This window comes from Hemitrygon akajei, chromosome 9 (assembly GCF_048418815.1).
Source record: "Hemitrygon akajei chromosome 9, sHemAka1.3, whole genome shotgun sequence".
NCBI classification, from domain to species: Eukaryota; Metazoa; Chordata; class Chondrichthyes; order Myliobatiformes; family Dasyatidae; genus Hemitrygon; species Hemitrygon akajei.
The window spans coordinates 161150588-161270956 of NC_133132.1; the positions used below are offsets into that span (position 1 = coordinate 161150588).

Consider the following 120369-nt stretch of genomic DNA (forward strand, 5'->3'; position numbering starts at 1 on the left):
GAACCAATATCCTGGAAGGGAGGTTGCTGATGCTGTTGGGGAGGGTTTAAACAAGATTTGCAAGGGTGTTTGAACTGAATTGAAGAGGCAGAGGATGGGGTGGTTGGTGGAGAAGTAGTGTCAGCTCGTTGGGAGTTTATGAGGAAGGATAGGCAGATGGTAGAGCAAAGAAGCACTCAGCCAGATGGTTTGAGATGTGTCTACTTTAATGCAAGGATTATCATAAGCAAGGTGGACGAACTTAGAGCGTGAATCAATATGTGGAACTATGATGTTGTGGCCATTACAGAGACTTGGATGTCTCAGGGGCAGGAATGGCTGCTTAGTGTGTTGGGCTTTAGATGTTTCAAAAAGGACAGGGAGGGAGGCAAAAGAGGTGGGGGAGTGGCACTGTTAATCAGGGATAATATCACAGCTGCAGAAAAGGAGGAAGTTATGGAGGGATTGTCTGCAGAGTCAGTGTGGGTGGAAGTCAGAAACAGGAAGGGAGCAATAACTCTACTGAGTGTTTTTTATAGACCCCCAATAGTAACAGAGACATCGAGGAGCAGATAGGGAGGCAGATTCTGGAACAGTGCAATAATAATAGGGTTGTTGTGATGGGAGATTTGAACTTTCCTATTATTGACTGGCATCTCCTTAAGAGCAAGAGATTTAGATGGGGTGGCGTTTGTTAGCTGTGTTAAGGAAGGTTTCCTGGCGCAATATGTAGATAAGCCAACTAGAGGAAAGGCTGTACTTGATCTGGTATTGGGAAATGAACCTGGTCAGGTGTCAGATCTCTCAATGGGAGAGCATTTTGTTGGTAGTGATAACAACACTATCTCCTTTACTATGGTGCTCAAGAAGGATGGGAGCAGACAATTTGGGAAAACATTTAATTGGGGTGGGGGAAATATGATGCTTTAGGCAGGAATTTGGGAACATATATTGGGAGCAGATGTTCTGAGGGAAAAGCATGGCAGAACTGTGTTCAGGGAACATGTTCCATTGAGGCAGAGGAAGGATGGTAGGGTAAAAGAACCATGGCATACAAAGGATGTAGAAAATATAGTTAAGAAGGAAAAAAAAGCTTATGAAAGGTTCAAGAAACTAGGTACTGTCTGAGCTTTAGAAAATTACAAGGGTGTCAGGAAGGAGCTCAGGAATGAAATTAGGAGAGCTAGAAAGGGCCTTGAGAAGGCCTTGGCGAGCAAAATTAAGGAAAACCCCAATGCATTTTACAAGTATGTGAAGAGCAAGAGGATGAGCCATGTGAGAATTGGACCAATCAAGTGCGATAGTGGAAACATGCATAGACCGGAGGAGGTAGTGGAGGTACTTAATGGACACTTTGCTTCAGTATTCACCAATAAAAAGGACCTTGGCAGTTGTGGGGATGACTTACGGCAGACTAAATTGCTTGAGTGTATAGACATTAAGAAAGAGGATGTGCTAGAGCTTTTGAAAGATAATAAGTTAGGTAAGTTGCCAGGAATGATTGAGGTATACCCCACGCTACTCTGGGAAGTGAGGGAGGAGATTGCTGAGCCTTGGGTGATGATCTTTGCATCATCATTTGGGACGGCAGAAGTTCCAGAGGATTGGAAGGTTACAAATGTTATTCTCTTGCTCAAGAGATTGAGTGGAGATAACCCTGGAAATTATAGACCAGTGAGTCTTACTTCAGTGGTATGCAAGTTGTTGGAGAAGATCCTGAGAGGCAGGATTTATGAGCATTTGAAGGGACATAATCTGATTAGAGATAGTCAGCATGGCTTTGTCAAGGGCAAGTCATGTCTTATGAACCTGATTGAATTCTTCAAGGATGTAACAAAATGCACTGATGAAGGCAGAGCAGTGGATGTGGTATATATGGATTTCAGTAAGGCATTTGTTAAGGTTCCTATGCAAGAGTCATTCAGAAAGTAATGAGGCATGGGGTCTATGGAGACTTTGCTTTGTGGATCCAGAATTGGCTTGTCCATAGAAGGCAAAGAGTGGTTGTAGATGGTTCATATTCTTCATGGAGGACAGTGACAAGTGGTGTTCTGGGACCCTTCCTTTTTGCGATTTTCATAAATGACCTGGATGAGGAAGTGGAGGGATGGGTTAGTAAGTTTGCTGATGACACAAAAGTTGGGGGTGTTGTGGATAGTGTGGAGGGTTGTCAGAGGTTACAGTGGGACATCGATAGAATGCAAAACTGGGCTGAGAAGTGTCAGATGGAGTTCAATCCAGATAAGTGTGGATTGGTTCATTTTGGTATGTCAAATTTGAAGACAGAATATAATATTAATGGTAAGACTCTTGGCTTTGACAATCAAAGCTGTTGCACAGGTTGACAATGTTGTTAAGAAGGTGTATGCTATGTTGGCCTTCATCAACTGTGGGATTGAGTTCAAGAGCTGTGAGGTAATGTTACAACTATATAAGATCTTAGTTAGACCCCACTTGGAGTACTGTGTTCAGTTCTGGTCACCTCACTACAAGAAGGATGTGGATACTACAAATAGAGTGCAAAGGAGATTTACAAGGATGTTGCCTGGATTGGAGAGCATGCCTTATGAGAATAGGTTGAGAAAACTCGGCCTTTTCTCCTTGGAGCAATGGAGGATGAGAGGTGACCTGATAGAGGTGTAAAAGATGATGAGAGGCATTGATCATGTGGATAGCCAGAGGCTTTTTCCCAGGGTTGAAATGGCTAACATGAGGAGGCATAGTTTTAAGGTGCTTGGAAGTAGGTACAAGGGGAATGTCAGAGGTCAGTTTTTCACACAGAGAATGGTGGGTGCGTGGAATGCACTGCCAGTGACAGTGGTGTAGGTGGATACAATAGGGTTTTTTAAGATACTCTTAGATAGGTACTTAGAGATTAGAAAAATAGAGGGCTGTGTGGTTGGTAGTTTCTAAAGTAGGTTACATGGTTGGCACAAGATTGTGGGCCAAAGGGCCTGTAAATGTGCTGTAGATTTCTATGTTCTATGTTCTAAGTGGCTTTGTTGCCAAGTTTGCAGATGATAAGAAGATTGGTGAAAGGGCAAGTAGTGTTGAGGAAACAGGTAGGCTTCAGAAGGACTTAAACTGATTAGAAGAATGGGCAAGAGAGTGGCAAATGAACTACAATAGTGGAATTCACTTCAGTAGAAGAAATAAATGTGCAGACTATTTTATAAACGGAGAGAAAATCCAATAATCTGAGATGCAAAGTGACTTGGAAATTCCTATGTAGAACACCCTAAAGGTTAACTTGCAGGTTGAGTGATGGGTGAGGAAGGCAAATGCAATGTTAGCATTCATTTCAAGAGATCTAGAAAACAAGAGCAGGGATGTGATGTTGAGGCTTTATAAGGTACTGGTGAGGCTTCACCTTGAGTGTTGTGAACAGTTTTGGGCTCCTCATCTAAGAAAGGATGTGCTGGCATTGGAGAAGGTCCAGAGGAGGTTCACAAGGATGATTTCAGGAATGAAAGGGTTATCATATGAGGAATGTTTGATGGCTCTGGGTCTGTACTTGCTGGAATTCAGAAGGATGAGGGGTCCTCATTGAATCCTTTCAATTGTTGAAAGGCCTAGACAGAGTAGATGTGGTAAGGATGTTTCCCTTGGTGGGGGAGTCTAGGACCAGAGGGCACAGCATTGAGGGAGATCCATTTAAAGTAGAGATGAGGAAAAATTTCTTTAGCCAGAGGGTGGTGAATCGTCAAAATTCTTTGCCACAATTGTCTGTGCAGCCCAAACCATTGGGTATATTTAATGCAGATGTTTATAGGTTCTAGTCAGGGTGTTAAAGGTTACGGGGAGAAGGAAGGAAAATGGGGTTGAAAGGGATAACAAATCTGACATGATGGAATATTGGAGCAGCATTGATGGGCTGAATGGCCTAATTCTGCTCTTAGTTGTTTTGTTATGATCTAAGTGCAAAGGTTACTCAAAAAATGTGAGATCTGCTCTGCTGTGGTTTTGAGTTCCCACTGCAGTCCAGCGTTAAAATTCCAGCAGTATTGAAGGTTATGGGGAGTTGGCACTAGAATCGTGTTGAGAGGGAAATTGCGGAAATGACTCGATGGGCCGAATGGCTCCATTGCCGTATGGCTCAATATGGGACGAAAGCGACTATGTTTAATTCAGACAGGGAGCGAGAGAATCATAGAACCAAAGACAAAGCTAAAGGGCATTTAAAAAAATACTGCCTTTCTTTGACAAGTGAAATCTTAATCCGCTCACCAAATTTAATTGCAAAACTCGGATTACAAAGAAGGTACAGTCCTGCAAAGATTTAGGAAGTGGAGATCGTTGACTGGTGCGCAGAAATGTTGCAAAAACAGTAAAAATCTGCTGGATCCGCCGTGTCTTTCTATTGCATTTCGCGATTCAGCAGTATTAGAGAACACTATGAAGAAGGAAATGATGCATTGCTCGGTGTAAAGGATAGAGGAAGTGTTTACAACAGGCCTCATCAGCTGGGGGTATAGCTCAGTGGCAGAGCATTTGACTGCAGATCAAGAGGTCCCCGGTTCAAATCCGGGTGCCCCCTTAATTTTATTGTGTATTTTAATTTTGTGTATTACCCCCTTCAAATTGTAGTTCCTCATGTCAAATGGAATGTGACTCAAATGTGCATACCATATTTATTATTTTCCAATTTAAGTCTGCATTTTGACTTTGATCTTATAGCCGAAGAGCCTCCTTTATACGTGTATGCCTGGAAGTCTGCAGAACGAGATTAGACCTGATTTTGTGTGTGTTGAAAGGGAGAAACAAGAAATAAGCACCGTTTTTGAAGTCAGCGAAACTCTAGCCAATTTAACTCATCCTGGCGTTGCATGTTTCCTTCTCGAGATTGGCTTTGTGTTGCTGAGGACAATTGTTTGGAAAGGCGAGAAGGAGGGGAAATAGTAAAAGTACAAGCTTAAAGCAAAGGAATTCCTCAAAATGCACGTTTACGTAGGAATATTATATAAAATAAAACATTGACTTTATAATAATCAACTCGCTCGGCTAAATGATGCATAAACATAATGGGTTAGGTGCAAAATGCTGTCTCGAATAGCACGAAGTCTAAACTCGGAGAGTCAATTCATTAAATTGTTGTTCTTGCTCCATCAAAATCACTTTCCTCAGTTCCTTTCGCACGTAGATGGAATTGATGACGTATCGCAGCCAGCCCCCCCCCCCCGTCCCCTTGGCAACCGTTCGATTGCTCGGTTGTCTACTGGCTGTGAGGTGGCAGGTGGAGTAATCGAGTGTCGGCCCTTGACAACCGGAACAGAAGGCGGTGCCGGTGAGAGGAAGCGAGGGGACGGACGGGCACCGGGACTTCCTTCCATCGCAGCGGCAGACATGGCTTCTTCGGCTGGGGGCACGTCGGCGGCTGGTCCCGGCACAGGCTCTGGTCCGGGCCCCGGTCCCGGCCCCTCCATGTTCCGCTGGTTGGAAGTGTTGGAGAAGGAGTTCGACAAGGCCTTCGTGGACGTGGACCTGCTGCTGGGTGAGATCGACCCGGATCAGTCCGAGATCACTTATGAGGGCCGCCAGAAGATGACGGCGCTCAGCTCCTGCTTTGCCCAGCTGTGTCACAAGGCGCAGACTGTCTTCCAGATTAACCACAAGCTGGAGGTAAGGGCGATATTTTAATTATGCAGTGTCAACGGAGACTGCACCACAGTATCCCTGTCTGGTGGCTGAGGAACATCATATTTATGTCTAAATGATGACACTTCTCACAGCTTGGGGGCGAGGGATAATATTTTTATGTTTGAACGGAGACAATGTAGCCATGTTGCAGCCAACTGACTGGGGGGGGGGGGGGGGGTGGTGGTGAGGGACGTTTAATTTATGTCTGAACAGAGACTGTGTCCGTGACGGAAGGAACAATATATTTGTGTGTCTGAATGGAGACAATGTTCTCACACCATTCCTGACTGGAGGCAAGATACAGAAGTCTAAGTGAAAGCAGTACCTGACTGAGGAAAGGTCAATATACAGGGGCGTGCAAAAGTTTGGGCAACCCGGTCAAAATTTCTGTTACTGTGAATAGTTAAGTGAGTAGAAGATGAGCTGATCTCCAAAAGTCATAAAGTTAAAGATGAAACATTCTTTTCAACATTTTAAGGAAGATTAATGTATTATTTTTGTTTTGTACGATTTTAGAGTGGAAAAGAAAGGAAAGGAGCGCCATGCAAAAGTTTGGGCACTCCAAGAGATTTGAGCTCTCAGATAACTTTTACCAAGGTCTCAGACCTTAATTAGCTTGTTAAGACTATGGCTTGTTCACAGTCATTGTTAGGACAATAGACAATAGGTGCAGGAGTGAGGTAAGGCCGGGTAAGTTCCTTTCAAAGGAGAAAGTCTCAAAAGTTGAGGCAAGTATTGGGTAGGTCGTGGCAGCTGAGATTGGCCCCGTGGTTTGTTCATCCTGCAGCATGTGGGAAATCAGGGATACTTCCAGTGTCCCTGACGACTGTGTGCAGGAAGTGTGTCCAACTGCAGCTTCTGGCAGACTGCATTGAGCGTCTGGAGCTGTGATTGGATTCATACTGGAGCATCCGCGATGCTGAGAAAGTCGTGAATAGCACGTTCAGTGAGTTGGCCACACTGCAGGTAAAGGCTACACTGGCAGAAAGGGAAGGGGTGGCCACTAGACAGCGTAGCAGTAGGCAGGTAGTGCAGGAGTCCCCTGGGGTCATCTCCCTCCTAAACAGATATACTGTTGTGGATACTGTTGGGGGAGATGTCTCATCAGGGGAAGGCAGCAACAGCCGAGTTCATTGCACCATGGGTGGCTCTGCGGCACAGGAGGGAAGGAAAAGGAGTAGGAGAGCTATAGTGATGGGGGATTCGATTGTAAGGGGAATAGATAGGTGTTTCTGCGGCCGCAAATGAGACTCCAGGATGGTATGTTGCCTCCCTGGTGCAAGGGTCAAGGATGTCTCTGAGCGGCTGCAGGACATTCTGGAATGGGAGGGTGAACAGCCAGTGGTCATGGTGCACATAGGTACCAACGATATAGGTAAAAAACGGGATGAGGTCCTACAAGGTGAATTTAGGGAGTTAGGAGATAAACTAAAAAGATAAACAAAGGTAATAATCTCTGGATTACTGCCAGTGCCACGTGCTAGTCAGAGTAGAAATAGGAGGATATTTCAGATGAATATGTGGCTTGAAAAATGGTGCAAGGGGGAGGGATTCAAATTTCTGGGGCATTGAAACCAGTTCTGGGGGAGGTGGGACTAGTATAAACAGGATGGTCTGCACCTGGGCTAGACTGGAACCAATGTCCTAGGGGGAGCATTTGCTACTGTTTGCTGTTCAGGAGGCTTTAAACTAATGTGGCAGGGGGATGGGAACAAGTGCAGAGAGACAGAGGGGTGTAAAATGAGGGTAGAAGCAAGAAGTAGTAAGGTGAAAAGTAAAAGTGGTAGGCAGGCAAATCCAGGGCACAAAGCAAAAAGAGCCACTTTTCAACATAATTGTAGAAGGGCTAAGAGTGTTGTAAAAACAAGCCTGAAGGCTTAGTGTGTCAATGCGAGAAGCATTTGTAACAAGGTGGATGAATTGAATGTGCAGATAGTTATTAATGAATATGATGTAGTTGGGATCACAGAGACATTGCTCCAGGGTGACCAAGGATAGGAGCTCAACATCCAGGGATATTCAATATTCAGGAGGGATAGACAGGAAAGAAAAGGAGGTTGAACCTTCTGGGTGAAGAAGTTTTTCCTTAACTCCGTTCTAAATGGTCTACCCCTTATTCTTAAATTGTGGCCTCTGGTTCTGGACTCCCCCAACATTGGGAACATGTTTCCTGCCTCTATTGTGTACAATCCCTTAATAATCTTATATGTTTCAATCAGATCCCCTCTCATCCTTCTAAATTCCGGTGTATACAAGCCCAGTCACTCCAATCTTTCAACATATGACAGTCCCGCCATCCTGGGAATTAACCTCATGAACCTACGCTGCACTCCCTCAATAGCAAGAGTGTCCTTCCTCAAATTTGGAGACCAAAACTGAATACAATACTCCAGGTGTGGTCCAATCAGGGCCCTGTACAACTGCAGAAGGACCTCTTTGCTCCTATACTCAACTCCCCTTGTTATGAAGGCCAACATGTCATTAGCTTTCTTCACTGTCTGCTGTACCTGCATGCTTACTTTCAGTGACTGATGAACAAGGGCACCTAGATCTCGTTGTACTTCCCCTTTTCCTAACTTGACACCATTCAGATAGTAATCTGCCTTCCTGTTCTTGCCACCAAAGTGGATAACCTCACATTTATCCACATTAAACTGCATCTGCCCACTCACCCACTCATCCAAGTCACCCTGCATTCTCCTAACATCCTCCTCATATTTCACACTGCCACCCAGCTTTGTGTCATCTGTATATTTGTTAATGTTACTTTTAATCCCTTCATCTAAATCATTAATGTATATTGTAAATAGCTGCAGTCCCAGCACCGAGCTGGAAAGGCCAGGTGATGCAAATTTCAAAGCTTTATAAATACCCTGACTCCTCAAACCTTGTCCCAACAATCAGCAGCCATGGGGTCCTCTAAGCAGCTGCCTGGCACTCTGAAAATTAAAATAATTGATGCCCACAAAGCAGTAGAAGGCAATAAGAAGATAGCAAAGTGTTTTCAGGTAGCTGTTTCCTCAGTTCGTAATGTAATTAAGAAATGGCAGTTAACAGGAACAGTGGAGGTCAAGTTGAGGTCTGGAAGACCAAGAAAACTTTCCGAGAAAACTGCTCGTAAGATTGCTAGAAAGGCAAATTACAACCCCTGTTTGACTGCAAAAGACCTTCAGGAAGATTTAGCAGACTCTGGAGTGGTGGTGCACTGTTCAACTGTGCAATGACACCTGCACAAATATGACCTTCATGGAAGAGTCATCAGAAGAAAACCTTTCCTGCATCCTCACCTCAAAATTCAGCATCAGAAGTTTGCAAAGGAACATCTAAAGAAGCCTGATGCATTGTGGAAACAAGTCCTGTGTACTGATTAAGTTAAAATAGAACTTTTTGGCTGCAATGAGCAAAGGTATGTTTGGAGAAAAAGGGTGCAGAATTTCATGAAAAGAACACCTCTCCATCAGTTAAGCATGGGGGTGGATCGATCATGCTTTGGGCTTGTGTTGCAGCCAGTGGAACGGGGAATGTTTCACTGGTAGAGGGAAGAAAGAATTCAATTAAACATCAGCAAATTTTGGAAGCAAACATCACACCATCTGTAAAAAAAAAAGCTGAAGATGAAAAGAGGATGGCTTCTACAACAGGATAATGATCCTAAACACACCTCAGAATCCACAATGGGCTACCTCAAGCGGCACAAACTGAATGTTTTGCCATGGCCCTCACAGTTTCCTGACCTAATCATCATCAAAAATCTGTGGATAGATCTTAAAAAGAGCAGTGCATGCAAGACAGCCCAAGAATCTCACAGAACTTGAAGCCTTTTGCAAGGAAGAATGGGCGAAAATCCCCCAAACAAGAATTGAAAGACTCTTAGCTGGCTACAGAAAACGTTTACAAACTGCGATACTTGCCAAAGGGGGTGTTACTAAGTACTGACCACGTAGGGTGCTGAAACTTTTGCTTCGGGCTCTTTTCCTTTTTTGTTATTTTGAAACTGTAAAAGATGGAAATAAAAATAATCTTGCTTAAAATATTAAAGAAATGTGTCATCTTTAGCTTTATGCCATTTGGACATCAGGTAATCTTTTACTTGCTTAGCTATTCACAGTAACAGAAATTTTGATTGGGGTGCCCAAACTTTTGCATGCCACTGCATGAATATTATGAACATTGGCATCCGTGTCTCCAGGAGATATCAATGCATGAATTGCCCAATATTAAGGTCCACTACAGCATCCCAATTGGGGGTGAAGGCTAATCTGTTAACATCTCACTGGAAACTGTGCTCAACAATGTTGTTGATTGGACGAGGATGGAGTTTTAATGCTGCTGTTTATATGTAGTTGAGGACAGAGTTTTTTAAAAATATTGTTAGAATGAGAAACTGTAAAGGGTGAGGTGAAGAGTAAGCAGTCGACATTTCGGACTGAGTCCCTTCTTCAGTCCTGAAATATTGGCTGTTTATTCTTTTCCACAGATATTACCTGACCTGCTGTGTTCCTCCAGCATTTTGTTTGTGGTATTTTGGATTTCCAGTATCTGCAGATTTTTTCATGTTTTTGAGTTACAGATATGCTGTTGCATCAGGTCTAAATATAGAGCCTATATTTTTGATGAACTTCAAACTTCAATAAGATCAACTACTAACATGTCAAATAGATATCATTGCCTGAAAATATACTGCATAACTCAAGTTATTTGAGCACCAAAAATGTCCTTTAGTGTATGAAATAGCCATGACTCAAGGCCACCACTTCGTAAAATCTAAAGCATTTTATAATCACATTAAACTCAAGGGTGACTAGAGACAGAATGCAGAGACTAATCATCAGATGAATGGTTTCGGACTGAAACATTGACAGTTTACTTTTTTCCATAGATGCTGCCTGGCCAGCTGTGTTCCTCCAGCATTTTGTGTGTGTTACGGCATAATGTTACTTGAGATGGAGTATTTCAAAGGATTCAAAGTACATTTACTATCAAACTGCATGCACAGTATACAACCCTGAGATTCATCTTCCCCACAGACAGTCAGGAAACAAAGAAAACCATGGAACCAGTTGAAAGAGAAACATAACACCCAACCCCCACACACACGCGTGCGTGTGCAACAAAGCAAGTTGCGCAAATGGCAGCGAGAAAAGAATGAGTGAAAATCACAGAATATAAAACAAAGAACAAATTTCATTTATAAGGATGATTTGTATAGGCTGTGTTTGTCTTCCTTGGAGGGTTGTAAGTGGAGAGGACACTTGATAGGGTACACAAAATTATAAGGGGCAGAGATTTACAAGGATGTTACCTGGATTGGAGAGCATGCCTTATGAGAGAAGGTTGAGTGAACTTGGTCTTTTCTCCTTGGAGCGACGGAGGATGAGAGGTGACTTGATAGAGGTTTGTAAGATGATGAGAGGCATTGATCGTGTGGATAGTCAGAGGCATTCCCCGGGGCTGAAATGGCTAACATGAGGGGGCATAGTTTTAATGTACTTGGAAGTAGATTCGGGGGCGGGGGGGGGGGGGATGTCAGAGGTAAGTTTCTTTACACAGAAAGTCATGAGTGCATGGAATGTACTGCTAGTGACAGTGGTAGAAGTGAATACAATAGGCTTTTAAGATCCTCTTAGATAGGAGCATGGAGCTTAGAAAAATTAGAGGGCTATGTGATAGGGAAATTCTAGAGTAGGTTACCTAGTCAGCACAACATTGTAGGCTGAAGGACCTGTAATATGCTGTAGATTTCTATGGCTATGTCTATGTCTAAAGACAGGGTGGATAATAAGGAACTCTATCCCTTGGCAATGGTGCATATAAGAATGTATCAGATTAAAGGTAGGACCTCTGAGGAAGGGTGTGGTTGAAATCCAGAACACACTGCCTGAGTTGTGTGGGGACAGGTGATCTTCCAGCATTTATGGAGTATTCAGATGTGCATTGAGATTCCATGGCTTAGAATGCTGCAGGCCGACTATTGGAAATTAAGATGGGTACTTGACTACCGGTGCTGACGTGATTAGTCAAAGGGAGTGTTTTTGTGCTTTATTGCTATAACACTAATATTCCTTGTGTATGATGAAACATCAGTTTCCACTGCTCCACTTTGTGGGCAGTGCACTGATGAAATCTAATCCCATTCCTATGCTATGTAACGGGATATCTCCACTTGCATTGTTTCTGGCGTGGCCATTAGAGCAGAAGTTAATGAACAAAGTAGATCTGCAACAAAGGAACACTCTTCTGTTAACTGTTCAGGTGAAGGCTTCTCTATCTTATTAGTAGCTCTCTGATTTTGCCACAATCTTGATAACAGTATTGGAGAAGCGGTGCTCAAACGTGGAAGTATGTATATGTCACCATAAGAAATTCCTTCTCATCCCCATTCTAAGAAAATGACCCTCTATTCTGAGGCTGTGTCCTCTGGTCTTAGACCCTCCCACCATAGGAAACATCCTTTCCATATCCACTCTATCAAGGCCTTTCACCATTTGATAGGTTTCAATGAGGGCACCTCTCAATCTTCTGAATTCGGACCCAGGTTTTCATATCCATTCAATCCTGGAATCATTTCCATGAACTTCCTTTGAACCGGCTCCAGTTTAAGCACATCCTTTCTAATTTAGGAGGCCCAAAACTGCTCACAGTATGCCAAGTGTGGCTTTACCAGTGCTTCATAAAGTCTCAACCTTACATGCTTGTTTCTATATTCTAGTCCTCTTGAAATGAAAGCTAACATTGCATTTACCACACCTCACCACAAACTTAACCTGCAAATTAACCTGTAGGGAATCCTTGTAGTCCCTTTGTACCTCAGTTGTTTTGTATTTTCTCTCCATTTAGAAAATAGTTAACCTCTTAATTTCTTCTACCAAAGTGCAGAATGGTACACTTCCTGACACTGCCACTTCTTTGCCCATTCTCGTAATATGTTCAAGTCCATATAACGTAAAAAGAATTGGTCCCAGCACAGACCCCTGTGGAACACCACCAGTCACCAGCAGCCAACCAGCAAAGATTCCCTTTATTCCCACTCTTTGCTGCCTACCAACCAGCCACTTTTATCCATGCTAGAATCTTTCCTGTAATACTATGGGCTCTTAGCTTGTTAATCAGCCTCCTGTATGGCACTTTGTCAAAGGCCTTCTGAAAATCCAAGTACATAACATCAACTAATTACCTTTGTCTATCCTGTTTTTATTTCTTCAAAGAATTGCAACAGATTTGTCAAACAAGTTTTTCCCTTGAGGCCATGCTGACTATGGCCTATTGTATCATCTGCTGATCAAATTTGCAGATGTCATGACATTGATTGGCTTTGTTTCTAGTCATAAAAAAATAGCCTACAGAGGAGAGAGGTTAACACCCTGACACAATGGTGCCAGGATAACAACCTCTCCCTTAATGTCCAAAAAACAAAAGAGCTGATGGTGGATTATAGGAGGAACAGAGACAGGCTCACCTTAATCAACATCAATGTGACTGCATTTGAGAGGGTGAGTAGTTTCAGTTTCCTCAGTATGCACATCACTGAAGATCTCACCGGCTGTACGGGGGAAAAAAAAGCACAACAGAGACTCTTCTACCTCAGGCAACTGAATGAAATTCAGCATGAGCCCCCAAATCCTCAAGACCTTCTGCAGCGGCACCATTGAGAGCATCCTGACTGGCTGTATCGCCACCTGATACGGGAACTGCTTTAACCTTGATCGCAAGGCACCGCAGAGAGTGGTACAGACAGCCCAGCACATTGTGGATGTGAACTTCCCTCCATTGAGGATATTTACAGTAGCAGGTGTGTAAAGAAGGCCTGGAGGATCATCGAGGACACCAGTCACCCTAACCATAAACTGTTTTAGCTGCTTCCATCTGGCAAACAGTACCGCAGCAGTAAAGCCAGGACCAACAGGCTACGGGACAGCTTTTTTCTACAAGTCATTAGACTTGTGGGATGGATGTGAGAGTTAAATAAATTCAATTCAATTCATGTGCTTTCAAGTACTCTGAGACCTGATCCTTAATAATCAACTCTAACACCTTCCTAACTACTGACATTTAGTTTCTTCTGCCTCTTTCCCTTCTTGAAGAGTGGAGTGACTTTTGCAGTTTTCCATTGTTCCAGAACCATTCCAGAATCTAGTGATTCTTGAAAGATCATTACTAATGCCTCCTCAATCTCTTCAGAACCCTGGGGTGTACACCATCTGGTCCAGGTGACTTATCTATCTTCAGACCTTTCAGTTTCCCAAAAACCTTTTCTCTAGTAATGGTAACTTAACACCCTTCATGACCCCTGACACCTGGAACTTCCACCATACTGCTACTGTCTTCCATAGTGAAGACTGAAGCAAAATACTTATTCAGTTCGTTCGCCATCTCCTTGTCCCCATACTACCTCTTAAGCAGAATTTTCCAGTTGTCTGATATCCACTCTTGCCTCTCTTTTATACTTCATGTATCTGAAGAAATTCAGGTATTGCTTATTCAGCAGGTAAATTCACACCATGCAAGTGCTAGACGCTAACCATCTCAAGCTTTCAGGTTCAACCATATTTGCCATTGCAGAGTCCCAAAGTCTTTACATTTTCTTCAAGGAAAGGTCAGAGTGTGATGGAAACTCTCCACTTATCTAGGTGGATGCAGTTCCTGTGATAGTCAAAAATCTTGGACAGAATGGCATCTTTGATTAGATCCAATCAGAGCCATCTACGCCATCTGTACATTGCACCGTGATTTTAATTGTAATATCTGTGAAGTGCTCTGTTGTAGCTTCAGTGCCACCTCCAGTTCAGGAACTGGGTTAATGTCTCTTTAATAATGAGACAAAAGTTAACTCCTTGTCATCTCAGCATTTAAAACAAGGGTTATCTCTGGGCTTTGTTTATCATAACTAATGTGCAAAAATCCAACTTGTATCAGTGTGGTGCACTTCTGAAGACATACAGGGAATAGCAAATCCTCAATATTGCAGTGAAATATGTTCAGATATCCCCACCAGCTGCTTTTCGCAGGATCTAAGGACATGGCCAGTGACAACATCTGGGCCAGATGTTTTCTGCAGGTTTCTCCATTTCATAGGAATAAGGGATTTTCTGAAGGCCAAGGACCAGCAAATAAGCATCTGAGACCTAAAGAACAGGCTCTGGGTTGAAAGAATACAGAGGTCCACCAACTGTTGATATCTGTAATATGCTTGGAATGTTAAGCATCACCAAAGCCCTCTATAGTCCAAACCTAAGGACTGAGAGGCAGCTGATGCCAAAAAAAAGCTCTTTGAAGATCTTCACCATTTGGGAAGAGAAGGTACCTTAGAGATAATCTTCAGGAATAGAGATGAGCAATTGCAATACCCACAGAGGATTTCCCTGTTGTCTGCCATTGCAACTATTTTTTCAACTGTTTACCAGTGACCGAAGCTCTCCTTACAAGAGTTGCAATGTGGAATCTGCTTGTCAAGAGTCAGATACGATCTTCACCATGCAGTAAACTCATTGATAAATAGAATTCATCCAGCTCTATGCATGTCTGCCTTCAACTTCATAAAAGTCTTTGACTAAGGCTGATAATGGGCATCTTTCTCAAGTTTTATTGTCCTCAGAAACACATTATCATTCCATATTTACTGTTTGATGGCATGCAAGCTCTAATACTTAACTGTTCATCATAGACCAACTCATAGAGAAAGTGCAGTACATGAACTCACTTCCAATGAGCCAGAAAAAGTGGGATCTCCCAGTGGCCACTCGGCGTACGGCGGCTGTGTTGTGAGCTCCATTCCAAATCTACAGTATACTAGTAATTTCTATGATTTTCTTATTATTTTCTGTTCAAGTAGCTGATAGTCACATCAGATACGATAGACTGACCCTTCTGAACATCGGAAAAACAGCATTTACTCACTATGTGCCGCCTTTCCTACACTGGGATCCCCTGCTTGCGCGATCCATGGGAGACTCATCTCTTACACCGCTACCACCTCAGAAGAAGCGCCAGAGGCGAGGGGGAAGGGCCAGCGCCTGGTGAGGTTGAGATGGCGTAAGTCGACCGCTGCTCCTTAGCATATTCCTGGCTAACGTTCAGTCCCTGGACAACAAGCTTTGTGAACTGACATCCAGAATCTCCTATAAGCAGGAAACAAAGGAATGCAATTTTTGTGCTTTGTGGAGACCTGGCTGACGGAGGAGATACTGGATCGGGCCAGTGAGCCCTCTGGGTTCCAGGCGGACAGGTCAAAAAACCTCTCTGGGAAGAGTAAAGGTCGAGGGATATGCTTTGTGGTCAACAATGCATGGTGCGACCCCCAGAATGTGCATGCAGTCAAATCCTTATGTTCCTCAGACCTGGAATACCTGGTGCTGCTGTTCAGACCCTACTGGCTGCCTAAGGAGTTCATGTCTGTTATCATCACGGTGTACATTCTGCCACAGGCTGATACTGGCCCTCAGGGAATTGTACAAGACCATCAAAACGTTTGAGACTGCACAACCAGAGGCTGCCTTCATTGTTGCCGGTGACTTTACTCGAGCGTTGCTGACGAAAGTCTCTCAAAGTTTTGTCAGCACATCCAGGTGAGCACTCGTGGAGATAAGATGCTTGACCTCTGTTACACTCCTGCAACGCTTACAAAGCTCTCCTTCGCCCAACTTTTGGAAAATCAGATCACTCTTTGATCTTGCTTTTGCTGACGTACAGGCAGGAGCTGAAACAAGAGACAACCATTATTAAAACCATCTACTGTTGGTCCGACCAATCGGCCTCCATGCTGCAGGACTGCTTGATGATGTTGACTGGAATGTCTTCCATGATGAGGTTGTCTCCAAGTTCACTGATAGAGTCATGTATTTCATCCGGAAGTGCACCCCCAGAAATTGGTCAGGGTCTTATTGAACCAGAAACCCCGGGGTCAGTAGTTCCGTGCGAGCAGTACTTACAGCGTGACATAGAGCGTACATCGCTGGCGATTGGCTAGAGCTCAAGAAAAGCAGCTATGATCTGAGCAAAGCTATCAAAGCTGTGAAACAATAATACAGGGACAAGATTGAGTCAAGATTCACAACCACTAGCACGTGACTTGTGGTGAGGGCTGCATACCATCGCAGACTTCAAAGCCAAACATAGTGGTGCCACCAATATCACAGCCTCTCTTCGAGATGCAATCAATCACATTTACGCTCGGTTCGATGCCCTCCTCCGAGGAAAGCCACCGCTACAGCCTGCAATCCGGTCGTCTCTGAGGCTGAGGTACGCAGGTATTTCCAATGAGTGGACAATCGCAAGGCTGCGGGATCGGATGGCATCCCAGGGCAAGTACTCAGGATGTGCACAGCATAGCTGGCAGGTGTGTTTACAGACATTTTTAATCTCTCCCTCTCCCAGTGTAGAGTGCCCTCCTGCTTCAAATTATCCACCATTGTCCCTGTACCAAAAAAGACCATAGAAACATAGAAAATAGGTGCAGGAGTAGGCCATTCGGCCCTTTGAGCCTGCACTGCCATTCAGTATGATCATGGCTGATCATCCAACTCAGAACCCTGTACCTGCTTTCTCTCCATACCCCCGATCCCTTTAGCCACAAGGGCCTTTTATTTTAGAAAGAGACTAAGGTAACATACCTGAACAACTGACGTCCTGTCGCACTCACCTCAATAAGCAAATGCTTTGAGAGGCTGGTCAAGGATTATATCTGCAGCTTGCTACCACCCAAACTGGATCCCCTACAATTCGCCTATCGACACAACCGACAGATGACGCAATAGCCATTGCTCTACTTAACATCCTTGCATATCTGGAGAAGAAGGATGCTTATGTGAGAATGCTGTTCTTGGACTACAGTTCAGCATTCAACACCATTGTTCCATCCAGGCTCGATAAGAAGCTCAGAGACCTTGGCCTTCACCCTGCCTTGTGCAGCTGGATCCTGGACTTCCTGTCAGATCACCAGCAGGTTGTAAGAGTGGGCTCCCTCACCTCTGCCCCTCTGACCCTCAACACAGAAGCCCCTCAGTGCTGTGTACTAAGTTCCCTTCTTTACCCCCTGTATACCTATGACTCTGTCGCTACCCACACCTCTAATCTGATAATTAAATTTGCCGACGACACTACATTGATTGGTCTTCTCTCAAACAATTACGAGGTGGCTTACAGGGAAGGTGTCATCTCTCTGACACAGTGGTGTCAAGAAAACAACCTCCCCTCAATGTCGCAAAAACAAATGAGCTGGTTGTGGATTACAGGAGGAATGGAGACAGGCTAACCCCTATTGACGTCAAATGATCTGGGGTTCAGAGGGTAAACAGCTTTAAGTTTCTTGACATCCACATTACCGAGGACCTCACGTGGTCTGCACACACCAGCTGTGTGGCGAAAAAGACACAACAGTGCCTCTTTCACCTCAGACAGTTGAGGAAGTTTGGTATGGGCCCCGGAATCCTAAGAGCTTTCTACAGGGGCACAATTGAGAACATTCTGACTGGCTGCATCACTGCCTGGTATGGGAACTGTGCCTCCCTTAATCACAGGATTCTGCAGAGAGTGGTGTGAATAGCCCAGCGCATCTGTAGTTGTGAACTTCCCATGATTCAGGACATCTACAAGGACAGGTGTGTAAAAAGGGCCTGTAGGATCATTGGGGACCCAAGTCACCCCAACCACAATCTGTTCCAGCTGCTACCATCCAGGAAATGATACTGCAGCATAAAAACCCAGGACCAACAGGCTCTGGGACTGCTTCTTCCACCAGGCCATTAGAGTGATTAACTCACGCTGATTTAAGTGTACTCTATGTTACGTTGACAGTTTTATTTATTATAAATTATTGTAAATTACTGTTGCATATTTAGATGGAGACATAAAGATCTTTACTCCTAATGTATGTGAAGGATGTAAGCAATAAAGTCAATTCAATTCAATTCAATTCAATTTTAATTCTACTTCCCATTCCTGTTCCAATATGTCAATCCATGACCTCCTTTACTGTTGTGAAGAGGCCGCACTGAGGTTGGAGGAACAACACCTGTCTGGGTAGCCTCCAACCTGATGACATTAACATCGATTTCTTGAACTTCTGGTAATGCCCCCCACCCCCACCATATCCCGTCCTCTTTTCCCTCTCTTCTGTCTCTCACCTTATCTCCTTGCTTCACCACCACCTCCCTCTGGTGCTCCTTCCCCCCTTTTTCTTTCTTCCATGGTCTTCTGTCTTCTCCTATCAGACTCCCTTCTCCAGCCTTGTATCTCTTTTACCAATCAACTTTCCAGCTCTTTACTTCATTCCCCCCCCCCCTTTCTGGTTTCATCTATCACCTTGTGTTTCTCTCTCCCCTCCCGCTTCTTTTAAATCTACTCTTCATTTTTTTTCCCCCACTCCAGTCCCGCCAAATGGTCTCGGCCTGAAATGTCAACGGTACTTTTTTTTTCCATAGATGCTGCCTGGCCTGCTAAATTCCTCCACCGTTTTGTGTGTGTTCCAATATGAGCTTCTCCTTATTATGGATTTAGTCCACTAAATATTCATCTCTATTACAGATTGCGGGCTGATCAACCACAGTCACTAAATTGCCATCCACTGCTGACTTTCCCAGAGATTAGTCCCCCAAGTTGTTAACTTCACTGAATTTTACAAAGGAATGCAGCTCACACTAAACAGCTGAAAAACTAAGGTGGTCTACCATCATGCCTCTGGTCCACAGTCTGGAAAGTCCAGGTCCAAAATGAAACTCAGGAAAAAGGAGATAATTTCCTTATCTTGAGAGCCTCCTCTCAATGAAGAATGACTGTTGAAACTTGCCTAAGGCTCTAATGTACTAATTTGGCTTGAAATGAGGAAAGGAGTATTCAAAGATAAAGATCCCAAACTCAGTACTCCTGATGAAGGGTTTCGGCCCGAAACGTCGTTATTACCGCCTCCCAAAGATGCTGTCTGGCCTGCTGAGTTCTGCCAGCATTTTGTGTTTTTTATTTATTTCCAGCATCTGCAGATTCACTCGTGTTGCCAAACTCAGTACTATGTTTTGCGGCAAATCTGTCATCCCCATCTTTTGGGATCATGGCAAACGCACAAAACACCAGGGGAACTAACACCATGACCAAAGATCCAACAAATAGATTTGCAGACCAATTTTAATATCCTTTTGACAGGCCAACATATCCAGCAGCGAGGCTTTGGCCATGCACATTTCTTGAAGCATGAATGCTTCTCCAATATCAAGAGATTTCAGAATCAGGTTTATTATCACCGGCATATGTCGTGGAATTTATTTTATTTAAAGCAGCAGCAGTTCAATGCAATACATTATATAGAAGAAAGAAAATAGAGTAAATGCTTCAAGGGACCCAAAGTCTTCCTATGCAATGTAACATCCTCATTGAAGAAGTTCACTTCAATCACTGGCCACAACCATTCAGGGTGAAGGACAGAATCCAGGAAGGTCCCATGTTCTTCAGGGGTTATAGTAGGAGCACATTGCAGCCTTTTACATCCTATGGTAGGACTGCACAACATTCCTGACTACCCACCCATTCGCTGCATCAAATGATCCCACGCAGAAATCTTCAGCCGTCTTAGGACTGGAGTAAAAAATAAATCATCCATCACCCTGAGGGATTATCTAAGAGAAAGAAATGTGATAAGCACCAGTAGAACCTGTGGATCAGGCTCAACAATCACTTGAACAACTCGCATGATTACTCTTTCATTGGTTTTTGTACTTTAAGTTTAACAAATAGTTTGTGTTCTAGTCATTACCACAGTAATTCTTACCATGCGTGGAATGAAATGACTGACCAATAGGATGATGTGTAAATGACTGCAGTTGCTTAATAGGAAAAAGAACTGGCTGGAAAAAAACCTCTTATTTTGTACATTTGAATCCTGCAAATAAAGAACAATTAAGTATACGATAATCACAACCAGATTTACACATCCATGAGACTGAATCTACTGTTTTTATGAATAATAGTAGTAAAATTTTATTTCTTGACATATTAAAAAGGATTTGAAAGCCATAGCTCAACATATTACCCCTTCATCAGATATGAATAATACTAACTTGATTACTTTTTGACAATGTCACAGGATTGTTTGGATTTGTAAAATTTAATATAGTGAATTAGTAATTTTTATGTTTTGCGCATGATAAGAGAGTAAAATTTTGTGTGATTGCTTTTATGAAGGGATGAGATTTGATGGCCTAATTCTGCTTCTATGTCTTATTGTCTTGAGATGCTTTTGCTATGTTAAGAGATGATATGTAAAACCAAGATTTTGGCTGTAAGTTGGAAAATGCGCAAAACCACTCATTATGTATAACCATACTTCCAAGGAATTGTAATGCATGTAATTAAAAGCACATAAGACAGATGTGAAAGAACAATTACTAAGAGTGGAGGGAGTATACAGTATTTTGCCATTTTCAGGAATGAATCTACGTACATTGGACTTTTGAATTTGTACAGGTATGTGTTTGGATGTGGTTACAATGCAGCCATGAAGGCCTGTACCAAATCCCTTTGAAAGGTTAGTGCAGCCCAGCAAAACCTGTTAGGGATGACCTGTATTGTCATTGTTGGCTTGCCTTTAAGTAAAGATGCAGCAAAATGATTACTTTAACATTATGTAGTTCAAATTGCTGACTATTGACAAGTGTCTCCACAGTGAAGCTGTTTTCACCCATGCAGTAGTTTTACTGAGAAATGCCTTGTATGGATTTGTCAATACTTTATATTTGCTCAGTGGCCACTTTATTAGGTTTCTCCCATACCTAATAAAGTGGCCACTGAGTGAACATTTATGATCTTCTGCTGCTGTAGCTCATCCACTTCAAGGTTCAGTGTGCTGTGCATTTAGAGATGCTCTTCCGCACACCACTCTTGTAACGTGTGGTTATTTGAGTTACTGTCGCCTTCCTGTCAGCTTGAACTGGTCTGGCCATCTCCTCTGATCTCACTCATTAACAAGGCATTTTTGCCTACAGAACTGCCACTTGCTGGATGTTTTTCACACTATTCTCTGTAAACTCTAGAGACTGTTGTGTATAAGTAAGTAAATAAATAAATAATCCCATGAGATCTACAGTTTCTGAGATACCCTGTCGGGCACCAACAAGCATTAACATTCAGTGTCACTTAGATCACATTTCTTCACCATTCTGATATTTGCAGTGAACAAAAACTGAACCCCTTGACCATGTCTGCATGCGTCTATGCATTGAGTTGCTGCCACATGATGGCTTATTAGATAGTTGCAGGAACGAGCAGGTGTACCTAATAATGTGGCCACTGAAGGCATAGTCAATAAGGACCAGTAGCTTAAAGTGATCAAAAATAGTTATGCCCTTTTTATTTTTTCAGTTAATCTCACCAGGTTTAAAATTCAATGACAAAAAAATGTAGTGACATTGAGAAGGTTCAAAGGACACTTACGAAAATGATTCCGTGATTGAAAGGCTTATCATATGAGGAGTGTTTCATAGCTCTGGGCCTGTACTCACACGAATTCAGAAGAATGAGGGGGGGATCTCATTGAAGCTTATCGAATGTTGAAAAGCCTCGATAGACTGGATGTGGAGAGGACATTTCCTAGAGTGGACAGTGGTCTGAGACCAGAGGACACAGTCTCAGAGTAGAGGGATGCCCATTTAGAATGTGATGCGGAGGAATTTGTTTAGCCAGAGAGTAGTGAATCTGTGAAATTCTTGCCTCACCAGCTAAGGAGGCCAATATTTAAGGAAGAGGTTGATAGATTCTTGACTGGTGAGGGCATGAAAGGGTATGGGGAGAAGGCAGGAGACTGGGGCTGAGGGGGAAATGGATCAGCCACAATGAAATGGTGGAGCGGACTCAATTGGCCAAATGGCCTAATTCTGCTCCTATATTTGATAGATTCACGGACAATACTTAGCAGTGTTTGGGCACTTGATTAATTGGAGTTGTTTATTATCTGAAGGATTATGCCATCTTTCTACTAACTTAGAATATGCTCACTGGCATGTTGGTTCCTTTTATTTCATAGATGCAACTATTGGAAAGGATATTTGTGTTGACCGTCAATGTTTTTAGTTCTTTAGAATGGAACCTATGTACATATTTTTTCATGAACTGTATTGCACAAGTTTATCCATTTCAGCGCAGCATAAGTTCATCCAGTCAATAGTAATAATGTTTCTAATAATCATTCTATTGTTACTGTTGTTCAGTTATATTAACACTGTGACATTCACAGATATCTAGGCAATCTACACAATTAAAAGAGATTTTTAATTTTTCATGGTTGGGTATCATCTATGCAAAGAAAAACTGTCACACACTGGTGCCTTTCATGAAACTGAAGAAGTCAAAAATGTTTTGAAGAGGGAGGGGTGGAGAGAAAGAGGATAAGATGGAAATGAAGAAAGTCAAAAGTGAAAAAAAGTTAGTGGTGCTATCTAAAAGAAGGTGTTCTTTTAAAACTGGGGGTAGATTGTCAGTAATTAAAATAAGAAGTGTTACTTGCTGGGTGCAACTTGGCCTTCTGTATTCAATGTAAAATACATGACAGTGGTGGGGCTCATCACCAACAATGATGAGATGGCCTACAGCGGGGTCTACGAGAAAACTCATTAATGCCTCAACTTTCTGAGGAGGCTGAAGGGAGTTGGACTATGCACATCGATACTCGTGTCCTTCTACAGATGTGCAGTAGAGAGCATCCTAACATGCATCATCAATATATGACACAGAATCTGTACTATGGCAGAGAGGGAGGCTCTACAACAAGTGGTCATAGAAATAGAATTACAATAGAAATACAATTGTGTCAGTGTGAATTAATCATTCTGATGGCCTGGTGGAAGAAGCTGTCCGGGAGCTGGTTTGTCCTGGCTTTTATGCTGTGGTACGATTTCCTGGATGGTAGCAGCTGGAGCAGTTTGTAGTTGGGGTTACTCAGGTCCCCAATGATCCTTTGGGCCCTTTTTATGCACCTATCTCTGTAAATGTCCTGAATAATGGGAAGTTCACATCTACAGATGCGCTGGGCTGTCCGCACCACTCTCTGCAGAGCTCTGCGATTGAGAGAAGTACAGTTCCCATACCAGGCAGTGATGCAGCCAGTCAGATGCTCTCAATTGTGTCCCTGTAGAAAGTCCTTAGGTTTGGGGCACTCATGCCAATCTCCTTCAACTGTTTGAGGTGAAAGAGGCACAGTTGTGCATTTTCACCACACAGCCAGTATGTACAGACCACGTGAGATCTTTGGTGTTGTGTATGCTGAAGAACTTAAAGCTGTTCACCTTCTCTACCCCAGATCCATTGATGTCAATAGGGGTTAGCCTGTCTCCATTTCTCCTGTAGTCCACAACTACCTCTTTTGTTTTTGAGACATTGAGGAAGAGATTGTTTTCTTGACATCACTGTGTCAGGGCGATGACTTCTCTATAGGCTGCCTCATTATTATTTGGGATAAGACCAATCAATGAAGTGTAAGGGGTTTCTTCTTTATGTTACTGCATATGTTAATCAACATGGCTTCTTTGTTATGTTAGAGGTAAGAATGCTTCTGTATGGTGAGAGAGTGCTTTCTCTCGCAGCTTGTTTGGGTTATAATTACTGATAACGAGAATTGTATTCATTTGTTAACCAATTTGGATAGATGTTATTCTGTCTTGTGGGTCTGTAAGCTAGTGTTGTGCGGGCTTTTGGGGAGATGGAGGGGAGATCGAGAGGAAGGAGGTCGTGCTGGATGTGCGCTGGTCGACCACCAAGGTTGGTCCCAGGCGACGGGTCGAGGAGGTTGGAGAAGATCGAATAGTGGACCGAAGACTTCGATAGTTGAGCTCCAACGGTTGTGCACAAATTGACTGAACTCTAATAAGTTTTGGCGCCTTTTCTTTCTTTTCTTTCACATATATTGTATTGCTATTAATTACCTAGTTCTAGTAAGATTTATAAAGTGTATTCTGTAAACGTACATGGTGTGCGGTTTGATATTGTATGTGCGAGTTTGTACCAGTCTGCATTTCACAGCATCCACGGAAACGGGAGACACGGTTTAGCGGGTGGACAGATTCCCCCAGACATACATCAACCGATCGCGTGAGCGTTACAGTAGTATTATCTGCAAATTTAATTAGCAGTTTGGAGCTGTGGGTGGTGATACAGTCCAGGGTATACAGGGAGTAAAGGAGGGGACACAGCTCTGAGGGGCTTCTATGTTGAGGTTCAGAGGGGCAGAGGTGAGGATGCCCACTTTTACCACCAGCTGGTGATCTGACAGGATGTTCAGGATCCAGCTGCACAAGGCAGGGTGAAGGCTGAGGTCTCTGAGCTTCTTGTCAAACTTGGAGGGAATTATGTTGTTGAATGCTGAATTGTAATCCAAGAACAGCAATTTCATAAGCATCCCTCTTCTCCAGGTGTGTAAGGACGGTGTGTAGAGCTGTGGTTATTGCGTCATCTGTTGATTGGTTGTGTTGGTAGACGAATTGTAGGGGACCAGTGTTGGTGATTGCATGCTGCAAATGTAGTCCTTGACCAGCCTCTCAAAGCATTTGCTTATTATTGAGGTGAGTGCGACAGGACACCAGTCATTCAGATGTATTACCTTGCTCTTTTTAGGTACAGGGACAATGGTGGATGTTTTAAAACAGGAGAGCACTCTACACTGGGAGAGGAAGAGATTAAAAATGTTTGTCAACACACCTGCCAGTTGTGCTGCACACATCCTGAGTACTTGCCCTGGGATGCCATCCGATCCCATAGCCTTGCGACTGTCCACTCATTGGAAACATCTGTGTACTTCAGTGTTAGAGGTGACCAAGGTGCAGGTCGCTTCAGTGGCTCTCTTCAGGGGCTCAGTGTTGTCGACATCGAACTGAGTGTAAAAAAAGATTTAGCTCATCTGGGAGAGAGGCAGTGATGTTGGCAGCACCACTGTACATAGCTTTGAAGACTGCGATGGTGTGCAGACCTTGCCATAAGCTGTGTGTGTTTTTGATGGAGAGTTGTGTCGGGATCTTGTTCCTGTATTGTTGTTTCGCTGCCTTGATGACTTTCCGTAGATGGTAGCTGCAGCTCTTGACTTCCTGTTGGTTATCAGGATCATAAGCTCTTGTCTTACGTGGTAAGTGCAGCACACACGGAACTATTGATCCAGGGTTTCTGGTTTGGATGCTCCCTGACTGACTTTTGGGAGACAAAATGAATAACTTCTGGATGAAGCTCTTGACCACTTCTGTGAACTCGGAGACATCCTCGTCATGGAAGACATTCCAGTTGATGTCATCAAAGCAGTCCTGTAGCATGGAGACTGATTGGCCGGATCAATAGTGGACAGTTTTAAATATGGCCGCCTCTTGTTTCAGCTTCTGCCTGTGTACAGGCAGAAGCAAGATGGAGAAGTGATCCAACTTACCAAACGGCGGACGGAGGAGCGCTTTGTTAGCATTGTGGAAGGGAGAGTAGGGAGTAGTCGAGTATGCTATCTCCCTGTGTTCCACAAGCTCTATTAAAGTCTTTGACAACGATGAAAGAAGCCTCTGGAAGAAGCCTCTGGGTGTACAGTTTCCAGGGTGCTGTTGGTCTCATACAGTTCCTTGAGAGCCAGGTCAGTATCAGCCTGTACCTAGCATCACTTTATGAACATACAAATAATCTATGTATATAAGCTCTCTTATGCAATTATATTTATTGTTCTTTTATTATTGTTATTTAGTGTTTTTCTTTTTTTTTGCTGCATTGGATTCGAAGTAACTAATATTTTGTTTTCCTTTATACCTGTGTACTAGAAATGACATTTAAAAAATCTTGAATCATGAATTTAAAATTTAGATTGCAGGCTTGAGTGCCATATTTCCAGTTGTACACTTTTTTGGTCTCATCGGGAGAATTTAGATTTAATTACTCTCTTCTATTTGTACCTTGCTTAGACGAATCCATTTATTATAATCATAAAGATATACAGCAAAGAGATAGACCCTTTTCTGAGCTTTGAGCCTGCCCTCTACAAAATTTCAATTGCTTTTCCCCAGAGGGGAATTACCCGATAGAAATACATAAAATTGAAAGGAACAGATCGGGTTGATAAAGATTTTTATCTTCTGGGTCCACACTAACCAACAATCACCCATATACTGTACATTAATCCTACGCTAACCCCAATTTATTTATTTATTTATTTATTCTCCTCACATTCTCCTCAAATTCCAAGATGGCGGCGCGGCGCAGCTTGCAGCGGCCACTCCGGAGCTGATTATCTGTTTTTTGTGAAGTGGGGTGCCGTGCACAATCATAATCGATTGAAAACGGACGTGGGAGCATGGAGGAACATCGGGAACATCTCCAGGAAGACCTTCTTCGTTGCTGCTGCTGCTGTGAGGTCCGGGACTCTGCTGGGAAGAACAGGCCCCCAGTCCTTGGGGTCGCGTTGCCGATGGCCGTTGGCGGGGCTGTCTTAATACGCTCGGCAGAGGATGGTGCTCGGAGAAGCTGTGCCTGAGGGGATGGTCGTTGACTCGGAGGTTCGACGGACTTGGAGTCCGCTGCGGTCAGGTCGCTTTCGGTGTGTGCTGTGTCTGCGAGGCTGGGTCCGATGGAGCTTTCATTGTGTGCTGCGTCTGCGAGGCTGAGTTGGGCAGCGCCGTGGAAGTCCATAGCGGGGGTATTCCCTTCTGCCGCCGGCGTGGGATGGCGAGTCTGTCGGGACCCTGGGGACTTATGGAAACTGTGTGGTGATTTCTTTTGAACTTATAGTCTTTTAACATCTTTGGACTATTTTTACTGTGCCCATGGTCGTTTTTTTAAAATCAGTTATGCTTTTGTTTGCACTGTTGTAACTATGTGGTTTTGTGCAGGTCTTGTAGCTTTAGATTTTGGTCTTGTTTTGTCTGGTGGATTTGGAGCTCCTTTCCGGGGAACACACTAAGACTGTAGCGCAATATTAATACGCAGCAGCCTCTCCGGACTCTGGATTGGGGATTGCCAAACGTTATGTGGATTTTCTGGTGTAGTCTGTTTTGTCATATGCTTTTGTGATATTATTCTGGAGGAACGTTGTCTCATTTTTTAACTGCATTGCATTTGTGGTTTCTAAATGACAAATAAACTGAATCTGAATTCTTATCATTTCCTAGATTATATCACTCACCAGTGCAGTTTATGCAATTTGTGGTGGTCCATTAAGCAACTAGTCCATGTGTCTTTGGGATATGTGAGGGAACCGGAAGGAATTGACACTACTGTTATTTGTTAACCACTTGTTCTGCTGGTATCATTGCTACGAGTCATTTATTCTTTCCAGGTCTCTGCCATATTATAGAACAACTTTACTTTTCTCAGCAACTTGGAACTGTTTTATTTAGAATTTTGTTTTCTCCCATTTAGATCCTTTAGACAATTAGACCATAAGACATAGGAGCAGAATTAAGCAGTTCGGCCCATCTGCCTCACCGCCCAATCATGGCTGACCCTCAACCCCACACTCCCACACTCCCTTGCAACTATTGACACCCTTACCAATCAAGAAACTGTCAAGCTCTGCCTTAAATAGACCCAGTGTCTTAGCCTCTATAGCCACCATAGGCAATGAATTCCACAAATTCACTACTCTCTGGCTAAAGGAATTCCTCCTCATCTCTGTCCTAAATGGACATCCCTCTGTTCTGACGCTGTGCCTTCTGGTCCTAAATTCCCCCACTCCACATCTACTCTATGTAGGCCTTTCAATACTCGATAGGTTTCAATGAGGCTCTCCCTCATTCTTATAAACTACAGTGAATATATGGCCAGAGTCATCGTGTTCCTCATGTGTTAATTTTTTCTTACTAAAATCATTCTTGTGAACCTCCTGGACTCTCGACAATGCCAGTACATCTTTTGTTAGATAAGACGTCCAAAACTGCTCACATTACTCCAAGTGCAGTCTGACCAATGCCTTAAAGCATTACATCCTTGTTTTTATATTCTAGACCTCTCAGAATGAATGCTAACATTGCATTTGTCTTTCTGACCAATGACTCAACACCTACAAGTAAACCTTTAAGGAATCCCTGCACAAGGACTCTCAGGCCCCTCTACTCCTTTGATTTTTGAATTTTATCCCCAGTTAGAAAGTCTATGCCTTTATTCCTTCTCCAAAGTGCATAACCATACACTTCCCTAAATTATATTGCATCTTACACTTCTTTTCCCATTGTCTCAGTCCTTCAACAGTCTCACTGCTTCCTTAATACTGCCTGCCCCTCCATCTGTTTTTGTATCGACTACAAACTTAGTCACAAAGTCATCAATTCTGTTATCCAAATCACGAAAAGAAGTGGGCCCAGCAATGACAGTCATCAGCAGCCAACCATAGCATGCCTCCTTTATTCCTGCACTTTGCTTTTTGCCAGTTAGCATATCTTCTATCCATATTAATGTCTTTCCTGTAATACCATGGGCTCTTACCTTGTTAAGCAGCTTCTTATCAGCACCTTGTCAATGGCCTTCTTAAAATCCAAGTATATGACATCCACTGACTCTTTCTCTATCCTGTTTATTTCCTCAAAGATTTTCAACAGATTTGTCAGTCAGGGTTTCCCCTTAAGGAAACCATGCAGACTTTAGCCTATTTAATCATGTGCCTCCAAGTACCCCAAAACCTCATCCTTAATAATGGACTCCAGCCTCTTCCCAACCACTGAAGTAAGGCATATTGGCCTGTAATTTCCTTTCTTCTGCCTCCTTCCCTTCTTAAAGAATGCAGTGGCCTCTGCAATTTTTCAGTCCTCTTGAACTATTAAAGAATCTAGAGATTCTTGAAAAATCATTACTAATGCCTCCACAATCTTTTGATCTACCTCTTTCTGAACTCTGGGGTATAGTCCATCTGGTCCAGGAGACTTATCTACCTCAGACTTTTCAGCTTCCTAGAAATCATCTCCTTAGTAATAGCAACTACACACACTTCTCCCTGACACTCTAAAAATTTCTGGCATACTGCTATATCTTCCACAGTGAAGACTGACACAAGATATTTATTAAGTTTATACGCAATTTCTTTGTTCTCTTTTACTCTTTATATATATATGAACAATCTTATGGTATCCTCTGATATTATTGGCTAGCTTAACTTCATATTTCATTTTTTTTCTCTTATGGCTTTTTAGTTGTTTTTTAAAAGCTTCACAAACTTCAAACTAAATTTATGTTGATCTAAGACTTTAATTTGTTTTTTCTCTACACAGCTGATGTCTTGTTAAAAATTTCCAGCTCCAGTATTTTGCTATTGGATTAAAGGGTTTGTTCCTCTTTTTAATGTGGAAATGAAGAGGAGCAAATAGTTGATACCAAGACACTGAAGAGATAGATTTGTGTGAGCCTCTATTTACAAGGTGTGCTGAAGAATGTAATGCTTTGTGATAAAAAGTGGTTGAAGTAGAGATTATTGCATCCTTCAAAGGGAAATTGGAGAGATTTGCAAGGTGTAAAAATGTTTAAATATGATAAGGTGAATGAGAGCATTAGTGGAATCAATGCTAAAAGGGATCATTACAACATTTATTGTTTTAATGATACAGCATGGAACAGGCTGTTGTAGCTTAATGAGCCTCACCACCCAGTCACCCCTGACTTAACCTTAGCTCAATACAGAACAATGTACAATGACTAATTAACCTGTTAACCTGTGGGTCTTTGAAATGTGGGGGGAAACAGGAGCGCTTAAAGTAAACCCACATTATTATGGGAAGGAACACACAAACTCTTTATAAAGGTGACGTCAGAATTGAACTATGAACTCTGACGCCCCAAACTGAAGTAGCATTGTGCTAAGTGCTATGCTGCTTTGTATAGTGAGATACATCTCTGACGGAGGAACTCGGTGCTGACCCTGCCCTTTCTACTTCTGTCCACTGCTTTGCTGGTAACCTGGTTGAGGATTCAGTGCTCTAGAGCACTCACAATAAAATGTTTTTTTTTGCTGCATTACTTAGTGTGGAATGACCCACTGTGGCAATGTGTTATGGTAGCATGTGAGGGTTGGTGTTGGACATGCTGGAACAAGTGTTGCAGCTATTCAGTGCTAAGTTTAGATCTGCATCTGAACTGGCACCGTAAGTGAGTGCCAGTCATTTTTGGCCATTGGCAGTAGCTTATCCACTTGTTGACATACTGTTTGTATCCTTGGTGTTTCTTCATCAGTTGTTCAATGTGATAGAAGTTGTTCACAATGCCCTTTTTGTCAGTCTGGAAATTGCCCCATAGTTACAAATTCAGTGCCCTACTACCTCAAGTGAGATTGTTGGGATTGAGAAAACTGAGTCAGGAGCCTGAACCTGAACCTGGAGGTGTGGGACCTAAGGCTCCTGTACTCCACAGTCAATGGTAGTATTAAGAAAAGGTCATGTGGGGGTCCTTGGTGATAGAGTCGTAGAGTCACGGAAGAGTACAGCACAGAAACAGGCCCTTCAGACCATCCGGTCTGTGACAAACTATTTAAACGGCCTACTCCCATGGACTGCAGTGGGACCATTACTTTCAAACTCCTCTTAAGCATTGAAATCGAACTCATGTGCATCACTTGCACTAGCAGCTTATTCCACACTCTCACAATCCTCTTGACTGAAGAAGTTTCCCCTCATGTTCCCCTTAAATTTTTTCACCTTTCATCCTTAACCCATTACCTCTAGTTGTAGGTCCACCCAACCTCAGTGGAAAAAGCCTGCTTGCATTTACCCTATCTATATCCCTCACAATTTTGTATACCTTTATCAAATCTTCCCTCAATCTTCTACATTCCAAGGAATAAAGTCCTAATTTATTCAGTCTTCCCTTATAACTGTGGTCCTCCAATCCCGGCAACATCCTTGTAAATTTTCTTTGTATTCTTTCAACCTTTACAGCTTTTCTGTAGGTAGGTGACCAAAACAGCACACAACACTCCAAATTAGTCCTTACCAAAGTCTTATACAACTTCAACACAGCATCCCATCTCCTGTATTCAGTACTTTGTTTTATGAAGGCCAGTGTGTCTAAAGTTTTCCTCATGACCATATCTATCCGTTTACCTGTGGTAGTGCTCCTTGTAAATGTGCTCAATGGTGGGGAGAGCTTTGCCTGTGATACACTGTGTCCGCTAAGTTCCTGTAGACTGGCCTGCAGTAATGGGCTGGATTCACTGTGCCAATTCAAAGGCATCCCTTACACTCTTCATCTCTGCATTGTAAGAGCGTACCCTTACCCTGGACAGCCCTCAGGCAGCCACTACGCATTACCTGAATTATTCAGTCCACACTGATCTATGTAGTGTGGAGTTAACTGTTTCATTGCTGCAGGAGTGCCAGCAGAAATCAAAGTTCAGATTAAGTTCCTGACACAGCAGAATACAGCCAGAACAGACGGCTGTTTAATCTCCAGGGAAGTGTGCACTTCTGGGTGTTCTGACATCTGGCTCGAGAAGCTTTTAAAAATGAATATTCTGTAAAGTAGCAAGTGGGTTAACATGTGGGTTGTGCCCAGAACCATTTCACAACTTTCTCATTGGCATAGCGATCAAATTGCTGACATAATCAGTGAGTCTGTAGGATGTGGTGGCTCTAACTTTGTGATTCATACAACGGTACCCTTTTTCTCTGACCATACAGAATATGAAACATATTGTGAATACCATGGCAAGTTACTTCCTTTTGGGTTATGTATTTAATTTATGTAAGATATTTTAGGATGTGAATATGTACAATAGTTGGTTAGAAATTTCCTCATAGTTTGTATAGTTAATATTTGCATAATTATTTGCAATTGGATCTTATCATTAAATTAAAAGTACTGCAAATATTGGCAATTCAAATGAAAAAGAGAAAATGCTAGAAACACACAATTCTGATGGAAGGTTATCAATCTGAAAGATTTACTTTTGTTTCTTATCCATAGATGGCAGCTAATCAGTTGAGTATTTGCATCCTTTTCCATTTTATTGTTATTGAATCATTTCAAGAAATTATACAGTCGGCCCTCCGTATCCGTGGGTTCCGCATCCGTGAATTCAACCAACTGTGGATCGGGATCGGAAAAAAAACCCCGGAAGTTTCCTCTCCAGCACTCGTTGTTTGAGCATGTACAGACTTTTTTTCTTGTCATTATTCCCTAAACAATACAGTATAACAACTATTTACATTGTATTAGGTATTACAAGTAATCTAGAGATGATTTAAAGTATACGGGAGGATGTGCGTAGGTTATATGTAAATACTACACCATTTTATATACGGGACCTGAGTGTCCGTGGAATTTGGTATCTGCGGGGGGTCCCGGAATCAAACCTCCACTGATCCGGAGAGCCGACTGTATGTCTAAACATGGAAATTTAAGTTAATAAAACTCACCAAGTGAACTTGTTCCCCTGTGTGTTTAGTATTCTGTTGCTGCTTCAAAGTACTGTGGAGAGTTCACAGTTACAGTGGTAGTTACTGTAAGATTCACCTAAATTATTGACCATCTTTTAATTATTTGCTTTGTAGGCTCAGCTACTGGACATGAAGTCTGAGCTAATCGATACTCAGGCTGAGAAAGCTGTGTTGGAGAAAGAAGTACATGATCAGCTTTTACAGCTTCATGCTGTCCAACTCCAGTTGCACGCCAAGACTGGGCAGAATGTTGACTCAGGCTCAATCAAGGCTAAGCTGGTATGTTATCATTAAAACAAAATTAATTCATTCTAAAGTTACCTAGCTTTGTTTTGAGCATTGGAATTATTTGGGTTGCTCCTGTTTTATGCAAATTATATTCATGCATCAACTTCAACACAAGGGAGGAAGTGTTAAACCCTTCATGACTCTGGTGATCAATTAAAGGGTCTACCGAACCTCATCCCAGTTTCTAGTACAAGCTTCACAACCTTGTTGATCTTGACTCTTCAACTACACAACAATGATGAGGTTTTATATTTTTTACTACTCTTTCAGGCAGTGAGTTCTAGACTCCTGCCACTTTATGGGTAAAAATAATCCTTCATCTCTTCACCACTCTTAAGAAAATTGATCCTTGCTGTTGACTTTATTTAGGTCCTTCATAACTTTATGCAATTCAGCTATGTTCTTTCACAGCCTTCACTGTTAGAGAAAACAGTCTCAGCCCATCTATTTTTTATTTTAGCTGCAGTTTTCTATTTCTGTACAATCTTTATAAAACCAGTCTGCATCCTTTATAGTATAATCACACCTTTCCTGTATTGACCAAAACTATTTGCAGAACTCAGCACACAAAAAAGTACTGTCGACATTTCAGGCTGAAACCCTTCGAGAAAACCAGTCCTGCCGAAGAATTTTGGCCCGAAGCATTGACTGTACTTTTTTCCATAGATGCTGCCTAGCCTGCTGAGTTCCTTCAACATTTAGTGTGTGTTGCTCGGATTTCCAGCATCTGCAGATTTTCTTTTGCTTGCAGAACTCAAGCTAGTTTTGAGTACAGTTTTAATGTAACTTTCCTATTGTTCTGTGCTTCAGAATTCCATTTTTTAAAAAACTATCTTATAAATTTATCTTGCTGCCTTTGAGGATTTGGGAATATATGTTTCAAGTCTGTCTGCTTCTCCACAATATGAATTGTCCTTCCTTATTTTTCCTACCTCCTTTTTGTTGCATCTCCACTTGTATATTTATGTAATTATCTCAGCTTCTAGTTCCATTTGCCAAACAGAGCAGAACACCTCTATCTCTGTACAGTATCAATACGTTTCCCCTTCACCATTAACCAAGTGGGAAATGCTTCTGTCAATTGGAAATTTCTTTTATTATGTTCCTTCTGTTCTAAGTGATTTACAGTATATTACAATAAAGTGATGTACTGTGTTTTATTTATTTATTGAAATATGGCCCTGAATAGGCCTTTGAGCCGTGCTGCCTAGCAATCCCCCAGCTTAATCACAGGACAGTTTACAATGATTAATTAACCTACCAACCGGTTTGTTTTTAGATAGTGGGAGGAAACCCAGGCAGTCACAGGGAGAATGTACAAACTCCTTACATGTGGCGATGGGAATTGAACCCTGTTGGTTGTACTGTAAACATGATGCAAACCGCAATGCTACCATGCAGCCCCATATTGTAGATTACTATACACTAAAGATTGAGTTCTGACCATAGTGGAATCCTACCAGTAATATTGTATACACATTTGTTGTCCATTTGTAATCTTTTGGATATATAGATGTTTTAACTTAAAATGCTGCTCCTTTCACTGTAGTGCTGTAGAATTATATGGCAATGAATATTATCTCTATGGGGCTTTTGTACAAACTCCTTTGATTTCTCTTTTTTTCAGTGAATGTACCTTTTTAACTGTTTTCTATATGCTAACTTACTAACTTTTTCTTTCCTGTCCCAAGTCTGTCCATTCAGTGGATGAGATGGTAAGTGAGCACGCTGGTGTGGTTTTGTGTTGTGGGCTTTGTGCCAGCTCATGCTGCCTTCCATTAGTTTTGTACTTTCCGTATGTATCACGCTGGAATTTTGATTTTGGACTCTAGCAGAGGACTAACTGTTTGGTAAATAGAGTTAGTGTTTGATGTTTACATTGAGCACAACAGTGATAAATTGAACTAGGCCTCACCAGTAATTCGATATAAATAAGTTAATTCACTGTTACTACAACTCTTAATATGTTGACCATTTTTCACTGGTGTTTTACCAGAGTTATTACAATATACATTTTTTACAAACTCAGTGTAGAATATGTAGAATTCGTAACAAGGTGGATGAATTGAATGTGCAGATAGTTATTAATGAATATGATATAGTTGGGATCACAGAGACATGGCTCCAGGGTGCTCAACATCCAGGGATATTCAATATTCAGGAGAGATAGACAGGAAAGAAAAGGAGGTGGGGTAACATTGCTGGGAGATTAATGCAATAGAAAGGAAGGACATTAGCCTGGAGGATGTGGAATCGATATGGGTAGAGCTGCATAACACTAAGGGGTAGAAAACGCTGGTGGGAGTTGTGTACAGGCCACCTAACAGTAGTAGTGAGGTTGGGGATGGCATTAAACAGGAAATTAGAAATACATGCAATAAAGGAACAGTAGTTATAATGGGTGACTTCAATCTACATATAGATTGGGTGAACCAAATTGGTAAGGGTGCAGAAGAAGAGGATTTCTTGGAATGTATGCGAGATGGTTTTCTGAACCAACATGTCGAGGAACCAGCTAGAGAGCAGGCCATTCTAGATTGGGATTTGAGCAATGAGGAAGGGTTAGTTAGCAATCTTGTCGTGCAAGGCCCCTTGGGTAAGAGTGACCATAATATGGTGGAATTCTTCATTAAGATGGAGAGTGACATAGTTAATTCAGAAACAAAGGTTCTGAACTTAAAGAAGGGTAACTTTGAAGGTATGAGACGTGAATTAGCTAAGATAGACTGGCAAATGATACTTAAAGGGTTGATGGTGGATATGCAATGGCAAGCATTTAAAGATCGCATGGATGAACTGCACCAATTGTTCATCCCAGTTTAGCAAAAGAATAAACCAGGGAAGGCAGACAAGGCGTGGCTGACAAGGGAAATTAGGGATAGTATCAAGTTCAAAGAAGAAACCTATAAATTAGCCAGAAAAAGCGGCGCACCTGAGGACTCTAAGAAATTCAGAGTCCAGCAGAGGAGGACAAAGGGCTTAATTAGGAAAGGGAAAAAAGATTATGAGAGAATGCTGGCAGGGAACATAAAAACTGACTGTAAAAGCTTTTATAGATATGTGAAAAGAAAAAGATTGGTCAAGACAAATGTAGGTCCCTTACAGTCAGAAACAGGTGAATTGATCATAGGGAACAAGGACATGGCAGACCAATTGAATAACTACTTTGGTTCTGTCTTCACTAAGGAGGACATAAATAATCTTCCGGAACTAGTAGGGACCGAGGGTCTAGTGAGATGGAGGAACTGAGGGAAATACATGTTAGTAGGGAAGTGGTGTTAGGTAAATTGAAGGGATTAAAGGCAGATAAATCCCCAGGGCCAGGTGGTCTGCATCCCAGAGTGCTTAAGGAAGTAGCCCAAGAAATAGTGGATGCATTAGTGATAATTTTTCAAAACTCCTTAGATTCTGGATTAGTTCCTGAGGATTGGAGGGTGGCTAATGTAACCCCACTTTTTAAAAAAGGAGAGAGAGAAAAACTGGGGAATTATAGACCAGTTAGTCTGACATCGGTGGTGGGGAAAATGCTAGAGTCGATTATCAAAGATATGATAACAGCACATTTGGAAAGCGGTGAAATCATTGGACAAAGTCATGTCTGACGTATCTTATAGAATTTTTTGAAGATGTAACTAGTAGAGTGGATAGGGGAGAGCCAGTGGATGTGGTATATTTAGATTTTCAAAAGGCTTTTGACAAGGTCCCACACAGGAGATTAGTGTGCAAACTTAAAGCACACGGTATTGGGGGTATGGTATTGATGTGGATAGAGAATTGGTTGGCAGACAGGAAGCAAAGAGTGGGAGTAAACGGGACCTTTTCAGAATGGCAGGCAGTGACTAGTGGGGTACCTCAAGGCTCAGTGCTGGGATCCCAGTTGTTTACAATATATATTAATGATTTAGACGAGGGAATTAAATGCAGCATCTCCAAGTTTGCGGATGACACAAAACTGGGCGGCAGTGTTAGCTGTGAGGAGGATGCTAAGAGGATGCAGGGTGATTTGAATAGGTTAGGTGAGTGGGCAAATTCATGGCAGATGCAATTTAATGTGGATAAATGTGAGGTTATCCACTTTGGCTGCAAGAACAGGAAAACAGATTATTATCTGAATGGTGGCCGATTAGGAAAAGGGGAGATGCAACGAGACCTGGGTGTCATTGTACACCAGTCATTGAAGGTGGGCGTGCAGGTACAGCAGGCGGTGAAAAAGGCAAATGGTATGTTGGCATTCATAGCAAAAGGATTTGAGTACAGGAGCAGGGAGGTTCTACTGCAGTTGTACAAGGCCTTGGTGAGACCACACGTAGAGTATTGTGTGCAGTTTTGGTCCCCTAATCTGAGGAAAGACATTCTTGCCATAGAGGGAGTACAAAGAAGGTTCACCAGATTGATTCCTGGGATGGCAGGACTTTCATATGAAGAAAGACTGGATCGACTAGGCTTATACTCACTGGAATTTAGAAGATTGAGGGGGGATCTTATTGAAACGTATAAAATTCTAAAGGGATTGGACAGGCTAGATGCAGGAAGATTGTTTCCGATGTTGGGGAAGTCCAGAACGAGGGGGTCACAGCTTAAGGATAAAGGGGAAGCCTTTTAGGACCGAGTTGAAGAAAAACTTCTTCACATAGAGAGTGGTGAATCTGTGGAATTCTCTGCCACAGGAAACAGTTGAGGCCGGTTCACTGGCTATATTTAAGAGGAAGTTAGATCTGGCCCTTGTGGCTAAAGGGATCAGGGGGTATGGAGAGAAAGCAGGTACAGGGTTCTGCATTGAATGATCAGCCATGATCATACTGAATGGCGGTGCAGGCTTGAAGGGCCGAATGGCCTACCCCTGCACCTATTTTCTATGTTTCTATGTCTGTTGGGTTAAGAAAAGTTTAATAATTAACAAAGCAAGCACCAAGACAGTTGCACAGCATTAACTACTGTACATATTTCCAGCATCTGTAGAATTTCTTGTGTTAACTTGTTTCATAGTTTATGTTATTTTCAGAACTAAGGAAAATATTAAATATTTTCAAATGTCTTGAGTATTCTGTTTTATGAGCTTCATGTGATAGATCATTGTGGCAAATAGGCTTTGTGTCACCAAAGATCATTGACATAAATGAAATTATATAATTTACATACTCCTGCTTTTGAAATCTAAAGTATATTTTCTTTTTCTACAGCTTAAATATTAAGAAGCTTGACATTGAATAGTAGGAAAGCTAGGTGGAATAATATTCCCTTGCTCCTGGCTTTCTGTTGCTAATTTCTGTTTCTGAGTTTAAAGCCATTTATTAACTTTTGCTTTGTAGTTTTCAGAGACAGCATTTTAATTATGCTTTGAGATAGCCAATAAAAATATCACTGTTAGTACTTGAGTTCTCTTGTCACACTGACTGAATTATTCAAATCCTCCTCCAGATTTTGACTTGGATACTCTTTAGCGTTGTGATATTGTGTTGGGTCTTGGTTCTCATTGCAAAGGATTTTTTGTTTTGATGAGACTGATGACATGTAATGGTAAACAATGTGTATGTGTTTTTTTTTGGAAGGAGAAAGAATTAGAAGCCAATAAAAAAGAAAAAGTGAAGGAAGCAAAACTGGAAGCTGACGTAAAGCTACTAAGAAAAGAGAATGAAGCCCTGCGACGACATATAGCGGTTCTACAAGCTGAAGTGTACGGTGCAAGGCTAGCAGCCAAGTATCTGGATAAAGAGCTAGCGGGCAGGTAAGCAGTGGCTCACAATTACTGACTATTACCACAATTCTAACTAAAAAGCAGTCTAGCTCTGTGCATTTGGTAAATGACTTAGAATTGTAGAGTCATAGAGCACTACAGAAAAAAAACAGGTCATCTCACAGGCTGATCAGTTACATTCTGCCTTTTCCCATCAAACTGCACTTGGACCATCACCCTCCATCCCCTCCTATCCCTGTGCCAATCCAGACTTCTCTAAATGTAATAACTTGAGTTTAGATATCTACATTTTCACAGTTAAATTTAGATATTGATCCAACTGGTAAAGAGACATACAAAACATAACAGAAAATTTGGGAAAATCTACAAAGTCTAGTTATTATGGTGAAAGGAAGAACTTTCCTGTTGAATAGTCACATTTAAAGATTCACTCTATATTTTCTCAGTTTTTGTTACGCCTCAGACAACATAGTGATCAGTTATTAATTCTATTGACTGGCCCTTGGGTAATGTCTTCGCAGAGATTGCAAATAGATAGAGAGATAGATACTTTATTGATCCTAAATGAAATTACCTTGTCACAGTAGCACTACAAGTGCACAGATATAAATGTTCAATATGTAAGCATGGGATTCCTTTATGTCTTTCTGTTTTGCTCCACATCCCAAGATTTGCTAGCTTATTTGGTTACTGAAAATAATTTCTTCATCTCAGGTTAATAGCAAGAAAAGACTCAAAGGAAAGTTGATGTACATTGTTTGCGAGAATAAATTGCGGATATACAGGGAAGTTGAAGAATGGGAACGGGATCAATACGATTATTCCACTGGAAGCCAGTATGGAGCCAGTGGGCCGAACAGCCAGCGTCAATATAAGATTCTGTTCCATTAAAATGAAAATGGGTCTGAATCTGATTTAAATATAACTTCTTTAAGAAACCACCATTTATTTTTAGAGAACACAAAGTGCTGGAGGAACTCAACAGGTCAGGCAGCATCTGTGGAAAGGATTGAAGAGTTGACATTTCGACCCAAGACCCATTCCATTCCATAGATGCTGCCTGCTCTGCTGAGTTTCTCCAGCATTTTGCATGAGTTACTCTGGATTTCTAGCATCTGCTGAATCTCATGATTATGAATTGTAGCATCTTTTTTTTAAAACCTCCTAATTGTTAATATGTTTCATGCAGGGTCCAACAAATCCAGCTTTTGGGTCGAGACATGAAAGGACCTGCTCATGATAAACTCTGGAACCAGCTAGAAGCAGAAATACATCTTCATAGACATAAAACAGTTATTAGGGCATGCCGAGGACGCAACGACCCTAAACGACCCTTGCCCACGCCACCTGGACATGTACACAAAATTTCAAATTTCACTCTTCTAACTAAAGATAATGTTTACTAGTATATTAGCTTGTTTTATTAAGAACCTTCCAAATGATGAAATTCTCCTTGAGCCTCAATAAGAGGTACAAAGTTTGAGATTGAAACATATCTCTAGGTTGAAGTATTACTTCAGTTCTTGATCTTGCTTATGTCTTTAGGAGTGTTTTCAAATGGTGTAAGCGTTCATCTGTCAACATTTCTAATGAATACTTAATAGGTTTTAGTTATCTGATTTGTGCAAATGGTTATTGTATTTATGAACATATTAAAGCAAAGAGTATTATTTTCATTATTACCTTACCTATGCAATTCATATAATTCTTTTACTACTTTCACAAGATTCCTCAAGGCAACCAAAACCACAGAAACCTTAGCAGAAAACAAATGTATGTGCTCAATTTAGATTCAACTGGTGCATGTTTGGGAAACCCTGGTCTGTGATGACATTATGATTGGCGTAATCAAATACTGACAGTGATAGTGCAGAACAAATGAGGGTTAAGTAGAGAAATTGAAGTGTGGACGTGTGGAGTTGCAAATGGAAGAAGCAGTTGACTTAACTTTAATCAAATACATGTTGGGCATTTTAATGCACTCATTTCAAATTGACCTACTGTAATTTTATAATACAGTAAAATCAATCTACATGAGGAATTTTGTTGTAACTAGGAACTTAAACAATTACAATTTTAGGCTGTAAATCCCGACTTAGACGCTTGACTATTTACCAAGAATTTTCTGCCGTACACAAGAGGTATGATTGAAGTGCAGAGAGACCTTCACACCTCTGTACATCATAGGCTTAGGCAGATATAGTACATGTCAATTTTATAAGAAGTTTACTTCAATAAAGAGTGTAATATATAAATCTCTATCAGTGCTGGAGTATTTAAACAATTTTAGTTCTGAAAGTTGAATAATAGTATTACAGGATTTACCTTTTCATAAAAATCAAAATTTTTATTTGATGATGCCCTTTCAAAATCTTAATTAGATCTTAATTAATATTTTTCATTGTTTTCCACAAAATTAGATTTGACTGGAATGTGTGTTCTTAATTAAAATATAAAAATAACTTCAGGTGCTGGACATGAGAAATAAACACAGTGCAATTCAAGCATTTCAGATTGAAGACTCTTCATCAGGGTTCTGATGAATTGCCTTCATTCTGAATAATTCTGTTTTACTTTCTACAATTATAATCTTAATGCTTAAAATTCCAACAGCTGGCTATTAGTGAATTATGTACTTATTTTTGCATTAGAAGATTTTTTTCTAATGTTTAAAAAGCATAGTTATGTTAAATTATTTCATAAATTGCTCAATTTTATAAGATTTTAAAGAAGTATCACAAGGGTTTTCCCTGCTTTTCACATTTAAAAATTATTTATCCGTTCCTCTTTCCTGAAATTAGGATCCAGATATAATTAGAAAGACCCAAGGAGTTGGGCCAATTCGCAAAGTACTGTTGGTTAAAGAGGATCATGAAGGACTTGGTATATCGATTACAGTAAGTCTGCTGTAACATTAATCCAGGTTTATTTTGTTGTAGTAATGAAAACACTGATGTTAACTCAAAACAGAAACTTCATATGAGTATTAATTGTAATGGTTAATTTTATTTAATTTGAATGATGAGCAGCATACGTTTGATCTTTAACTCATGTGAGTTTTAATTTATAATCCCTCAACACTTATTTCAATTTTAATTTCAAATTCTTATGGAATTGGCCAATATTAGTCATCACAATGTGTAATCTTAATTGCCTATAACTTTTTCTTGATTTATCACCTATGTCCTCAAACATTGAAAATCAACATTATAACAGGTTATTTGGATTCAACAGGTAATTTGGATTCTATTTATGGAATAGCTGTTGTATGTCAATGAAGTTTCACAGGTTGAAGGTTTATGAAGGGCTACTCATGGAGTTGTAGATTTGTTGCAGAATAAAACTCATGTTTGTTCTTAAATTTGGTATCCACAGCTTCAAGATTAATGTTCTTTAAAAATTAGCAGAGACTGATAATGTTCCATGATATCCACAAAGTCAATAAGCTTAGACTCTCCTGCTTCATAAGTATGAGGTTGTGAGCAGAGTGTATCTGAGTTTTATATTTTTAATAAAATTTACTGTACCAGTTTGGGGTTAGTTGATTCTTCTGAAAGATTTAAATGGAAAGGTTTAAAAAAGTAGAGTAGAAAAATAAGGCTTGGATAACTTTTGTGTAATTGATAGCACTTGCAACAGTAGAATTAGCGTTTATAGCTGTAGTTCTTGTATATGGTTCGTTTCAAGACCTTATCACTTAATAGATTGTGTGCATATATAAACAAGATAGAAAATTGGAGACAGTGGAAAGATAGCAAAGTCAACTTTGAAGAGAAGTATATTGTAGGAACATTTTAGGTAGATTTGAGATTAAGGATTTATAGTACAGAATCCACAGATTCATTGTAACACACACAAAATGCTGGAGCAACTCAGTAAGTCAGGCAGAACTTATGGAAATAGTCATAGAAAGCTACAGCACAGAAACAGGCCCTTCGGTCCATGTTAAACCATATAAACTGCCTAGTCCCATGGATCTGCACGTGAACCATAGCTCTCCATATTCCTCCCATCCATGTACCTATCCAAACTTCGCATGATACTCCAAAACTGCACACGATATTCCAAATTAGGCTTCACCAACGCCTTATGCAACTTCAACATAACATCTCAACTCATGTAGTCATTACTTTGATCCATGAAGGCCAATGTGCCTAAAGCTTTCTTTATGACCCTATCTATCTGTGACGACAATTCCAATTAATTATAGACCTGTATTCCTAGATCTCTTTGTCCTACTGCACTTCTCAGTACCCTACCGTTCACTGTGTAAGACCTACCCTAGTTCGTCCTCCCAAAGTACAACACTTCACACGTGTCTGCAATGTATTGCATCTCACGACGAAATCTGCAGATGCTGGAAGTTCAAACAGCACACACAAAATGCTGTGTTCCACCAGCATTTTGTGTGTGATGTATTGCATCTGCCATTTTTCAGCCCATTTTCCCAGCTGATCCAGTTCCCGTTGCTATATTTGATAGTTTTCCTTGCTGTCCATTACATCCCCCAATCTTGGTGTCATCTGCAAATTAACTGATCCAGTTAACCACATTATCATCCAGATTGTTGATATAGGTTACAAACAACACCGTTCCCTGCAGCACTCTGCTAGTCACGGGCTACAGTTAGAGAGGTAATCACCGACTACTACTCTCTGCTTCTCTCACAAAGCCAGTGTCTAACCAAATCTTGAGTGTCTCATCTCGAATGCCAAACATCTGAATTTTCTTGACCAACCTCCCATGCAGGACCTTGTCAGATGCCTTGCTAAAGTCCATGTAGACAACATCCACTACCTTTGTTATCTTTCCTCAAACAACTTGATAAGATTGGTTAGACACGATCTACCACACACAAAGCTATGCTGACTATCCTTAGTCAGTCCCTGTCTATCTAAGTATTCACATATCTGGCCCCCTAGAATACCTTCCAATAACTTTCTCACTACTGATGTCAGGTTCACTGGCCTAAATCATGTTCCTGGTTTATTCTTAGTGTCTTTCTTAAATAACGGAACAATATTAGCTATGCTCCAATCCTCTGGTACTTCACCCATTGCTAAGGATGATTTAAGTATCTCTGCTAGTGCCCCTGCAATTTCTGCACTTGCATCCCACAGGGTTCGAGGTAACTCCTTGACAAGCCCTGGGGATTTGTCCACCTTTATTTGTCTCAAGATAGCTAACTCCTTCTCCTCTGTAATCTTTATAGAATCCATGACCTTGCTGCTGCTTTGCCTCACTTCTATAGACTCTGTGTCCATCTGAGTAAACACAGATGCAAAAAATCCATTTAAGATCTCCTCCATCTCTTTCGGCTCCACCTATAGATTACCATTCTGATCTTCCAGAGGACCAGTTTTGTCCATTGCAATCCTTTTACACTAAACATATCTGTAGAAGCCATTTGGGTTCTCCTTCACTGTGTCCGCTAGAGCAACGTCTTGCTTTCTTTTAGCCTTCTTGGTTTGCTTCTTAAGTGTTATCTTCATTTCTTATACTCCTCAAGTGCTTCATTTCTTCCTACCTGCCTATACCTGTTATGCACCTCATTTTTGTTTCTTAACTAGGACCTCAATATCTCTCAAAAACTAAGGTTACCTAAACTTGTTAACTTGCCTTTTGTTCTGACAGGCACATTTCAGCTTTGTACTCTCAAAATTTCATTTTTGAAGGCCTCCCACTTACTAAGTATACCTTTTCCAGAAAACAGCCTGTCCCAATCCATGCTTGCCAGATCCTTTCTGACCTCATCAAAATTGGCTTTTCTCCAATTTAGAATCTCAGCCCGACAACTTTTCCATAATTACCTTTAGACTAATGGCATTATGATCACTAGATGAAAAGTGTTCCCCTACACAAACTTCTCATTCACTAATAGGAGATCAAGTTTTGCACAGTATCGTGTGACTTCTACGTACTGATTATGGAAGCTTCCCTGAACACATTTGACAATCTCTATCCCATCTAGTCCTTTTACATTATGGGAGTCCCAGTCATTATGAGGAAAGTTAAAATCACGTACTATCACGATTTTGTGTTTCTTGCAACAGTCTGTGATCTTTCTACAAATTTGTTCCTCTAAATCCAGACTTTACAAGCTGAAACCCTTCTTCAGGGCTGGAAAGAAAGGGGGAAGATGATAGAATAAAAATCATTTTCATATTCATAAATTCATAACAACTGAATAGCTAAATTATGAGATGTGAAGAATTAATGAATGGATGATGTAATAATCACATCTGTAGGGGATTGGCAAAATAAGCTAATCCTAGTCAGTTGGTTATGAGAACGTTGTGAACTGTGAGATTGTTGGGCCCTGAAGAAATTTTGTACCTCTGTATTCAAATTACCAACTTGGTAGTTGAGTAAAATCTAGGCTTTGACTCTCAATTCCATATCAACCAAGAGACAAAGGTGGTAGTGAAGAGTTAAATGAGTTTAGCTGGAGCAAATGGCACCTTCTCAGAATTTTATTCTGATTGGAAAATACTACGTGAGTTCTCGTATTTCAGATTTATTCAAAATTATGTGTTATATGATTATTGGAGATTATATAAATACAGACAAAAATTCTCTCTGTATATTTAGGAAAATGTGTATGCATTAAAATTTGTTTGTGTTTGTTTATAAAATTTCCATTACATTACTCAATTATCCTAAACAGTTTTTCCTTGAGCTAAGAGTGACTGATCCAAATTGTGTTAGTGTGTACAGCACAGAAACAGGCCTTCAATTCATTATGCTTATTTATTTATTTATCTTTGTTCATTTATACTAATCCCATTTCCCTGCATTAGGAATATCTCTTAAGCATAATGATTACATCTGACTTCATCACTGCTTCTGGTAATGGGTTCCAGATATCAATCACTCTGCGTACGTAAAACCTTTACTTTATATCCTCTTTAATGTTCTTCTCTTCCTAAAGCTGTTCCTGCTTGTTTTTTCACAGCTCTTCGATGAGAAAGGAATTCTATTTATCTGTCCAATACTTCATAAAATTTTATGCACCTCTATTAGCTTATTTTCCATGGAAAATAAATCGAGCCTCTCCAATCTCCCCCATTAACTAAAGTCCTCCAATCTAGATGACACCCTGCGGCGTCTCTTTGACACTCTCTCCATCACAACCACGTCCTTCCTTTAATATGGCAACCAGAATTGTACACCAGTTGTGAGGTAATCTACAATATTAGAGTTCCACAATATAACATATGATGGTTTCAAGAGAGCCATTCTTGCAATGGACATTCATAATGAAAGAGTTTTATTCCCTTTAAAAATGATTAATTGTGATGAAATTCCAGGACAATATTGAAATATGATAGGGTCTTTTAAAAGACTCCTGGACAGGTACATGGAGCTTAGTAAAATAGAGGGCTATGGGTAACCTTAGGTAATTTCTAAGGTAAGGACATGTTTGGCCCAGCTTTATGGGCCAAAGGGCCTGTATTGTGCTGTAGGTTTTCTATGTTCTATGAGTATAAAATGCTTAGACGTTTTCAGTGTTCAGTCATGAACTAAATGCAACATCTTTCTGAATTGTAAAACAGGGTGGCAAGGAGCATGGAGTCCCAATTCTAATATCAGAAATCCACCCAGGCCAGCCTGCTGAGCGATGTGGTGGCCTTCATGTTGGAGATGCCATACTAGCTGTTAATGGAATAAATTTAAGAGATGCAAAACACAAAGAAGCTGTTACAATCCTTTCCCAGCAGGTAAATGAAGAGACCAACGTGGTATAAAGGTGTATGTGTGGTTGCCAAAGTATTGCTTGTGAATGTGAAGCCTTGAGCTTGTGGTTACTCTATATTTGAAATGTTAATCTGGCTTTATTCTCCATGGTTTCATTATAACAGTTGGCCCTCCTTATCCATGGGGTATTAGTTCTGGGACCCCCCCCACGGATACCAGAAAATGCGGATGCTCAAGTCCTTTATTTAACCTGTGTCAGTGTGGTAGACCTTAGGACTCGGCAGAGCTCCAGACCTTATTTAACCTGTCTCAGTGCGGTGGACTTTAGGACATGGCGGAGCTCAGGAACTGCTGCCTGTTCCATTGACGGAAAACGATCACGATTGAAAATAAAGTGGAAATAATAAAGCAATCGGAAAGAGGTGAAATGCCATTGGTCATCGGAAAAGCGTTAGGCTACAGTCGGTCAATGATCGGAACAATTTTAAAGGATAAAGTGAGAATAATCGAGCATGTGAAAGGCCCTGCCCCAATGAAAGCTACAATTATTACTAAGCAACACAGTGATTTAATTATTGAAATACATACGTTTCCCAAGGGTTTTATATGCATAGAAAGGTAAAATATATGCTATATACTAAGACAAATGTTTGACTAACTGACGCTAAGTAATACCGGATGTACCTGTTCCAACTTAGCTTCCGGTTTTCTTTTTCGATCCCGATCCGCGGTAACCTATGCGACATCCTCCTGTATACTTTAAATCATCTCTAGATTACTTATAAAACCTAATACAATATAAATGCTATGTAAATAGATGTTACACCGTATTGTTTAGGGAATGCTGACAAGAAAAAAAAAAGTCTGTACATGCTCAAACAACAAGTGCTGGAGAGAGAACTTCCGGGTTTTCCTGATCTGAGGGTGGTTGAATCTGTGCATTCGGAACCCCCGGATAAGGAGGGCCGACTGTACTTCATATTTGCAACATGTTTACCTTTTATTCCAACCTTGTAGTGTGTGAAGGAAGAGAAGTGGGTACAGTTACTATTACAAGGGAGAAGATGCTCAAAAACCTGAAAGCCAAAGCTGAAAAGGTACACATGTCGCCTGGACCAGATGAACTGCACGCTAGGGTTCTGAAAGGGGTAGTGTTAGAAATGGGGTGGCATTAGAAATGATCTTTCAAAAATCATTGAACTCTAGTATGGTGACAGAGGACTAGAAATGGTCACTTCACTCTTTAAGAAAGGAGGAAGGCAGCAGAAAGAAATTATAGACCAGTTACCCTGACCTGAGTGGATTGGGAAAATGCTAGAGTCTGTTGCTAAGGATGAGGTGATGGAGTACTTGGTGACACAGGACAAGATAATACAAAGTCAGAATGGTTTCCTTCAGGGAAATCCTGCCTGATGAACCTGTTGGAATTCTTTGAGGAGATTACAAGTAGGATAGATAAAGCGGATGCAGCGGATGTTGTATATTTGGATTTTCAGAAGGCCTTTGACAAGATGCCACACGTGAGGCTGCTTACCAAGTTAAGAGCCCATGGTATTACAGGAAAGTTACTAACATGGTTAAAGTGTGATAAGTATGTTGGCTGATTGGTAGGAGGCAGCAAGTGGGAGTAAAAGGATCCTTTACTGGTTGGCTGCCAGTGACCAGTGGTGTTCCGTAAGGGTCGGTGTTGGGACCACTTCTTTGTACGTTGTATATAAACGATTTAGATGATGGAATAGATGGCTTTGTTGCCGAGTTTGCAGATGATACAAAGACTGGTGGAGGGGTAGGTAGTGTTGAGGAAATGGGTAGGGTGCAGAAGGACTTAGATTAGGAGAATGGGCAAGAAAGTGGCAAATGAAATACAGTGTTGGAAAATGCATGGTCATGCACTTTGGTAGTAGAAATAAATGTGTGGACTGTTTTCTAAATGGGGGAGAAAATCCAGGAATCTGAGATGCAGAGGGACTTGGGAGTCCTTGTGCAATACACCCTGAAGGTTAACTTGCAGGTTGACTCAGTGGTGAGGAAGGGAAATGCCATGTTAGCATTCATTTCAAGAGGTCTAGAATACAACAGCATGGATGTGATACTGAGGCTTTATAAGGCACTGGTGAGGCTTCACTTTGAGTATCGTGAACAGTTTTGAGCCCCCTCATCTTAGAAAAGACTTGCTCACATTGGAGAGGGTCCAGAGGAGGTTCACAAGGGTGATTCCAGGAATGAAAGGGTTATCATACCAGGAAAGTTTGATGGCTCTGGGTCTGTACTTGCTGGAATACAGAAGGATGAGGGGGGGATCTTATTTGAAATCTTTTGAATGTTGAAAGGCCTAGATGGAGTAGATGTGGAAAGTATGTTTCCCATGGTGGGAGAGTCTAGGACAAGAGGGCATAGTTTCAGGGTGCCTAAGGTATGGGCACAGTACTGTATTTGTCAGTGTGGAGTGGAGAACAAGTTTGTAAATCTGGTGGGAGCAAAGAATGTTGGGAATGGCGAGGATGGAGTGCCGTGGGAGAGTGTGGCAAAGAAGTAGTGGTAGGGGTGGGGGCTGGCACGGGTACAGACACACCCAGCCCTGAGACACCAGACATTTGATTTCAAACAATTGGTTTATTGATCATTACAGAAAGTCTTTCTGGTGCTTCTCACTCTCTCCCCTCTCCCCTCCCCTTTACCCAACCATGATTTCCCTCTTCCTGTCCCCTTCCCATTCTCAATCCTGAATGGAGACCCATATCAGAATAGGTTTATCAGCCCTCACATATATGTCATCAACTTTTTTGAGACAGCAGTACAGTGCAATACATAAAATTACTACAGTACTGTGCAAAAGACTTGGGCACCCTAGCTATATATATGTGCCTATGACTTTGTACAGTACTGTACATCTTAACCTTGTATAATCTCATAATCATGTTTAGTCAAACATATTTCATCAGGAGATAATCTGTGTTCAAGCTGGTTAATAGCAAGTACACACTGTATATGCCACAGACAGTAATGACCAGCTTTAGCAGGGGAGGTTTTCATTATCCATACTTGATGTTGAATGCTAGATGCTCATAATGAGTGTGACTATTGTTAAGAAACTCATCTGACATTGACATATAATTACAAAACTTTACCTCAGAGTCTTTATATTCTGCAGTGAATGATTTATCTCTTTACACCATAATGTCTTACCACCATCGACAAGATGCAAGAATGTGATGGAATATTCTCAATTTTCCAGTGATGATAAAACAGTGGCAAGATATTTCCAAATCATTATGGTGTGTTATTTGATGGGACTCCGTGGATACTTTTGGTCCCATGTTTCTGCCCTTGTCCTTCTTGATGATAAAGGTAGATTTGCAAGGTGGGCGCCCAGGCATGGTGAAACAGTAACGAAGGGAATGAATGAATTTTCACTCCTAACAGGCTATTTGTTCAGAATGATGTTGAACTTGAGTATCGTTGGAATCACAACGATCCAGATAAGTGGGGAGTATTCCATTATACTCCTAATCACCCCTGATCTGTGGAAAAGTTTAGGATGGTGTCAGGAAATCAGCAATTGTTGCAAGATATTTAGGATCTTACCTGCTCTTTTATGTGGCTTGTCCATCTGTGTTTTGCAGATTAATGGATGCCTATATTGATGATATTCAATGATCAGGTTTTCTTTTGTTTGATGTGGTCACTGCCAGGGACTTTTGTTGTGAATGTTACTGGCCACTTGGCAGCCCATTTATGAATCTGGGAAAGAGATGGTAGATTAATTCAATTCAACAGGATTAAGGAAAACCCCACGGCGTTCTACAAGTACTGTATGTGAAGAGCAAGAGGATAAGATGTGAGAGAATAGGACCAATCAAGGGTGACAGTGGAAAAGTATGTATGGAACTGGAGGAGATGGCAGAGGTACTTAATGAATACTTTGCTTCAATATTCACTACGGAAAAGGCTCTTGGCGATTGTAGTGATGGCTTGCAGCAGACTGAAAAGCTTGAGCATGTAGATATTAAGGAAGACGATGTGCAGCAGCTTTTGGAAAGCATCAAGTAAGTCACCGGGGTTGGACAGGATGTACCCCCAGGCTGCTGTGGGAAGTGAGGGAGGAGATTGCTGAGCCTCTGGTGATAATCTTTGCATCATCAATGAGGACGGGAGAGGTTCCGGAGGATTGGAGGGTTGCGGATTCAAGAAAGGGAGTAGAGATAGCCCAGAAAATTATAGACCAGTGAGTCTTACTTTAGTGGTTGGTAAGTTGATGAAAAAGATCCTGAGAAGCAGGATTTATGAACATTTGGAGAGGCATAATATGATTAAGAATAGTCAGCATGGCTTTGTCAAAGACAGGTTGTGTCTTACGAGCCTGATTGAATTTTTTGAGGATGTGACTAAACACATTGATGAAGGAAGAGAAGTAGATGTAGTGTATATGGATTTCAGCAAGGCATTTGATAAAGTACCTCATGCAAGGTTTATTGAGAAAGTAAAGAGGCATGGGATCCAAGGGGACATTGCTTTGTGGATCCAGAACTGGCTTGCCCACAGAAGGCTACGAGTGGTTGTAGACGGGTCATATTCTGCATGAAGGCCGGTGACCATCGGTGTGCCTCAGGGATCTGTTCTGGAACCCCTGCTCTTTATGATTTTTATAAATGACCTGGATGAGGAAGTGGAGGGATGGGTTAGTAAATTTGCTGATGACACAAAGGTTGGGAGTGTTGTGGATAGTGTGGAGGGCTGTCAGAGGTTACAGCGGGACATTGATAGGGTGCAAAACTGGGCTGAGAAGTGGCAGATTGAGTTCAACCCAGATAAGTGTGGTTCATTTTGGAAAGGTCAAATATGATGGCTGAATGTAGCATTAATGGTAAGACTCTTGGCAGTGTGGAGGATCAGAGGGATGTTGGGGTCCAAGTCTATAGGACATTCAAAGCTGCTACACAGGTTGACTCTGTGGTTAAGAAGGCATATGGTGCATTGGCCTTCATCAATTGTGGGATTGCGTTTAAGAGCCGAGAGGTAATGTTACAGCTATAAAGGACCCTGGTCACACCCTACTTTGAGTACTGTGCTCAATTCTGGTTGCCTCACTACAGGAAGGACATGGAAACCATAGAAAGGGTGCAGAGGAGATTTACAAGGATGTTGCCTGAAATGGGGAGCATGCCTTAGAATAGGTTGGGTGAACTCGGCCTTTACTCCTTGGAGCGATGGAGGATGAGAGGTGACCTGATAGTGGTGTACAAGATAACGAGAGGCATTGATTGTGTGAAAAGTCAGAGGCTTTTCCCCAGGGCTGAAATGGCTAGCACAAGAGGGCATAGTTTTAAGGTGCTTGGAAGTAGGTACTGAGGAGATGTCAGGGGTAAGTTTTTTACGCAGAGTGGTGAGTGCGTGAGTAACAGGAACAATGTTGCAACATATTTGGATGGAATACTTGTTATAAATGGATTGCAGCCAAAATGGATGTGTGAAGAAATGAAACTTTAATCAAACATTTAGTCAAAAGGTGAAGTAGATTTTTACGTATGTATTTTGGTTTATAGAGGCTGTTTTTTAGGTGAGTGAGGGAATGGGGTACATTAAACAGTGTTTAGCTTGTGGGGAATGGTATTTGAAGGTTCATCTGTAGGCAAAAATATTTTCTTCGCATCTACTCAATTCCACTTTTTAATAATCTTAATATCCATATTAAAATCCTGAAGATGTTATACATGTAAAAAGTTCTAAGAAACTTATATCAAAGTACATGTATGGTCACCGCATACAACCATGAGATTAATTTCCTTGTGGGCATTCATAGTAAATACAAGAAACAAGAGAATCAAAGAAAGGCCGCCCCTAACAAACAGACAAGCATCAATGTGCAAAAGTCAACAAACTGCAAATACAACAGTAAAATAAGTAAGTAAATAAATTAATTAATTTATGATTTCTAGAACATGAGGTGAAGAGACCTTGAAAGTGAGTACATAGGTTGTGGGAATGGTTTAGTTGATCTGTGAGTAAGATTATCCCCTCTGCTTTAAGAGCGTGATAGTTGAGGGTTAATAATTGTTCCTGAAACTGATTGTGTGGGTTCTGAGGCTCCTGTATCTTCTTTCTGATGGCAGCAGTGAGAAGAGAGCATGGCCTGGATGATGGGGTTCCTTGATGCATGCTGCTTTCCTGCTTTCAATGGTGAGGAGGGCTGTACCTGTCATGGACTAAACCATATCCATTACTTTTTGTAGGCTTTTCCATGCAAGGGCATTGGCGTTTCCATACTAGGCTGTGATGCAACCAGACAGTATACTGTCCACTGTGCATCTATAGACATGCCGATTTTTTGCAAACTTCTAAGACAGCAGAGGCACTGCCGTGTATCTACATAATGGCACGTACATGGTGGACGCAGAATGATCCTCTGAAATGAACTTAGGAATTTATTGCTGACCTTCTCCTCCTCTGATCCTCTGATGAGAACTGGCTCAATGACCCTGCAGATTCCTCCTCCTGAAGTAAATAATCAGCTACTTGGTCTTGCTGACATTGAGTGAGAGGTTGTTGTTGTGATACCACTTAGCCAGATTTCAACCTTCCTCCTATTTGTTGATTCATCACCATCTTTGATTCGACCAATGACAGAGGTGTCATCAGCCAATTTAAAAATGTCATTGGAGCTGTGCTTAGCCTCACAGTTAAAAATATAAAATGACTAGAGCAGGGGGCTAAGCACACAGTTGCATATATTGATGGAGATTTTATAGGACATGTGGCTGCTGACTGGGCTCTGCCAGTGAGGAAATTGAGGATCTAGTTGTCGAAGGAGGTATTGAAGCCAACATCTTGGTTTATTAATTAATTTTGAGGGATGCCGAACTGTACTCAATGTAGAGCATCCTGATGTATACATCTTCACAGTCCAGATCTTCCTGGGTTGAGGGAAGAGCCAATGAAATGGCACCTATTTTTGACCTGTTGTGACAGTAGGCAAATTGGAATGGATCCAAATTATTCCTCAGGCAGGAGTTGATATATTTCATCACCAACCTCTCAAAGCACTTCATCACAGTGGATGTAAGTGCTACTGGACGATTGTCATTGAAGAAGGTTACCATGTTCTTCTTGGGTATAATTGAAGCTTGCTTGAAGCAGGTGGGTATTTCAGACTGCTGAAGTGAGAGGTTGATCAGTCTTTAGTTCTTGGCCAGGTAACCCATAAGGGCCGAATGCTTTCTGTGGGTTCACCCTCATGAAGGATGCTCTAACATTTGCTTCAGAGACTGAAATCACAGGGTCATCAGGGGCTGTGGGACTTTGTGAAGGAGGCTCCATATTTTGATGGTCAAAGTGAGCATAAAAGGCATTGAGCTCATCTGTGGGCAAAGCCATGTTGTCACCTATGTTGTTAGGTTTCACTTTGAAGGAGGTGATAGCATTCAAGTCCTGCTACAGCTGTCGAGGATTCTTCAGTGATTCAAGTTTAGTCTGGAATTGCCACTTTGCACATTAGATGGCTTTCTGGAGATCATACCTGGATCTCTTGTATTTTACTTGGTCGCTAGACTTGAATGCCACTGATCTGATCCTCAGCAGGTTGTGTATCTCGTAGTTCATCCAGGGCTTCTGTTGGGGAAGACTCTGAATTATATTGTGAGGACACACTCGCCTACAACTGTCTTATAAGTCCATGACAACTGTGGCACATTTGGTTTAGATCCTCTGAGTCCTTGAACACGGCCCAGTCTACCGAACTGAAGCAATCCTGTAGCCGCACCTCTGCCTCCTGTGACCACCTTTTCATTAACCTTATCTCTGGAGCCTTGCTCTGTAGCCTCTTCCTGTATGTAGGTAAGAGGAGGAAAGCCAAAAGATTAGATTTCCCAGAATGTGGTCTAGGCATGGAATGGTAGGCATTCATTCCTAATTGTAGTATAGCAGTCTTGAGTGTTGGTAGTACAGGTGATATGTTGAATATGATCGTGCAGAGATTTCTTAAACAAGCCTGATTGAAATCCCCGCTAATAGTTTGAAGAGCATGGGTGGGCTGTTTCTTATTTGCTGAAGGCGGCACTCAAAACATCAAGTGTCTGCTTAACAACGACCTTTGGCAGATTGTAATCTGCAGTGAGCATCATGGAGGAGAACTCTCTTGGCAAGTAGAACAGTCGGCACTTAATTATTAGGTGTTCCAGGTTGGGAGGACAAGAGTGTGAGATAAGCATGATAAAAAGACAAGTACAGGTAGTCCCCGAGTTACGAACGTCCGACCTAAGGACAACTCGTACTTACGAACTGAGGAGGACCCTGACCCCGCCTCTCTCTCCCCCCCCCGTTCTGGTTGGCTGGTGGCGCAGTGAGATCAGCGCCGGGCTGGAGAACATTTAACCTGTCTCATTGCTGGTGGTCCTTAGGACCTGGCGGACCTCGGGACCAGCCGCCCGCAGTGTTTCTGTTCCATTGACGGGAAGCGATCGCGTTTGAAAATAAAGTGGAAATAATAAAGCGTTTGGAAAGAGGTGAAACACCATCGGTCATTGGAAAAGCGTTAAGCTACAGTCGGTCAACAATCGGAACAATTTTAAATGATAACGGATAAAGTGAGAATAATGGAGCATATGAAAGGCCCCGCCCCGATGAAAGCTACAGTTATTACTAAGCAACGCAGTGGTTTAATTATCGGAATACATACGTTTCTTAAGTGTTATATGCATAGAAAGGTAAAATATATACTATATACTAAGACAAATGTTTGACTAACTGACGCTAAATAATACCAGATGTACTTGTTCCAACTTACATACAAATCCGACTTAAAGACGGACTCAGGAACAGAACTAGTAAGTAATCTGGGGACTGCCTGCATGTATGTTGCACTACACAAGTTTAACACAACTGCATGGGCAGTACGGTAGTGCAGAGTTATTACAGTGCCAGCAACCGAGTTGAAATTATGTCATGGTCAGTAAGGAGTTTGTACATTCTCCTTGTATCCATATGGGTTTCCTCCCACATTCTAAAGGTAGGTTAATTGGTCACATGAGTGTAACCATTGCGCTGGAAGTGCCCATTACTGTGCTGAATAAGAGCAGAAAATACCATGTTTTTCAATTTTATTGCTCTTATCATGAACTTTGGTATTCTGCTGCTTTCTTATAATCTCATTAAATTGTCACTATTTTTCATGATTTATTATTCTCTATTTATCCTCCTCACTTGGAAACTTATTTTCCAGGAAGCATGTGATACTTGTTCTTCCAAATAAAATGTATTATTTCAGATTTACATATATATAAAAAATAATTGATTAGTAAGTTAGTTTAAAATATACTCTGATGCTTTTTCAGAAAATACAGTAGATATTTGCAATTAGTTCAGTGACTTGAAACGTAGTTCGTACCTGTATCTTTCAGTAGACCATATGCAGCATGTCAAGTTTTTATTTCAGTATTGACAATAGTTTTTTTTTATAACGTTGAATTCTTTAACAGGACTTGACAACTTTATCTTTTTTTTTAAAGAGAGGAGAAATTGAGTTTGAAGTGGTATATGTTGCTCCAGAGATAGACTCTGATGATGAAAACGTGGATTATGAAGATGAGACTGGGCACCGTTATCGCTTGTATCTTGATGAATTGGAGGAAAGCAGAAACGCAGCTGTCAGTAGAAATGATGGAAGTGGGGACGCTAAATCGCTACCAGGTAAATGTTTGAAAATATACTTGGCTGTGGTGTTGTATAGCACAAAAATGCCCGAAGGTGTTAGATATGGAAAACTAACTTATATCAATACAAAATATTTCAAAGCATTCTGCAACTTTTGCATTATAATCACTGTTGTAGAGAAACATGGCAAAACAATCTGCAATTTCAAACTTAGATGTAATAAGTAATGCATGATTAGATGCAAAAAGTGTATTGGCCAAGGAAATGGGAATGTCTTCCAATCTCTTTTCAAATTGTTTCATGTCCTATCAAGATTAATCTATTGTCATAAGTTTATTAAAATATGGTACTTGCTCAGTGCTGACTTGACTTGAGCAATGAGCTCTTGGAGCTGGTACTTGAGCACAGAACTCCATCAATTCAGAGTTGAGAATACTATGCTCGACTGGGTCCTGATGAAGGTTCTCAGCCCGAAACATCAACTGTTTACTCTTTTCCATAGATGCTGCCTGGCCTGCTGAGTTCCTCCAGCATTTTGTGTGTGTTGATTAAATTGGACTTATTTGTTTTTATAGTGAAGTAGCGTTCATGGGTTGATGTCCCATTGAGGAATCTGATCCTCTGAAAATTGAAATATTTGCTGCAGGAGCACCTGTAAAAGGCCAAACTCTCCATCAGCAGGAGGACCCCCTTAACTTCAGATTCCACTAGCACTGTCATAATCTTGAGCATTTTGCAAGTTATATCTTTTCATCAAGTGATAAGTTAAGAATTACACATTCTATACTTTTAATCCAAGTGGTATCACAGCCTTCTGGAATAAAGTATGTCAAAATTAAAAGCTTGTTGTACTTTTTGCTGTAAATCCTGGGTAATACTGCCATTATTGTCACACTGAAATTAGCACTTTAATGGCCTGTTACTTGTAACATTATCCCATCAACAATGGTGTTGTGTATTTAATATTTGAGTAATCTTGTATATTTATTGGTTGACAAAGCATTCTTGTTTGTTTAAATAATAAACTGAGTTGTATGTATAAATACATAAATTGCATGCGTCATCTCACCACACTTAAAGTAAACATGAAGTTAGACTCACGTTTCAGACTCCCATGTTTTCCTTTGAATTAGTTTAATGTTTTGAAGTTAGAAACATAATAATTGGGTCAATATTTCATTTCTTTCACTTAACAATTCTATATTAGATGTTCATTCTTCCTGCTAATATGTCCATAGAATTCCCATTTGGTGGTGCATGTTTGTGTCAACATTTGTTAATCTATCATTACTCCCTAAATAATGAATTATGCTGCAAAATAATGCTGCAATTACATAGTTTTAGAATGATTAAGTTGCAAAAAGTAAATCTTAATGTATATCTTTGCATAATATTTTCATTTTCAAATATTAATGTTGAATAATTTTCTTTTTGTTTCAAAAAAAAATCTAACAGACCAGAAACCAGTTCTGGATGCCATTTTAAATGGAGATGCAGGAACAAATAGTGAAACAGCTTCAGAAGATGCAACATTCAAACAAAAAGATGGTGCAGAATCCTCATCTTAAGTTGGTCTTGCGTTACTTGAACACTAATATAGTTATTTCTGCACTTGACTGGTAGTATGGAAGGAACAATGTATGAATGTGATCACATCAAAAAATAATGTCAAAAGCATAACCTTGTTATGTTCTGGATTAAGGGGTTCCAATGATGCCACAAAACTGCTTTATTAACAGTCCTGCATGTATGAAACTATTTTGACTTTGCAGTAAATTTGTAGGAAGATACAAATTTTGAGTTACACCAAACTTCAACTTGAAACTGGAAGGATTGTTAGCATGTACTAGGTGTGAAACGAAATTTAAAATCAAAAAGCATGTATTAATACCGTGTTGTTGCACTTTCCCTTTGGGTTCTTTTGTGCACAATGTTGGCACAAGAAGCACTTTCAGCATTTTACAATTACAATCTGTTACTCTTTTACTGAGATATTTGCTTCAAGGTTGAACTAAAAAGGTTCAAGGAAAATTATGGATTTATATTTGCTTCTCTTTGTTCATGCATAATTAATCTGAATATATAATCCCCTTAAATATGTGCAGAACTGTTAAACAGAATCTCTTAATAGTAACTGTGACCTGACCCACAGTCATGTCCATAAAGACTGTTGTGCATTGCATTCAATATGATTGTTAGACCTGAATTGACATTGTAGTTTAAATCTATCAAATGTGATATGTTGTAGTAAAATTTAATGAGCCAGTGAGTTATGAATTATTAGGTTGCATAGCTGCATCTCATTGGAAGATTATTTTTCTTAACAAAACATTTTAAAATGCAGCTATAATAATTATTTAAAGATAACCCGAGTTACATTGTTGTTGTAAGTACACAATTCCTATATACTATATATCCATCCAGCATTGAAATGCACTATTTGTAATTATTTAGTTATTCTGCAAAGATGTTAAGTGTAATGTCTGGTGAAGTTGAGATGATAGTGGTATATTTTACATAGTATCACTTCTTCAGGTAACTTGCACCTTTCCAAGAGTACGGTTCCCTGTACACGAGTCACTTGCTCATTCAGAATCAGTAAAATTCTGATTCACACAGTGCAGCTAGTGTAAAATGCAATTTTTTAAACTTCTGTAAACATGCTTGAGAATGTTTTTCATTTAATGACAAGAATTTGGATTATAGAAAAACTGAAGCTACAAAAGATTAGTGTACACCTAGTAAAAATAATAACTTATTTTCTGTACACAGGACGAGTGATACTTGCCACTCCTGTTTTTTTTTGTGTATTTACAAATGGAGGTCAAACTCTTTCTGTTCATATTGTAAGGAAACAAATGCTTCACTTTTTATACTGTATGTTTGTTTTCAGTTGTACTAATAGTTACATTGCTATTTTGCAGTAAATAGCTCAAAGTTGTAAATATGTACTCATTATTGGACTTTTGTATTTATAAAATTATACTCTGTTTATGGTGAATGCTTATTTTTATGTTCTCCCTTTCCACAGCACCCAAGGCCCCCCCCACCCCCAGCAATCTCTGTCTTGTTCTCTCTCACTCCCTCTCTCTATATTGCTCTTTCTCTAGCACGTATGTACATTTTACATGGCTTTAAAGTTAATTTATAAAACAGTGGTGTCTACAATTAAGTATATTCATTTAATTGTTACACTTTACCATTTGGGCTAAGCTGCTGAAACAGTTTGGAGTGACATTTTCTTCATTTTTTTTGTTGCATATTATTTGCAATCACTACAGTTTCTGAAGCTGAATGTGATGCTACTCAAATGGCAAAAAAATCCTCTTTTGGATGGGAACTAATGTAGAAACATGCATGTTCAGAATTTGTGGGGTAATTATATGTTGTACATTTATGAAAATATAGGATTTATCTCAATACAATTGTAAATCAGTTTCTTTTAATAATGACTGATAAACACTTTCTAAAAAGCCTTTGGCAATTTTGCCATCTACTTCTGATTTTTGAAATTTAATGGCACTGTTCTCTTACCTACCTAGAAAAATGTTCATCTGAAAATCCTATTGTTTAATTTACTCAACTACTAGCGTTTGTCCACATTTACATTTTTATATAAAACTGGTGTCAGCAATGAATTCTGTTTACTAGACATTGAAGCCTCACTTCTTTCTTTCAGCACCAGCCTCTTGCTGTGTTAATTGAACAAGAGAGAATTGAAAGAGCTGTTAGTTTATTTTGTTATATTCACTAATACAAAGTGTATAATGTATTGTATGCCTTTTGTTTTACAATCCAATATATTTATGCTATATTATCATTTATTTGTGTCTCGGAAGATCTTAAATTTGCCTAGATGACAATATTTTTATATTTTGTAGTTTTGGTTCTGTGCAGTTGCAGAAAGCATAAAAATGCCAAAGTAAATGGGGGAAGGCAAAGGTAATTTTCTTTCAGGATTGTAAAAGTAGAGATTAAATTTCTTATGCACATATCGGGTAACAGGGAACATGGAAGGATAGAAACATAAACAATTTAAGTTACCTAATTGCAAATATGAATTTATGTAAGAACCATGCGATTATTTGCACAGCTTTCTTCCATAAATTTTAAAATCTGGTTCACATATGTAATCAAAATGTTTAACTTCTCCAGGAACTTTTATTTTTTTTTCAAAGTGTGCAAAAGATATACTTAAACCTTGCATAACTCATGGTTTTATAAAACCATAAGATGTAGGTGCAGAATTAGGCCATTTGGCCATGAAGTCTGCTCTGCCATTTCATCATGGCTGATCGGTTTTCCCTCTCAGCCACAATCTCTTGTCTTCTCCCCATATCCCTTCATGCCCTGACCAATCAAGAATCTATCAACCTCTCCCTTAAGTATACCCAGTGACCTGGCCTCCACAGCCGCCTGTGGCAACAAATTCCACAGGTTCACCACTTTGACTAAAGGAATTCCTTATCAAGCATTGTTTTGTCATTTCCAAATATCTTTAACCAGTTTATGAAGATGATAATGTTACTAGTCACAGAAGGAGTCCGAAACCTGTTTATAGCAGTGCAGAGCCAATAACCAGAGTTACACCAGCACACATTCTGTAATCATCAACACGCATAGTTCCACACAATTGATCAAAGGGCCATGAAAATGGACAAGGGAGAGCCAGTGGATGTAGTGTACCTGGACTTCCAGAAAGCTTTTGATAAAGTCCCACACAGGAGATTAGTGGGCAAAATTAGGGCACGTGGTATTGGGGGCAGAGTACTGACATGGATTGAAAATTGGCTGGCTGACAGGAAACAAAGGGTAGTGATTGACAGATCCCTTTCAGAATGGCAGGCTGTGACCAGTGGGGTACTGCAAGGTTCGGTGCTGGGACCGCAGCTGTTTACAATACATTAATGATTTAGATGACGAGATTAAAAGTAACATTAGCAAATTTGCCAATGACACAAAGCTGGGTGGCAGTGTGAAATGTCAGGAGGATGTTATGAGAATGCAGGGTGACTTGGACAGGTTGGGTGAGTGGGCAAATGTATGGCAGATGCAGTTTAATGTGGATAAATGTGAGGTTATCCACTTTGGTGGCAAGAACAGGAAGGCAGATTACTATCTAAATGGAGTCAAGTTAGGAAAAGGGGAAGTACAACGAGATCTAGGTGTTCTTGTACATCGGTCTATGAAAGCAAGCATGCAGGTACAGCAGGCAGTGAAGAAAGCTAATGGCAGTCTGGCCTTTATATCAAGAGGAATTGAGTATAGGAGTAAAGAGGTCCTTCTGCAGCTGTACAGGGCCCTGGTGAGAGCCCATCTGGAGTATTGTGTGCAGTTTTGGTCTCCAAATTTGAGGAAGGACATTCTTGCTATTGAGGGAGTGCAGCGTAGGTTCACAAGGTTAATTCCCAGAATGGTGGGACTGTCATATGTTGAAAGGTGGAGCGACTGGGCTTGTATTGTTACGTACCCCGTAACTGGGTGTCTTACCAGCAAAGATAGAAGTATCCATTGGAGTCTGGTACTATTTTCAAAACAGTGTATATTAGTAAAATATACAAATCAATATCAACAATGCAAATGTACAGATAATACACGTTAGCAATACTAAACCTAAAAGTATGGGTATAATAATAATAATAACCAAGCTCTATCGTCGTCTAGGGGATAATGAATTATCATGGGAAAGTATTAAGTTCAGTTCAGTTCATGTAGGCTGAGGTAGTTGTTGATTCTTCTGTTGTAACTGTTGGAGGGAGGGAGGGAGAGGGGGAGAGAGAGAGGGAGGGAGGGAGAGGGAGAAAAAAAACAGTGACCGCTACAGTCATTCAAACCTTCCTTTACTTTCTTGATACGTTGATGTGTTGTTGTGGCCATTCAGGTATGACCCCTCTGTCCTTTAGCTAGACCGTTCTTCTATGGTGGACTCATCACCCAGGCAAGGGTGGACACACACACAAGCCCCCACCAGCCTCGCTATAAACACTGAGTTAAAATTGACCGATCCTTCGTTCGGTCTGCGATGCCCCACACTTTCTCGTGGGTTCCAACACTTAAGCAGTTCTCACTAGTGTGTCTCAGGGGTGTCTCCCCAGACCTCACTTTTATCCCTACTCACGGGGTCTCAGATGTCAATCAGTTTTGAATGGCTGTGTCCATCAAACCAGCCCACTCCGGCTGTCCACTGAGGAATTTTAATGAACAGAATGGTACCAAGTAAACAGCCCTCTCCAAAAGACATAACAGTAAATCAATGGCTCCTCTCCTCTCTCTTATCAGCAGCAGATGTTCCAACTTGTTTTCCTCTTATCTGTGTCTTTCTCTCATTCTCTCTCATGAGCAGCGTGGTAACAGTAACAGTTTGTGATTCTCCCAGGGAAGGGGGACATGGGCAACTCTGTACCCTTCTGCCCATCAGAGTTGTTCATCCTTCGTAATAGTATACACTGGAATTTAAAAGGATGAAAGGAGATCTGATTGAAACATATAAGATTATTAAGGGATTGGACACGCTGGAGGCAGGAAGCATGTTCCCGCTGATGGGTGAGTCCAGAACTAGAGGCCACAGTTTAAGAATAAGGGGTAGGCCATTTAGAACAGAGATGCGGAAAAACTTTTTCACCCAGAGAGTGGTGGATATGTGGAATGCTCTGCCCCAGAAGGCAGTGGAGGCCAAGTCTCTGGATGCATTCAAGAGAGAGTTAGATAGAGCTCTTATAGATAATGGGGTCAAGGGATATGGGGAGAGGGCAGGAACTGGGTACTGATTGTGTATGATCAGCCATGATCACAGCGAATGGCCTACTCCTGCACCTACTGCCTATTGTCTATTAAATTTTCATATTGATACAATACTGACATATGCTACCAAAAACCTAGCCTGCTTTCCAATGCATTGATTGGAGTGAGACTATACACTGCAATAACAAACTAGTTCAAACAGTTCACCAAAACTAGGTTGCTTTCTTATAAAATTTGAGATACAAAGCTAAAACTGCTTAGGCAAGCAAGCAACCAGCTTTATGCAGGAGGTAGGCATCAAAGGTGACTTCCTTGATTTGTTGGGAACAGGTTTGTCTTTCATGCTTGCTTAATGACTCAAAACAATGTTATTGTTTGATATGCAACACGAGTGAATCTGCAGATGCTGGAAATAAATAAAAACACAAAATGCTGGCAGAACTCAGCAGGCCAGACAGCATCTATGGGAGGAGGTAATAACGATGTTTCGGGCTGAAACCCTTCATTAGGAGGGTTTGATATATTTATGGTGCTGATGTGTGCACCAGAAAACTACTGCAGAGATATCTTAAATATGGCTACTTATTCTGTACTGCAGCCAACAAACGGACATATGTTTGTACCCTTTTTCAGTTCAATTATTACCAGAGCATAAAGGACGCCTGCTTTGTAGAGTCTTGCTAACAAAAAAAAACATAAACCATGAGTTTATGTTCCTCAGTAAATCTCAATATTTTAGTTCTGAAAATTCAGAATAATTTTCTTAATTATTCTGGGGGAAAAATTTCCTAATGGAATATGTTGGAAAGACAGAGAAGTGACAACTGAAAAATCTTTGTCAAATGAAATCTTTCAGTTGGTTCCCTCTACAACAAACATTTGCAACTGTATTTTATAACTAGATCAAGCAGAGTGTAATTTATTGACAATATTAATGTTATATCTCAAATAAAATAATGAAATGGTATGTGTGCTTAAAAACTATGAAATTTTCAAAATGACTCCATTGACCTTTTGTGGCCAAATGGAGTTCAGGGAAAACTATATTTTCCCGCCGATTTTTTCCACCAGTGGGTGATAGCTTAAGTTATTGATATTTATGAGTATCTGTTATATTCTGTGACCAAGAATAAAAACAAAATGGTTAATACTCCCAAGTATGGAGAAGAAATTGCAGATAGTAAAATTAGTATGAAATAGCAAACATGATTAAAAATAATTCTGTAAGAAACATTCTCCTCTAATGTGATGAAGGCTTTGTTCATAAAAAAAGTCACAAAGACAAAAGGTCCATTGGAGTTATTTGTGTTTCAAATTTAACTATTTGTTAGAGAGGAATGTTGGTGCTCAATATTTAAATAGAATATAAGAACCGTATACTTGCAATGTCTTCATGATAGAACATAGAATAGTACAGCACATTATAGGCCCTTTGGCCCACAATGTTGTGCCGACTGTCAAACCCTGCCTCCCATATAATCCCCCACCTTAAATTCCTCCATATTACCTGTCTAGTAGTCTCTTAGACTTCACTAGTGTATCTGCCTCCACCACTGACTCAGGCAGTGATCACAAACTTAGGAGCATTGTGTATGTTACTGGCTCCATTATCACCTTTTGACATCAATCCAGTTTGAAAGTCACAATATTGCCCAAATGATATTAACAATTGAACAGAAATGGAATATAACAAAAATGGCTTATCAACTAGTTGCAATACACTCAATTTAAAATTTCTGAAATGTGTAAAGTTACATTCTTAAGGACCCTTGATGATCTTTGCTTACTTAAGAGAAACATCAGTGAAACTAGTGTTAGCAGGCTGCAATAAGATCAGGTAGATGAGATCCCTTGTCCATTGTTCATTTGGGCTTTTTTTTGTGGGCTATATTTAGATAGAGCAGGACTTACATCTGCTGAAAACGTGACAAAGTAATTTTTGTTATCAAGGTACGTATATGTCAGCATATACAACTCTGAGTTTCATGTTCTTGTGGGCATACACAATACATCTATAGCATAATAGGCTTAACAAAATCAATGAAAGACTGCTCCACTAGGATGTTCAACCAGAGTGCGGAAAGCAAAAAAAAGCACAACTACCAGAAGCAATAATAAATTAAAAAGGAATAAATATTGAGAGCATGAGACAAAGAATCCTTGAAAGTGAGTCCATTGATTGTGGGAACATCTCAATGATTGGGCAAGTGAAGTTATCACCATTGGTTCAAGAGTCTGATGGTTGAAGGGAAATTACTGTTTCTGAACTTGGTGGTGTGAGTCCTCAGGCTCCTGTATAATCTTCCTGATAGCAGCAGCAAGAATAGAGCATGTCCTTGTGGGTTGGGGGGGGGGGGCAGGGGTTGACCCTGATGATGACAATCAAACTTTCTTGAAGTTAACTGTCTGATAACCAGCAAGTTAACCAATGGCACTCTTGGACCTACACAGTACAGTATTTTAGACTAATTTCCTTTCAACTTTCATTGTTAAAAATCTGGCATTTAATGCATTTTCTTTGTAACTGGTATTCAGATGTCAGGAAAAGCAATGGGATTGAACTTTACTGTACATAGACTCCATACACCTGTTTGATTCTAATAAAATAAATGGAACAGATGGGAAAAGGGTTGTTTAAAATCCTATTCTTGTTACCAATAAGCCTTTGTGTAATTTTCTAATGTGAATGGAAAAAAATTAGTGCTTTCCAGGGTCTTGGTGAATTTGAAAACCAATTCTCTATGACAGTTTACAATTCCCAATCATACATATGCATATTTTATTGAGGAGGTTGATTGAAATAACATTTCCAATAAAATAACTTATAATAACTTCCAATATAACTTGGAGTCCTGCCATGTGCAGAAGTTCGCTGACGACACGGCCATAGTGGGGTGTGTCAGGAATGGACAGGAGGAGGAGTATAGGAAACTGATAGAGGACTTTGTGATATGGTGCAACTCAAACTACCTGCGTCTCAATATCACCAAGACCAAGGAGATGGTGGTGGACTTTAGGAGATCTAGGCCTCATATGGAGCCAGTGATCATTAATGGAGAATGTGTGGAGCAGGTTAAGACCTGGGAGTACAGTTAGACGAGAAGCTAGACTGGACTGCCAACACAGATGCCTTGTGCAGGAAGGCACAGAGTCGACTGTACTTCCTTAGAAGGTTGGCGTCATTCAATGTCTGTAGTGAGATGCTGAAGATGTTCTATAGGTCAGTTGTGGAGAGCGCCCTCTTCTTTGTGGTGGCGTGTTGGGGAGGCAGCATTAAGAAGAGGGATGCCTCACGTCTTAATAAGCTGGTAAGGAAGGCGGGCTCTGTCATGGGCAAAGTGCTGGAGAGTATAACATCGGTAGCTGAGCGAAGGGCGCTGAGTAGGCTACGGTCAATTATGGAAAACCCTGAACATCCTCTACATAGCACCATCCAGAGACAGAGAAGCAGTTTCAGCGACAGGTTGCTATCGATGCAATGCTCCTCAGACAGGATGAAGAGGTCAATACTCCCCAATGCCATTAGGCTTTACAATTCAACCGCCAGGAGTAAGATATGTTAAAGTGCCGGGGTTGATTGTATTTAATGTATTTAAGTAAACTACTTAAGAACTTTTTAAAAGCTATTATTAATGCTTTTTGAGAGAGTGATTTAGATGCATATCATATTTTTACTGAGTTAAGTATTGTATGTAATTAGTTTTGCTACAACAAGTGTATGGGACATTGGAAAAAAATGTTGAATTTCCCCATGGGGATGAATAAAGTATGTATCTATCTATCTATCTATCTATCTATCTATCTATCTATCTATCTATCTATCTATCTATCTATCTATCTATCTATCTATCTATCTTAAGAGAGCTGAGAATTTTAAGGCCATAAAACACAGGAGCAGAATTAGGCCATTTGGCCTATCGAGTCTGCTCTGCCATTCTATCATGGCTGGTTTATTAACCCTTTCAACCCCATCCTCTTGCCTTCTACATGTAGCATTTAACAACTTGACTCATCTAGAACTTTTCAACCTCCACTTTATATATACCTAATGACTTGGTGACCACAGCCTTCCCTCGCATCCAGTGTCTTGTTCAGTGGGGACTATACTGTGTGCCATTTATGAAACACTGCAGTTACATAACCAGGTACTTTTTACATGCCTTCAGTCACAGACAAGAAAATCTACAGATGCTGGAAATCCAAGTAACACCCACAGACTGGAGGACCTCAGCAGGCCAGGCAGTATTTATGGAAAACAGTGCAGTTGATGTTTCAGAAAGGTCTTGGCCCGAAGCATCGAATGTAATCTTTTCCATAGATGCTGCCTGGCCTGCTGAGTCCCTCCAGTATTTTGTGGTTGTTAATAACATCTTCAGTCCCGTATTCCATCACCCTTTTCAAATTTGTCCCCATGTTACTGGAAGTCAAATGCTAATACCTTTCTAAATTTATTGCCTTTTTATTTATTCTGGAGACTTGTAACCTCGCCTACCTTCTTCCCTTTTACTTTATCTTCACTTTTCCAACTTGTTGAACAGTTGAAGCTACCATTTACTTTAAGGACATACTTAAACCCATCACACTGACAGCAATTTTGCTCTATCATCTCCCTCTCCTCCTCAGTCTCACTACACACTGCATCTGCTAGTATACCAACTGTCTCCATCTTTACCCTATCATTCCAGTTCCCATCTTGGGTTCCATAGACCCCTCAGTTCATGGTAAGGCTCCATAGCATTAAAAAAATGTTGGGAACCCTGATTTAAGCCCGCCCGAACAGCTGTGGCAACCCTGACTTCAAGGATATTGGTCTCCTTGAGTTCAGGTGTAATCCATCCTTTTTTTTACAAGTTATACCTTCCCCAGAAGTGCACTGAGTGCATGTTCTCTAAAGGTTGGTAAAGGCTGTGAAGATATAACTGAAGCCCATATGTTATGCAGTCAGATGTCATTTTATTTATTATTGCTGTCTTTAGGCTGAACTTCATCAAGCTTTGAATGATATAATTGAAATTTTGCCTTAAACTGAAATGAATAATTTTCTTTGACACATTATATAAACAATAACCCACTTTAAAGTTAAAAAAAAGGACTATTATGCCGGTATGCAGAGCAATACTCAGCAAATGCTGAAGGAACTCAGCACGTCATGCAGCATCTGTGAAAATGGATGGACAGTCAACATTTCAGGCTGAGACCCTGCATCAGGTCTGAAAAGAAAGGGGGAAAATACCAGAATAAAAAGGTGGGGGAGGGAAGGACTGGAGAAGAAATAATCTGATGGGGGTGGGGGGGGGGGGGGAGAATTCACCATAGGAGAGATGGAAGGTGGTGGGAACCCAGGGGGAGGTGATAAGAGGTAAAAGATCAGAGTAGGGAATGTTGGGATGGGCGGGGGGGGGGTGGTGGAATATAATTCTAAAGAAGTGACTCTGAGGGGAATATCATTAAATTTGTGCAGGTTCAATCAAACAATGATTACATACCAGGTCATTTTTAAATCAGACTGAATTTACTGAATCCTGCACATCGTCAGTGAAATTCAGCTTGATGGGGCCAGAGGCTCAGTTAGTGAGAAGCGCTAAAAACACCTGATTTCTAAAATGAAGCCATTTACTCTGGAGTGTAAATGATTCTTCAGTTTTTGCATCTATTGCCTCCTCCCTCAGTGACTCGGTATTCAAAATTTTTACAGGATTGCGATAGCTCAGTACTGTCACTCTCATCATCAGTAATGATGTAATAAGTTCCAAATAACAAGACCATAAAGCTGCAGATGATTATATTGAGTAAGAAGTAGTGGACGTGGCCCAGTCCATCATGGGTAAAGTCCTCCCCGCCTGCACAACGACACAGAGCATTGTTACAGAAAAGCAGTATCCATCATCGTGACCCCCACCACTCAAGTTGTGCTTTCTGTAAACTGCCATCAGAAAAAGAAGGTACAGGAGCCTCAGGGCTCACACCACCATGTTCAGGAATAGTTACTACCTTTAAACCATCAGGTTCTTGAACCAAAGGAGATAACATCACTCGCCCCCTCACTGAAATGTTCCCACAACCTATGGACTCACTTTCAAGAACTCTCCATCTCATGTTCATGATACTGATTTCTTCTTATTATTGTATTTGCATAATTTGATGTCTTTTGCACACTGGTTGAACACCCAGTTGCTGTAATTTTTCAATGATTCTATTACAGTTACTGAATTTATTAAATATGTCCACAAGAAAGTAACTCTCAGGGTTGTATATGGTGACATGTATGTACTTAGATAATCAATTTACTTTGAACTTTGATATATATGGTTGGAGACTGTAACAGGTTACTGTGTCGACATAAACCACACAGCTTGGAAATGTTTCTTCAGATTCATCAACGACATTACTTGTGAGGCCCCTCATCTGTTCCTTTGGTATCTATGGGAATGGGAGATGGGGTGGGAGAGGGGTGTTAGAAATTACAATACAAATCTATGGTTAAATGTCAGTTGTAGGTTTGAACATGATAAATTAAGCTTCTCTCTCCATAGAGACCACATGACTGTTAACTATCTCTTGCATTTTGGATTTTTTACTTAAACCATCTCCATCTCTTTTCCCCAATTTTCTTATGCTTCTTGTATTTAATCAAACAAATTTGAGCAGATGGCCTCGCCAAAATTCCTTGTAATACTAATTAAATTTAGGAGCACTTGTTTCTAAGCAAAAACATCAGCAAAAGATTGGGGTTATCTTGCAGTAAGAATGCCTCTTTATAATTTTGTTGGAAGTTCAGCTGTGAATTGACCAAGCTATCTGTGTATAAAACATTAACCGTGATCAGCTCTCAGGATTTTCAAATGCATTGAGGTTCAATTTGTGTTTGAAAAGTCAACAGCCACTCTCTGTGGCGGACTGGTACAATTGCACCCCCTGCAGGATGACTGTCACTGCTCAGTATCCATTACAGGCAGCCAAGTGGTTTCATCTTCGCACTACCGCCCCACTCACCCATCCACACCGAACAAGACACAGCGGGCAGCTTGCGAGACATAAGTGGCCCGGTGCTGCAGGACATGCTCCCTTCTCATTACTATCATCAGGGAGGAGATACAGGAGACTGAAGAGGTCCAATATACGAACAGTCCATGAACACTACCTCACTATATTCCTCTTTTTGCACTATTCATTAAAAAATATATTTCTTATTGGAGCTTTCAGTAATTTTTCACATATTGCACTGTACTGCTCCCGCAAAGGAACAAATTTCACGACATATATCAGTGATAATAAGCCCGATTCTGAATCTGAGCTCTTGCCCTTTGGCACAGAAGTCTTGGATTTAATCAGGTGCTGTCTGTGCATAAGTTCACCTTGACCTGCATGCTCTGGATTCCTCCCACATGTACGGGTTAGTAGGTTCATTGTTACTGTACATTGCTCTGCTTTACTCTCATTGCAACCATCAGGATGGAGGTACAGAAGCCTGAAGGCACACACCCAATGATTCAGGAACAGCTTCTTCCCCTCTGCCATCCGATTCCTAAATGGATATTGAACCCATGAACACTACCTCACTACTTTTTCTTAAATTTCTGTTTTTGCACTACTTATCTTAATTTAACTTTTAATATGTACGTATTTACTGTAATACAGTTCTTTTGTTTATTTATCATCTATCGCATTGTATTGCTGCCACTAAGTTAACAAACTTCACGACACATGCTGGTGATTTTAAACCTGATTCTGATTCTAGTGCGTAGGTGGGAGAATGGGATTACTGCAAAAAGGCAGTTGATGATTAGCACAGAGATGATATGTGAAAGGGATTGTTTCTGTAGGGTATCTCTGTTAGTAGTAGTGTGATCACTTGAGTTGAGTATGGGGTTCTCCTAGTGCATAGGAGAGTGGTAGAATCTGAGGGGAGGGGGTTGATGAATTCATGTGGGATTGGGGCAAATGGATGATTGACAAATGCCAAGGACTCAGTGGGCTGTATGTCTGCTGTTTGTCTCCACCATTCAATGACAGTATTTCAGTCTGAAATCATGCTGCATAATGCTTATATGGCATGAGCTTTGAGATTCATCTATACTGTTCAGGATAATACAGAGAATGGAAATTCAGGGCAGAAGGTCCTTCTACGTTTCCTGTTAAATTTTGCCAGACCATTTCTCAAGCTACGTAAACATACTTATTTTTCTGCCAATATTTCTATTGTAGTGTAATGCGAGTTGAGTATGATGTTCTCCTATGGAGTCCTCAAATGGCTGTAGAGGCTGATCTGGAATCACATTTTCCAGTGCAGTGTGGGCAAGAGTAAGTGGTGATTGAGGTTAGTGCTTGGGTCTTTCGGTTGATCGGTCCCCCTGTTCCCAGCTTCCGCTTGTTCTCTGTGGCCCAGCAGAAATCTTTCTCATGTAGCACAGCTCACTCTTGAACAGACTTCCTTCAGTTGCATTGATTGAGTGCAAAGTCTTCCCAGGTTCCTGATGCAATGTTGAATTTCTTCAGGCTGAATGCGATGTTATCTTTGAAGCATTTCCTTTGTCCACCAAGGGCTCACTGAGCTTTCTTCAATTGGGAGCAAAGGGTCTGTTTGGAGAGATATGAGGTAGGCGTCTGGCCTACGTCTCTATGTATCGAAAGGATTCAAATTATTTTTGGTTTCCTTTATAAAGATTCAAGCCAGGTGTCACTCTTTGACTAACACCCCCTGTCATCAGGGAGGCTCAACATTAATATTCATGCCATTTACACTGAGAGAGTAAAGATTAAAACGTGTTAATTAAGTGGACAAGAAGTTGGCAGGTGAAGTATGTCATGAACTGTGAGGTTGTATTGGTCAAGATGGGTGCGAATGCAGACGGTGAGTGAGTGTTCATCGCCGACTGCCTGCCTTTCAATCCCCTCAGCTGCCAGAGAAGCCTATCACTGTGCCCAGAGGGTAGGCCCCTGCGCTTGAGCCATGTCTCTCTCTTTCCACGATGTTGGACAATGATGCCAAGGTTCTGTGTTTATGGATTTGAACTCTGGACTGTGGTCTTTTTCAGTCTTACGGTTTTTATGTTCTGTTTTATCACCCATTCTTTCTCATTTTTTCATGCAGGGAGGGTAAGTTTGGGGTCAATGTTTTTGTTGACTTTTGGTAGTTTTTCTTGTGCTGGGGAGGGGAATTCGGGGGCCTGTCTTTCAAAGTTCTTGTTGCGTTCTTGTTAGTTTTTTGTGTGGGGAGGGGGATTTGGGGGGCTGATATTTTTGTGCAGGGGATGGGTTTTAAGGGGGATGATGATCATGTTGCCTTTTTTTTGTGCGGGGGCTGGGGTGGGTTTGCTGTTTCTCTTTGAACTGACTTCCATGGTTTTCTTTGTTTTGTGGCTATCTGGAGAAGAAGAATCTCAGAGTTGTATATTGCATATTTACTTTGATAATAAATGAATCTTTGATAGGAGCAGTAGCAAAGCAGCATGTTTCTCAAAATGGAAGACACCAAGAAATATTGATTGATACATAGTAATCTGGAAGTATGTTCCTGAAAGACATGAACAGGACAAAAGCATAGCTTGATGATTTTTATCCTAAAGGAATGGAATCAAATCTAAATGTAGCTGGAGTTTTAAAGCTTTAGTGACACTGCGCCTGGAGTATTATCTGCATTTTTTTGTCGGAATGATACGGGCACAATATAACAAACGCGTGTCAAACGGTCGTTGTGACGCGTCTGGTGTGGAGGTGTAGTAGGTATGCTCGTCGCTCTCTCTTTCAGATTCCACTGCTGGCTAGCAGTCTCGCAAAAAGAAGAGCTGAATGCGTAAGTCTCTCCCTGCCGGTACACAGCCTCTCCAGCAGCAACCTCATGTTGTGCCTCCTCACTGGCGCCATACCGAAACTGAACTCCTTTCGGACTCAGGCTGAACTACAGAGGACGGCAAGGAGGTCTGGACCCTGCACACGTAGCATGCAGGCCCACCGGTGTGTGGATACGCCCTGGTGCTCGTGAACCAGATCCTCATCTATGGGAATAAACCCAGACAGCAAATCCGCAATGCAGCCCCTAAACTGGCTGGATGTCACTGAACATCCTTCCGGCAGCTCCTGCAGCCAGGCTGGTGCCAGACGTATTGCTTCACTTTCCTTTGGACTACACAGTGAGGCCGAGAGGGAATCTTGATTACTGGACATCCCAGGATCTCCATACCTTCTGCCCAGACTTGTGCCCTGGAGAGGTCACTAGCTCCATAGTCCTTCGAGACAGACGGATGCCATCATCATCATTACAAATAAAAGCACTTAGGATGCTCCTGCTGCGTTATTCAATAAGATCAAGGATCAAATTTTACCCTAGTGCCACTTTCCTGCAGTATTCCCACATTCCTGATTCCCTTAAAATCCAACAGTCTATTGATCTCTGTCTTGAAAATATTGAATGACTCAGCCTCTGCAGCCCTCATGGGTTGAGAGTTCCAAGGGTTCATTCGTGTCAGGGTGAAGAAACTTCTTCTCATCTCACCCCTAAAAGACCAGCCCCTTATTCTGAAATGCTAGAAGGAAACAAGCTAGTGGAAACATCAACATCACGTCTACCCTATCAAGCCCTTAAACTATTTTGTATGTTTCAATGAGATGATTTTTTGTTCTTCTAAACTTTGGAGAACATTATCATGGTCTGCTTAATCTCTCCCGACAGGATATTCCACTCACCCCTAGATTTCACCTGGTAAACCTTTATTGCATGTATATCCTTGCTAAGGTCAGCAGACAAGACCCATGATGGATGTTCCTAGCATGGCCTCAACATGGCACTATATAATAGGGGTACATAGGGGTCTATACTGAGTAACGGGGTGGATGGGCATCCAGGGATGGGTAGCACTTCTGGTGAAGGGGCTTGTCATGTCCATTCCAGAGAAGCTTGCTCACCTTTGGTCCCCAGCGCTCACCTGTGGCTCATGTGCCTGTTTGCATGTGACAGTGGCCACACCCCAGTAAACTGTTCCGACGGGTGGGCTAAACCAGGTGAGGGTAGCCAGCGGCATCATATTTCTGCTTTCTGAGCTAAGGAAGCAAGTTGAGTTGACCCTCAAGTTCCCAGATAGACATCCCTAATCCTTCACCGTATCTCATTCCCAGTTCCTCCACCCTGTCTTTTGTAGTGCAGCATGTCACATGTCAGTTGAGGCTATTGTAAAAACTACCATTTTATATCTGAAGACAAGTATATCCAGACGCCTCATTACTTCCATGGTGTGATTGCTACTAAAATACTTGTTGCACAGGATAGTTCCGGAATAAAAGAACTGAAGTTCAATTTAAGGATATAAAATATTACACATGATCATAAAATTAGGTAATTTAATGCAAGTTAATTATTTTCAATTGTCTCATACTTTATTTTGGCTGCTATATGCTCATTGGCTATTTATTAGGTACACCTGCAGACCTGCTTGTTAATGCAAATTTCTTATCAGACAATAATGTAGCAGCACATTAATGTATAAAAACATGCAGATACAGTCACATGGCTCAGTTGTTGGAAATCACTCTCTGTGTAAAATAAAACTTATCTCTGACACCTGCCCTGTACTTTCCTCCAAACACTTTTAAATAAAGCACTCTTGTATTAGCCATTTCCATTCCGGACAAAAATCTCTGGCTATCCTCTGATTATTTTGTACACCTCTATCAAGTCACCTCTCATCCTCCTTCACTCCAGAGAGAAAAGCCTTAAGATTTGGACAGAAAACAGTGGGAATACCCACACTGAGTAGGTCAGGTGGCATGAGGGAAAAGAAACAAAGTTAAAAGTTCAAATCTGACAAAGGGACATCAGCACAGTAAAAGTCAAGTCACTTTTTATTGTCATTTCAACCATAACTGCTGGTACAGTACACAGTAAAAATGAAACAACATTCCTCCAGGACTCCAGGACATTAATGATTTAGATGAAGGGATTAAAAGTAACATTAGCAAATTTGCAGAAGACACAAAGCTGGGTGGCAGTGTGAAATATGAGGAGGATGTTAGGAGAATGCAGGGTGACTTGGACAGGTTGAGTGAGTGGGCAGATGCATGGCAGATGCATGGCAGATGCAGTTTAATGTAGATAAATGTGAGGTTATCCACTTTGGTGGCAAGAACAGGAAGGCAGATTACTATCTGAATGGTGTCAAGTTAGGAAAAGGGGAAGTACAATGAGATCTAGGTGCCCTTGTTCATCAGTCAATGAAAGCAAGCATGCAGGTACAGCAGGCAGTGAAGAAAGCTAATGACATGTTGGCCTTCATAATAAGGGGAGTTGAGTATAGGAGCAAAGAGGTCCTTCTGCAGTTGTACAGAGCCCTGATGAGACCATACCTGGAGTATTGTGTCCAGTTTTCATCTCCAACTTTGAGGAAGGACATTCTTACTATTGAGGGAGTGCAGCGTAGGTTCACAAGGTTGATTCCCGGGATGGCGGGATTGTCATATGTTGAAAAATTGGAGTGACTGAGCTTGATATACACTGGAATTTAGAAGGATGTGAGGAGATCTGATTGAAACATATAAGATTATTAAGGGATTGGACACGCCAGAGGCAGGAAACATGTTGCCAATGTTGGGGGAGTCCAGAACCAGAGGCCACAGTTTAAGAATAAGAGGTAGACCATTTAGAACAGAGTTGAGGAAAAACTTTTTCACCCAGAGAGTTGTGGATCTATGGAATGCTCTGCCTCAGAAGGCAGTGGAGGCTAATTCTCTGGATGCTTTCAAGAAAGAGTTAGATAGAGCTCTTAAAGATAGCGGAGTCAAGGGATATGGAGAGAAGGCAGGAACGGGGGTACTGATGGTGGATGATCAGCCATGATCACAGTGAATGGCGGTGCTGGCTCGAAGGGCCAAATAGCCTACTCCCGCACCTATTGTCTATTGTCTATTGACCCATGGTGCTACATGAAACAACACAAAACTACTTTAAACCTACACGGGACTACATAAACTGCACAAAACAGTGCAAGACAGTGCAATAATTAATAAACAAGACAATTGGGACAATAAAGAGCAAATTACAATATAATAATGAATGATGTAAATATTAAAAAAACAAGCAAACACCTTTGGCAGCTGTCGGCATTGGGGGTGGGGAGGGGTGGGATTGCTTGGACCCTCCCTGTCTCGCAGGAGTTAGGGTGGGTGTGAAAGGCGGCTGTTTGTTGCTCATCTAGAAAACCTAATTGGGGCAGGTAGGGGAATGCAGCTATGATGTTGGGTTGCTGTCCAGATCAGAGTCAAAATCAGGTTTAATATCAGTGGCACATGTCATGGAAATTGTTGTCTTTGCGATGGCAGTACTTTGCAACACAACATTAGGAAAACGTGAGTTACAATATGAGAGTTAAAAGAAATAAGTAGTGCAAAGATGGAAATAAGAAAGTAGTGAGGTAGTGTTCATGGGTTCAATGTCCATTGGACATTGGAATTTGGATGGCAGAAGGGGAAGAAGCTATTCATGAATTGTTAAGTGTGTGTCTTCAGGCTTCTGTACCTCCTTCCCTATAGTAGCAATGAGAACAAGGCATGACCTGGGTGATGGGGGTCCTTAATGATGGACGCTGCCTTTTTGAGGCATAGTTCCTTGAAGATGTGCTGGATACTATGGAAGCTAGTGCCCATGATGGAGCTGACTGAGTTTACAACTCTCTGCAGCTTACTGTGCACTAGCCCTCCACCACCCCTCTGCCCCATACCAGACAGTGGTATTGAAATTTGCAAATGTTTCAGGTGACATACCAAATTGCCTCAAAATCCTAATGAAATAAAGCCACTGTTGTGCTTTCTTTGTGGCTGCATCGATATGCTGGGTCCAGGTTAGATGCTCAGAGATATTGACACCCAGGAACTTGAAATTCCTTACTCTTTCTGCTATAAAAAATAGTACCAGCCCAATACTACCGCCAGCAGCCAAATTTTCATCAACAGATTTCCAGCACAGATTACATCAGCTTGCAGTTACCAATTAATAATATGCTTTTTGTTGATCATCTGTGAGAAAGGATCATTAAATTTAATTGCTGGAAATCTGAAATAAGAAAAAGCTGGAAATACTCAGCAGGTTAGAGTATATAGAAGAAGAAGAAGAAGAAAGCCCTTATTCCGAGCGGAGTCATCAGGACGCTGTTGTGACAGCATATTTTTAGCAGGCTTTCTTGTTTTTACGAGGCCGAGTTGCTAGCTCAATGTTCAACCCAGCACGGTTGGAAAGCATGTAAGGGAGCTGGCTGGATGGCCTTCGCTCCCAAGTCCGGCACTGATGCCACTATACCACCAGCCAGCCGAAGTTAGAGTATATAGACCAGATCTTACTAACAATTCTACACATGGCCTTTTGAAAGTAGAACTTGTCTGTCTGCTCCACCTTTGGGGATTCCACGTGAATCTTCTGGCCTTCTGAGGACAACTTGTCCATTCCACTGAGGAACCATCTCCTGGATCTCTTGACAGATTAAACCTTGCGCAGGGGGTAAGATCACATTGACCTAAGAGGGATTTTAGAGCAATGAAGGAAAACCGGTGTTTTTTTAAATCGAAGTTTTTGTATTCTCAGTCTCACTTAATATTATTTACTCAAATAATTATAATTTTAATATTTTAAAAATTATTGGACTCAATTTGATTGTTAATTTGAAGTTGTATAAGATGTTACTGAGACCTAATTTGGAGTATTGTGCCTAGTTCTGGTTGCTTATCTACAGAAAAGATGTCAATTAGATTGAAAGAGTACAAAGAAAATTTACAAAGATGTTGCTGGGACTTCAGGACCTGAATTATAGGGAAAAATTGAATAGGTGAGGAATTTAGTCCCTGGAGTGTAGGAGAATGAAGGGAGATTTGATAGATGATGATGATGGGACTCGGGCCTGAGAGGCCAGTGTTGGGCATTTTCATGCCTTACAAGGCACGGAACGAAAGACTGTGTGGTGTGTCACTCCTCACACAGACATTTCACAATATGTTTCTTTATTTTACGAGGTCGAGTTGCGAGCTCAACGCTCAACCCGGCACGGATGGAAAGCGTACTTGGGAACGGCCCGACTGGATTCGAACCCGGCAACCTCTGTTCCGGAGTCTGACGCTGATGTCACTGTACCACCAGCCAACCTCATTTGATAGAGGTATACAAAATTATGAGAGGTATGAATAGAGCAAATCAAGTAGGCTTTTTACACTGAGGTTGGGCGAGACTGGAACTAGAGATCAAAGGTTTAGGGTGAAAGGTGAACTATTTAAAGGGAACTCGAGTGTGGAACGAGCTGCCAGCTGTAGTGGTGTGTGTAGGTTTGACTGCAACATTTAAGAGAAATTTGTATAAGTACATGGATACGGAGCCCTATGGTTAAGGTTCAGGTTGATAGAACTAGGCAGAATAATAGTTGCAGCATGGAATAGATTGGCCGAAGGGCCTTTCACTGTGCTATAGTGCACTATGACTCCATGTCTTGATTAGATCTATCAGGCCAGCTTCCAGTTTTGCAAATTGTCAAAGGTATTTAAGGCCTTTTGGAGCAAAACCTCTTTCCTCGTTGTGCTGCTGGAGCTCCCTGAGCAACACTGGCCCTTCACATCTGAACAAGGTAACAGGGTTTGTGGTGGGACCATGCATAATCCTGGATGGGGCCCAGGCCAGTAAAGTCTAAGCGAAGGTGTGATACTTGTCTGAGTATGTGATACTATCAAAAATGAGTTACCAAAGCTCAAAGTAAATTTATTATCAAATTATGTTTATGAAACCTCCTGGTTTCCTTGGCTGCATAAGTCTAGGGAAAACAACCTCCGGCCCCGCCAAACTGGTGAGATTGGGGCCTGCTCGATCCCACCGCAAACCGCAGTTTGTGTGGATACCGGGTAATTACCTACCCCGTTACAAATTAGTGCCACGAGAGAACAGATGGTACACTCCATACAATTAAAGGGATTATATTTATGAATCTTAACTAAAGGGTTAGTAAAGAATAACAAAAAGAAAAGAGCCCTCGGTCAATGTGAAAGCACACACCACCTTCCGAATATCGCTCGCAATCCATCTCGAACAAACGGGTCTCCCTCTGGACTGTATGCTATGACCGGTTCTCCCCAGGGTCTTCTCTCTCCATCTCCCCCCGAACACAAGCCCGAGCCCAACCTTACTGCCTACCACCAAGAAAAACCTGCCGCTAATTGGATGGCACACATTCCACATCATCCCTTACCTTCGCCAATAACCCAAACAGACTGCTCTTACAGAGCTGTTAAATGAAATACCTACACCATAACAGTAAATATGTGAACCAGGGCATTACCTTATGTCACCTTGAGATTAATTTTATTACAGGCATTCATAGTAGAACAAAGAAATACAACAGAAGCAATGAAAAACTACACACACACAAAAACTGACAAACAACCAATGTGCAAATGAAGAAAAACTGTGAAAGTACAGAAAGTAAGTAAATAATACTGAGAACATGAGTCAGAGAGTCCTTGAAAGTGAGTCCATAGGCTGTAAAATCAGTTCAGTGAAGACACCTCTGTTTTTCAAATTTCTGGATAAAAGTTATTGCATGTAATGAAAAAAAATTGAGTTTTTGGACAAATTTCATAACATAAATAGATTTTCTGCAAGTGAGAAGTTATTATGAAAGGCTCATCTCTAAGAGTATTGCATAAGGTTATTGTGTACGGCAGGTGAAAACCAAAATGTGTTATACATAATCGCTGTGCAGCAAAGCTTGTTCATGTTGATCCATCACCCTTGTGACAGCTGGTTTACATTGCCCATGGCTTTGCAGTTCCTCAATATTCTGTTCCAGTCCTTCTGTGACCATAGATCTCCCTATTTGTGTAAACTCAATCAACATCTCTTGGTGATAGCTACATTCTCTCAGTTATAACACCCCCAATTTTAATTGCTCCATCATTCACGGCTATGTCTTCAGCTGTAAGGCACTGTTTAAAAACAACTCTTGCAAAAGAAAGGAAATCTGACTCTTAGATTGAAGGCTGTGTTTGCCAGTCCTAATAAGTCTTCGAGAATCAAAGTCAGATGATTTTTAATTATACCATTATGATGCACTTCAGGGTGTTGTTGCTTCAGTAAATTTCAATCTAAATTGAAATAAGGAACGTCATTGACTAAGAAAACTAAGAGCCCTGCTAATTCCGTGGAAATGTTTGAGGGAAGCAATTTTTCCTTTTGCAAATCTCTTGACTTAAGTAGAGTTGCGGCAGTGCTGTGATTTTCATTGAGCATGGAAGTCGCTTACATATATAATGAATAAAGCTGTAAAAAGTTTTATCTTGGGCACGAGGGGTACTACAGATGCTGGAAATCTAGAGCAGTACACAGAATGTACTGGTGTTTAATTATCCATATTCCCTTATTCTACCCAAGTTACCAGTAAATTTTCACTGACAGTGTAAGTGATGGCACATGGAGCTAAAATTTATAAAATCCTTTCAAAAGTAAGTTGGAAAACCTCGTTAGACATTACAAAACATATACATATTTATTTATTTAGTGATACAGTGGGGAGTAGACCCTTCCAGCCCATTGAGCCATGCCACCCCAGCAATCCCCAACAAACCTGATAAACCCGAACCTAATCATGGGACAATTTACAATGACCTAATAACCTACCCAGTACATCGTTGGGAGGAAACCAGATCGCCTGGGGAAAATCCATGCATTCCTTATGTAATGCCCTGGGAAAGGTTTCACTGCTAATGTAATGGTTGTTCTGTTCCAGCAGTGTTTGGGTTGTGGCTAGAGATAACGGGGCCTTTGGAATGTGCGCCATCCAATGAAGGGAGTGGTTTTTTTTCTTGCTGTGTGCCTGAGAGTGAGTTGCCTGAGGTTTTTTTTTGTACGGTGGAAGATGGAGAGAGAACGGAGGGGTTGTAGATGGCAGACGGAGTGGACTTGGAGTGAGGGGCCGGGAGTCGATGCTGCCCGGGGGATATCGATGCAGGAATAACGTACGGGAAACTGTGAGCTCCTCCGTGCATATTAGACAGTTTCATTGAAACGGGCCCTTTTTCTTTTTGTTTTTATTTACTAACCCTTTAGTTAAATTAAGAATTATAAAGCTAAGTCGTTTAATTGCATATCATCTGCTGCTTGTTATTTCATGGTACTGATTTGTAACAGGGGAACACATCACACTGCATCCACACAAACAAGAGGTTTTGCACCTCACATATTTCACATGTTTGGCAGGGCCAGAGACCATCTTCCCTAGACTAACGCCGCTGGCCGAACCTGAGGGTTAGATTAGAGATGGTGCCGGAATTGAACTCCAAGTTCCGGAATACCCCGAGCTATAATAGAGTTATGTTAACCATTACACTACCATGCTGTTCATTGTGAAATGTTCGTTTGAATTGCAATTGAAAATATAGAAACTATTAATCAATTGATCTACAATTTTGACGCAACTTGAATTGTCAATTTAATGTTGATAAATGAATGAAATCTGGGCGATGTTTAGTATTTTCCACTCATCATTTTGACCTTGGGACTAAACTTCCTAATTTCACAAAGCATGTGAAAGTGCGGCAGAAAGATTCTATCTCTCTTGTTTTTACAATCAATCCACAGGTAGTTTGATGTAGTGGAAGGCTCTCAGAGAAATTCGAGTGCATCAGAGCCGTGGGAAGTGGTGTGGAGTGAGTTCTGTAGCACCAGCTCTGCACCTGGCCAGGCGAGTGTGCAAGAGAAACATTCCAGCTCAGAGCGGCAGCTGGAAGTGCAACTGGTCTGGGGAAGAACAGCGACGTTTTAGAGGAAGCTAACTTGAAAAGGTCAATGACTAGAATTACAACTCCCCATGCAGCAATGAGTGATAAAATACTGCTGGAAGTAGCCAGTCAATTAGCATTAAACTTCTTTCTAGTTTAAAAAGAACGGTTGTTGCTATAGTTTAAAGAATAAACTTGTTACTCTGGAACAAGCTTGCATGCCAAAGTACATCAGATGAATGATATTTATATTTTAGTAATACCATTAAATATGTTGCATCTGGAAAGTGTGAAGATTACTGCTGCCCTGTACAGTACTGTGCAAGATTCTTAGGCCAGATACCTCCGAGTTCTGCGCAGTACTGTAGTAATTTTATGTATTGCACTGAACTGCTGCCGCAAAATAAACTAATTTCATGACATATGTGAGTGATGATAAACCTGATTCTGATACGGTGTCTCTATTGTAGACTGAGAGTGGGAAGGGGGCAAGGAAACGGGAATCATGGTTCGGGAAAGGAGAAGGGAGCGGGAGGCATTAAAGAGATACTCTGTACTGATCAATCAACCAACAGTTCAGAATCAAATGACCTTGCCTAGTGTCTCAGGGATGGGTGTGTCAGCACCCCCCCCACCCCTTGTAGAACTCCACCCTCTCCAACCCGAACATCCTTTGCTCTTTTGCTCTCAACAAATTTACAAACTTGCTCTTTGCTCCGTGCTAACAGATACAGTATTCTAAAGCACCCTCGCTAAATATAACTGCCCAATACTATATATACATGTAATAAAATAAACAGGGCAAAAAGAGAGAAAAGTAGCAAGGGAGTATTCATGGACCATTCAGAAATCTATTGGCGGAGGAGGAGAAGTCGTTGCCAAACCATTCGGTGTGGGCCTTCAGGCTCCTGTACCTCTTCATTGATGGTAGTAATGAGAGGAGGGCACGTTCAGGGTGGTTAAAGACCTTTTTTCGATGCCGCCTTCTGGAGGCATTGTCCTTTGAGGATGTCTTCAGTGGTCGTGAGGGTTGTGCCCACAAGGGAGCTGACTGAGTGTAGAACCCTCTGCAGGTTTTTTGCGTTGGTATGCATTGGTATGTTTTCCACTGGTACCTCTGTACCAGGAAGTGTTGCAACCAGTCTGACTGCTCTCCACGGTACAGTATATCTGTAGAAAGTTGCTGGAGTCTTCGGTGACAAACCAAGTATTTCTGTGCCCAGCAATCTGATCCAACAACTGTATAGTTTTCAACATGATTTACCCGAAAGTGAACAACAACAAAGAAACTGCGTGCTTCTATTGAGAACCCCTCAACAAAACAAAATGACTCCGTGATTAAGGTTCTTGTGCAGTTGCTTCTGCAATGTAGGATGGTATGACAATCAGTTTGAGTTGTGCATTCCGTTTTTCCCAGGAGCATAGACAGTTAGACAGATCTCTTAATTACCACTTTTCGAAAGGGCCTGGTTCCCTTTTAGCGTTTTTGAAACATGGGATTGAAAGGGAGTTTTGGGAAACTAAGCAATGTAGAGTTCCAGTACCTCCGATACAGCTCCATGTTAAAGATGTTGATACATGTCAAAAGCAGATTATATCCCAAAGAAGACGGAGCATTCAGAAATTGGTTGAAAGGAAGGGAGCAGAAGGCACTAATTAGTTCCGACTGAGGTTAGTACCAAGCAGATAACATCTCTACTGGGGCGTCCACATTTTCTGATTTATTCATGAAGACTGTGTTAAAAGTAACACAGTTTGGTACTTCAGCAGTAGAAACGATGGTTTGTAAAATCAGTAGAAGAATCAAATAAAAACTTAAATAATATTTGCAATATTTTAAACACGAGAAAGTCTGCAGATGCTGGAAATCCAAAGTAACACACACAAAATCCTGGAGGAACTCAGCAGGGCAGGCAGAGACTATAGAAATGAATAAGCAGTCGATGGTTCAGGCCAAGACCCTTCTTTAGGACAATATTTGTCACTTTTGCATGAAAATAAAAACTATCCTCTTTCTGCCTCTTTCTCTATCCGGCATCTCTTCTTCCTTTCTCATTTCAGAGGGGAAGAGCAATGGGACACAGTCTGACTGTCTGAGTTTTAAGCTATGTGGAATTGTTTAAACATTTTTGGAATACTTGGTGGAATACATTTGATAAAAGGAAGAGCCAACAAATTTATATAACTGCATGAGTGAAAATTCCCCTGCTCTGGTTCAAAGTATAAAACTTCAAAGTTCAGCTCAGAAGGGAAGAAGGAGCCCTCAAACTATTCCATATCGATGGGATCTTCAACGAAGTTGTAATAACTCCTTATTGATCATAACAATGGTATTTTAACAGCTAATTAGTGATACTTACTTCAAAGATAATCTGTGCAAGTTTTAAATCTATCAGATATTGAAAGGCCTAAATAGAGTGGATATTGAGAGGATGTTTCCAGCAGTGGGAGAGTCCAGGACCAGATGACACAGACTCAAGAGTATAAGGACGTTCCTTTAGAACGAGATGAGAAGGAACTGCTTTAGCCAGATGATGGTGAATCTGAGGTATTCATTGTGAAACGAGGCAGGGAATGTTGAATAAGAAAATGACCAAGACAACTGGAAGAAGAAAGCAGTTTTTCTAAAAAGAAAACTACGCTATGAAATGAGCTGTGCATGAGGATTAAAATGCAAGCAACTGGGAGAAAACAGCTGACAAAGAAACAGCACAATGTCACAATGGTCCGTGCTGGGAACTCACGGTTCCATTGATGTGGGTTCAACTGGATGCAATCGGTGTGGAGTTTGCATGTTCTCGCCGTAAATGGAGGAATTTCAAAGTTCAAAGGTAATTTATTATCAAAGTACATATATGTCTCCATGTACAACTCTGAGATTCATTTTCTTGTGGGCATACTCAATAAATCCATAATTGAATAATAACAATAATAGAGTCAGTGAAATACCACACCAACTTGGGCACTCAATCAGTGTACAAAAGACAACAGACAGTGCAAATACAAAAAGAAATGAGAATGATAAATAAGTAATAAATATCAAGAGCATGAGATGAAAAGTCTTTGAAACTGAGTCCATAGTTTGAGGGAACATTTCAGTGATGGGGCAAGTGAAGTTCTAGTTCTGACCTGCTTAGTTCTTGCAATGCTCTATTATTTTCTAATCTTTTATATCTTATTGTTATAACTTATTGCCCCTTATGCTGCTGGTGTTTTGGGCAGCAATGGCCCTCCAGCTCTGTCTCTTCACGCAATCGCACACAGATGTGGAAGGATTCTTCATTGCCGTTTCTGTAACAATTTTGTTTTACCAGTCAAGGTTGTTAGCCCTGAGCTGAACCCCTGAACTTGGAGATTCAGTAGACCACTTTTAGTCTGTCCTCTACCCTTTGAGCGGTTAGGGTTAGGGTTAGAGTGACCCTACCAAAAGCCAAAGCACAAAGCCCTGACTGCAGCCAACATGGCTCCCTGGGTCTCTGAGACATTCAGGCCTCCAAATCCTATGACGAGGTTGTTGTCCTTTTGGAAGTTATTATTATAAGAAGGAGTCCAGTTGTCCATTTTGTCCACGTCAGCTCCCAAGAGAGTATTCACATCAATTTTATTCCTTATTCCAGCTTCTTATATTCCATTACCCTGGTATTTATTCTTTCTTATCAATGCTCCATCAATTGTTTTAACGCTTAGTTACTTTGTTAGTTCACATTAATCATTTAGTTTAGTGGCATATCTTTGACGCGAGGTAGGAAAGCAGAGCAAATGATGGAAACTGGGCCCAGCACGTAAGTGCAATTACAAAGAAAGCACGGCAAAGGCAGTGCCTCTACTTCCTCTGGAGTTTGCGCAGATTCGGCACGACACCTAAAACCTAGATAGTAAATTTACTTTGAACTTTGAACCCTGTTTCTACATATGTGCTTAAGGCTGAATAGTGTGAATTAAAACGTGGGACGTAAGGAGCTGCAATAAGGAATGGAATCGATGGAATAACAGAACACTGGAAAACTCAGCAGGTCAGACAGCATCCGTGGAGAGAAAAGGTGTAGGTTGACATTCCACATCAAGACCCCACATCAGGGCACAGGATTTCCTGTGTCCATTAATATTATATTGTATTAAAATTCAAATTGTCCGGTAGTTTAATTAGTTAATCACATTAGTCTCTGGCGATAAAGTAAAAAAATGATAGACTTAATTAATGCAAATTAATTGATCAAAATTATTTTTAAAATGTATTTCCTGGAATTTCTGCAAAGGATGTTACTGATTCACTTATTCTAGAGCAGGGGTTCCCAACCTGGGGTCCATGGACCTCTCGGTTAATGGTAGGGGTGTATGGCGTAGAAAAAGGTTGGGAACCCCTGCTCTAGTGAAAGATCATCAGGGAAATAAGGTTAAACAGTACTCTTCAAACACACACACACACACACACACACACACACACACACACACACACACACACACACACACACACACACACACACACACACACACACACACACACACACACACACACACACACACACACACACACACACACACACTTCCTAAAATAATTTCAATGAATTGCACTCTACTGCTGCTGCATAACAACAAATTTCACAACACATGTCCATGATAGTAAACTTGATTCTTGATTCTGAATAATCCGCCACCAGGTGGCCCCATGGACAGCCCAACAACCTAACCACTGCGTTAAGGAGAGAGAGTGAGTGAGAGAGAGAGAGAGAGAGAGGGAGATGGTTTACTTACCGGTCTTGATCACTGCTCCAGAGCTACAAGTTCAAATCCCAACCTGAGAACCAGGGAATCTGAGTAAAAAAAATAGTTAATTAAAATCTGGAAATTAAATAAAGGCCTGATTTAAATCAGATCAAGTTAAACTGCCCCAGGATCCTGTAATGTGGTGGATTATTTCTGATTTCTCTTGGCATTTTCTGCATTTATCATCTTGAATTTGTTGGTCTTTTATGATGTATTTTTGATTTTTTTTTTGTGTTAACCATCTGGTCTTGTATTGCCACAAGGAACCCCTCTGTTTCTGGGAAGAGATCTCCAACCCTGAACCAGGAGTTTGACGCTAGATGTCAATATCTATTCTGCTCAGATCATGGGGATGTCTTCTGTGGAGGGTCACGCTCTTCCACTGGTTAACGTTTCCTTCTGTAGTGATAACTTCTTCATTTTTCTGGGTCGTGCCCTCATTTAAGTTTAGTGGCGTGTACTTCTCATCAGAATTGCATATGCTCACATGGAGTTCTGAATCCTGTTTTCATTGATGAAAATATATTCTTTGAAGTTTTATCTGGCTGTTAAGTACATTTTTTATGTCGGTTTCTCCTCTTCCTCTTTCTGTCTTTGGGTAGTGTTAATCTAAGTGCATTCGAGTGTACATAGTGTTTTCTAAAATCTGTCGTTTTGTTTTTTTTTCCTGTAAATTTTCCACATTGTTTGGGAACAAGATACAATGTCAAAAGGATATGTTAGTATAGGTATAGCAAAAGTGTTTATTGCCCTTGTTATATTTTTACAATTGAACTCGGTCTGGCAAATTTTATTAAGCCTTGAAGTAAATTCTGTTGAAAGTTTTCCCTCTATCATACTATGATCTATTTCTCTGCGTGTTGAAATCCCAGATACTTATAATTCATTCATTGAATGAATTCTAATTCATTCATTTGTTATATTATATCCTGCTGCTTTGTTTTATATTCTATTAGCTCCATTGCACCTTTCTTTATGTTTAATGATCTGCATTTATCCAGTCCAAAGTTCATGTTTATATCTTTCGAAAATAGTTCTACTATTTGATTTAGTTACTTCAGCTTTACTGATAAAGGAACCTATAACTTTAATTTTCAAATAATAACTTCTATTGTTATTATTTATTTTTAAAGATTAATTTTCTTAACTCAAGCTGGTAAAACCTGAGGTGCAGGCACAACCAAGCATGCCGATTTCTCAATTGCTAGGAACTTTCAGACTATTCCAGTAGTGTTTAGTATTGAGGCTTTCTGAAGATTTACATAGATATTATGTTGTAGCCCTAATTGGTTAATGCTATTGTGGAGTGACTTTGGGATGATACCAATTGTGGATATTAATATTGGGACAATGTATACCCTGTTCATGTACCATTTCAATTTCCTCTTTCAATTCAGCATATTTCTGTTGTTCTTCACATTGATTTCTGTAAGTTTTGTGTGTGTGGAATGGCTGTCTCTATTAGGTAAGATGTTCTTGCTTGTTTTTCCTGCGACGTTTTATCTGGACAGTTATTATGGATTGCCTAATTTGTAATAATGGATTGGTTGTAAAATTGTTTGTAGAATTCTGACTAAAATTGGATCAGGCTTGTACTTATAGTAAGGTATGATCTATTTTTGAGTTTGTTGGTGAGTGATGCTTGCCACTTGATTGTGCCTATATAAGAAATCATATTGAGTTAAACTGCTCCAGGACCCTGTCACTTGCTGGATTGCTTCTGATTTCTCTTGATATTTTCTGCATTTATCATCTTGAATTTGTTGTCTTTTATGATGCATTTTTGATCATTTTTTTGTGTTGGCCATCTGGTCCGGTATTGCCACAAGGAACCCCTCTGTTTCTGGGAAGAGATCTCCAACTCTGAGCCAGGCGTTTGACGCTTCTATGTCAACACCTAATCTGCCCAGATTGAGGGGATGTCTTCTATGGAGGGTCATGCTCTTCCAAAGGTTAACTTTTTATTCTATAGTGATAATGGCTTCATTTTCCTGGGTTGTGCTTTCATGTAAGTTTAGTGGCATTTATTTTTTTTATCAGAATTGCATATGCTCACATGAAGTACTGAATCCTGTTTTCATTGAAGAAAATATATCCTCAGAAGCTTTATCTGACCGTTGTGTAGATTTTTAATGTCTGTTATTTCTCTTTCCCTTCTGTCTTAGGTAGTGTTAATCTAAGCGCATTTGAGGGTACGTAATGTTTTCTGAAATTTGTCATTTCAGTTCTTTATTTTTCTTTGTAAGTTTACTAGATTGGTCTTGGACCAAGATATTATGCCAAAAAAAGCATGTTACTATAGGTATAGAGAAAGTGCTTATTGCCTTTGTCATATTTTTACTGTTGAGCTCCGTGTGGCAGAATTTCAAGCCTTGAAGTAAACTCTGTCAAAAGTTTTTCTTTTATCACACTACGATCTACTTTCTTTGCTTGTTGATATCCCAGATACTTAAATGTTTCATATTCATCCATCGGTTGTGTTGTATCCTGCTGCTCTGTTTTATATTCTGTTAGATCTATTGCACCTTTCTTTAAGCTTACTGTTCTACATTTATCTTGTCAGAAGTTCATGCTTATATCTTTCAAAAATACTGCTACTATTTGAATTAATTGAATTATTACTATTATTATTATTATTACTATTGTTATTATTATTTGCACAGTTTGTCCTGTTTTGCTCATTGCTTGTTTGTCAATCTTTGTTTATGTATAGTTTTCATAAATTCTATTTTATTTCTTTATTTTCCTGTGAATGCCTGCAAGAAAATGAACCTCAGGGTTGTATCTGATGACATATACATATTTTGATAATAAATTTACTTTGACTTGATTTGGTTTTCTTTCTAACATGACAATTATTTTTTTAACTGCAATTTGAAGTCATGTTTACTTGAAACCTTTGAACAAAGTGCAGAAGGAGATAATACTTCATGTTTTGATGTTGAGAGAAGTACTGAAAATCTGGATGGATGTATTTTTCTGACTACTGTTCTGTTACAGCTCGTATTCCCTTTCTCTCTCAGGCATTTTGCTGAAACTATTCCAATGCATTGCCCTCAGCTGGGTTTGAGTATCTGCAGCGGAAATCAGAGCACTTTCACACCCAATATAATACTTGCTAGATGATTGAATTAACTCAAATGGAGACAGAGTATAAAAGAGCTATAGACATCTTTTCTCCTCTATAAAATGATGCTAGCTTCTGCACAGAAAAGGATTTAAATTTTTGACTGTGCTTTTCAAGCAACTTGGCTTTCAGTGAGATTTACTTGAGTGGGCTATTATCTCTCCCTTATTATCTTTCGGGTTGCACCTTAATAGGCGGGGGGCCAGCATTCTGGCAGACAGGTTTGCCACTGCAACACGGATGTGTTTAAACTAAGAAGTGGGGGGGGGGGGAGGGGAGGGGATGAACTGGAAATATAAGGATGGAGTTAAAGGGAAAGTGAAAATAAGAAAAGTTAAAAAGGACAACAGAATCAATGGAGTAGAAAGCTCAAGAAGAGATCATACAGTATGGCCAAGTGAAATAGGAATTGATATGAAAGGAGAGGGGAGTACCGAATTAAAAGTATTATATATGAATGCACGAAGTATAAGGAATAAAGTAGATGAGCTTGAGGCTCAGTTGGAAATTGGTAAGTACGATGTTGTGGGAATAACTGAGACATGGTTTCAAGCGGACAGGGCCTGGGAAATGAATATTCAAGAATATACATCTTATCGAAAGGACAGACTGACTGGCAGAGGGGGTGGGGTGGCTCTGTTGGTGAGGAATGATATTCAGTCCCTTGCGAGGGGGGACATAGAATCTGGGGATGTAGAGTCAGTATGGATAGAACTGAGAAACTCTAAGGGTAGAAAGACCCTAATGGGAGTTATCTACAGGCCCCCAAACAGCAGTCTGGATGTAGGGTGTAAGTTGAATGAAGAGTTAAAATTGGCATGTCGCAAAGGTAATGATACAGTTGTCATGGGGGATTTCAACATGCAGGTAGACTGGGAGAATCAGAATGGTACTGGACCCCAAGAAAGGGAGTTTGTGGAGTGCCTCCGAGATGGATTCTTAGAACAGCTTGTACTGGAGCCTACCAGGGAGAAGGCAATTCTAGATTTAGTGTTGTGCAATGAACCGGATTTGATCAGGGATCTCGAGGTAAAGGAACCATTAGGAGGTAGTGACCATAATATGATATGTTTTAACCTACAATTTGAGAAGGAGAAGGGAAAATCGGATGTGTCAGTATTACAGTTGAACAAAGGGAACTATGGAGCTATGAGGGAGGAGCTGGCCAAAGTTCAATGGAACAATACCCTAGCAGGGAAGACAGTGGAACAAAAATGACAGGTATTTCTGGGAATAATGCAGAAGGTGCAGGATCGGTTCATTCCAAAGAGGAAGAAAGATCCTAAGGGGAGTAAGGGGCGGCCGTGGCTGACGAGGGAAGTAAAGGGCAGTATAAAAATAAAAGAGAAAAAGTATAAAATAGCAAAGATGAGCAGGAAACCAGAGGACTGGGAAGCTTTTAAAGAGCAACAGAAGATAACAAAAAAGGCAATACGCCAAGAAAAAATGAGGTACGAAGGTAAACTAGCCAAGAATATAAAGGAGGATAGTAAAAGCTTCTTTAGGTATGTGAATAGCAAAAAAATAGTTAAGACCAAAATTGGGCCATTGAAGACAGAAATGGGTGAATTTATTATGGGGAACAAGGAAATGGCAGATGAGTTGAACAGGTACTTTGGATCTGTCTTCACTAGGGAAGACACAAACAATCTCCCAGATGTAATAGTGGCCAAAGGAACTAGGGTAAAGGATGAACTGAAGGAAATTTATATTAGGCAAGAAACGGTGTTGGATAGACTGTTGAGTCTAAAGGCTGATAAGTCCCCGGGACCTGATGGTCTGCATCCCAGGGTACTTAAAGAGGTGGCTCTAGAAATCGTGGACGCATTGGTAATCATTTTCCAATGTTCGATAGATTCAGGAACAGTTCCTGCTGATTGGAGGGTGGCTAATGTTGTCCCACTTTTCAAGAAAGGAGGGAGAGAGAAAACAGTGAATTATAGACCGGTTAGCCTGATGTCAGTGGTGGGAAAGATGCTGGAGTCAATTATAAAAGAGGAAATTATGACACATTTGGATAGCAGTAGAAGGATCAGTCTGAGTCAGCATGGATTTATGAAGGGAAAATCATGCCTGACTAATCTTCTGGAGTTTTTTGAGCATGTAACTATGAAAATGGATAAGGGAGAGCCAATGGATGTAGTGTACCTGGACTTCCAGAAAGCTTTTGATAAAGTCCCACATAGGAGATTAGTGGGCAAAATTAGGGCACATGGTATTGGGGGCAGAGTACTGACATGGATTGAAAATTGGCTGGCTGACAGGAAACAAAGAGTAGCGATTAACGGGTCCAGTTTGGAATGGCAGGCTGTGACCAGTGGGGTACCGCAAGGCTCGGTGCTGGGACCGCAGCTGTTTACAATATACATTAATGATTTAGATGAAGGGATTAAAAGTAACATTAGCAAATTTGCTGATGACACAAAGCTGGGTGGCAGTGTGAAATGTCAGGAAGATGTTATGAGAATGCAGGGTGACTTGGACAGGTTGGGTGAGTGGGCAAATGTATGGCAGATGCAGTTTAATGTGTTTAAATGTGAGGTTATCCACTTTGGTGGCAAGAACAGGAAGGCAGATTACCATCTAAATGGAGTCAAGTTAGGAAAAGGGGAAGTACAACGAGATCTAGGTGTCCTTGTACATCAGTCAATGAAAGCAAGCATGCAGGTACAGCAGGCAGTGAAGAAAGCTAATGGCATGCTGGCTTTTATAACGAGAGGAATTGAGTATAGGAGTAAAGAGGTCCTTCTGCGGCTGTACAGGGCACTGGTGAGACCCCACTTGGAGTATTGTGTGCAGTTTTGGTCTCCAAATTTGAGGAAGGACATTCTTGCTATTGAGGGAGTGCAGCGTAGATTCACAAGGTTAATTCCCGGAATGGCGAGACTGTCATATGTTGAAAGATTGGAGCGACTGGGCTTGTATACACTGGAATTTAGAAGGATGAGAAGGGATCTGATTGAAACATATAAGATTATTAAGGGATTGGACACACTGGAGGCAGGAAGCATGTTCCCGCTGATGGGTAAGTCCAGAACTAGAGGTCACAGTTTAAGAATAAGGGGTAGGCCATTTAGAACAGAGATGTGGAAAAACTTTTTCACCCAGAGAATGGTGGATATGTGGAATGCTCTGCCCCAGAAGGCAGTGGAGGCCAAGTCTCTGGATGCATTCAAGAGAGAGTTAGATAGAGCTCTTATAGATAGCAGGGTCAAGGGATATGGGGAGAGGGCAGGAACGGGGTACTGATTGTGTATGATCAGCCATGATCACAGCGAATGGTGGTGCAGGCTAGAAGGGCCGAATGGCCTACTCCTGCACCTACTGTCTATTGTCTATTGTCTCCCCTTGACTTTGCCACCAGGGCCTCCATGCACGGCTCTTGAAAGCAAAGTTGACAAGCTGGTGTAGAGGTACGGGATTATAGCGATGTGTCTGGCTTATTTTATTTCTCATTTCTTTTATAGTAAGTGGTGTTGCTAACAGAAGATGCAAATATTTGAATTTCAGGCTTTTCAGACACAAGTGTAACATCACACTGAAACATTGTTCCCATTTACTGATACAGATAGAGCAGCTGACAACAAACAATGGAACTCTTGTCAAAACAACCAGCTTACAAAGATTGCTTGCACGCTTGTGCCTAACAGCCCTGTTGATGAAAAAAAAACAGGGCAGCCTCTTATGCATTGAACCAAGTACCTCTTATTGAAGGTGTCCACGGGTGGGTAGCGGGCCCGGGAAGATGTTGCACCCGTATTATTTCTCCAGGGCCGGGATTTGACAGTGATAAAGCGGTACTAAATGGTTGTTTTGTCTTTGTTTTGAGTAGACCCTGAAGAAAAGTGCCACGGACCATGAAAAGTCTGAATTCCTGAAGGAGGCACACTTGATGAGGCAGAAGTGTCTCCATTACCAGCATGCCTCTCTTTCTGACACATGAATGAGGGTTGCGGCCTTGTGAGGGAATGTCTTTCATCTGAGCATTCTTACCTTGTTCCTGGACTTTTATGCTCACTGAAAGGAAAGATGAAGACAGAAGAAGAAGCTTCTGCCTTGTTCCCAATTCATATTCACACATTTAGAGTGGCAATCGCAATAACAGGATATTTTATAAAAGGTTGCCCCAATTTGACATTCCCCCCACCCCACCCCCTCAGTTCTCTTTCGTTAAGGATACCTGTGTTGTTTATTTTATTTTAATTAGAGATACAGTGTGGAGTAGGCCTTTCCAGCTCACTGAGCTGTACTGGCCAGCAACCCTCCCCCCACCCCCCGGCAGCCCAATTTAATCTTAACCTAATCACGAGACAACTTGCAATGATTAATATACCTGGCCGGTACATCTTTCGACTGTGGGAGGAAACCAGAGGACGCAGAGGTAACCCACGCGTTCCACAGAGACTACATGCAGAGGATGCTGGGACTGAACTCTGAACTCTGAGCTGTAATAGTGTTGTGCTAACCGCTACGTTACCGTGACGCCCATGTTTGTGTATGACATAAGTGCTTACACAGAAGGCCATTAGTGATGCATTGGTTAAAACGTCTATGATCAAATCTCTATCTTCCTTCTCCTTAGCAGACAGATCGGAGATTCAGTTCCACAGCTTAGGTTAGTGTGACTCCATTAGAGCTTGTGGCATTCCAGAATTCGGAGTTCAATTCCGGCACCGTCCTATACACAGTCTCTGTACATCCTCCCCATGGAATGCATGGGTTTTGCCCAGGTGCTCTGATTTCCTCCCACAGTCCAAACATGTACCGGGAAGGCTAATTGGTCATTGTACATTGTCCCCTGATTAGGTTAGGGTTAAATCACGGTGGTGGGGTTGCTGGAGCGCCTATTCCACGCTGCATCGTGAAATAAATACCGAAGGCATAGAAACAGAAAGTCCTCAGCAGGGCAGGCAGTACCTGTGGAAGGAGAAGCAGTTATTTCAGGTCATGAAGTTTTTTATTTCAGATTTTCAGCACCTGAAGTTGTTTTTTTTAATTTTTCACACTGGCGGCATCCTGGAGGGCTTGGCTGAAATGGAAACTGTGAAGTTTGAGATGTGGAAGTAGTAAATGCTGCCAAAGGAACTTGTGTCTCAATTTCCAAAGCGCACTCCTGTGGCCAAACCAGAAGGGCAGTTTTGGATACGGACATTAAAAAGGCAGGAGGGATTAGTTTAGTTGGCCGTTTGATTACTAATTTAATTGGTTTGGCATAACATTGTGGGCAGAAGGGCCTGTTACTGTGCTGATGTATGTTTCACAAAGTTTAGTTCGCCCCTCCTGTCCTGGAGTTGGAAGACTGTCCGTGTGTGTGGCTGGGAGGAAAGGGGCCTGTTTTGCTGTTGTTGTTTTCTGTGCTGTTCTGTCAAGCATTGTGAGTATGTTATGTTGGCACTGGGATGTGTGATGACACTTATGGGCTGCCAGGTTTCTAGGTACATGTGATAAGGAACCTTAGGGTCCCTTAAGGTTGTTATAGTCGGGGTTGGTAATGGGGACAAGCTCTCACTACCTATTAGATGCTCCCAATGGTGTGTGCCTCAAATAACCTCTGACAACCAAGTTCAGCTACTGGCCTTCATGTGCAGCTTAGCTACACCATTTCTACTGACGGGAGAACAGGAAAAGGTGGGTTACTGGTGCCTTAAAACCGCTTCGGGCAGATAGAGCTCATCACCCATGGTTGGCAGCTCATCGAGGAGAAGGAAAACTCTGATCTCAAGCCTCTGTTGCCTTGTGGCTATACCCACTCATGGGGGAGGCTTCGGGAGCAAACCCTGAGGGAAAATTCTGGAGCTGGAGTCCCTTGAGCAGTCCTAGGTTGAGTTCAACGATGACTGGCAACTCCTGCGACGCTGGTGGTGCCAAACTATGTACACACTCTTCTGCCGTTCCTTCGGCTTCATCAGATGCTTGGGGAGGGGATTTGCTACATGGGCAACAGCTTGCTCTCTATATCGTACTGCCCAGGCTTGTGCATCTAGACAGCTAGGATGCAACACCTACGATCAACCCTGACCAACGGAGGTCTCAGACATGTGAGAAATGAATCTGAATCTGAAAACTGAAGGCAAGTAACCTGGTTTATTTCTGTGCTAGTCATTGATCGCTGCCCTAAACACCAGTGGCATAATAAGCAGTAACTAACTTTCCATCACTGGTCAAGAAGGGTATGAGAGCTTATCCCAAAACATTCCACAGGTACATCCAGACTGTGTTGATGTATAGAGGGATTTTGGGGTCTGGCCATAGCTCCCTGAAAGTGGATGCACAAGCTGACAGGGTATTGGAAAAGGCTTATGAAATGGTGTCCTTTATTAGTTGGGGCGCTGAGTTCAGAATCAGGAAGTTATGTATGTTGCAGTTTTTAAAGACCCTGGTTAGGCTGAACCTGGAGTATTGCGTTCAGTTCTGGTCAGTCCATTACGGGAGACTTTGGAGCAGGTGCAGATGAGGCTTACCGGGATGCCGTCTGCAGTAAAGGACACGTGTACTAAGGAGGGATTGGACCTACTGGGGTTGTTTTTTTCTGGATTGGTGGAGGCTGAGGAGGAGAGTCTTGATTAAAGTTTATACCATTATGAGAGGCAGAGATAGTGTAGAGGGCGGATATTGTTTTCCCAAGGTCAAGATACCAGAGAACATGCATTTCAGGTGAGAGAGAGTAAGTTCACAGGAGATGTGCAGGTAGGCTTTTTTACACAGTGCGTGGTGAGTGCTGAGGTGTTGGTGGAGACATGATAGAGGCATTTAAGAAGCTCGTAGGTAGACACATGAATATTTAAAGAATAAAGGGATCTTGACCATGTGTAGGCAGATGAATTAGTTAAATGATGCATCATTAGCATAATAAGTTTGGTTACCTGACGTTGGGTGAATAAGTGTAAGTGAGATGACTCAGGCAGAAGATTAGGTAGTTAAGCACTTTAAGAATTAGTTTAAGATGCTTAATCTGGATATTGTCAAACAGTGCAATGATAGAAGATTGTCAGATGGTGCAATCATTCTCACCCAGAATTTAATTATGGGGAGATTTTAAAGTTCAAAGTTCAAAGTAAATTTATAACCAAAGTACATACACTTCACCATATACAGCCCTGAGATTCCTTTTCTAGTAGGCATACTCACTAAATCTAATAACCATAACAGAATCAATGAAAGACTGCACCCAACTGGGTGTGCAACTTGCCAATGAACTGTGAAAATACAAAAAGAAAGAGATAATAAATAAACAAACAAACAAACAAATATCAAGAACATGAGATAGAGAGTCCATAGGTTGTAGGATCATTTTAGCGATGGTGCAAGTGAAGTTGGGTGAACTTATCACCTTAAGTTCAGGAGCCTGATGGTTGAGGTGGAAAAACTGTTCCTGAACCTGGTGGTGTGAGTTCTAATGCTTCTGCACTTCCTTCCTGATGGCATGTGGGGAGAAGAGAGCAGGATGTGGGTGGTGGGGGTCCCTGATGATGGATGTTCCTTTCCTGCGACAAAACTTTGTGTAGATATACTCTATGGTGGGGAGGGCTTTACCCATGATGGACTAGGCCGTATCCACTACTTTTGGTTGGATTTTCCATTCAAAAGCATTGATGTTTCCATACCAGTCTATGATGCATCCAGCCAATATACTCTCCACCACACATCTATAGAAATTTGTCAAAGTATTAGATGTCATGCCTTTAGATTTAGATTTAATTTTAGCTCTCCCTTGTGCTTTTAGGATTTGAGATGAGAAGGTTACTAACTGGGTCATGCCCTATCCGATGGTTTCAGCTCAGAAACATAGTTTGGTAGGTGAGGAGTGTCTCTGCTCAAACTCCGTCATGCGGGGATTTGCTCCATCCTTGCACAACCCCAAAAGATGGCCACAAGTTTGTACCACACCTTATCACAGAAGCTAAAGCAGGCCTGAAACGCTCATTTAACATCCCGAAAGACAGTGTTCTTTATCCTGCTCAATGCCTTACGATCAGCTCCGCACAATTTACCACCGAGGCACAGACAGTAGAGATTCAGATTCGGATTAAGTTATTTATCACATGTGCATTGAAACATGCAGTGAAATGCATTGTTTGCACCAACAACCAACACAACCTAAGGATGTGCTGGGGACAGCCCGCAAGTGTCTCCGCGCATTCCGACACCAACCAAGCATGTCCACAATGTTCAGCAGAACAACAGCAAAAAGTCGCTCCCAATCACACCCACAGACAGTCCTGCAACCCCAGGAAAGGCCCTCTCCAGGCCTACAGCCTCCAGTAGACGGACATCAGGCCTTTGACATCTCCAGTAGACTTGCAGCCCATGGGCACCCATCAGGCAGTGAGTGGCTGAGAATTTCCCTTAGTTTTCACCTCTTGTCCAACAGAAGTTGTTGATGGAGGGGAGGGAGCTTTTTTCTGGGGTGGTCAGAGCATTTTTCATGGAGCCATTGCATTATGTATTTTTGATCAAACCTGCAACTTAAAACAAATCATAAACACAAATGATTCTGCTGGAAATCCAAAACAACAGATACAAAATGCAGGAGGAACTTAGCAGGTCAGGCAGCGTTCACAGAAATGAATAAACAGTTGACGTTTCAGGCCGAAACCCTTCACCAGTCCTGAAGAAATGTCTTGGCTTGAAGTGTCAACTGTTTCTTCATTTCCACAGATGCTGCCTGACCTGTTGAGTTCCTCCAGCATTTTGTGTGTGTGATGCCTTAAAACAAATGTTTTCGCTGCTGATGGAAAATATCTTTCTTCTGAAACTTAAAGTGATTGTTCAAAGATCAAATCAACCAGAAATCATAGGAACTGGCACTTGTGTACGTTTTAGTAAAAACTTCAGTGGTGAGTTTCATTACTAATAAATGAAAAAATATTTGCATTACTGGCTCAAGTGATCTTCACTGCAAAGAGAGGTCGTTCTGTGATGTTTATGCCATTTAACCAAACGTAGAAAACAATAATGAAAGAATGATTAAACATTTCCCAGTTATTTTGACATTCCTTTTATTTTTCTCTTTCCAAATATCTCTAGTGTTTGCCACAATTGTGCCGTTGACTATCATTGTGTTTCTGGTTGTTTGAATAACATGGAGATTCTTGCAAATTTACACAAATATTTCCACTTGTATACAGAAGACACAGTGAATAGAATGGATTTCTAAATGGACAATGAATCGAGCCATGAACACTACCTCGCTATTTTTGCTCACTCTTTGCACTACTTATTTAATTTTTCTCATATATATTTCTTATTGTAATTTACAATTCTTTTGTGTATTGCACTCTACCGCAGCCATAAAACAATACATTTCATGACATGTGTTAGTGATGTATCATCATCCTTATGTGCCGTGTTGTATGACATGGATGATCATGTTCTAATGACCATGATTGTTCCTGGCAAATTTTTCTCCAGAAGTGGTTTTCTCAGAAGTGGAATATATATTTATTATTCCATTATATATATTATTTATTATATACATATTCCAGCTTTGGGCGTCAGAGTTCAGAGTTCAAAACCAGCACCGTCTGCATGGTGATTGTACATTTTCTTGGTAAATCATGTGGGCTTCCCTTGGGTGCTCCAGTATCTTCCCACAATTAAAAAACGGAGCTCTCCAGCGTTTTGTGTGTGTTATTGTTTTTGCAATAGGTTATGTTCTTAACACTCTCTTTTACAATTGAAGAATGGAACAGCTCTCTTAAATTTACTCGATGAAAACATTCTATTGATTTCACTCTCCATTTTTCCATCTCTATTCATTAAAAACATTTCCGTTTTCATCAATACGCACAAGTTGCTGGAGAGACACAGCATCTATGGAAAAGCGTAAGCAGTTGACATTTTGGGCCAAGACCCTTCTTCAGGACTGAGCGTGAATTACAAGGTGGGGGTGAGGTAAGGAGGCCAGCTGGACAGTGATAGGTGAATCCAGGTGGGTGGGAAAGGTCAAGGGCTGGAGAAAAAAGAATCTGATAGGAGAGGAGAGTGGCCAATAGGAGAAAGGCAAGGAAGAGGGGACACGGGGAAGTAATAAGCAGGTGGAGAAGAATAAAAGGTCAGTGTGAGTAATAGAGGAAGGGGGCAGGAGGGGGGAAATATGGTTCCCCGGAAGGAGAAATCAATTTTCATGCCATCAATTTGGAGGGTACCCAGATGGAATATAAGGTGTTGCCCCTCCACCCTGAGAGTGGCCTCATCCACCTCAAGCTGGACTTCCTGGTGGCCGAGCATTTTAATTCCAATCCCCATTCCGTTTCTGACGTGCCGATCTTGTGCTAAGATGAGGCCACCCTCAGGGTGGACGAGCAACTCCTGGTGCCCCACCTGGATAGCCTCCAACCTGATGGCGCACTGGATTTCCACCACCTGCAGATTTTCTTGTATTTGTCCGTTTTCATCAAACTTATTTTGTCTATGAGTGTCCTTGCTGCTTAAAGGAAGAGGATCTTTGCTGGCTTCTAGTATCATGTGTTGCTGTAATAGCTTCATCCTTCCCGGCGGCTATAACGTCACAATTTCCCCAGCTTGTGACACTTACTGCCTCATTTGCACGATAGTAAATACTGCATTTACCTATTAATGTTGCCTGCCGTCTGCTCCTATATATTATGGTCTTATATCTAGTGCTTGTCAGGCCATGCGCAAGGAACATGATTTGAGAACTTCAATGGAGATGTTTTGCTTTATTTATTTAATTTTACTTAATTCACGGTTTTTATTATTATGTATTGCAATGTACTGCTGCTGCATAACAACACACTTCACAACTTATGCCAGTGATATTAAACCTGATTCTCATTCTGAGCCGCTTGTAATCCTTCCTTGAACTTGTCATTCTTCAGTAAATCAAATGATCAGGAGTACTGAAACCAATCTCCAAAGCCACAAATTGTCAGGTTGTGGATTTTTAATGTTAGACTTGTCTTATCATGTGAGACGTTGTCTGGCTTTTACCACCTGCTTGAAATCGGTGAATATTACGTGTGCTTATGGTGTATTATGGTATTACTGCTGGCTACTCTTTAAGCAGCATCACTGTGGAAGTTTACAAAGCAAAACTCCATCTGGGTGAGATTACCTGCTGTAAAGCCCTGCAGTGATATTGAGCTTTGCTCTCAGTTGGTAGGAGGTCCACAGCTGCAGTAATTTGTCAGATTAATGCTCTTGGCTGCAAATTTGTTATTGGTGTAAAACATTGTGCCAGCAGCATTTTCATGGCCATTATACACCAACAAGAATCAGATTCAGATTTAATATCACTGGCATATGTTGTGAAATTTGTTAACTTTATGGCAGCAGTACAATGAAATACATGATAAATAAATGGAGCACACAGCTGAGGTACACTCAATAGTTACTTTAAAATAAGTTTTGCAAAAAATCTGAAATAAAAAAAGTAGTGAGGTAGTGTTCATAGGTTCAATGTCCATTCAGAAATCAGAGAACAAAGGGGAAGAAGCTGTTCCTGAATCGTTGAGTGTGTGCCTTCAGGCTTCTGTACTTCCTTCCTGATGAGAAGAGGGCATGTCCTGTGTAATGGGGGCACTGAATGGCAGATGCCCCTTTTCTGAGACACTGCTATTTGAAAATGTCCTGGGTACTACGGAGGCTAGTGCCCATGATGGAGCTGACTAATTTTATAACACTCTGCAGCTTGCTTCGATTCTGTGCAGTAGCCCCCACCCCATACCAGACGGTGATGCAGCCAGTTAGAGTGCTCTCCACAGTACATCTGTAGAAATATACAAGTGTTTTTGGTGTCTCCTCAAGCTCCTAATGAAATCTAGCCTTCTTTATAGCTGCATTGATATGTTGGGTCCAGGTTAGGTCCTCAGAGATCTGACTTTGATTCTGATCTTAAACACTCTGGCTCGGCCCAATGGATCCAAAGGATTTATATTCTTTCCACCAAACAAAGGAAATAACAAATGTCAGTAGTTTCCTTTGTCTACATTTTCCTGGCCTTTCTGTAGAGATAAGTTGCCCTCTGTTGAAGGCTGCCACTATTAGCAATGAAGTTGGTTGGGGAGAATCAAAGTTGTGTCTTATTCTAGAAAGCTGAGGGACTAGTGACTGCATAGCACATCACTGGAACAGAATTAAGCCATTTGGCCCATCAAGCCTTCTCCGCCCTTCCATCAGGGCTGACATCATCCTTCTCAACACTATTTTCCTGCTGTATCCTCGTAACCTTTGACAGCTTGACTAATCAAGAACTTATCAGCCTCCGCGTTAAATATAATTAATGCACACAAAATGCTGGTGCAACTCAGCAGGCCAGGCAGCATCTATGGAAAAGGGCAAACAGTCAACCTAACAGGGATAAAGGGTCTTGGCCTGAAATGTCAATTGTTTACTCTTTTCCCTAGATGCTGACTGACCTCCTGAATTCCTCCAGCATTTTTTGTGTATTACTTCCATTTCTAGCAGCTGCAACTTTTCTCTTGTTTGTTTCCACTTTAATATTACCGTCTGTGGTGATGAATTCCTCAGATCCCTCATCTTCTGGCTAAAGAAATTCCTCCTCGTATCTGTTCTAAAGGGATGTCCTATTCTGGTCTGAGATTCCCTCACTATAGGAAATATCCTCTCCATGTCCACTCCGGGCTTTTCAATATTCGATAGGAATCAATGAGATGCCCCCACCCCCGTGTTCTTTTAAACTCCAGCTAGTACAGGCCCAGAGCCATCAAACAATCCTCATACATCAACTCTTTAACTCCCAGGATAGTTCTCGTGAATCTCACCTGGACCCACTCCAATGTCAGCACATCCTTTCTTAGGTTTGGGCCCCAAAACTGTTCTCAATACTCCTAGTGTGTTCTGACCAAAACCTCAGCATTTCATCCTTGCTTTTATATTCTAGTCCTCTTGAAATGAATGTGAAAGTGCAGATCGACATGTAGTTTACTGTCATAGAAAACTATGGCACAGAAACAGGCAATTCGGCCCATCTAGTCCATTCTGAACTATTTAAACAGCCCAGTCCCATCAACCCATAGTTCTGAATGGTACAACGAAGCATATTTAGTTGAAAATTGCCTATAACATTTGAGAATAACATTGCATATTATATCTATTATGAACTTGATGTTATCTGCAGAGCGAGACTGTGGCAAAGTGCCAAGCAAATATTGACTTTTCATCACGTTGATTTACGGTAAAGTGCTTGTTAATTGATTAAAACTGACACTGTGCTGTGTTATGGTGAGAATATTTTAGCAGGTATCCCTGGTTTAAGCGAAGCATTCTAATAGTTAGGACGGGATTCCTGACTGTCAAGGGTTTCCCAGCTGCAGAATATAAAGTTAATCCTTCATTGGACTTGTTTCTGCAGCACAGCTTTTCTGTTTGTTTCAGCATGGTATCAGTTTCAGCTCCTCTAACACCTGAAGTCACTCAGCTGTGGAGAGAGATTTACCTTTTCTCTTCCTGCTGGTACACTTTAAGATCTTAATTCAGCTGTCATTACCAGAGAAGACATGAGTCATTTAATTGGCTACTTGCTTAAAATATCCCCAGTCCTAAACTATCTCTGTCATTCAACATGAACACAGTTATTCAGTACTCTGATAAATTAATCCCCAGGCCTTTTCAAGTATTTCACAGAGAAAAGTTGAATCATTTATGTTTCTGTTCATGGATTTGTTATTAATTTCTGTTTGGAATATATTCTTTTTTCTCAACATCCAAGCCATACTCTCTTCTCACTGCTGCCATTAGGAAAGAGGAGCAGGAGCCTTAGGTCCCACACCACCAGGTTCATGAACAGTTATTACCCTACAACTGAAATGAAGCAAGAATTACCCCTACCAAAGAATGAATTTTCCATTGTTGTGGGAGGAATGAATGAATGTTTCTGCTTGAGGTCCTGTACCTTGGTAGCACAGGTACACAATGAGTTGATGGGAATGCACTCAAGGTTGTATTAGATGCTGAACCCTAAATCACCATTTTATTGGAAGGCAATATCTTTACAATAGAGTTGTAGGATTGGAGGTGCAAGTTTTTAACCTCTTCCTAGGGGTTTAATCTTAATATTTAGCTTCATTCTGGTTTCTTTTGGTTGACTTGCTCAGATAGGTGGTCAAGGTAGTGAGGTAGAGTTCATGGTTTCAATATCCATTCAGAAATTGGATTGCAGAGGCAAAGAAGCTGTTCCTGAATCACTGAGTGTGTGTCTTCAGGTTCCTGTACCTCCTTCCTGATGGTAACAATGAGAAGAGGGCATGTCCTGGGTGGTGGGAACCTTAAATGATGGATGCTGCCTTTCTGAGGCACTGCTCCTTGAAGATGAAATGGATACTACAGAGACTAATGCCCATGATGGAGATGACTAATCTTACAACACTCTGTAGCTTAATTTGATCATTTGCAGTAGCCCCCACCCCATACCAGACAGTGATGTAGCCAGTTAGAATGTTCTCCATGGTACATCCGTCGAAATTTTCAGTGTTTTTGGTGACACACCAAACCTCCTCAAACTCCTAATCTAGCCTTCTTTATAGCTGCATTGATATGTTGGGTCCAGGTGAAGTCTTCAGAGATATTGAATGTTATGCTAACTTGCACTGGAGGAGAGCAAATATTAGCTTATCAGATTACGTTTGTTATGTATGTCTCTCATGTCTATGATGAGATCTCCATGACAACTCTGTGATGCATTCACCTTCTTGTTTTTGAGTCAATAACTGCTGTTCTACGATAATAATCAGCAGAGTCTCTTCCTAGAAACACAGAAACATAGAAAACCTACAGAGCAAAGCAGGCCCTTCGCCCACAATGCTGTGCCAAACATGCACTTACTTCAGAAATTACCTAGGGTTACTCATAGCCCTCTATTCTTCTAAGCTCCATGTACCTTTCCAGGAGTCTCTTAAAAGAACCTATTGTATTCTTGATGACTTCTTTATCCTTTCTTCCCTCTCCTATGTGGTTAATTTTGAAAAGATCTTTTCGTTTATTTTCCAATTTGGATTCAGAAATATAATGTATTGTGACTCCAAATGCATTGGAGCCTGTTATATAATTCCAAAGTTTTGGGATTTTGTTTTATACATTTATGAATGAAGGAACAGAAGTGTTCTTGAAATTACTGTCTCTCTCTGGGGGAGCTAGGCACACATTCAGGTACACATTCAGGTAATTATTCTTCACCTTCAGCCTTGAAGATAAACGATGAAGATAATTTGACCACAACATCCTTACAACTGTGTGTATACTGCTGTCTTCACCTGCCATTCTATCATTCACAGTTTTGCTGTGGGATCAATGGATAGTGATCAGCAGTAAGAAACTTTGTCAAACTCTGCCCACCATAAGCAAGTGGACCAAGGCAAACTGAAGCACTGAGAGATTCTCCTTTGCTCATTACTACAGTGGATTAATCCCCAGATCACCCTAAACACTACAGATGCTGGAAATCCAGAGCAACACATATAAAATGCTGGAGGAACTCAGCAGACAAGGCAACATCTATGAAGAGGAATAAACAGTTGACACTTCAGGCCAAGACCCTTCATCAGGACTGGAAAGGAAATAGGATGAAAGCAGAATTGATTTCCTCCAGCATTTCGTGTGTGTTGCCCCAGGCCTTCCTTGTCTGCGGGTTCTTACTGCCTTAACTGAGTCCAGTTTTATTAATGTAAAGCTTCTGCTGTCTGGGAAATACAAGAGATTCTGCAGATGCTGGAAATCCAGAGCAATGCACACAAAAAGCTGGAGGAACTCAGCAGGTCAGGCAGCACCTATGAAGAGGAATAAACAGTCGATGGTCTCAGCTTGAAACGTTAGCTGCTTGTTCCACTCCATAGATGTTGCCTGACCTGCTGAGTTCCTCCAGCACTTTGTATTTGCTATCTGGGAAAATTAGCTTTATAAATAGATTAGATTAGATTAGATTCAACTTTATTGTCATTGTGCCAAGTACAGATACAAAGCCAATGAAATGCAGTTAGCATCTAACCAGAAATGGAAAGAATGGTGTTATTTACAAAATTACTGCGAATAAAAAGTAAGTGCTACAGCACACAAATATAAAAGTACTGAGACAGTACAGTATGGGTGCAATACTGCTTAGCGCTGTAATGTGAGGTTCAGCAGGGTCACAGCCTCAGGGAAGAAGCTCTTCGTGTGCCTGCTGGTGTGGGAGCGGAGGCTCCTGTAGCGCTTACCGGATGGGAGGAGAGTAAAAAGTCCATGGTTAGGGTGAGATGCATCCTTGATAATGCTTTTCACCCTGCCCAGGCAGCGTTTATGGTAGATGTTCTCAATGGTGGTGCTACTGGAAATATGTGGCATAATATTCCACTCTAATTGATTAACCAATGTACAAAACACTGTTTCCTATTATTTCACTTTATATACTACAGTATGTTTATATACTACTTACTGCATATTGTGTTCCTGGCGTTTGGGGCAGCAGTGAAGGTCCTCCATCTCTGGTGGTGTTCAGGGCTTCCTTCATCGTGTCAGTAACTTCCTCTCGGTTTTCACTACTGTCAGCCATGCAAGTCCCAGCTGGAGACTCTGGAATATTGTCGCACTCAGATGTAGAAGCGTTCTTCATTGTTCCTTCTGTAACAGTTCTGTTTTACCTGTCAGGGTTGTTAGCCCTGAGCTGAACCCCACCGAACCTGGAGGACTGGAGGACCACTCTTAGTCTGACCTTTACCCTTCGACCTGTTTGGCATGGGTGACCCTACCAACAGCCAAAACACAAAGCCCTGACTCCAGCCAATATAGCTCATTGAGGCACGCGAGTTTCCAAACCCCATGACCAGGTTGTGGTCCTCTTGGAGGGTACTATGTGTAGTACCTTTATAATTCCAATCAAATGAAAGTGTTGTTTAAGTTGTTGAAAGAAAGTGAACTGTAATACAATCAAACTGGAAAGAAAGAACTATAGGAGAATGAGACACAGTATAGAGGTTGCGTAATGGGAGAATAAATTGTTACAGACCTTTATCTCCATGAAACCATAAGACATAGGAACAGAATTAGGCCATTCAGCCCATTGAGTCTTCTCTGCCGTTTGATCATGGCTGATCCGTTTTCCCTCTGAACCCCATTCTCCTGCATTCTCCCCATAACCTGATTCAACAAGAATCTACCAACCTCTGCCTTAAATACACCCAATGACTTGGCTTCCACAGCTGTCCATGACAACAAATTTCACAGATTCATCACTCTCTGGCTAATGGAATTCCTCCTCCTCTCTGTTACAAAGCTGCTGTCCCTTTTGATTGTTTAAGGTGACAAACAAGTGCCATGCTACTTCAACCTCCATGAAACTATGTACAGTATTTGCACTTGACCTGTCAATCAAAAATGAAATGCTTGATTTGCTTAACTGGTTTCCAATTGTACTACGACTGGGATACGTGACCATTTTCTCCTGCCTTTTTTTAATGCTATCACCTTTCTTTCCTTCTTTTCTAAACGAGAGATTCTAATATGGGGCATTTGATTCTGGTGTTTTTGACAAGACTCCAAGAGTCTGCTTGATAAAATGAAGGTTGAATAATGATACAATGCATGCTGATTATGTTTGCCGATACATATTTTTCAGAGGGCTCCAACACTGATAATGGGGAATGGGAACCCATTGGAAAGGAAGGGAATGCTTGGACAAGTTGCAATTCTATTTCAGTACTGTGGTGAACTACATATACCTGTCTGGACTCGCCCCCTGATGACTGCTCCTGTGGCTCCTCCCGCAGACCCCGGTATAAAGGTGATGGAGGTCTGAGCCCGGCCTCTCAGTCTCCAGGATGTAGTATGGTGGTCACTCACTGCTTGTTCCTTCTTCCAGTCAATAAAAGCCGATATCTCGCCTTTACATCTCAGAGAGAGTTATTGATGGTGCATAAGTACCATGGTAACGGACTCTGCAGGATTAAATCCTTTCCAGAGACACAAGGGGCAGATGATGCAGGAATCTGGAGCAAAGAGAGAAAAAACCTGCTGGAAGAATTTAGCAGATTGAGTGCAAGGAAATGGACAATTGATATTCTGGGTCCACAAGATCCATAAGACCATAAGACTTAGGAGCAGAATAAGGCCATTGGGCCTATTGAGCCTGCTTCGCCATTACATCATGGCTGATCCATTTCCCACTCATCCCCAATCTCCTATCTTCTCCCCGTATCTCTTCACACCCTGACTAATCAAGAACCAAGAATCTCTGCCTTAAGTATACCCAATTACTTGGCCTCCACAGCTGCCCGTGGCAAGGAATTCCATAGATTCACCACTCTCTGGCTAAAGAAATCCCTCCTCATCTCCATTCTAAATGGATGTCCCTCTGTTCTGGGGTTCATATCATGACAATTCCTATGCCCCACATTTAGGCAGAGGGGTAACATAAAGATTTTTACTCCTCATGTATGTGAAGGATGTAAGAAATAAAGTCAATTCAATTCAATTCAGCGGCTGTTTGACCTGCTGAGTTCCTCCAGTAGATTGTATCTTTGTCTGGTGTTGGATAATAAAACAAATTTAAAGTAACAACTTCCAAATAAACACGTAAAACTAAGCTGTCAGACATTTTCACAATGTAAGTTATATCATGAAACTAGAATTTCAGTTTGAAAATTAAGCTAATTGCAGATTACAAACAGCAAGTGATTATGGACCAAATAATGCTGTTAATATTGTATTGATCTGTGACTGGAAACAGGAATGACAAATCAGTAATTTAATTCATGATATGTTTACCATAAATTGTATTGTTACATATTTAGTAAATTCACAATGATCAGGCTTCGATTTCCTCGTGAGTGGGTGTAAATTGATTGGAGAATATGTTGAATTTCTGGGGATTATAGTTTGGAAATTACTACAAGCAATCTCATTGTTTGAACGCTTAACACAAGCGTTTGAAATTCTTTTCACCCTTTGCTATTTTAATGGGAGTGTGAACTCAGCAGAGCTCTCTGTATCGTACTGCCAAGACCAGGGTACGTGGTGCTTATGTCCTCAATGAAGATGCCCTCTTTGTATCTCAGACCCTGCTGTGATGTGGGACCGTTTGAGACACTGGTCACCCAGGGGAGACTGACATGCACGGTGTCTCCTACATGCTCATTCATGAATAGAACACGCACACACACATGCACAAACCACACACATACCCACACACATTCACACACACACACACACACACACAATCACACAAAATCACATGAACACACACATTCACACATACATACGTACACCCACACACATTCACACACACACACACACACACACACACACACACACAATCACACAAAATCACATGAACACACACATCCATGCGTGCGCACACACACATACACACAATCACATAAACACACACATTCACACATACATACGTACACCCACACACATTCACACACCCACACACACACACACACAGACATTTGGATACCCTTTCACACATACATTGGTATACACACACACACACACACACACACACACACACACACACACACACACACACACACACACACACACACACACACACACACACATGCACACATATTTTAATGTAATTGGAATGCACCTTAGTTTTGTCGTATTTCAGTACATGCACTATATCTGGCCACATTCACACATAATTTTGACACACAAAGTGTTGTAAGCTGACCACAGGAATCCATGCTACATCAATCACTTCACTATTGAGTTCACATCTGTCAATCCAGGCTCTTTACTGACATGAAAACGGAGAGTCCTGACAATTGCTCTCAGCACACCTTAACCTCACACCTCACAAATCAGCAACCCATCATCTCTTTGCTGTCTTCTTTTACATGAGTGTTTCCTCTCTTTGCTGAATGTGCTTTTTCAGACGTTAGTGTTGTTCTGCATCATTAGGCACACTGTGAGCATCCTCTATACAGATTTGCACACATAAGCCCGCGGCTAGCTCTTAATGGAAGGGGTGGGTGACATTCAGTGCTTAGGTATTCTAGGAGCAGGAAGTAAAGCAGAGATCAGTTTACTGGTCAAGCAAGAAATTGTTTGTTTACTAGTTTTACTGCTGATCCTACACTTCAGGTGTTAAAAAAGTACCCTCTCTATAAGATAAACCTAAAATGACAACCATTCAGTCTTTTCCTAAACACGTTTATTTTTATATATTCACAGCACACCGTTATTGCTAGTTAGCAATGTAATCTATCCATTATAATGTTTAAGATGTTTTACATTGGCACCAGTTTTTAATGTTATAGATATGCCATTACTAACATGCCAATGACTAATAGCCAAACAAAAGAGTTAACTCTGTTTATGTTCTGAGCTGATCTCAGCAGCTGAACAAATCTTCTTTGATCCATGGTCATGCTTTCAATGATAAATGAGACAGATACAGAAGAGAAGAAATCTTTAAACTTGGTTTTGAAAATTAAGTCCAGGTAGATTCTTTGGAAGATTGCTTATTGATGTGAAAATGACCCTTGATGAAATAACCACATTTTTTCCCTTACATTGTTCATCAGTTCTATTATGAGGACATTTATTTGAAAAAAGTGTGTGTATATTTAGCTTTTTTATTTATTGAGATACAGGGCAGGACAGGCCATTCCTGCCCAGCAATTACCCAACTTAGTCCAAACCTAATCATGGGAGAATTTACACCACCCAAAGCATCACCTGCCTACCCGCCATCAAGGACCCAGTGTATATATAGAAAGGACCGTTTGTCCCACTCCCATCAGGTAGGGGGCATCCACGCCAGGACCACCAGACTCAAAAGCAATTACCTTCCCCAATCAGTATGGCTGATCAACACCTCCAGCCGCTGACCCACCCCTTCAGAACCCAGCACCACCACTACTTTCTCATTTCCTGTCAGTGTGTATAGACACCCGTGCGCACAGCGTCACTTTATAGACATAGTCAATTTATGGATATAAGCTACTTTATGTTTATATTTATTGTGTTTTTTAATTATTGCGTTCTTTGTCTTATTTTTTTTTCCTGTGGCATCAGATCTGGAAGAACAATAATTTTTTTTCTGCTTTACACATTGTGTACTGGAAATGACATGAAACAATCTTGCATCTTGAATCATATTAGATGGTTAGAAAAGCAGATTAAAATGCTTAGGTATGATATTTCTTTATGTTTGTCCCCAGGCATGGACACATCTTCAGTGCCGGGGCCAGGGGCTTCATGCATCAGCTATATACACTCAATGGCCACTTTATTAGGTACATGCTGTTGATGCAAATATCTAATCAGCCAATCATGTGGCAGCAGCTCAATACATAAAAGCATGTGGAAATGGTCAAGAGGTTCAGTTGACGTTCAGTGCAAACATCAGAATGGGAAAGAAATGTGATTGAAGTGACTTTGACATTGGAATGACTGTTGGTGCCAGACGGGGTGGTTTGAGTATCTCAGAAACTGCTGATCTCTCAGGGGTTTCACACACAGCAGTCTCTAGAGTCTACAGAAAATATTGCAATAAACAAAAACAAAAAATCCGTTAAGTGGCAGTTCTGTGGGTGAAAATGCCTTGTTAATGAGGGAGGTCAGAGGAGAATGGCCAGACTGGTTCAAGTTGACAGGAGGGTGACAGTAACTCACATAACCACGCGTTACAACAGTGAGGTGCAGATGAGCATCTGTGAATGCACAACACGTTGAATCTAGAATTGGCTGGGCTACAACAGCAGAACCCCTCAAACATATACTCAGCGGCCAGTTTATTAGGTATAGGAGTTCAGCTGATCAAAGCAAGCAAGCTGCAGAGAAGTGAAGATATATACAAGAATTCTACAGGTACTGGAAATCCAGAACAACACACACAAAATGCTGGAGGAACTCAAAGAGCATCTATGAAGAGGAATAAACAGTTGACTTTGAGGGCCGAGGACCTTCAGTGGCTGATAGAAAGATATAGAGATTAGGCCTGGTTTTACTACCTTTCCAGTCCACAGGGCTCTCATGGAGAAGCATTTCTTTATGTAGCTGAGCTGCTTTCTTGTTTAGTCTTTCCTGTTTCCATGGGCAAAGCCATTATGTTAACATTTGCTCTCCGTCAGATCTCAGTTGTCTTAGACGCTCATTACTTTATCAGGTTCTCTCTACCGTGCCATTGTAATTAACTGTTTTGGACATAAAATATCTTCATCACTCAGAAATCCAGGTCAAGAGATCGGAACAGACCTGGTGGGAATTCAGGGACATTGATCGTTTTCATCAGTTTTCTCCATGGAGATTTCAGTACAGCTTTCTCAAATGTATTGACATGCATTTCATTGGCAGAGCTGTTGTATATGGAATTTAATGTACGGGATATTATTTCAAGCATTTCCTATTGCTCTTTCCAGATGTTTTCCCGGAGGAATGGAAGCAAGGTTGGCTGCTTGAAGGTCATAGTGGGGGTGGGGGTGTAGTTGAACAAGAATAAACATTTCTTGAGGCCCTCCGTTGGTTGGGGTCAACTGTAGGTGTTGCATCCCAGCTGTCTATATGACACCCAAGCCAGGGCGGTACATTATGGAGAGTAAGCTGTTGCCCATGTAGCAGGTTTCCACACAGCTAATGAATCCAAAGGAACCGCAGAGACCATTGCAGTTTGGCACCGGTGACATCGCAGGAGTTGCCAGTCAGCACTGAACTCAATGTGAGGCTGCCTTAAGGACACCAGCTCCAGATTGTTCCTCAGGGTCTACTCCAAAAGCCTTCCCCAGAGTGGGTATCACCGCAAGGCAGCAGAGGTTTGAGATCAGAGTTTTCCTTTTCCTAGATGAGCTGCCAACCAAGACTGACGAGCCCCATCTCATCAAAGTGGCTGGTTTTAAGGTGCCAGTAACTCTCCTTTTTCCCTTCTCCTGTCAGTAGAAAAGGTTCCACTGGTTGTAGTAGCTAAGCCTCATAAAAGGTTAGGGGCTCGACTTGGATATCAGAGGCTATTTGAGATGCACACCATTAGGAAGACTTACTAGGTAGAGGGAGCGTATCCCTACTTGTAATGTGAAGGGTTAGTATAGTTGTTGGTCGAAAGCCACTTCGACCGTGCAGGTCTTCGACTGGCCCGCTTGAAGAATGCAGCATTTTTCCCATTGGTTGCCTTGTGTGCCACAGCATTGGTGTCCAGTTTCTGGCACCTCAGGGGACCTTCCTTTGTCTCCAGGCGCTTATCTTCACACTGAGGTTGCGACGAGTGCTGAAGAACCACTGGGAAAGTATACTGCAGATGTAGGAGGGCCCACACGCACACTTGGGTAGATTTCTGTTTGTTGAAGGTTGTGGAACTTACAGTGGCTTAGAGGTTTGGTCAAATGTTTTACTGCTTGTCTGTAAATAAGTGATTAATGTGCTTATTCATAATCAGAGTCTTCTCTGTCACTCACCAAATCTGTGAAGCTGCTTCCTCATAACACCACTATCTCCCCCAGCTACGACAGCCTCACGGAGCCATGAACTTTTAAATAATGAAATAATACGTAGAGTAATGATGCAAGAACAGGACTAGATGCAAGTTAGATGACAGGCAGATGACGACGGGATGAATTTGGTTGCAAGTTGGGTGATTAGCATTGGAAATGGTTGGACAACCATTGGAAGTGATATTTCAGGCTAAGCAGCAGATGAACTGTGGCACTAAAAGAACCAGTCAGAGTTAATGTTATTCCTCTCCGCACCTTGTGGGGCATTGAGCGGCAAACTAGCTGTTTCCCTGGAACTTAGTCTGTTTTTTTTTATGAGGTCGAGTTGCTAGCTTGGCGCTCGACCCAGCACGGATGGAAGGCGTGCAGGGTGCCGGCCGGATTCGAGCCCAGCACCACTCACCTTGAAGTTCGGTGGCTGATGTCACTACACTACTGACCAGCTTATAGAGGTGGAAGTTGATTGTCATTTTGGATTTGAGTCTGGTAGCATAACAAGGTTGCAAACAATCTGCTTCAGCCTCAGAAAGACACTAGGCAAAAGGAATGATCTGATATTATGATTTTGTGCCTACGTATTACTGGAAATAACAGAAAGAAAAAAATATGGAATAAATGAGACAAAAAAAAAACTGAAAGAGGATGGTGCTAAATTTAGCTTGGGGAGAATCTGATCCCTTCTTCCTTCATGTCCAGTGCATTTTCAATACCAATATTTTTAACACAACTTGAAATTTCTGGACATATTACATTCCATCATATTCCCAGAGCTGTGCTGGAATCTTGTTACTAATTCCATGTTGAAATGTGCTTTGAGAAGTGCCCTGTCAAGTGGAGATGGATGCAACGCTGTCCCCTCAGGAGCCCCACTGGAAAATGAATGGCTGTAGGACACATGGAAAGAAGCGGTCCTCCCCAGCTTCTCGAGGGCATTTATTTAGAGAGCCTTTCTCTCTTTTAATCTAATCGTTCCTCCCTCTTTATTTTTCTTTCGACACATACAGTATAGTATGTTTCTATTCTACCCCTTTTCTTTGTTATTACATAATTTTACTAATTCATGAATTTCAGAGTTTGAGATCAGCTGTTGGTCTGATCCCACCACTGTTCACTTGCAGTCCCTGCAGTTCATTGCTTAAAGAAGGGTTCTTGATTAGTAAGGATGTAAAAGGTTACAGGGAAAAGGCAGGTGAATAGAGTTGAGAGAAATAATAAATCAGCTATGATGGAATTGCAGAGCAGACTCAATGGGCTGAATGGCCTAATTCACCTTCTATATTTTACGCTATTCATTTTCCAAACAGGTATGTTAGACTACACAGTAAAATTTAGGCAAGAAAAAAAAATAATGCTTTTCATTCAATTTCAGATTGGGATTCACATTCAGATTAAAGTTCAAAGTAAACTTATTACCAAAGCATGTATAAATTATACAACATTGAGATCTGTCTCCTTACAGACAGCCACAAAACAAAGAAACCCATTAAACACCCGATGTGCAGAGAGAGAAAAACAGATCGTGCAAACAATAAAAATAAGCAAATAGCATTCAGAACAAAGTGAGTCCACAGATATGAAGCACGGTGTAGGCCACAGATTAGGTTAGGCACCAGGGTGCAATGTAACTCTTTGCTCGAGTAAACCAAACATCAGGTTATATTAAAGACAACAATAAATGCAGTAATGAGTGTAAGCTACAACAGAATGGTACAAAGTACAACAGGATGGTGAAAGAAAGTAGAGCAGACTGAAGTAATGTAAAAGAAATGTTAAAGTGGAAACAACAGTGTCCGAGGGAGATAGAATTCAAAGATCGAGAATGAGCCACATCAGCAGGAAGGGGATGCGAGACTTGGAGTACTGTGTGCAGTTTTGGGCTCTTTACTTTAGAAAGGATGTACTGACATTGGAGTGGGTTCAGAGAAGATTCACGAGAATGATTCCAGGAGTGAAAGGGTTACCGTATGAGGTACGTTTGGCAGCTCTTGGGCTGTATTCCCTGGAGTTCAGGAGAATGAGGGGGGATCTCATAGAAACACTTTGAATATTAAAAGACCTGAACAGATTAGATATGGCAAATTTATTTCCCATGGTATGGGAGTCTAGGACAAGAAGGCACAAATTCAGGATTGAAAGGCGTCCATTTAGAACAGAGATTTGGAGAAACTACTTTAGTCAGAGGGTGGTAAATCTGTGGAATTTGCTGCCACGAGTGGCTGTGGAGGCCAAGTCACTGGGTGTATTTAAGGCAGAGATAGATAGGTTCTTGATTAGCCAGGGCATCAAAGGGTATGGGGAGAAGGCAGGGGAGTGGGGATGACTGGAAGAATTGGATCACTCATGATTGAATGGCGGAGCAGACTCGATGGACTGAATGGCCTACTTCTGCTCCTATATCTTACAGTCTTATGAAGACAGGTGATTGGTTCAGAGCTCAGTGATATTAAAGGAGTGTATCTCATGACTTTTCAAATCAAGTTTATAACTGGGAGAGGATCCCTGTCAGCGATGCATATTCGACTCTTAGATGCTTTTATTAAATCTTTACGACAGAATCTTTATTATTTATGTTGCTGATTAGATGGTTAAATTCAGCATAACTTGTCATGTGGTCCTGGATACTGGTGTACAGATGCTCATGAGTACTGATGTTACAGCATTCAAAACACCAAAATGAATTTTTATAATTACGGTAGTTTTATTTATTTATTTAGAGATACAGCACTGAACAGGCCCTTCAGCCCCAAAGAGTCACACCGCCCAGCAACACCAGCCTAATCACAGGACAATTTACAATGACCAATTAACCTACTAACCCTTTCAACCTTTGTCTGTGGGAGGGAAACGGAGCCCCTGGAGGAAACCCAGATGGTCGCGGGGAGAACGTACAAACCCCTTACAGACGGCGCTGCAATTGAACTCTCAACACTGGAATGTCCTGAGCTGCAACAGTGTGTGAACTGCGACACTACCATGATGCTCAATTGAGTTATTAACAAATAACGTCAGTGAGCTCGTTAGGGATTCACGGATCTTATAGACTTAGACTACCCTTCCTTTGTAATAAACAGTTAGTTCACTATAATTTTCTCAAAGATCAATTGATTTTCTTGGAGGCAATTTTGATACATCACTTAGCATATTTAAAGGATGTGAAAGGATGTGAAGTTCTACACAACCTCCCCTTATTTTGCCAAGTGATCCAGGCAGGTTCAGAATTGATTTCCTGAGTAGCACCACGTAATTAGCAAGGTCAGTTTATGGTGTGGTACACAGTTCCTACACCCAGCTGTGATGTTTAAATTCATTTCTCCGGTTTCCCTTTTGGACAGGAGGAAGATTTATTGTCATGAGTTGAATAGTGAACTTCATAAAGGTTGAGTAAAAGAATTCTCAACAAGCAGCTGTGTTACTGTGATATCTTTGACTGCCTTAGGCTCAATACCTACAAGTCAGATAATATGTAGTTTAAATGGCTCACGTTAACCAAGTCCTGGTGTCATGTCAGTCAAATGCAAAGACAGTAACATCATACAGTACTGTGCAAAAGTCTTAGGCAAGTATATATAGCTGGGATGCCTAAGACTTTTGCACAGTGCAGTATTTGACACCATGGAGCGGAGAGTGAGTTTGCAAATCTGGCGGGAGTAAATGATGTTGGGAATGGCGAGGGTGGAGCGCTTCATGAGAGGTGTGGGACAGGTGGCAAAGAGTGAGGGGAGGGGTGTGGTGTTGGTGCAGAAGCACCCATCCCTGAGACACCAGGCAAAGAGAATCTGATTCCAAACAATTGGTTTATTGATCATTACAGAATGTCTCTCTGGTGCTTCCTGCTCCCTCCCCTCTCCCTTCCCCTTTTCCCAGCCATGATTTCCCTCCCTGTCCCCGTCCCACTCTTAGTCCATAAAAGGGATGCATAGCAGAATCAGGTTTATCATCATTCACATGTGTCATGAAATTTGTTTTTTTTTTACAAACACAAGAAAATCTGCAGATGATGCTACACACTCAAAATGTTGTTGGAACTCAGCAGATCAGGCAGCATCTTGGAAAAAAGTAAACAGTTGACATTTTGAGCTGAGACCCTTCTTCAAGACTGAGAGCATCCTGAATTAAATGGTGGGAGGGGGGAGGGGAAAGAGGCTAGCTCTAGCTGGAAGGTGATAGGTGAAGCCAGGTGGATGGGAAAGGTCAAAGACTGGAGAGAAAGAATCTGATGGGAGAGGAGAATGGACAATAGGAGAACAGGAAGGAGGAGGAGATACAGGTGGAAGTGCTATGCAGGTGAGAGGAAGTAAAATGTCAAAGTGGGGAATAGAGGAAGGGGAGGAGGAAATATTAGTCATTGGAAGGAGAACATGATACTCATATAATCAGGTTGGAGGGTACCCAGACAGTGTTGCTCTCCACCCTGAGGGTGGCCTCTTCTTGGCACAAGAGGAGGCCATGAATAAATATGTCAAAACAGGAATGGGAATGGGAATGGGAATTAAAATATTTGGCCACCAGAAAGTCCTGCTTGAGCCAAATGCTGCAAAGGTGTTCAATGAAGCAGTCCCCTAAATTCGATGGGTCTCACCGATGTAGGGAAGCACTGGACACAATAGATGACCCCAGCACTTTCGCGTGTGAAGCGTTGCCTCATCTGAAAGGACTGTCTGGGGCCCTGAATGGAGGTGAGGGAGGAGGTGAAAGGTGAAGATTGGGTGAGCACAAATGTACAGGAAATGGAGGAGATGCAGGTGAGGGCAGCATCAGTGGGGAAGGAGGGAAACCTTGTTCCTGGAAAGGAAAGGGGCGTCCTGAGAACAGATTGATGGAGGCAAAGAAGCTGAGTAAAGGGAATAGTGTTTTTACAGAAGATAGTGTGGGAAGAGTTTTTTTTGTGGCAGCAGTACAGTGCAATACATAAAATTACTACAGAACTGTGCATAAGTCTTAGGCACCCTAGCTATATTTATGAGCCCAAGACTGTAGGTTTTTACATTTGTAAAGCAGTATAGGCTCTAGGTTCTTCTGGTCAGACACCTTCCTCTGCTATTTTACTCATCCAATCCCAAGGTCAGTGACATTTGCATAGAGGATTGAGTACACGGCCATTCCTTGTCAAACCGTAGGAGGGCCGGAATGTGCTGCATAACACTGTGTGGCTGCCTTAAAGATTTAAAAAATTGACCGGCTTTATAGTTGCAATTCACTGGCAGTGACCTATGTTTCTATGGAGGAAAAATATCAATGTAAACCTTGCATAGCTCATTGTCTACCGAAACTGTGTTCTACAACTCCTGCTCTGGGGGTTTATGTTTTTAGTACATTATGAAGCAACACAGATGAAGGAGGGAGGAAGTGGAAGAAGTCAACAAGTCAGGCAGCATCAATGGAAATTAATAAAAAGTCAATGTTTTGGGCCAAGACCCTTCGTCAGGACTGGAAAGGAAGGGGGAAAGAAAAGCAGAATTAATGGATTATAAAACCATGAACTTAAAGTTAAAAATGAGGATTAATTGCACAGAAGTTTGTTCTCAGTATTACATTCTACATTCCTGTTGCTGCAGTATGAAGGATGAAATGATCATGATGCAGCTCGAGTCTCCCCATCAATAACACTGGAGTTGACAGATAGAATACCATGTCACACCCAGCAGGTGAAAGGGGAATCCTATCTGTTGGACTCGTCTTACCAGGCGGTCAATCTGAGACCAGTCCAGCTCATTCCTACACATGTCTTCACAACTTTAGAATGAACAACCTGTTCAAAGAAAGAGCCAGCTACCCACAGACTATAAGATATAGGAGCAGAATTAGGCCATTTGGCCCATCTAGACTGCTCTGCCATTTCATCGTGATTCATTTATCCATCCAGCCCTAGTCTCCTGCCTTCTCCCTGCATCCCTTCATGCCCTGACTAATAAAGAATCTATCAATCTCTACCTTAAATATACTGAATGACTTGGCCTCCACAGCCAGCTGTGGCAATGAATTCCACAGGTTCATCACTCACTGGCTAAAGGAATTCCTCCTCATCTCCATTCTTAAAGGATGCCCCTCTATTTTGAGGCTGTGTCCTCTGGTCTTAGACTCGCCTACCAAAGGAAACATCCTCTCCATCTCCACTCTATTGAAGCCTTCTGTAAACATACATTACTTTGACCAAAATAAAATTGATATTGGGCAGTAAATCCTGACAGTGGTTCTTTACAACTTTTGGTGATAATTTTTTTTTTACCAGAATACACATTAAAATAGGGACTCCCAATCTGAGGTCCACAGACCCCTTGCTAATGGCTTTGGTCCATGGCATGAAAAAGGTTGGGATTCCCTGCATTAGAATGTAATACACCAGATAAAGTCAAGAGAGAATGCAATATTTAGTTTAGATTGATAGTCTGCTTTCTAGAGACATTTAGAAGGGAACGTATTGTGCAGAGCAGACTTCCAACTGTGATCATGTTCACCTCAAGCCTTCAATATGCCTTGGACACAAATGCACAGTTACCCCAGTAGAGGGTGCTGTGTTTGTATTTTCATTTGAGTCAAGGCCTATGACCCATTATACCTATAATCACAAAATAAGTTTGCATTACCTAATTATTGCATTGCCAAGCCAATGGTTATAACAAACAGGTTAAGATTCTTGTGGAACTATACTGAAATTTGCCTTTTGTGTTTTTTTATTCTGTGTTTTGGATTATTTTTGTTGCTGTTGGAGTGATTTTTTTGTGTGTTGGGTGTGGGGAGTGTTTGATGACTGATGTTTTTCTTTGAATGGATTAGTTCTATGATTCTTCTTTGTTTCATGACTGTCTGTGGTGAAGACGAATTTCAGGGTTGTACACTGTATACATAATTAACAAGTGTAATTTAAACTCTGAATAGTTGAACATCAAAACATACAGGGAAGTGCACTGTTTGTATTAATGACTAACACGGTTTGAGGATTATGCTAGGGGCAGCCTGCGAGTGTCACCGTATTTCCGGTGCCAGTGTAGCAAGCCCACGATTTAACAACCTGACCCTAACCATATACCTTTGGACTGTGGGAGGAAACCGGAACGCCTCGGAGGCAACCCACGTGGTCACGGGGAGAACGTACAAACTGCGTACTGACAGCGATGGGAATCAGTGATTGCTGGCACTGTAAGGCGTTGCACTAAGTCCAACGCTAAATTTAGGTGAACAGTAATTCCTCGAACTGAAGGTGTTTTCAGAGGGCAGAAGGGAAGATGGTCCAAGAGACACTTGATGTGTGGTAAATTTATGTGATTTCAGTGGCTGCCCTCAAAGGAAAATACCCAATTAAATTTGGCAGATTATTTCATTTAGACAAAGCAT

General features: G+C 41.2%; 1 protein-coding gene and 1 non-coding gene across 3 annotated transcripts; both read left to right on the forward strand.

The window, feature by feature from the left end:
• Nucleotides 1–4444: 4444 nt before the first annotated feature.
• Nucleotides 4445–4516, forward strand: trnac-gca (transfer RNA cysteine (anticodon GCA)). The gene has a single exon. It is a non-coding gene; the product is annotated as a tRNA-Cys (tRNA).
• A 674-nt stretch (nt 4517–5190) lies between these two features.
• Nucleotides 5191–60106, forward strand: gopc (golgi-associated PDZ and coiled-coil motif containing). 2 transcript variants are annotated; one of them, XM_073057404.1, is made up of 9 exons: nt 5191–5598; nt 33075–33239; nt 34940–34963; nt 38798–38973; nt 40133–40298; nt 41745–41840; nt 46500–46664; nt 56142–56322; nt 57742–60106. In XM_073057404.1, exons 1-9 carry the CDS (start codon nt 5323–5325, stop codon nt 57852–57854), a joined length of 1362 nt encoding a protein of 453 aa, XP_072913505.1. In that variant the 5' UTR covers nt 5191–5322; the 3' UTR covers nt 57855–60106. The 2 variants fall into 2 exon arrangements, with proteins under 2 accessions (XP_072913505.1, XP_072913506.1); XM_073057405.1 differs by lacking the exon at nt 34940–34963 and having other exon boundaries at nt 5192–5598.
• The last annotated feature ends 60263 nt before the right edge of the window (nt 60107–120369 follow it).

Coding starts and splice junctions, on each gene's coding strand:
- gopc (XM_073057404.1), top strand. CDS start 5,323: ATGGCTTCTTCGGCTGGGGGCACGTCGGCGGCTGGTCCCGGCACAGGC. Junction 38,974..40,132: donor GATAAAGAGCTAGCGGGCAG/GTAAGCAGTGGC, acceptor TGTTTCATGCAG/GGTCCAACAAATCCAGCTTT. Junction 40,299..41,744: donor TGCCCACGCCACCTGGACAT/GTACACAAAATT, acceptor TCCTGAAATTAG/GATCCAGATATAATTAGAAA.